The sequence below is a fragment of the Marmota flaviventris genome, chromosome 13 (assembly GCF_047511675.1).
Source record: "Marmota flaviventris isolate mMarFla1 chromosome 13, mMarFla1.hap1, whole genome shotgun sequence".
Lineage (NCBI taxonomy): Eukaryota > Metazoa > Chordata > Mammalia > Rodentia > Sciuridae > Marmota > Marmota flaviventris.
The window spans coordinates 42090106-42193953 of NC_092510.1; the positions used below are offsets into that span (position 1 = coordinate 42090106).

The 103848-nt window shown below is 35.0% G+C and overlaps 1 protein-coding gene and 1 pseudogene across 2 annotated transcripts; one reads left to right on the top strand and one right to left on the bottom strand.

Annotated features, from left to right (window-relative positions):
- The first annotated feature begins 8350 nt into the window (after positions 1-8350).
- On the top strand, positions 8351-86891 carry Uhrf2 (ubiquitin like with PHD and ring finger domains 2). 2 transcript variants are annotated; one of them, XM_071600631.1, is made up of 17 exons: positions 8746-8834; positions 10832-11572; positions 16091-16324; positions 27748-28007; positions 46688-46906; positions 59449-59558; positions 60933-61119; positions 64251-64374; positions 64596-64703; positions 67181-67285; positions 73538-73644; positions 77357-77519; positions 78213-78353; positions 80667-80763; positions 81084-81241; positions 84621-84719; positions 85867-86891. In XM_071600631.1, exons 2-17 carry the CDS (start codon positions 11537-11539, stop codon positions 86011-86013), a joined length of 2295 nt encoding a protein of 764 aa, XP_071456732.1. In that variant the 5' UTR covers positions 8746-8834; positions 10832-11536; the 3' UTR covers positions 86014-86891. The 2 variants fall into 2 exon arrangements, with proteins under 2 accessions (XP_027798864.2, XP_071456732.1); XM_027943063.2 differs by lacking the exon at positions 10832-11572 and having other exon boundaries at positions 8351-8834.
- A 3196-nt stretch (positions 86892-90087) lies between these two features.
- On the bottom strand, positions 90088-93921 carry LOC139701477 (zinc finger protein 639-like; annotated as a pseudogene).
- Positions 93922-103848: the final 9927 nt, after the last annotated feature.

Here is a 103848-nt window from a genome sequence, read left to right on the forward strand (position 1 = left end):
TCATTCTGGTTTTTTTTTTTTTTTTTTTTTTGCCTTTAGGACAATTAAAATTCATTTAGCATACTTGCTGACTTTGGATAAAGTTGTTAAAGATATGCACCAACTTCAATCATATTGTGTGTGTGTGTGTGTGTGTGTGTGTGTGTGTGTCTGTGGTGCCAGGGATCAAATCCAGCACTTTACAAATGTTTAGCAAGTGCTATCACTGAGCTGCATCCCCAATCACATTCATTTTCTAACCCATGATTTTTCTTTCACTGGTTTAAGAATAATTCAACCCCTTAAGGAGTGCATTTTGGGTATAACCTTCTCTTTTTAAAAAGTGTACTTGCTTCAGTTTGTTTCCTCAATGTACTCCTGTAAATTCTAGTGACCCAGGAAGCTGAGGCAGAAGGATCACAAGTTACAGGCTGTATTTAGTGAGACTGTCTTAGGAAAAAAAAAATCCCCAAAAACATGTGGGGATGCGGCTCAGTGGTAAAGCTCTTGCGTGAAGCCCTGGGTTCAAACCCCAGCACCATGAAAAATAAATAAGCTGCAAATGTGGTTCAGTTGTAGAGTGCTTGCCTGGCATAGGTGAGGCACAGAGTGTGGTTCCCAGCACTGCAAAAATAAATAAAATAAAGGGCTGGGGGTGTAGTTCAGTGCTAGTATGTCCCTGAATTTAGTCCCCAGTGCTGCAAAACAACAATAAAAAAAAAAAAAAAAACCCTCATGATCTCAGGGTTGAAATTAAATTTGGGCTCCTTATTTTGGCTTTTTAAAATTATGCACATGGAGCTGGACATGGTAACATATCCCAGGTATTCAGAAGGCTGAGGCAGGAGGATGGCAAGTTTGAGACTAGTCTCAGCGATTTAGGAGAAATTGCCTAAAATTAAGAAAACGAAAAGGGTTGGGGATGTAACTCAATGGTAAATTGCCTCTGGGTTAGACTCATACTTCAAGGAGAAAAAAAAAGCTTAAAACACATTGCACTTTAATACATGAAGGAAAAAATCCATCAAATCTTATTTTTCCCTGTCTTTTCATATCCCTTTATATTGTCAAAGAAGCTAAATATTGTAAGCCAAACTCACTCTGCCCCATCTTCATTACCCCTGCTTACTTCAAGGGGTTAGCCTCCCATATGCCCATGCTACAACAATTAGGTCCCATAGCTCCTAACCATCATTCTGCAATGACATGTAGTCTATTTCATTCTTTGTGGACTTGTGAATTCTGGAATCACCATCTTCCCTTTTCATGCCATGTAGTTCCAGTTCCATTGGCTTCAGGGGCCAGGTGAGATAGGTAAGGCTACTCTGCTTTTTGCTGCCTTATCTTTTAATGCCCTGCCCATTGATCCTACAACATGACTAACAAGTTGGTCACTGAGTGATGTACTTTTCTGAAAAATAGGAGAAAATCTATAGTGAATTACAATGTAAGAAAAAGCATAGAACTTGGTGATATGGGTCCAAAGGAAAAGAATTAAGCTTTTATATGGGTCCCTTTGGGTGAACACCACAGTTGGTAGACTTGCTCCCACCTTCCTCCTTCAAATTTCACTGTCACAGAGAATCCCTTCTTTATCCTGCACAGTGAGATTCCACATCTTGCCAATTTTTTTAGAAGTAACCTAATGAAAGAGGTGAAAGATCTATATAATGAAAATTACAGAACCCTAAAGAAAGAAGTCAAAGAAGACCTTAGGCGATGGAAAGATCTACCTTGCTCTTGAATAGGCAGAATTAATATTATCAAAATGACCATACTTCCAAAAGCACTATACAGATTTAATGCAATTCTGATCAAAATCCCAATGATATCCCTCATAGAAATAGAAAAAGCAGTCATGAAATTCATCTGGAAAAATAAGAGACCCAGGCAGAATAGCTAAAGCAATCCTTAGCAGGAAGAGTGAAGCAGGTGACTACACCCAGACCTTAAACTATAGTAACAAAATAGTAGCAATATTAGCAATAGTAATAGTAGCAATAGTAACAAAAACAGCATGAAATTGACACCAAAACAGACTGGTAGACTAATGGTACAGAATCGAGGACACAGAGACTAACCCCCAAAATTAAAATTATCTTATATTAGACAAAGGTGCCAAAAACATGCATTGGAGAAAAGATAGTCTCTTCAACAAATGGTGCTGGGAAAACTGGAAATCCATATGCAACAAAATGAAATTAAACCCCCATCTCTCACCATGCACAAAACTCAACTCAAAAAGGATCGAGGACTTAGGAAGAAAACCAGAGACCCTACGTTTAATAGAAGCAAAAGTAGGTCCTAATCTCCATCCCGTGGGATTAGGCCCCAACTTCCTTAATAAGACTCCTGTGGTGCAAGAATTAAAATCAAGAATCAATAAATGGAATGGACTTATACTAAAAAGCTTCTTCTCAGCAAAAGAAACAATCAGGTTAATGGAGAGCCTACATCTTGGGAGCAAATCTTTACTCCTCACACATCAGATAGAGCACTAATCACTAGGGTATATAAAGAACTCAAAAAGCTAAACACACACACACAAAATAAAACAAACGAAAAAACCCCAATCAATAAATGGGCCAAGGACCTGAACAGACACTTCTCAGAAGATTATATACAATCAATCAACAAATATATTAAAAAATGTTCATCAGTACTAGCAATTAGAGAAATGCAAATCAAAACTAAGATTTCATCTCACTCCAATCAGAATGGCAGCTATTATGAATAGTGTTGGTGAGGATGTGGGGGAAAAGGCACACTCATACACTGTTGGTGGTGCTGCAAATTGGTGCAGCCAAATGGAAAGCAGTATGGAGATTTCTTGGAAAATTGGGAATGGAACCACCATTTGACCCAGCTATCCCTTCTTTCCTTAGTCTATACCCAAAGGACTTAAAAACAGCATATTATAGGAATACAGCCACTTCAATGTTTATAGTAGCACAATTTACAATAGCTAAACTGTGGAACCAACCTAGATGCCCTTCAATAGATGAATGGATTAAAAAAGTGGCATATATACACAATGGAATATTACTCAGCAACAAAAGAGAATAAAATCATAGCATTTACAGGTAAATGGATGAAGTTAGAGAAGTTAATGCTAATTGAAGTTAGCCAATCCCAAAAAAACAAATGGCAAATGTTTTCTCTGATATAAGGTGACTGACTCATAGTGGGGTAGGGAGAGGGAGTCTGGGAGGAATAGACAAACTCTAGCTAGGGCAGAGGGGTGGGAGGGGAAAGGAAGGGGATAATAATGTGATAGACATTATTATCCAAAGTATATGTATGAAGACACAAATTGGTGTGAATATACTTTGTATACAACCAGAGATATGAAAAATTGTGCTCTATATGTGTAATAAGAATTGTATTGCATTCCACTGTCATATATAAGTTTAAAAAATAATATTTAGAAATAAAGTGACACAAACAGTAAAAAAAAAGAAATAACCTATCTCATAACACAAGTGATATGCTGGCTCTGGGCTCTGTGCCCACGTTTTCTCGGGGCAATTCATTTGAAGCTGAGCATTTCCCCAAATCTTCATTGTTGTCTAGAATAACAGTATATGCAAACTGTTATCGGGCAGAATAGTTCCAGACTTTGGGATTCAAAGCATGTACCCTCTCATGAAACCTTTGCTAATTTAGAGCAAAGCTGTGCCACCTCCTGTATTGATCTAGTTGAAAATATAGTTACACATGCACACATAGTACACACATTCACTCACATGCATACACATTCCTGTGTGTGCATATACAAAAGCACCTAAGCAGTCTATGTGATGGCACATGCCTGTAATCCCAGTGGCTGGGGATACTAAGGCAGGAGGATCACCAGTTCAAGGCCAGCATGAACAACTTAGCGAGACCCTGTCTTAAAACAAAAAGAGGGTTGGATTGTAGTGTGGTTAAGCACCCTGGGTTCGATCCCTAGTACCAAAAAGAAAAAAAAAAAAATGAGCGTACTTTCATATACTCATGCTTGTACATGCAAATAATTTCCATACCTTTCCAAAACTAGACCAACCAAACTTCAGCATCCTTAACTGCATAACCTGATTTTAAATTTAGCTTTTCTTTACCTTTGACCAGATCAAATTCTTAACCAGACTTTCTTAATTACTCTCTGAAAAAGAACAGAAAGTTCTTCCTTTTTGAATTTCTCTACATACCAACCCTGAGACCAGGTATAACATTAATATTTTCATTTATACCATCAATAGATAGAAAATGAAAGTTTACTTTTCAGCCAGGTCTGGTGGCTCATCCCTGTAATACCAGCTACTCTGGAACCTGAAGCAGGAGGATCTCAAGTTAGAGATGAGCCTGGAAATTTACCAAGATCCTGTCTCAAAATAAAAAGACCCGGTATGTAAATAAGAGGTATAGTGCTCTTGGGTTCAATTCTAAGTACCACACACAAAGCCCACTTTTTCTAAGAAGGACCTCTATGTGACTGTAGGCATATATAAAAACTTAATAAAGTGAATGAATCATGTTTATACTTCAACAAATGTTTACATATATACTTCACTGTAAAGGTCAAAATACAAAATATTACCATCACCCGGGAGATTCCTTTGAGCTCTTTTCAGTTAATACCACCAATCCTGCCCCACCCCCACTTGCTGAAGTTTTTACTTTTCTAGTAAAGTTCTACTTCATTAAGAAGGATGAAGTTCTTCCTAGGACTGAGTACAGGAAGTCTTGACTAGCCCCTCTTTTAAAAATATTTTGGACTTGTATTTTTAACTGTCAGACTTCTTCATCTCAGTATATTTTGGATGGATTTCAAATGCAATACAGCTCAAATGGAACTTGCTGCATTTCCCCAACTTGCTCCCTCTTCTAGTTAAGAACACCATTTATCTAACCCATTTATTTAAGGCTTCCAAGTTGAAATTTAAGAATTGTCAACATTCCATTTTCTCTTTCCTTACATCCATATATTCCATGAGACTTAAAAGTTCAAATGTCTTTCTTTTTCTTTTCTTTTCTTTTTTTTTTTTTGGTGTCTGATCATTGTATTATTATTATTATTTTTACCACGGACAAAGATTTTTTAAAATTTGTTCTTTTTAGTTATACATGAAGTAGAATTATTTTGACATATCATACATATATGAGTATAAATGCCCATATTTGTGGTTGTACATGGTGGGGAGTTGCACCGGTTGTATATTCATAAATGAGCATAGAAAAGTTATGTCTGATTCATTCTACTCTATTTCCTATTCCCATCCCCCCCTTTCTCCTCCTCTCCTTCACCATTCCAATCCAGTGAAGCTCCGCCCCTTCACACACACACCTATTGTGATTCAGCATCCACTATCAGAGAGAACATTAGTTTGGGGGGGTTGGCTTATTTCACTTAGCATGATAATCTCCAGTTCCATCCATTTATAGGAAAATGCCATAATTTCATTTTTCCTTATGGCTGAGAAATATTCCATTGTGTATATATACCACATTTTCTTTATCCATTCTTCTGTTGAAGGGCACTTTAGCTATTCTGAATTGAGCTGCTATAAACTTGATGTGGCCATGTCACTAGAGGAGTGGAATAATTGGGTCAAATGGTTGTTCCATTCCAAGTTTTCTGAGGAATCTCCAAACTGCTTTCCATAGTGGTTGCACCAATTTGCAGTCCTACCAGCAATGTATGAGTGTTCCTTTTTCCCCCACATCTCACTAACATTTATTGTTGTGTTCTTGTTAATTATCACCATTCTTACTGGAATGAGATTAAATTTTAAAGTAGTTTTGATTTGCATTTCTCTAGTTGCAAGAGATGATGAACCTTTTTCATATATTTGTTGATGATCATATTTTTCTCTGTGAAGTGTCTGTTTAGTTCATTTGCCCATTTGTTGATTGGGTAGTTTGTTTTTTTGATGTTAAGGTTTTTTTAGTTCTTTACATATCCTGGAGATTAATGGTCTGAGGTGCAGATGGGAAAGATTTTTCTCACATTCTGGAAGCTCAATTTTCTAGAATACTCTGGAATACACCCTTTCCTCTCCTATCCACTCCACAAATTTTGCCAAAATTGGCACAATTGTCTCTTTTGAGAAAATCAGACGAGTATCTCTCTCCTACTTCTCTCCCTAGATCATCCTACTGTCTTTCCAAGTACTTCATCACATCAAAGTACCTCTTAAAAATCCCTTAGTCTCCTCCCCATACCCGTGGGGGCAGGCGGGGACTACTGTTGTGAATGCTAATCTTCTCACACTGCTCTTCCCTATTTAGTCAACCTTTCTTTGATATGTAATCTCTGCTGATCCGAAAATGCATACCTTCCTCTTTGGGCACTCTTGGTTTATCTAAATCCTTTCCATAACAATAGCACTAAAGTAATTTATTGTGTACTAAGGGATAGGCACTGAGTGAAGTATTTTACATTCATTAGTGTATAAGTACCAATTTATTTTTATTTTATTTTTTTTTTTTAGAAAATTCAGATCTATTTTTTGAGAGAGAGAGAGAAATTTTAATATTTATGTATTTATTTATTTTTTTAGTTTTCAGCGGACACAACATCGTTGTTTGCATGTGGTGCTGAGGATCGAACCCAGGCCGCACACATGCCAGGCAAGCCCCCCACCGCTTGAGCCACATCCCCAGCCCGAAGTACCAATTTACATGGAGGAAACTGGAGCAAGTAAAATGTCCCAAGATTCACGTCTTAAGTAGAGAGCTAAATTGGAATTACAATTCTGATTATCCCATTCCGAGAACCCAACAGTTAAATGCTGCCTTAGCCTACAATAGTCCATCTAACTCAGGCTATGTTTTACACCTGTCTTCCAGATCATTTTAGTCCCCGCTTTGACATCTCTAATCGAGGTTTTCATTAACATCAAACTGTTTAGTATTAAATCATCCTGAATGTTTTAATTTTTGCTAAATCCTAACTAGACTGTAAATTGTGAGCAGGGAACAACAACAAAAACTACATAACTCCACAAAAGCATAACATAATCTTATAACAGCAAATAGTTATCCCTTCATCAGGAAGATCAGAAGTGTGCTTTAGGTATACCTACCATTTCATTTGCATATGTTACGAACACTTAATATTTGCTCTAGCACAATTGGGAGAATTGGGTGAATTTTATTTAGAATCTAAATGAATGCGAAATTTTCAGCAGGGGCAGAGACCTGAAATATGTACGTATATTCCATTATTTTTCTGTCCTTTTGAGTAGGGCCTTTTCCCCCTTCTTTTTTAGTTGTAGTTGAACACAATACCTTTATTTTAGTTATGTATTTTTATGTCGGGCTGAGGATTGAACCCAGTGCCTCACATGTGCTGGGTGAGCGCTCTACCCCTGAGCCACAACCTCAGCCCCCATCTTTTTCTTTTATAAAATAATACTGACCTTGTCTGTGCTTATAATTGTTTTAGTCGGTAATTTAAAAATGCTACTCTGTGGGATTAGTTAGCACTGGTCTGAATATTCAAGTTACCAATTTAGGCAAATATAAGGTACAAGTTATTTGTTTTGTTTTCTTTCGGATGCTTTCTCCCTTCTTATGAAGTTATATTTTCATTTCAAATGGGCTCTTTTTTAGGTAGTGTTGCGCTGAGCGAATTTCGAGAATTTATTTCAAGTAGGCTCTTTGAAGTTCTTTCTTCGGAGGGTTGTAGTTCTGCATTATTCAAAACTGTTTTCCGCAAACCCACAATCCCTTACGCCAAAGACATGCCTAACACGAAGGTCCCCGTTGGTCTGCAAACTGAAATTCCACTTGTAGCCAGCAGTTAGCTGGGGGCCTCGGCACCACGCCTTCCACGGTCTGAGGCTGGGGTGGGAGCCCAGGACGTGGTCCCAGCAGGGACCCTGATCTTTGAGGCTAGGGCCCAGCACCTCGGCTTGGCAGCGAGATAGCCCAGGAAGCGGTTTCCAAGCTAAGGCAACAGTCACGTGGGGCCGTGTTCCCGAAGAGTCCTGGGGCCTTTCCCCGTCCACCAGTCCCTCAAGGCTTCTCAGAATTTAGGTTGTGTCCCACATTCCATGAACATAAAAGTGCACTTCTTGTATTTTTTTTTATGTGTTTTTGAGGCTACAGAGGTGTAACCGCTAGGCCTGAGGAGTCTCCCCCGCATCTCGGCCCGAAACTAGGTCCTAAAAGGGTAAAACTGCCAAGAGCAGCGCCAAGACCTGCTGAGATCTGAGGGGTAGGAGGCGTGCCCAGGGTCCCGGTAAAAGCTGTGGGCAAATAACGGCTTTCGGCAGCCCCGCCCCTGAGACCCGCCCTCTCGCGCTTCCCCCCCACAGCCCCCCCAACCCTGAGGTCTATAACCATCTCCCTCTCCGCTTCCTTTTTAAGGCGGAGCCCCGCATGGATCTCGCGAGATTCGGGTTGGCGCCGTGACCTCCATGTGGGAGCTACAGCTCTATAAGTAAACACTCAGCTCGGCCAAGACATGGCTTCTTCCTATTTGTGAGGAGGAGGCTGTGGTAGCACCTCGGGCCGGTTCCGGTTTTCTCTCCTCAGCTGGCCTGGGCGGGCACGGGGTCTGGGAGGTGGCTCCGCCTGTCGGGCCCAAGTCCGGTAGGTCGTCTTTGCCTACCAGCTGCTGAGAACCCGAGGCGCTGGGGAGGCGGCGGGCCAGGCGGGGCGCAGCGTCCTAAGCACCGGGGGAGACAAAGGGGACCCTCTCTCCCGGTACTGAGATGTGGATCCAGGTTCGTACCATCGATGGTTCCCAAACGCGTACCATTGAGGACGTTTCTCGCAAAGCCACAATCGAGGAGTTACGTGAGCGGGTTTGGGCGCTGTTCGACGTGCGACCCGAGTGCCAGCGTCTCTTCTATCGCGGCAAGCAGGTGAGGCACTTCACCTTGTCCCTTGGGAAGCTCTGGGAGGGAGCAGCCGGGTGCCTCTGGATGCGTAGGCCGTAGGCTTGACAAGGCTTGCACCCTGCTCTGCTTCGGGAGGGCAGCCTTGGGAGGCGCTGGGTGCGGGCCCGGCCTGCTATAAAGGTTGCAGCAGGTCCCTGCCAGCCCTGGCTACAGGTGCGTCTAGCAGGTTCAGAGGTGAGAGCACTAGGCGTGTGGACACCTTGCTGTTTCCTATTAAGTGGGGGCAGAGGCTGCAGTCAGAGCGTGACAGGGCCCTGGGTTCCTTCCTTACCGCGCTCATGGAGCCGGGGTGCCTGGAGGATGGGGAGGGCAGTGAGCTCTGGCGGCCATGCCACAGCACCGGAGGGGTGAGCTGGCATCTCCAGCTCCCCACGCTCCCAGCTGCGCTGACCCAGCTAACGGCGCTTATAGCTTTGTGGCCCTTTCGCGCTCCTGGCTCCCAGATAGGAGATGGAAACTTGAGCATTACTCTCTCGGGTACAAGAACATTAACCTTTCACCTAATGTGGAAGGGTTTGCACACATTGAAGATCTGAAGGGCTTCCAGAATGTTTGGTTCTTCTCCCTCGCTGCCTCTCCTAGACTTGGAATCTGTCCTAGGTGAGGTTTGAGACCTGGACTTGAGCTATTGATGTAACTCATTTTAACACTGCCCAGTATAGGGCCAGAGGTTTTATTCCCAGAGTGCTGTTCTTCTCACCTTCAAATATTTCCCTCATTCATGGCTAGCCTTCGCACAGCTAGCAGTAACTTGAAAGCTGAAGGTGGAAGGTGTTTTCGATGGTGAGTGTGTTTGTGGAAGTCTCTGATAGTCGTTATAAATAGACTGTGTTCTGGCCAGTCTAAGATATTTCCTATCCCACAAGTCTCATAGTATATCCTCATACTGCCAGACCCTTTGCATTCTTTTGTCTTCTTGTTGTTAATCCACTAAAAAGTTGTCATCCTGAAGTTGATAGACTGCAGTTTGACTCCAATTCTGAGGTTTAAAATCAGTGCATCTCTTTAATTTGGTAGAACCTCCTAACTGCAAAGAGTTTGAAAGGAATATTTTTCTCTTCCTGATAGATTTACCTTTCCAGGATCATTCAGAAGTTTCAGAATAACAAATTATTGTTACTTGGAAAAGAGGGAGCCAAGGTGTTTTTTGGTTTTGGTTTGGTTTTTGGCTTTCAATTTAAAAAAAAAGTTATAGCCCTTTGATTTGTGACTGTAGCCAGTTTTAAACTGATTCCTTAGTGTTGGTATTTTTTTCTTTTTCTTTCTTTCTTTTTTCCAAAAACCAGGTGTTGAATTTAGTTGTAAACTTTTCTTTTTTTTTTTAAGAGAGAGTGAGAGAGAGAGATAAAGAATTTTTTAATATTTATTTTTTAGTTTTTGGCGGACACAACATCTTTGTTTTTGTATGTGGTGCTGAGGAACGAACCCCAGCCGCCCACATGCCAGGCGAGCAGGCTACCGCTTGAGCCACATCCCCAGCCCATGTTGCAAACTTTTCTTTGGAAGTAAATAACTATTGCTGTATTTACTACTATGTAACTTTGTATTGCTGTGCCTCAAGTGGCAGATTGATAACGTTTCTTGTTTGTCACAGGTGAAAAAGAATGTAATCAAGTCTTCTGAATTTTATTTTCAAGCCAGGGAGAGTGGTGCCTTATTACCTAGGGCATTTTGGTAATTTCAGCACCAGAGAGAGAAATAAAGAATGAGAATGTATTCTGATGAATTAATTTCACCCTGAAGTGAAATTAATTCACCTTAAAAGTCTATCAGATATCCTAAGATAAAATGTACTTACCTGTCTTGAGGAAAGGATTGGGGTTGAATTAAGTTCAGGGCAACAAAGTAGACTTCTAGTAAACCAGGATGTTGGTTCCAGATTCTGGGAAAAACTGTTGAGGATAACAATCTTTGTACTTCTCCCAGGACAGTTGATAATTCACTGCTTTGATTTTTTTCAGCCCAGTGATAAACCAATAGGGATGAGGAATAGACTTTCCGTGCCAGCTCATTGACTTGGAGAGAGAAAAAGAAGACACTGCTGCTGGCTGTGTTCATTTCCTTATTAATGACAAATAGCCATGGCAGTCCACGGAGAGCATACTGTGCCTATAGCAGGCAGCTACTGGATTGGTATCATGGAGGTGTTCCTATCCTATAAAATGACTTTGTGCACATTAGGAAAAAAAGGCATCCCTTTCTTAAGGTGCCTTTACAGACACACAGTGAAAAATGTCATAAATAAAAACAAAATTTACACAAACTGGGCATGGTAGTCCCAATTACTTGGGAGTCTGGGAGGATCCCTTGAATCCAGAGTTGGAGACTAGCCTGGGTAACATAGGGAGACCCTACCTATAAATAAGTAAATAAATATGTTTACAGTTTATACATTTTAAGTTCCCCCATCCTGTTTATTATGTCTGCTGCTTTTACTCTTTGGTGTGTATCAGACTGACTTACAGATGTTTATTACAGATGCTTAGCTCACCTCAGATTTGCAAATGCATAGTAGGATTGATAGACCGCAGTTTGGCTCCAGTTCTGAGGTTTGAAATAAATGCACCCAAGGCACCAGGGGAAATTCTGATGAACACCAGGGTTTGAAGATGAATTTTGAGAGGATAGTCTTCTACTAGTTTCTTACTAATAAAAGTATACTTACTATGTTCTCAGGACCAAGCAGCATTAGCTTGGCACAGGTATGTCATACCAGGTCTACTGAAGCTGAATACATAGTTTAACATGGTGATTTATATGCAGTTTAATTGGAAAAGCATATAATCAACAGGGCTGTAAATTCTGGTTGAATAGGGTATCCTCATTTGGACTTTTTAAATCCGGGAGGTTGGGGTTGAGGCACTGTGGGGAGTGCATATTTTTAAAAGAATGTAGAATTTAAAGTGATTTCTATATCTCTAAATCTTTCTAGAATCTAGAGTGTTTACTATTTTGTAAAAGACTTCCTCCCCTTGTTTTCTTGCCTTGTCACTATCTGGGTAGCCATAAGTGGATTGTAGATATGAGGCATGAAGGATAGCTGAAGAAAAACTGAGTATTTGCTTTTTGCTTTCATACTTTTTCACATGGAGAAAAAGTAAAGATTTTGCCTATTTAAAAGAATATGTATGTGTATATATATGTGCATATATATATGTGTGTGTGTGTGTGTGTGTGTGTGCACATATTCTTTTAAATAGTCGTGATTTAAAATATCAACATGGAAGTTATTCCTTCTACTCATGTTCCTTGGGAATGATTTTTCCCCTCTCCCTCTGTGGTCACTGCCAATTTTTTTTTCTTCCTAGTTTTCCCTTGCATCATTGTTATAGTTCTTTGTTTCCTGAAACTTCTTCTTTAAACCCAGTAAAAATCCAAGAGTGCAGTCTGACTAAATAAAGTCCTAACTATTTTTGCCTGGTCAGAATTGAAAATCTTGCACCTTAAATTCTAGTATGACAGTTTTCAAAGAATAACTTCTTTGATTCATTCATGGATTATAGTTACTTCCCTGAAACTATTGGTGTTTGTAATTTCTAGATGACATCCCTTTCTCCCCACTCAGCGTAATTTGAGTGACAGATATAACTGTGTACTTTCCTTAATACCGAAGAACTCTGATATTTAAATTATTTCAACACTTCAGCTCTTCATATGTGTGAAATTTGCAGAATAAAGCTGTATGAAACTTTCTGTGCTGTGGATAGTAGTGACTTGTTTTGGGAAGACTAGAATTTTTCCCAAATGGATGATCTGGGGAAAAAGTTTGTCACAGCAGGCATGAAGAAAGGTGATAACATTTATTATAGGACTTCAGCTTTGATGTGTTTAGTGTTTCACTGACTTCAGACATACTTTTTCTGTCAAACCAAGTTGAGAAAGGGAATCACTTGAAGCAATCTATATTTACTTTTTTTTTTTTTAATATTTATTTATTTTTAGTTATGGGTGGACACAATATCTTTTGTTTTATTTATATGTGGTGCTGAGGATCGAACTCAGTGTCTCACACATGCTAGGTGAGCGCTTTACCTCTGAGCCACAACCCCAGCCCCTATATTTACTTTTGACAATCATTTGGTAGAAAATTGCCAGAGACTTTGAGTGTAGGAATGTCCCCAGGTCCCTCTGACTCTTGTGCCTCTAATGGAAAAAATGTTTATGGAAACACTTTCAATTTCTAATTATTTCACCACTTTAACTGCTGCCCTACCAGTTAATTTGCTTATTTTGTGCGTTACATTTTATTTTTAACTTTAAACACTTAATTTTTTTAAATGGCAATGTTTATCAGTTTGCATATATAGTCAAAGTTGTGCTTTTTCAGCTCTTTGAAAATTAGGGTGTTCTTATTTTTGATTATTGGAGAATATCAAAATGAAGGTATCAATGCCCAGTTTCTGCTTCTTGAGTCCCCCACCCCTTCCCCACAGGAGTTCAGGACTAGAGGAGTTATTTGTTTTTAATAAAGTAAGCAATATTAAATTCCTATCCCTATAAGGGCTTATCTGGTTACTTCTTAGGCTTATTAAGGCTAAGCTTACATTGTGTATGTATATTGCTGAGGATCAGTTCCTGGGCCTTGCTCATGCTATGTGAGTACTCTTCCCACTGAGCTATAGCCTCAACTCTAGGCTAAGCACGTTAACTAACCTGTGAGATAGTACCTAATTTAATTCCTTCACTGGGGAATTATGAAATTATTGTTCTTTTGTTCTGTTTAACAATATGAATGCTTGTGTGTTCTTGGACTATAGGAATTAAAATTACTGATCTAGTATATTAGTAAGTTTATAAGTGTGTTACAGACTTGTTCTTTTCAGTTGACTTCTCAAATATTGCCAGAGTTGAGTTGTGAATGGTGATAAATATATATTAAAGAAAGGAGAATGAACACTGTTCAGATTGGTCATATTTCTGGGGGAAATAATCTGATCTTCAAGGAATTTAGTTTTCTTGATTCATTGTATCACAGTGAAATAGCCAATTGAATTTTATAAAGAAATAAAATGGAGACAGTTTCCTAGGGCTACTATAACAAAGTATCAAAAGTTCTAAAATCACAAAAATTTTGTCTCAGTTCAAGAGGTTAGAATTGAAGGTTAGTCAGCAGGGATGTGCCTTCTGATAAGTCTAGAGGAGAATCCCTGTGCTTCTGTGTTTGCAGGAAATTTTTTTTTTTTTAACCTTGGAGATGTATCTAGTGCATTCACGTGGCCTCCTTTTCCCTGTATATCTTCACATGATCTTCCCATGGTCCACATTTCCCCTTTTTATAAGGATACCACTCCTATTGAATTAAAGGCTTACTCTAACGACCTCATTTTAACTTAATTACCTCCTTAAAGATTCTGTCTCCAAATAGGGTCATATTCTGAGGCATTGGGGATTAGGACTGGACATGGGAGGGTGAGGCATGGTGATGCATGCCTGTAAACTCAAGTCTGAGACAGGATGATCACAAGTTTGAGGTGTTCTTGGACTATAGGAATTAAAATCACTGATCTAGTGTATTAATAAGTTTATAAGTCTGCTATATATAACAGACTTATTCTTTTCAGTTGACTTCTCAAATATTGCCAGAGTTAGTTCTGAGTTGTGAATGGTGATAAATATATATCAAAGAGGGGAGAATGAACACAGTTCAGATTGGTCATATTTCTGGGGAAAATGATCTGATCTTCAAGGAATTTAGTTTTCTTGATTCATTCTATCACAGTAAGTAACTTGGCAAGACCCTGTCTCAAAAAATAAAAGAGGGCTGGGGTTGTAGCTCAGCTGTAGAGCTCTTCCCTCGTATGTGAGAGGCCCTGGGTTCGATCCTCAGCACCACATATAAATAAATAAATAAAAGTATTGTGTCCAATTACAACTAAAAAATATTTTTTTCAAAAATAAAAGAGCTGGAGATGTAGCTCAGTGGTAAATCACCCCTGTGTTCAATCACTGGTACTCCCCCCAAATGGGGAGGGAGACACAACTCAGCCCAAAACAATAAGTTTGCATTTCTTCAGTGAAATGTATGATCTGACTGCCTCTAATGGCCCTTATTTCAAATATAGTCACATTCTGAAGTTTGTTTTGTTTTGTTTTGGTTTGGTTTGGTTTGGGGAATTGAACTTAGGGCCCTAAGTAGGTACATCAATATCTCTTTTGGGAAAGGAAGTACAATTCAACCCATAACCCTCAAAATATGTCTGAGTTGCAAGATAACTTATTTGCTATTTGTCCTGGAAGATTTCATGCTAAAACTCAATAATCTTTGTAGATGCATAAAATCAGAGAACTTCAGGCAAGTGGAATATAGCATAAGCAAGAATTATAATTATTCCTGCCTGGTTTTTAAAATATTGACAAGTTGGTCAGTGATGCATGCTTCTAAACTCAGGGACTTGGGAAACTGAGTTAGGAGGCTCACAAGTTCAAGGCCAATTTTGGCAATTTGGCAAGACTGTCTTAAAAAAACATCTTGGGGTGCAGCTCAGTGGTAGAACTACACTTTAATCCAATCCCCAGAACCAACAAGAAAAAATATCGAGGCGCATGTGTGCATCTCAGCAGTGTTTCAGAAAGATAGTGTTTGACTTAATATCTTTACACACGCAAGGTCATTGCTTTCAAAATTCTTTTTTCCTTGCAGTGGATTCAGGCACTGTTCATTAAAATGAACATTTGGTGATAGGCTAGGTCATGACATCACAGTCACAAGGATGCTCTTTTTTTTCTTCTTCTTCTTCTTTTTAATGGCTAGCAGTATTCCCTATAGCTAATGTGCAGTGTTGCTTTTTTTTTTTTTTTTTTTTCTTTTTGTTCTGGGCTTGAACCAGTGGTGGTCTACCATTGAGCTACATCCTAGCCATCCCCTTCCCCTTTAAAAAAAAAAATAAATAAATAAAAATTAGGACAGGGTCTCAATAAAATTGCTGAGTTTTTCCTGGAATTTGTGATCCTCCTTCCTCAGCCTCCCCAGGCCTAAACTGGGATTATAGGCATATACCACTGTGCCTGGCATATGGAGTAGTTTGTAAGAATTGATTGGAGTCTGGAGAAAATGCTGACATTAGAGGACATAAAATAATAAGAATGGTTTCAGATCACTAAGTTGCAGTGCTATGAATTTTAATAGTCTGGCTTGAACATTTAGGCAACGAAAGATAAGTTTTTTTTTTTTTTAAGACTTGAGAGAAGCCTTTTAATATATTTTTCTATTTTTTTTCTAGCTGGAAAATGGATATACTTTATTTGACTATGATGTTGGACTGAATGATATAATTCAGCTACTAGTTCGTCCAGATCCTGATCTTCCTAGCACATCTAAACAGACTGATGTACAGACTAAACCCTGTTCTAATAGTCCACCTAAAGTGAAGAAAACTGCAAAGGTGGGATCTTCTAGCCAACCATCTACATCAACTCGTGCTTGTCTTATTGATCCTGGCATTGGACTATATAAGGTATGTTGTCTTCAGACTTAGTTGTAAGAATACAGATGTCTGTTCTCTTTGGTATGTTGTGAATAAGTAAACATTGATTGCCTTTGAAAATAAAGATTAGGCTGTTAGTATTTTAACTTATAAAAATAGTCTTTAAAAATTTGAACTTTATAGATAAATGTATAAAATGTGCATGTACAGTTTAAATAATAAAACAAACAGACGTAATTCTACCAAGGTTAAGAAGTAGAATGATGCCAGTACCTTTTTAAAGCCTCCTGTGTGCCCCTACCAGAATAGACTTCCCTAAGAGGTAAACTGACTTTGTTCTGACTTTTATGATCATTCTCTTTAGTTTGACTACTTACATATATTTCCCTAAACAATAGGTGGATTTGTCTGTGTTTGAATTTATATAATGGAATTCTATATAATTCTATATATAATTGAGAGATTCTGATGCATACAGCTATGTTTTATTACTTTACAATATTACATTATTCCATTTTGTTAACATGCCACATAACTAATCCATAAGAGATATTTGGGCTGTTTCCAGCTTCTGCTGGGGTTTCATTTGTTTGTTTGTGGTAGTGGGGATTGAACCCAGAGGTACTGTACCACTGACTGAGCTGCTTCCTCAGCTCTGTTTATTTTTTGAGACAGGGTCTCGCTGACTTGCCCGGACTGGCCTCAAACTTGTGATCCTCTTGCTTCAGCCTCAGAGTAGGTAGAATTACAGGTGAACACCATAGTGCCTGGCTAGTTTACCCTGTGTCCATACTGGTCTAAGGACTGTAGCCTTATAGACTTTTTTGATATATCCCTTCCTCCATATTCCCAAATTCATTCTTCTTCAAGGGTATCTTTGATATTTGGCTCTTAACACTTACAGTTAAAGATTTTGAAATTAGTTTGTCAAAGCTCTACAAATAATCTGCTTGAGTTACATTGGGAATTGCAGCTATGGATCAGTGTTGAGTCTTGTAATTCAGGACCTCTCCATTTAGACCTTTGAAGTTTTAATGAATTCTCTCTTTATATGTCTTATTTCTAGTAGCCTTATGTTTTTGATGCTATTATAAATAGTAGTTTATTTGCTGATACATAGAAATGCAGTTGACTTGTTGACTTTTGTATCCAGCAACTCTTCCAAATTCTAATAAATTGACACCTTTATTTCATTTCCTATCTTTATAACTTATTTTTCTTAATCAGTTTTTTTGGGATAAATTAGCACCTAAATAAGTTTTCCAAAACATTTTCAAGATTAAAAATTAAAAATTGCTAGATGAAATAAATTGTTTAAGAAAATGTAAATCAAGATAATTTTGGCATTTGTGGAAAAATGCAGACATCTGTATGTAAGGAAAGGTTCAAGAAAACTAGCAAAGAGCTTTAGCTCCAAAAAAGTCAAGTATCAGTTTTGGGAGATAAACTGAAGAATTGTTTTAAGCCTATAAGGAATAGATAATTCTGATGTTACCTAAATTGACACATAGCATAAAGGAGGAAGGAAAGCTTCCTATTGCTTTTTAAATTTAGCTCACACTAATACTAAAACATGGCCAAAAGCACATTAGCATCACTAACATTGATGGAAACCCAAGTTATATTTAGCAAATAGAATTAATACTATACTAAAAGACATATTACCTTGACAAAATATAATTTGTCAGAAAATGGGGATAGTTGATTATTTGGAAATGTTTCCATTGAATTTGTTAAGAAACTAAAGAAAATTATCTAAATTAAAATGTTTTCTACATTTAAATACAATTTTGAGTTCCGTATGTTTAAAAAAGTCCTTGTTAGGAGGAACAGATGAATATGTTAAATCATGCTCAGCATCATGCTTAATGGTGGGGAAAAACTAGAAGTATTCCCAGTGAAATCAGGAGCCCACCAAGGAAGCCATTTAATGTTGCCTTTATTTGGCATCTTTCTGGAAGTGCTGGGTAACACTGTGAGGCAGAACAAAATGAAGTGTAATTGTTAGGGAAAAGTTATTCTTATGGATACCTAAGAAGACTGGAAAAAATAAATGTTTTAGAACATTATGAACAGGCAGTCAGATGGCCATTTTCAAAGTTAATATTGTGATATGAATAGCTTTCCTTGCTATAATCAATTAGTAAAGGAGAAAGAAAAAAGCAATAACAAAAGGTAAAACCTGGGAATAAATTAAAATAATGCTCTATACAGTGCCCTTCCTTCCTGCCTTTCTTCCCTTCCTCCTTCCCTCCCTCCTGTGTTCTCAACAAATTTTGAGAACCCATAGTGTGCAGAGTGCTGTTCTAGGTACTAGATGTGCAATGATGAACAGCTCTGATGCATTTCTTCATAGAATTTTCAACTTCTGTTGGTTTGCTATTTAAAGTGCTGAAAGCCAACTAGCTGTTTTTTCTAATATCATCCATTCATTTCATCTCTCTTATAGATAACTGTCTTAAATCTGTTTTCTCTTGCTATTAATACAGTACCACAAACTGGGTAAATTATAAAGAAAAGATTTATTTTGGCCCTCAGTTCTGGTCAAAGGGCTGCATCTGGTGATTGTTTTCGTGTTGGTAGTCTCAAGATGGTGCAGGGCAAGAGGGATGTGTGTGTGTGTGTGTGTGTGTGTGTTTCCTTCTTATAAATTTTCACTTTATTTTTTTTATTTAAGGATTGAACCCAGGGGCACTTTACTATAGAACTACATTCCAGTCCTTATTTTTTGAGACAGGGTCTTACTAAAATGATGAGGCTGACCTCAAACTTGTGGTTCTCCTGCCTCAGCCACCTGAGTTCCTGGGGATTCAGGCATGTGCCATTGTACCTGGCTTCTTCTTTTTTTTTTTAACTTTATTTTTATTTATTCTTACGTGGTGCTGAGGATCGAACCCAGGGCCTTACACATGCTAGGTGAGCGCTCTACTGCTGAGTCACAACCCCAGCCTCTGTACCTGGCTTCTTGATCTTTTTTTTTTTTTTTTTAAAGACATGGGGATTTGCTTTGTTGCATAGGCTGTCCTTGAACTCTTGAACTTAAGCAGTCCTCATGTCTCAGCCTCTTGAGTAGCTGGGATTTGTCTTTTCTCTCCCATTTATTCAGTTATTTGCATCTGTGTATGTATTGGTACTCAAATTATTCTGGTAGTTTTTTTTTTTTTTTTTGCAGAGGTGGAGGGATACCAGGAGATTGAACTCAGGGGCACTCAACCACTGAGCCACATCCTTAGCCCTATTTTGTATTTTATTTAGAGACAGGATCTTACTAAGTTGCTTAGAGCCTCACTGTTGCTGAGGTGTCAAGGGCCCTGAGCTGAGTAAGGAAATATATGCTAACACATGTATATACATGTATCTATGAATATTTGCATATTAAGTTAATATTATTACCATTTACCCTCTTTTTGGCTATAGTTTAGAAGCTGCTATGTTTGAATAGATTTATTTGGGGAAGAGATGAAATTGTTTGCATAGGAGAGCCAGTTTGGTACCCAGGGGCACTTAACCACTGAACTACATCCCAGCCCTTTTTATTTTGAAACAGGGTCTCACTAGGTTGCTTATAGGGCCTTGATGAATTGCTGAGGCTGGCCTCAAACCTGAGATCCTCCTGCTTCAGCCTCCCGAGTTCCTGGGATTACAGGTGTGCACTCCATACCCAGCTCAATACAGTATTTTTTTAATTATTATTTTTTAGTTATACATGATAGTAGAAGTATTTTGGCAGAGTATACATACATAGAGTATAACTTATTCTATTTAGGTTCCCACTCTTATGGTTGTACATCATGTGGAGTTACTCTCATCGCGTATACAAATACAAAGCTAGGAAAGTTATAACCAATTAATTCTGTTTTATGTATTCCCCTCCTCCCTTTGTCTAATCCAATGGACTTGTATTCTTTTCCTCTCCACCCTCCCTTGTTGTGGTTTAGCATACACAAATCAGAGAGAACTTTTTTTTTTTTTTGCCTATTCTCCAGTTTCATGCATTTACCGGCAAATGCCATAATTTCATTCAGTAATATTCCATTTCTCATATATATATATCTCACATTTTCTTTATCCATTGAAGGACACCTAGGTTGTTTCCATAGCTTGGCTATTGTGAGTTGAGCTCCTATAAGCATTGATGTGGCTGCAACACTGTAGTATGCTTATTTTTAAGTCCTTAAGGTATAAACCTAGGCATGGGATAACTTGGTCAAATGGTGGTTCCATTCTAAGTTTCCTGAGGAATTTTCATACTGCTTTTCATAGTGGTTGCTCCAGTTTGCAGTGCCACCATTAATGTATGAGAGCACCATTCTCCCCACATCCTTGCCAACATTTATTGTTATTTGTATCTTTATAACTGCCATTCTGACTGGAGTGAGATGGAATTTCAGTGTAGTTTTAATTGCATTTCTCTAATTGCTAGAGAAGTTCAACATTTTTCCATATATTTGTTGATCAATTGTATTTCTTCTGCTATGAAATGTATGTTTAGTTCCTCAGCCCATTTATTGATTGGGTTATTTGTTTTCTGGGTATTGAGTTTTTTGAGTTCTTTATATATTCTGGAGATTAATGCTCTATCTGAGGTGCATGTGGTAAAGATTTTCTCCCAATCTGTAGGATTTCTGTACACATTCTAATGATTGTTTCCTTTGCTGTGAGGAAGCTTTTTAGTTTGATACCATCTCATTTATTGATTCTTCTTGTATTTTAGGAGTCTTGTTGAGGAATTTGGTTCCCAAGCCAACTTGTTAGACACTTGGTCCTACTTTTTCTTCTAGTAAGTGCAGGGTCTCTGGTCAAATGCCTAGGTCCTTGATCCACTTTGAGTTGAGTTTTGTGCAGGGAGAGATATAGAGGTTCAATTTCATTCTTCTACACAATGGATTTCCAGTTTTCCCAGACCCATTTGTTGAATAGGCTATCTTTTCTCCAATGTACATTTAGAGTGCCTTTGTCTAGGATGAGATAACTGTATTTATCCCTGTGTCTTCTGATCTGTTTCATTGGTCTTCATGTCTGTTTTGGTGCCAATACCATCCTGTTTTTGTTACTGTAGCTCTGTAGTATAATTTAAGGTCTGGGATTGTGATGCCTCCTGCATCATTTTTCTTAATAAGGATTGCTTTGGCTATTTGGGGTCTCTTATTTTTCCAAATTAATTTCATGGTTTCTTTTTCTATTTCTTGTATAGTAATATTTTCAAAGCTCCATTGACCCTTCTTTGTTGAAGAGACTAACAGATTTATTTTTGATGAAGCTTAGAAATTTTCATTAAGTATTTGAGTTTTTTTTCTTGTGGTGCTGGAGATTGAACCCAGGGCCTTGTCCATGCAAGGCAAGCACTCTGCCAACTGAGGTACATCCCCAGCCCAAGTATTTGAGATTTGACTAGTGATTTTTTTCATTTAGAAATGCTAATTTTGGGACAGTTCATTCATTCCATGAATATTTGGATATCTAGTGTATATTGATACTAAGTATTAGAAGCAGAAGGGTAAACAAATAATTTGTCCTAGCCTTCTTGTATCTTATTTTTAGATACTTTTTAGTTAAACTGAGAACAACTTAGAGGTTGCTACTTTTGGATTTAATTGTTTTGAATTTCCTTTATTTTTTATAGTGCAAACATGTATAAAAATTTCATTAAATTGTTTTTAGGTTATTTAAAAACTGGGAGGTTTTCTCTTTATCTTGAGATCTTGCCCATCTCATTTAGCATTGTTAAGATTTTGCTTTGTTTTGTTTTGTTTTTAGTACTGGGGATTGATCCCAGGCGTGCTCTATCACTGAGCTACCTCTGTAGCCCTTTTTGTTTTGAGATAAGGTCTTCTAAATTCCCTAGACTGACCTTGAGCTTGGCTCCTGCCTGAGCTTCCTGAATTGCTGTGAGTATAGGAGGGCACCACATTCCCTGGTTTTGTTTTCCTTTTGACTAAAATATTCTTTGAACCTCATGATAAACAGGATGCAAAAGGTGAATTTCCAAATTAACTGTATTTAAAACTGACATAATAAACATTTAAATAATACAGTAAAATGAAATTTTAACCTGAAATTTGTTTGTTACCCAGTATCGTTCTTGTTTTGCTGTATTTTATATTTTTTAGCTTTTGTTAGTTTCAGAGTTTTTTCATATATTCTAAGAAACTAGCTATCACTAATCACTGTAGAAGATTGTGCAAGGGTCTGGGTTTGTTTGTTTGTTTGTTTATTGGTACCAGGGATTGAACCCAGAGGCACTTAACCACTGAGCCACATTCCCAGCCCTTTTTATATTTTATTTTATTTATTTAATTTTTAAATATTTATGTTTTTAGTTGCAGTTGGACACAATACCTTTATTTTATTTATTTTTATGTGGTGCTGAGGATCGAACCCAGGGCCTTGCATATGCTAGGCAAGCGCTGTACCACTGAGCCACAATCCAGCCCATATATTTTATTTTTTTGAGACAGATTTCACTAAGTTGCTTAGAGCCTCACTAAGTTGAGACTGGCTTCAAACTTGTGATTCTCTTGCCTTAGCCTCCCAAACCACTGGGATTACAGGCGTGTGCTGTCATGCCCAGCTAATCACAGTGATTCCAGATGAGGAATTGATTTATATTCTGAAATGAGGTAGACTTTGATACCTAAGTTGACTTTAATTCTCATTTTTGAAAATGGAATATTTATTTATATGGCTCAAATAAAGTCTGCTTTTGAAATGGCTGTCATCCAGTCTAAATGATATATTTAGAAATGTTTTTTAAGGTTTAGCTAAGTATGTGGCACTGTTAAACTTTTTATATATTGTCTCTTATGTTCATAGAAAATACAGGAAAAAAAGAAACCTCAATAATTTACGTAAAAATATTGATATTTTGGTGTATCACATTCTATCTTTGTCCACAGTGCAATTCTTTTTTTTTTTTTTAAATATATTTTTTTAGACATTGATGGGCCTTTTATTTTATTTATTTATTTATACGCGGTGCTGAGAATCAAACCCAGTGCCTCACACATGCTAGGCAAGTGCTCTACCGCTGAGCCACAATCCCAGCCCACAGTGCAATTCTTGATATTTAACTTTTTTTTATTATAAAGTGCAATAGACCATACAAATCTATAAAAGAGTAAGTTTTAATGAAATATTACAAAATCAGTGTTTATAAATACCACCCCAAATTATGAAATAGAATACCCCAGGAACTCCTTCCCATGTAGTCTTTGTTTACTCAAGTGCCTCTTCTCTACTTGTAACTACTACCCAAACTTCTGTAGCTATCATTTCTTTATTCTTTAACTTGATCCTATTAATAACCTTTAGCAACCTATTAACAACATTTAACCTATTTATGCTACCCTAATTTTTCTGTTTCTAACTTATGTAAACCGAACCATATTGCAATTTTTTATTTATAACTCTGAAGAAAATGTTATGGGAGAATCATGTTCAAATTTGGAGAAACCTATGTTCTCAGCTTAGTGCTCCCATTTTTTTTTTTTTTTTAGCTGTGCCCTCTCTGGAGTCTGTTTCATATATGAACCTCATTGGAAAATAGGAATGATTTTTGTATTACAATAGAGGAGATAATGTATGTTAACTGTGAATTACTAATGTTTACCAAGCAGAATATGGGAAATTAAGACTACTGAGTTTAAATGGGTCTTAACATGGGACATATTGATACTTAGTATAAGGAAACTTGTTACTTTTGTGCATATTATGTGCTTTGCTGGATTGGCACAGTATGGATTTTTTAAAAACCTTATCTCAAATGCACATGCTCTTACATCTACAAAGTATGAAACTGGAACTACTTAAAGTGTTCAAGAGTTTACCTTGAAGGTGATAGATGAAGGATTTGAACCCAAGTTTATCTGCAGAGTTGAAGTATTTTCCCCAGAATAAATGAAGCATTTAGAAATATATTTGACATACAGTAAAATCTCTGGTATTTGCTGGTTGGTATTATTGTTTTATTTTTAAAATTATTCTTCCTTCCTTCCCATGCTTTCAATGGCATTAGTTCATTTCTTTTTTTCCTCCTGCTTTCCTTTCTTCTCCCTTAACTATCAAATATCTGGACATGGAAGACTTTTCTCTGTATATGGCTATATCTTTGATATGAATAAATTCAGCTCTTAAGTATAGACTTATGTTACTGGTTTTCCCCCCATAACTTTTCAACTCAAACCACCCACTCCATATATAATTTTTAAATTTTATTTTATGTTTTGACATCTTTGAGGGCCTTGCTTACTGGGGAGACAGTGGTGTTCCTAGGGCTAACTCCTGTTTTATTTGGTGGTGCTGGGGATTGGTAGGACAAGCTAATTCGTAGAGACAGTCAACAACTTGTCGTTGAGCCTGCTTTTCATTTACAACGCAACCAATCTTGAGTTCCTATCTCAACCCCCTCCATTATCTCTCTCACATCAAACCAATATTCCTCTGTACTGATCATGTAGGGTCAGGTACAACTTTAGACTACCCCTATAGCCTAGAGTTCACCCTCATTATACAGTAGAGGCTCTGTGCTATACTTTCCCCTAGTTTCTTCTGCCTCCTCACCAAACCTGGTGTTTACCTCCTGGTTTTGCTTTTGTTTCTTGGTAAATGCTAATTCTTTCAATGACTTTAATCTCTCTATATTATGATTCAGTTTCCTCCATAAATTAAAATCCTGTGTATGCAATTGAGAATTGATTTCTCTCTTTCTCTCTTATAGACATGTACACACATTCTGTTTTCCTCTTTTGTTATGTGTTCTCTTTAGTTTTACTATTCTCTTGGCTAACTACTTCAGTTCTTAATTTCTGCTAGATTATACTATTATGGCAGTATCCAGTTTTCATGTTACTTATATGGGTTTAGGTAATTTTCTTCTGAACTGTCATCAAAATTCATGCTCTGCAAAAGAACTTTAATCTCTTACACACAATTTGACCCATGTAAATTAGTTTGTCTATGTAATGTGCAAAAAACTTTTGAATTTGAAACACCCCACCCCATTTTATATGCATTATTGGGAATTATTCACTATAATTAATAAAATAATAAAACGTATATCTCTTATTTCCACTTATAAATGTAGGTTTACTCTACTCAAATAATGCCCTATCTTTATAGGTTTTCAATTCTCTCTGTGATGTTTAAGCGTTGGCAGTATTTTTCTGTTGATTTTGGTTTCTCTTAATTCTATTTTATTTCCAGTTATTGAGTTATCCAGGAACTACATTTGCCTGCAAGTTTCTTACACTTAATAGGCAAATTCAATATTTGATTTGTACTTTTTACTACTCCATAGTCAGGTTTATATTGCTTAAGGTGTTTTTGCTGTTCTTATCTTAGTATCAACCATATGTCGTTTTCTCTGCTGCAACAATAATTGTGTAGTGCTCTATGAAACCTTACATTTTTTGACTTGCAGTGAAAGAGTAGTGACCTCAGTTTATTCTCCCAAGTATTACGGATTTTAACATTGATGATTTTATTTTTTGTTTTAGTTGTGTTGCCTAGAAAAGACAAAATGTCTTTAAGTTTGTCAGGAATGATTATAGAAGGAATGAGCCTGTGTCCATTTAATATGTAAATTAATTTATGCAGCATGTAGTATGTTCAATCTCTGATTCTTTGTCATACTTAACCTGGTTGGCCCTTAGGTCTTTCTTTTCTCCTAAGATCTTAATTCTTATGTTATATTGAACTATGTCTTTCAAACTCTTTTATTGCTACATGTTTTGGCCAAATATACCTCTTCTGGTAGTGAAAGTTAATACCTTTTGGCTTATCTGTACACTCTCTACCTTCTGTTGTCAGCTTGGTGATTTGAAACTTTTCTGTATTTTTAATACCTTATTTTTTAGTTCATTGCTTACTTTCAATTGCCTATTTTCCTATCTTATTATCTCTGTCAAAACTCTTGGTATAAGGGTAAAAAAGTAAGTTTCAAGGTCAAGATGTCTTTCAATCCTGACTTTATATTTCAGTAGTTCTTACCTACAGCAAGTTAACTTCTGAGGCATTTGTTTTCTTTCTTTTTTTTAATACTGTTTTTTTTTTTTTTAGTTGTAGTTGGACACAATATCTTTAATTTATTTATTTTTAATGTAGTGCTGGGGATCGAACCCAGGACCTCACCCGTGCTAGGCGAGCTCTCTACTGCTGAGCTACCACCCCAGCCCTGCTTTTGTTTTCTTATAAAATAGGAATCATTGTTAGGCTTAGACAAACCTAAGTAAGAAACCTTGCATATTATATAGCATATGGGTATTTAATTTTTAGTATATACTTTCCTCCCCAAGCTATTGTCTGTCAGAATTATATTAAACACCCTAAGTGGTCTCTTTTACCTTCTAAGAAGCTTGATGAGATGATAATCATGTATTGACTTCAGGTTTTCTTTTTAAAGGCTTTTTAAAGAAAGAAAAAAGTAAAGGTTGAAGAGATCCTTTTGTTATTGTCCTGAAAGAACCTTAGCGTACCAATGTTCTCAGGTGTTTTAGGAGATAATTTTTTAGAAAACCTGTTTCCATTCCTTGACTCAATTCTCTGGTATACCAACCTGAGAATTATTTAACACAGTTTTTTAATACTGTCTTTTATCAGATGACATGGTTTAGTTCTGGTTCATACACTTTCATACGTGGACTTGATTGTGTCCATTTTGTATATTTTTTCCCGTTTTGTATCTTAAAAACCTGTCTTTACATTTTTATCTTTATTTTTTCCAATGATAAATAAATGTATTTTCCTAGTGAGTTACTAACTAGTATTGGAACTTTGCCAATTTTGTACTGTAGATGGGTTCATTAGATGTTTCACTGTGTTCTTATGCATAATTTTCTCATTGTAAAGTTTTATGTTCTATTAATATTTTACTGTTTTCTGGCTGGACTGGCTATGTAAGTTATCTTTATGATTATAGAAATTAATGGAATAAATTAGTAACAGTCATAATAGTTTAAACCCTGGCTTTTCATTAGTGGTATTCTTATTGAACAACTTGCAAGATTGACTCTTGGGTACATAAAAATTACATTTGCAGCTGGGCATGGTGACATACCTCTGTAATCCCAGCTACTGAGGAGACTGAGGAAGAAGGATCACAAGTTTGCAACTAGCCTGTGCAACTTAGAATGCTTGCCTAACATTTGCAAGGTCCTAGGTTAAAGCCCCAGTACCACCAAAAAAAAAAAAAAAATTTACAGTATAGTATAGACATAGGTTTTGAGTAATTAAAACACCTATTTCACTGAAGGAAATTAGGAGGAAAGTTAACTTTCATATTTCACCAAGTTTGAGATAGTATAATCTGGAAAGATTAGTTTTGAACTAATCACTGTAAACATCAGTGGCTGCAAAGATTGTATACCATGATAACTCTGAAATACTTGAGTTATATTAATATTTTTGCAGCAATAAATGAAATTAAGCTTCATTAACTAATTTTAAACTTTTTTTAGGTAAATGAATTGGTGGATGCCAGAGATGTCGGCCTTGGTGCTTGGTTTGAAGCACATATACATAGTGTTACTAGAGCTTCTGATGGACATTCACGTGGCAAAACTCCACTGAAGAATGGCAGTTCTTATAAAAGGACTAATGGAAATGTTAATCATAATTCCAAAGAGAACACAATTAAATTGGACAATGTACCTTCTACATCTAATTCAGACTCTGTTGCTGCTGACGAAGACGTTATTTATCATATCGAGTATGATGAGTAAGTGCTCATGCTATTGAGGACTTCGTGAAAATTCATGTTTTTGTTTATAGAAGCACAGCCTTGCATTCCAAGGTTATTTTAGTCATTCTGAAGAAATCATTTAGAAGTCATGTTCAATCTATTACTTTTGTTCTATTTGGTGATTGTTAACTAATGAACAAGGGTCCTTTAACTCTTGGTCATCTCTGGCTCTTAAGTGGTTTGTCTTTTCTGGCTTAATTTAGGATGTACAGATTTCTGTTTGCCTTCATTAGGTTTTTGATATATACTTTAAGAGTATTTTAGAAAGTGTTTTATAACATAGTGTAGAAGCCATTAGAGTAAAGTAACAATTTTTTACTTAGATAATTTACACATAGTCTACCCAGTTGAAGGGTAATCATCAATGTTTTTAGCACATCCATCGGACTATGCATTATCACAAACTAATTTTAGAACTTTTTTGTTGCCCCCCAAAATAAATCCTGTACCCATTAGCAGTCATTGCCCAATATCCCCTACCCCAGACAAAATATGTTCTGAAATGTGCAGATGGAGATGGGATTAAGAACTTGGCTGTTAGAGCCTAGATTCTAACACTAAATTTTCTTTATCCCTTTTGAAAATTGTAATACAAAAGTTATTGTTGGGATAGATTTGAATATTTATTAAACATACTAAATGAACTTACCACTCAAATAATATCTTAATATGTATGGAAAATATTATATTAGCAAATTCTTGTCATGTAAGAGTTTGAAATCCTAGGATGGTTGTAAATTTTTTTACCTCAAGATGGTATAAAAAATCGAGGCATGGTGGTGCACACCTGTAATCCCAGTAGCTCAGGAGGCTGAGGCAGAAGGATTGTGAGTTCAAAGCCAGCCTCAGCAAAAGTAATAGGTCCAGTGCTTAAGTTTGGTGTGGTTCCTTAGTGTTTATTTGGCTATTTTTTTTAATGGAGAAATTTGTCTTGATAAGAAGGATTGATAGTAAAAGGAAGTCTAAATCCAACACACATAAAACTAAAATTATCTTCCCTAAGTAATTTTACATGATAGAATTAAATATTTCATTGTTGGCATCTTAAAGATATAATAGCTGAACTCTCTTTGAGAAATAAAAGAAAACAGAAGCACAGTGATAGGTAAATATAAATTACATCTTTAAAAAGAGAAAAAAGATATATAAAATACAGTATACAATATATGCAATACAAGAGTATTTGGATAAAAGTTAAGGATAACTAAGTGCTGGTGTAAGCATCTAGAAAGAACCATTTTCTGATAGGATGTGACAATCTTTTAAAGTTTCATTTTTTATGGTATTAGAAAAAATGAATTTTAAAATTTAATGAAATATATGGTGATTTTAATAAGTTATAGAGTATGTTCTTTTTTAGATGGTAGATAGATACATTGCAGAGAGCTGGTGAAGTATATGGCCCATTACTAGTAATAAACAGATTTTTTAAAGTATTCTTCCCCCTGCCTCTCAGTACTGGGAATTAAACCAAAGGATGCTTTACCATTGAGCTACATCCCCAGCCCTTTTAAAAATATTTATTGTGAGACAGGGACTAGCCAAGTGCCCCAGGCTGATGTTGAACTTGTGGTTCTCTTGCCGTAGCCTCCTGGGATTACAGGTATATGTCACTCTACCAGACTGGATTGCTCAAGTTGGCTCTAAACTCTGGGCTCAAGCAATCATGTCTCAACCTTCCAAATATATTGGACTACAGGCCTGCACCACTGTCCAACTGTAATAATTAGATTTTTATTGAATATTATGCTCCAAGTGAGTCAATAGAATTAGGAGATGCTGTGGTTGTACTGAATTGCCTATTCCCTGTCTGCAGTATTGCCCTCCAGCTCCCATATTTTAAAACCAATATCAATAAAACCTGGTGCATGGTCAGAGTAGAACTAAAAATGTAAACATGTAAAACCATAATTAAAAATAATTGAAAACTAAATATTTAACTTGAAAGACTTTGAGTCATGATAGCCCTTACATTTTATTCATTTATTTATTTTTGGTACTGGGGGTTGAACCTAGGGGTGCTTTACCACTGAACTATATCCCTATTCCTTTTTTAAAATTTTTAAAAAATTTTGAGACAGGGCTCGGGTTGTATAGCTCAGTGATAGAGTGCTTGCCTCGCATGTGGAAGGCACTGGGTTTGATTCTTAGCACCACATAAAAATAAAATAAAAGTATTGTGTCCATCTACAACTAAAAAAATATTTTAAACGATTTTTTTTGAGACAGTGTTTCACTAAGTTGCTGAGACTGATGCTGATCTTGCGATCCTCCTGCCTCAGCCTCTTGAACTGCTGGTATTAAAGGCATGTACCACCATGCCCAGCTAGCTTTTGTATTTTAAAAGTTTTATCTAGAAGGAAGTTTTGTCTACACAGCTAAGTTTCAGAAAACCTAAACTTCTAACAGTCAAACTTTTAAAGGTAGAGAATGGTTTGCCTTGAGATGTAGCTGATGAAAAGCCATTGGCCATCTTCAGACATAGACTGGGATACTCAGTAGAGATGATACATTGCTAAGGGAATTTATAAAGTTACTAATTCTATTAGTCAGCAGTAGGAATATTTCGACTCCAGAGATGAAGATTTGAAGGAATTCTTAAGTACCTGGTTAGTAGGCATACACAACTTGACTATGAGGAAAGCTACTTCCCTTTTCCACCTATCAAAGCCTTAATTACCAGGGAGAGGCTATGCCTAAATAAAAACTCTTTTAGAGATACTTGTACAGAAAACATGTATCTTTATAGTATAACTTACTTCCAGCATTTCTCAAAGTCACTTTTTTTGTTATTGGTACTTAAACAAAATAGGAATTAAGTACTTATAGGCCATCATCTTATTCCATTTATGATACTACCACGTTCACCAATGAACTAACTTCATCTTCCTCCTGCTGGAATAAGTTGAAAGCTGTCTGCTTATTAGGAAAAATCTCTGCATAATCATATCTTCGAACCTCTGACTGCAGCAGTGTACAAGCTGTCATTTAGCAAAGGTAAGGAAAGTATCATATATGGGATTAAGGAACCCATCTCTGGAATTCTTAGAGAGTATGCAGTGTTTGTTAGTTTAAAATGGAACTATTTAAAAGCATTTTTTTTTTTAATTTTATTTTGAGTTGGGGGTCTTACTGTGTTGCCTGGGCAGTCTTAAACTCCTGGGCTTAGGTGATCCTCTCACGTTGGCTTCCTAAGTACAAGGATTATAGGTGCATGCCATCATGCCAGAACCAAAAGCTATTTTTAAAATAGACTACAGATCTAGTATATTATCAGACCAGATGAATTCTTAGTCATTAAAATGAACTTCATTAAAATTGCTTGCAGAATCAGATCAGGATAAATGAGTATTTGGTTGTATTTTCAATTCCCACTCCACTCAGTAGATTTAGAAAACAATTTTTAGTCTATGAAGAAAAATAAACATTGTAGACCTATTATGTTTGTTATGTAAAGTGGTTTCAAAATACTCAAAGAATTGGATATTCATTGTTCTAACATGGCAATGAAATCACTTGTTCCTAATCTGCATTTTTCCTCTTAAAATTTTAGATGTATACACTTTAAGTTCATGAAAAGCAGGTTATGTTAAGCAGATTTGAAATGTTTTAAAATTTTACTTTTAGTAAATGTCTCTTTTCTATAGGCTCCTTGATGGGGTATAGGCTGAAGAATATATAGTTACACTGTCAACTCTACGATTAACATCTTACTGTAGATAATGTAAAACAAGCATGGGGTAAATATCAAAGGGCCTGGTACAAAGTAGATATTTGCGCGTGTTTTGTTTTGTTTTCCCCTTGATTGCTGTTACATCTGCCATCACCTGTGTTTTATAAGGACTCAACCAACCTAGTTCATACTTGAAGAGAAAGTCAGCTGTAGGAATATTTCAACTCCAGAGATGAAGATTCAAAGGAATTCTTAAGTTGTTTTTAAAAGCACCTGGTTAGTAGGCATACACAACTTGGCTATGAGGAGAGCTACTTCCCTTTTCCACCTACAAAACCTTAATTACCAGGGAGAGGCTATGCCTAATAAAAACTCTTTTAGAGATACTTGTACTGAAAACAAAAGGGAAGAGGTTTAAGAAATGGGCAAATCTCAAGGTAAACAGGCCATTATAAGTCATTAACTGGTCAATTAAAAAAATGGGAGAGAACATCAAATTTTTCCTTATTTTGGTAAACTTGTACTATTTCAATTTTATAACTTCTAAATGTTTGTCAGTCCCATGAGTTATCTTCTCTGTAGTTATTAAAAGTTAAGATTAACATTTTAAAGGACCCTCCACATCTAAATTCATAAAATTGTGACTAGTCTTGGGAAAATAGAGTCTGTGAAGCTTCTGATGAAGAGCCATGACGTTGACTGAAGGTAAAGAGGTAATCTTGAAGACAGTCATTTTCTTAATATTTCTAATAGGTAATGTCTATGGCACAGACATATGAATAATATGAAGTTCTCCATGTTTGCTTTACATTATCTACATATTTCCTAAGTCTTATGTGTTAGGGTCCAAACTTAACTACTTACATGAATACATAAACTTTAGAATGATTGTGTTAGTTACATTAACTTGTGAGGAAACCAAGGTTTATTATATAACTTGCCAAAGGTTGTAATTAAATTTGTCAGACTCCAGAGCCTAAGAGTTAATAATGTGGTATTGTCATTCAACCCAAAGGTGGTTGACATAATTGAATTCACCTCTGTTGCCTTCAAATAGTACATATAAAGCTAATATGATCTTAAAGACTTGCTTTAGATGTTGCCTGGGATCTAAAGCAAAAAGCACACCTACAACTTCTGTTTAGTTAAACCATAGATATGTCAGCAACTGAGACCCTACCATCAAATTTGCCTATATTCATTATTTGGCTGCTTTATCAGCAAATAAATGCTAAAATATTTGTCCCTTTTTTTGTACTAAGTCCCTAGTGGATTTAGTGTAGATTCTAGTTAATCACTTAGACTAGTGATTAACCCTGGATACAGTTGTCTAGAAAGTTTTTAAAAATATTATTTCTTGACGCTTACCCTTGCAGAATTTCTAGTATAGATCCTGAGGGGCCCCAGAGGATTGGTGTTTTCAAAAGTTCTTAACCTGTGATTCTACTGTGTAGCCATGATTGAGAACTACTGTATTAAACCAGTGGTTCCCAACTACAGTCCTTGACCAGGAGCATCAGCATTACTTGTTAGAAATGTGAATTCTTGGACTCATTCCAGACATAATGAATCAATCTCTAGGTGTGGCCGAGATATTTCTGTGGGTTTTTAAAAAATGTTCCTATTGGTGCATTATGATGATATGTAATGGAATTCATTGTAATTTATTGATATATGCACATAATATTATTTGCTTCATTTCATTCACCAGAATTCACCCTTTATTATAATTATTCCTAGAAGTGGAATTCATTGTGATAAATTTGTACATGCACAAAGCATAATTTGATCAAAGAAATTTAAATTCTCTTAGTGATTCTGATGCACACTAAGTTTTAACAACCACTCATCAATAAGATTTCCTTTTGTCTTGAGTTTAACCATTGCTATCACATACCTACTACTAAAGAGCAACATTGGGGAAAGAGGTTAATATGACAGTGAAACTAAATATAGTAAATATATTTTATTAAAAGCCAAGGGTAGGGCTTGGATTATGGCTCAGTAGTAGAGCGTTTGCCTAGTATATGTGAGGCACTGGGTTCAATTCTCAGCACCACATACAAATAAATAAATCAAATAAAAAATTTCATCAACTAATAAAAATATTTTCTAAAAAAGCCAAGGGTAAGGGGATGGGGTTGTGGCTCAGTGGTAGGGTGCTCACCTAGCATGTGTGAGGCACTCGTTCAATCCTCAGCACCACATAAAAATAAATAAATAAAATAAAGGTTTAAAAAAAAGTCAGGGGTAATATGTAGTATCTGAAGAACCTGAATGAATGTTCATCCTTACTTTAGCACACAATTAGGCTTATGGCTCTCCTCTCCTCCCCCCACTCCCCAAGTACTGGGGATTGAATCCAAGGGCGCACTACCACTGAGCCATATCCCCAGCACTTTTTATTGTATTTTGAGCCAGGGACTCAGTAAGTTGTTGAGGCTGGCCTCAAACTTGCAATCCTCCTGCCTCAGCCTCCTAAATTGCTAGAATTACAGGCTTTTGCCACCATGCCCATTTATAGCTTGTTGTTTATTTTTTCATTTAGGCAAAACTATTAGTACTCATTCTTTCCTAAAAGATTTTATTTCATTCAAGCTAAATGATCTGTAGATGACTTTAAATAAGGGATCATTTCTGCACTATGCCGTCTTTACCCATTGTTGTTTAGAAAGTAATGTTCATAATGTATTTATGGAGAATTTATTAAACTTTATGGGGAATTTATTAAACTTTTTAATTTTCTGACATAGAGGTTGAATCCAGGGTACTCTACCACTGAGCTTTCTCCCAGCCCTTTTTATTTTTTATTTTGAGACAGGTTCTTTCTAAGTTTCCCTGACTGGCCTCAAACTTGTGATCCTCCTACCTCAACCTTCCAAGTAGCTGGAATTACAGGTGCGCGCCACCACCCAGCTCTATTAAATTCTCAAATGTGTAATCATTGAGTGCTTTTTCTGAGATCTAGATCTATGTTCTGTTTCACTCTTAAAGTCAGTCCTTGTAAGTCAAGCTTCCTGAAGGTTATAGGCTTGAAGTAGATCTCAGTTTCTCCCCTGATTGGAAAATGCTTTACTTTGAAATGATGTCAGTTAATGAAACAGTCTGTTCTCTGTTCATTACAGCATAATCAACCAATAAATTTTCATCCAGTTCAAAATTTCTCTAAAGAAATGTTAATATAAAGTTCTTAATCATGTATCTAGACTTAAATTTTTGCCATAGTTACCACACTACCTATTCTCATTAGTGTCTATCAAGAATTCACTATTATATTCCTTTTGTCAGTCTTACAGGCCAATTAAAAAGGTAAGTTGAAGAAAACTTTGTTAGTGACTTGCTTTTTCTTTTATTATTTTATTAAATATAATGGCCTAATTTAGATATCTTATTTTACAAATTTTGCTGATTTTTATTTATTTAGTTGTAGATGGACACAATACCTTTATTTAATTTATTTTTATGTGATGCTGAGGATTGAACTCAGTGCCCCACACATGCTAGGCAAGTGCTCTACCACTGAGCTACAACCCAGCCCTTTAGATGATTTCTATAAGGAGAAAAGTTAGAAAACACGTGACAGTTTGAGAAAATATGTATTTAAAAAAGAAAAATTCTTATGAAAGTTGTTATATTTATAAATCATATCTTAAGAATTAATAATTATTGTCTGAACTAGATAAAGTTGCAGTCTTTAAATAAACATAAATGTTTGCTAAAAACCTTTTTATAATGATATCAACATTATAGTAGCTTAAACTAGTAATTCTACTAAAATAACATTGTGGTCAAGCACTTTACCGGTACTTTACCTGAATTATCTCATATAATCCTCATTAAAAACTCAGTGAAGTAGATGTGTAAAGTGGGAATAACTGAGATTTTAGAGAGGTTGAATAACTTCCCCAATGTTACAAGCTAGTAAGTAGTAGACTTACATTCAGAAAAGCATACTTGCAATTTTACCTCTCATTTTGGGAGAAGCATGCTTATAAAGAGGTATCACTGTCTATACCTGTTTATAATACCTTATTATTAACATTGTCTACATATAGCACATGGAATTGTTCATATAACTTAAAAAAAAAATTTAATCCCTGTAGTTAAACAATTTTTGCAGAAGAAATACTGTATGCCAGAAGAGCTTTACTTGTAAGTGCTTATGATTTTTCTGTGGAGAAGACTCACAATGAATTAGTTAAAAGCATTTTTAAAACCAAATAGGTTAAACTATTGTTTTAATGGAAATATCAAGGCTTTACCATGGGATTAAGTGGAAATGTCAACAGCATCACCTAGGACTTTGCGGGTAATTTGGGCAGTAATTAAGAGTTCATTCTGGCAAATGTTATAGAATAATGATATCATTGTTCTCAATGTTGATTTTTGTAGCTATTTTTAGCCAAGTACATGCTTTTGAGTAGTCTTAATTATGGCTATTGCAAATAGAAGTCAGTGAAACAATTCTGAATAAAATCAAGTGGTATTTTTATTTTAAAGTAGCTTTTCTAGAAAGTAGTAAAACTGGCTGGGGCATAGTGGTACACTCCTGTAGTCCCAGAGGCTCAGGAGGCTGAGGCAGCAGGATTGCAAGTTGAAAGTCAGCCTCAGCAACTTAGTGAGACTTTATCTCAAAATAAAAAGGGCTGGGAATGTAGTTCAGTGGTAGAGTGCCCCTTGGTTCCATCCCCAGTGCTGTTAAACAAAACAAAACATCAGAAACACCACAGATTTTCCCAGGTAAGGTGTTTAGGATGAAGATTGTTGAGGGGACTCCCCGACCCCTGTGATGTGCGGGCCTTTGGTAGAGCCCAGAAATCTTTTTTGAACAGAGATCCCAGGACCCCATGGAGTATACAGAGCAATAGTTCTCTCAGACTATAGTTGAGACTCTAGATTGAGAATGTGGTTTGAATTCCAGGTCTTCAATTTACTGGTAATCTTTTGTTTTAAATATTTCAGCATTAATTTCATCCTCTGTAAACATCTACTTGATATATGTTTTTTATTCTTGTAACTTTGAAAAATACCTAGTAGTAATAGAATCATACTTTCTGCTTTTTACTTACTAATTAACACAACATATATTTTGGTAAGTATTCTTAATACTGAAGTATTGTATTTTTTTGCATAGGTGCTTTTAATCTGATTATGTTTTTCCATAATTATCAAATAGTTATCTGATATTGTTAATGTGTTCTAAAAATGAGATTTCCATGTAATGTGTAAAATCCTACTGTAAGCAGTTTTAAGTAAGTTTTTATTTTTAATTGTGAGTAAGCACTAAATTTAAGGTGTGAAACTTCATAATGTCATCTATTAGAATAAGAAATGCTTTCTTTTTGCATGTGGTATAACATTAAAGATTTGCTAAACTAGAACATGCCTGCAGATGAATGGTGTCCTTATTTAAACATATTAGCCACAGGAAGCCATGGTTTGAAGGAATAGTTTCATTGATACTACTTTGCTTATTAAAGTAGTTTAAGTCTTTTAGAATTAATAGATTACAAGCCATCTATGAAAATGTAGCTTCACTATTGTATAGTACACTTTTTTATTTTTAAGAGCCTAATCTGTTTCTCTAAAATTTAATTCCCTCATCATTGATTGTTTGCTGTTACTAAAAACCAACTTAGTGAGGACCTAAGCAACTCAGCAAGACCACTTCTCTAAATAAAATAACAAAAAAAGGGGTGGGGATGTAGCTCAGTGGTTAAGCACCCCTGGGCTTAATCCCTGGTACAAAATAATAATAATAATAAAAAAATTTAAAAGCCAGTTTTGTTTTTAATTGGCAAAAATGTCATACAGTTAAGGATAATCAAAAGCATATGCACTGAAAGGTAGCTGAAAGAATATTATACTTGGAACATTGTGAATTTTATTGGGAAAACTTAAACTTCAGATATATTTAAGGCTCACTGGAAATACAATCTGTGTCTCACCTAATTGGTTCAAAATTCAAGGATATGATTATCTTGTACCCATAGTAGAATAATACCTTGAATCCAGATTCTGAGAACCAAGAGATCATGCTTACAAAAGAAAGAGGAAGGACCCTAGTTTCTTCCATCCATAAGAATAGGGTTGACACTTGGAACAGTGGTAAGTAAAGTTGACCTTGATACATTTCTGTGCTCCAGTTCTTTGTGAATACCTTAAGATTTGTTTTAGAAGTGGTTCAAGTTTCCACTTCAGCCAAAGTGCTTCATATAGTTGGTATAATCAGTTCTTCTCAGTGCAAAGTCTGGAAGAAGTCAGCTGCTCGGACAATTTGCAGTGATTAGCTTCAGTGTTGTACATTAAACCTCATGGGAAAGGGAATGCTGTATTAGTGGCTGCCTATAATTGAATAGATTTTATCTTAAATCTACTATAATTAAGAGTTTAGCTATGTACATGTTTGTTCTTGTTGTTTTAAGTACACTAAAAACAAAACATTTTTCTCATTATCTCTGGCATGGAATTCTATATTCCTACCTGGTGTGGTTTGGATATGGTTTCGATAAGGATTCATGGTATTGGAAGTGAGGTCCCCAGTGTGGTAATGTGAGGTGGTGAAACCTTTAAGAGGTCCTGATTGAAGGTCCTGAGATCACTTAGGGGTATGCCCTTGGAAAATATTTTGGGACCCCAGTCTTCCTGGCTTCCTGTTTCAAGATATGATCTCTTCCTCCTACATATGCTCCTGCCATTGTGACACATTGTTTTGGTATATCTGCCATTAGGCCTTCACCAGAGGCTGAACCAGTGGGGCCCACCTGATCTTGGACTTTGAACCTCCAGAATTGTGAGCTAAATAAACCTCTTTTTTTTTTTTAAATAGAGTTACCAGCCTCAGCTATTTTGTTATAGTAATACAAAATGGACTAATATGTCAAATAACTATTTAGGTCAAGGTTTTTCAGGAAGAAGAGAAGAGTATCAGAATCAAGAAGATCTTTTTCAAATGCTGTGGTCATAATTTATTGTATTCAACCAAGAACTTCAGTTATATAAAAGCAGTTTTCTGTTTAATGGGTTGGGTGTGTTTCCAGACATTTGTATGCTTGGTATATCCCAAGCATCCTAAAATGTGAACATAGTTCCTTCTTCTCCATGAAAAATTCCTGCTTTGCAGTATAAGTGCTGTGATAGAAATATGCACACTTAGCTTTGAGATTACAGGGTTGACAATATTTCTGTGTTACTGAAGGGAAATAGCAGGATACCAAGGGATAAAGAAAGAGGAGAATAGATTACATAGCTAAAGAAAATAATGTGGCGAGTAAGAAGTAATGAAACTAAAGTTGAACAAAAATTTCAATTTAAACATTGCAAATTAAGATGCATATTTTTTCTACTTGTTCCTGTACCTTCCTAGAAGAAAATAAAAGAATAAATGCATGAACTCCCAGGACCAAAAAAAAGATAGATATAAAAAAAATACAAGACAAAGCAACAAAATTTTGGAAGGCAAAACACAATTGAATGCATAATATCTAACTTAGCAGGCCAAAGAAAGCCAAAACCTAAAGATGAGAAGCCAATCAATAAGCAAGTTAAATTGCCATTTGATAACATGGGAAGGCTCAGGCCTTGGATTCACTAGGTACTTTGGAGGTAAATTTCACTTGGAAAATGAAGAGCCTTTAAACCACTTCTACCTTACTCAGGGTTTAAATCAAAGAGGAAGACATGGCAATGTTATTTAGGAACCAGGATTCAGCACAGAAAGAAATGGAAGACGATCCCAGCATGACAGCTGTAGAACAGGTCTAGACCTGCAGAGCAAGTGTCCAGATTGGAATAAGGGCTGTGGAAGAGATGTTTTGAAGCCCACAAGATTAGTAGAGTACCAGAAATGTTTGAACATATAGGAGTTTTACAACTGTGGTGAAATGGAGATAAATTAGTGACTGGTACATAGAAAACTAGTGACCAAAAAGGGCAATTAGGCACTGAAAAGAAAGCAAAACTATGAAAGAAATGTGATTAAAGAATATTTCATTGCTTAACTGTGAATACTGTTCAGTCAACATGTAAAGAAAAATACTGATTTTTTGTTTTGTTTTGTTTTACAAACTACATAGTTTGTATAATGTGCTTGAGAGCAAGTTAAACGTTTGTCAACTCTTGTTAAGAGTACGGAGTATAGAGCCAGATCATCGGTTTGAACCATGTCTCTGCTCCTCCCTAGTATCTGAATAAGTTATTTAATTTTTTATTTTTTTCTGAAAAATGGGGATACAATGACTTCTATCTGTGTTATAAGGGTTATTGTAAATATATATAACTACTTAGAGTTCCTTGTACATGTTAGTAATTGTAAAGAACAGGAGGTTGGAGGCAAGTGAACTGGATATGGGAAATTGGTAGAGTAACGGTTCAAAAATTATAAGCATGCTATTTAAAGATATGTAGGTAATTAAGAGGTAGCTAAGAATTGAAAGTGATTGCCTCTGGGGAACAGAAGTCAGTGGGTGTGGTGGGCTGGGACGAGAGACTGTCTTTATTGTAAGCTTTGAGTGTTATCTTTTGAATTTTGCATGCATATGGTACAACACTTCAAAAGATGGAGAGAACCTTTTGTTTCTAGCTAGTATTTGGATTTTAACTTGTAGCACTTTTACTTTATTTTTGTTATAGAAATCTTTAAACACATGAAAGAACAATATAATGAACCCATTGCCTAACTTCAACCATGGCCAATTTTGTATTATTTATACCAGCATCTCTGAGCATCATTGATTACTTTGAAGAAAGCCCCAGACCTTACATCATTTTCATTCATTAACAGCCTAATGTATGGCTTTAGTGGCCTTGGTGGGTACACTGCTTAGATCTCCCTTCAAGAAAGAATTTTTACTGACCAACTGCAAGGAGTTGATTTAGCTGATAACCTTTAACCATAGCACTTTGAAGATCTGCAGCTTTTGCGCCAAGATTATGATCTTTCCTGGAATCCCTCAGTTAGTGACCAGTTGTGACAAGGCTTCTTTGCCTGGCAATTTCTGCCCGTGGTGGAACTCTGTAGTTAACTTCTTTTTTTTTTTTTTTTTAATTTTTATTTGTAGATTGGACACAATGTCTTTATTTATTTTTATGTGGTGCTGAGGATCGAACCCAGTGTCTCATGCATGCGAGGCAAGAGCTCTACCACTGAGCTACACAACCCCAGCCCTCTGTGGTTAATTTCTACACCTGAGTTCAGCGTTGGGTTAGCCAAGAATTTGTCAAGTTGTACTACACTCTAACTTTTCTTGCCTAACATACTCCTTTCCTGTCCTTTCAGCACAACTGATGGTCATCATTTTAAGGGCTTTTATTTCCTAGTTCTAGTTTCTCCTTGTCTTTCATAGGTGTCACCTTCATCTTAATATCTGCTTCCTGAAACATTCATCTGAAAAAATAGCTAAAAGAATTCTTTCTAGAGTTTCATAAGAGTAAACATATCAGATCCGAGAGACTGCTGTCCTTAAAAGGTCTGATGTGTTTGGCCCTTGGCCTTGATATTTGGTAACTTAGATTTTTTAATATGATTATGCTGAACCTACTTCCAGGAACCTGACAATTTTGGTATGATATGCAGTGAGTACCAGGGTGACAAACCCCTAATAATCTCTCTCATGAGCTGCGCTGGTAAACCATTTTTCATACATGTCACAATTTGTTGTTTGAGGGATTAAACATGTTTTATGTCACTCCATTAGGTGTCTCTACCTTTTTCAGTTTTCAGATTGAGGGTTTTTTCTTTTAAGTAGTATTAGAAACTTAGTGGATTTTAACAGTTTTAATCTAATTTGGGGTGCCGAAATTGTCCCCACTTTGGCATATGAAGGATTCTTCAGGTTGAACCTAACATAATTTTTGAGTGCTTTTTTGTATTCAGGTACAAGAGGATGCCAGAGGCCTGGGTTCAGCCATTTCCTCAAGGATCTCCAGTTGTTTTTAGTAAGAAATTATATTTAGAACACAGTTTAAACTGCTCATTGATACTTATTTGGGCATGTGTCTAGGTTTTTTCGTTGGATAAAACCAGGAAATATACTATGGGTTTCTATTGATATTTACAATGAAATTTAGAATTAGAGGACTGTAATTTAATATCTTAAATTTTATGTTATCTTTGACTCTCACAATCATGGTTCCTAATATTACCATTAATTTGCTTTATCCTATTCACATGGTAGTTTCAGACTAACAGTACTACTACCACAAATGATGTGATTACTGAAAGGTTGCTTTTTCAAATTTTGTTTTGTCCTTAGGAAATATCTCATTTGGGCTATATAGTCAACTTATTATGTTTTCAAATAACTTGTCACAGTTTTTCACAATGTAGTGAAGTCATCATTTGTGTACATTTTTTTTTTTATTTTCCTTTTGGTTTTTAGGAACTTCTCACATTTTTTATTTGGTTTGTTTTATAATTATGTGAAACATTGCATGGTTTATAGTTAAATCTCCAAAAACAAAGCAGAGCAAAAGAAACATACTCCATTTCTAGCAAATATTTGCATTTACATATTCATATACTAGATAGAAAATAGCGCACTACTGATTTGTTCCTTGCTTTGTTGAGTTAATATAGCCTAGAAGTCATTCTAGAGCATATATTCCTCGTTCTTTTTTTTTAAGAACATAACATTCCATTATATAAGTGTACCATGTTATCTTAAATGGTTTCCTATTATGGACGTTTGATTGTTTCTAGTCCCATTATTACAAATAGTGCAGTTATAAAATAGACTTTTATATGTCTCTTTGTGAAGATTTTTGTTATTTATATTGGGATGGATTTCTAAAAGTAGAATTCCTGGGTCAGAAGACATATGTATAGGCAAAATTCTAGCTATTGCCAGAGTCCCCTCCACAAGGGGGTCAATTACCACTTTTCATTTCTCTCAGCATTATAGGAGAATACCTGCTTTTTCTAGCCTATCAATAGATTGTTATCAAACTTGATAAAATGTCTTAAGTAGATCTGTGTTTTAGAATCTTCACTTTGGCAGGAATATGATAAGGATTGGAGGTTGTGATCTTTAAAAGTAAAGAGATATGTTGGGCCTTGGCAATTATCTGAGAAATGCAGATCTTAACTAAGATTATAGCATTACAGTAAATTAATATCAAAAGAATATATAATGGAGAACTTAGTAACTGGAGGGAGGCATTGTAAGAGAAATTAGGGAAAACTCCTTAGTTTCTGAGAGCATGAAGGGTTGCTACCAGAGACTAAAACTAAGCATCAGCAGATTATGGGGTAGGGGGATTCCTTTGGGATGCTTCTGGGACTTCTGGGTTAGAGGTATAGTTAGAAATAGGAATCTGAGGGCTGAGGTTGTAGCTCAGTGGTAGACCTCTTGCCTGGTCTGTGTGAGGCACTGGGTTCGATTCTTAGCACTGCATATATATAAATAAAGGTCTATCAACAACTAAAAAAATAGGAATCTAAAAAGTTTCCTTCTCCGCCTCCCCCTCCCCCCTCCTCCTTTCTGTTATTGTTTGTTTTAGTACCATGGATTAGAACCCAGGGTGCCTAACTGCTGAGCCACTTCCCCATCCTTTTTTTTTTTTTTTTGGAGACAGGGTCTCACTAAGTTGCTAATGGCCTTGCCAAGTTGCTGAGGCTGGTCTCTAACTTGCATCCTTCCAGTCTCAGCCTCAGTCACTGGGATTACAAGCATTTGCCAGTGCACCTGGCTCTGAAAAGTTTCAGAGTTGTCATTATATAAATGTTAAGATATGTGTAGATGAAGATGTCCAGGGAAAGAATAACATTAATATTAGGTAATATTTGAGCATTTGACACGTTCTTAACTTTGTCAAAAGTAGTTTTATGGTGTCCGTTCCTTGTTTTTTTGTTTGTTTTGTTTTAATATACCAATTAACCTAGCATCTCTCTGTCTAGAATTAGAAAATATGCACTTCATTTTTGTGACATATCTTAGGTATGTATGTGTACATAGAGTATATACACGTATAATCTACATTATTCTCTTTTGACATTGTAAACATAAATTCCCTTGTTCTTGTGTATGAGATGATGTGTTTTCTTTATCTCCACATAAACATGATTTTAAATATAATTTAAAAACTTTTTTCTAGTTCTATTTTGTTCAAAGTATCTCCATTCTAACTTTGACAGACTCAAATGGAGAACTTTCTTTTTCTTTTTTTTTGCCATTGAAACATGGTTTGTTACGACATTGTTTTTAAAACAGGATGATGACAATATCATTGTGTCAAATTACAACCTTTATTATATAACTGAGAAATGAATCTCATTTAAAATAGTTTTTCTTCTCATTTGGCCTTAAGAATATTGAAACTGACAACAAAACCATAACTTTAGAATCAGTGAAACCTTAAGATAAAGTTTCCCTTCATTTTATAGGCTGAGAAAAATATTGGTTATTTTCTGATCAAGTTACATGAAACAATATGAACATATAAATACCAGATGCTGAGCTAAAAACTTTAGATTTAGTTTGACCATAAAAAAGTAGGATTGAAATAGGGAGAAGAGAAGTTGGGGTTGTAGCTCAGTGGTAGAGCACTTGTCTAGCATGTGTGAGGCACTGGGTTTGATTCTCAACATTGCATACAAGTAAACAAATAAAATAAAGGTCCATTAACAACTAAAGAATATTTTTTTAAAAAATAGGGAGAAGAGTGAAATATGGACATGACTTTGTACTTGTCAGGTTCCTACTTCTTATTTCCTTCAGGATTATTTCTATGTTATAATGATAAAATGAATAGTACAACTGATATTTTCTTCATGTTCTGTTTTAAGCACTATAAAGGTTTTCTGGCTTTAGTTCTCAAAACCACCATAAGAAGTGCAATTACCATTAGTTACATTTTTTAGATGATGAATAGTTACAGAAGTTCAGTAACTTTCCCAGGGATACACAGTAGCAAGAAGCATAACTAGGAATGTAAACATAGACAGGTTGAATATAGAACATACTTTGGCTGAAGACACCAGAATGATAAATGGGTTCAAATCTTGTTGAGTTGAAAAAAAAATTCACTAAAACCAACGTATTAATTAGAGGAGGTGATTGAAGATGATAGATTTAAACTGTCAAATATTAAGTCTGTTGTGGAGAAATTTCTTCACGAAACTAAAATGTAGAGTAAGTTGCAAAAGCTTATCTTTGCTCCATTAAGTGTCCTATCTTTCCTGTGTCAGAACTTTGTGAACACAGCATAGCTTTTCTTAGGGTTAAAAATGCCCTCATATCAGGTCATCAACCAAGCCCTTAACAGAATTCCTGAGCTTTTTGATTATGAGGCTTAATAAACTCTTTACCCAAGCCCCCCCCCCAAAAAAGCCTTCATAATTTATTATCTGAGAATAAATTTAGAAAAATTAAAAATAATAATTTATTATCTAAGCAGAGACTAATGTTTGGAAGGCTTGTTGAAAGGAATTATGGCATAGATTAAACCAGATAATCTCTGAGGCCCTTTGCCAATCCTGCAATCCCTGTCCCTCCCCTATTAACTAATACTTAGAGACTTGATTAAAGATTCCATACAGAAATAGTATCACTTATTCTAAATTAGTTCAGTACACTGTCAGTTCTAGACTTGCATAGTCCTTGTTTGATTGGAGGAATAAAGACTAGCTGCTAGAGCTTCTTCCAACTTCAGACCCACTTTCATATCGAACAGAATACTTAGGGAAGAAATCTTTTAACTCCTAATCAACTTAGTTTTTACTCTGACAGTGTTGCCACTTGGGATATATAATATTTAATTACTCTCATGTTCCTATAGCATATTAAGTTCTCAAACTTGAACATGCATTAGAACCACTGATTTTAAAAGTATATTAGTAGGCTTCATTGCCAGAATTTCTGACTCAAGTCTGAAATGGAGCCCCATAATATGCTTTTCTAACACATATCCAGTTGGTGTTGATGCTGCTGGTCTGTAGACCATACTTTGAGAACCACTGCTATAGCACTTTGGTCTATCTTAATAGATTGAATTTTTTAAGAGCAGGAATTAGATGTTACTTGGGTTTTTTTGTTTGTTTTTTGTCCCTCTACTACCTAATAATATATATAGGCAAAAGTTCTTAATTTTACAGAAACCAGTGTGGACTGTTAAATTACTGTCTTTGGCCTGATGATATCAATAAATTAGGCCTAAAATTGAAGACCCTTCTAAAACTATAGAAGGAAATAAAGCCAAGTTCTTCTAGAATTCTGTTACGCATAAATTTCTGGACTTTTGGTTTTATTTTTAAACATTACTAGAAAGCTGGCCATGTTGAAGAACTAGAATTTTCTCTTCCTGAGTAAGTTAAGGCTATTGGAGCATGCTAGGCTCTGGTTTTTTATTATGCATAAGGCAAATGACAGAACTCAATGACTTGGTTCCAATATCCGGAAGAGGCCAACATCTAAGCCTATTAAGATAATTCTTAAACTTGGATTAAAAAATGTGAAGCCAGAGTTTGTGTTTACCACTCTCACACCCCCTATTCTCCAGCTAACCATATCTTCCTAAGATTTTAATAAGAATTGTTTTGCTGTGGTAATTAAAATCATGACTGGATGTCATTTAAGTGTCATTAAGAAGAATACATACTCTCATTCATAATATTCAGTTTATAATGGTAATATTTAACTAAATAGATGTTACATAAATAGTACATAGCACCCTCAAAGTAGATATGATAGTGGTTGGTTGGCATACTGTAAGCCATGAAGACACCTGCATCTCCAAGGTGTAACAGGGCTGGGGAGTGAGGGTTCATGCTCACACTTAAGAAACCAGCCTGTAGGTATGTATCACAGTACAGGTGAGAGGTCATCAAAATATACCCTCTATTTAAAGATGTTGCAACCTGTTTTACTTATTCTCCTAGACTGTTAACTCTAAGTTTTTCTAATTGTTGCAAATTGTTTAGTCATCTTTGGTGATTATCATAGGCTGTGTTCTGTGTTTTTTTTTTTTTTCCCCTCTTTCTCCTCAGGTACCCGGAAAGTGGTACTCTAGAAATGAACGTCCAGAATCTTCGGCCACGAGCTAGAACTATTTTGAAATGGAACGAACTAAATGTTGGTGATGTAGTAATGGTTAATTACAATGTAGAAAATCCAGGAAAAAGAGGATTTTGGTATGATGCAGAAATTACCACATTGAAGACAATCTCAAGGACCAAAAAAGAACTTCGTGTGAAAATCTTCCTAGGGTAAGATTCTCTTCACATGCTACTTAGTTACTGAATTAAGGAATGTAAATTTTAGGTATAAAGCACATGTTCCTTGTTTTTTTTTTTTTAAAGGTGTAGTTTATGAAAGATGGAAATTTCCTTACTATAAGAGAATATCTTGAATTTTTATTAAGAATGTCTTAAATCACTATCTCCATTTTAAGGCTGGAGATATTTGGAGGAACGGTGGACATAACTGAGTATCTAATTAGAAAAATCTTTACTTATACACAAGATTCTTATAAATGAAACAAAATATACAAAAGCATCTTAATAGCTAAGTTGATATAATAACAATAGATGACTATCTAATAGGTATCTGCTAGACTTCCAACACTAACCAGAATTTTCCTTCAATTTAAGGAATTTAGCCAACTTAATGAAGAGAATTCAAAATACAAAAAGTTACCTAAAATACCAAGCCACTCAGATATTTACATCATTAATTCTGTAAGAAATACTTTAAAGGTTTACCTCATCACATAATGAAGTACTCTGCATTGTTTCAGATAACCATTTACACCTAAGAGATTATTATCACCACCTCGGTGTTTAATCTGAATAGTTTATTGGCTGAATAATCATTAATTTACTTTTTTTAATAAATAAAATATATTAACAGTCCTTTAGAACAAATAATGTTTAAGCATCCTTCTATATTCATTTTTTAAAACATATTTTTTGGTTGTAGGTGGACACAATACCTTTATTTTATTTATTTTTATGTGGTGCTAAGGATTTAAAACCCTGTGCCTCATACATGCTAGGCAAGTGTTCTAACACTGAGCCACAACTGTAGCCCCTTCTATGTTCATTTTTATGCAGTTCTTTTTTGATAATGAATTCTTCAATTTGTTGTATTGAGCATTGAGTATTTTAGAATGGCACTGACAGTTTTCTTACATAAGGAAAAAAATAAACAAGTCAAGTTCTAGTTAACTGGGTTAGTAACTTAAGGTGACAAATCTGGGAGCAAACACCTGCTTATGACTAAAAATATTCAGCAAGGGTAAGTAAACTGTAGCCCACTAACTGCCTATTTTTGTAAATAAAGTTCTATTGGAACCCAGCAATGCCCATTGATTTATGTATTATCTCTGGCTGGTTCATGCAAAACAGCATTGTTGAATAGTTTCAACTGAGAGCATCTGAGCTTAGACTGTCTGGCCTTTAAAACTTTGCTGATTCCCGAGATAAGGAAGAAGAATGTTAGCATGTGCTGAAAAAGCTTATATTTTATTATTTGTGATGCTAAGGATCAAAGCTGTTTTCATTGAAAACAGATTTCAGAAGTTTCTACAGAAACACAAGAGTGATGAAGTATTTAATTCAGTTACAGAATTCTAAACAACTTTAAATTCTTATATGGATATGAATCATTAAGAAGGAGAAACCACCTAAATAAATCAGCTGTGTTGGGAGCCTTATAATGTACTTGAAAGTAGGATATTTTAAAAAGCATGTGTATACAATAGGAGGAGATAACAAAACTCAAAGCACTGAGCTGAAAAACAAAACTGAGTATTAAAAATGTATCTCCAAATGATTCTGAGAGAGTACTGTGGCTTTGGAGACTAGATCTACATTTTAGTGGAAATGATGGAAAGGCAAATACTACCTTAATACAATGATTGGGATAACTATTCCAACAGTAAAAAACATGATCCTGTAAATTATTGTTTTCCCATCATACAAGTTTTTACTGAAAGTGTTAGAAACATAAGAGCCAAAAAAGTAGACAGTGTGGCTTGTGTGTGGGATTTTTTTTTTTTTTCATGAAACATCTTTTCCCTTCACAGGTAAGAATGGATAAATAATGAGCATGAAAATATAAATGCATTCTGTTGTTGATAATTTAGGCTTGTTACAAGTGTGCTGCCATGACATTCTTGAACCTGTGTCATTGTGCATATGTACATTGTTTACTTAGGATGCAAAATGCTAGAAGTAGTATTGTTGGATTATAGAACCTGTGCATCTTTAGTAAATAGAACCAAATATTTAAGTGACTATGTCAGGTTACAGTTTTGCACCAGTATGAGAGTTTCCATTGTGCTGCATTCATATTCACACTTAATTTTGTCAAACTTCAGTTTCTGCTAATTAAATGAGTGTATAATAAAATAGTATCTCTTTGTGGCTTTAGTTCACATTTCATTAGCTAATGGAGTTTTTGTTTGTTTATTGGCAGTTTGGATATCTTTTTTGATCATCCAGCTCCAAAACTTGTTGGATTTCTTTGTTGCTAGATACTGTTTTGGTTTTTAGGAATTCCAGGTGTGGATACTAGATCATTTCAGTTTATGTGACAAAAATATTCTTTTCAACTCTGACTTTTTTCTCCTTGTAATGTTTGAATAGAAATTTTCTTAATTTTAATGTACTTGAGGTTTCAAAAATCAAGAAAATTTGTCCTTATGCTTTTACTCTCTGTATCTTGCTTAAGAAACTTCCATTCCCAGAGATCATAAAGTTGCTGTTTTATTACCCATGTCATCCTACTTTGTTCTTCAGGTAGGTCTTAAATGTTCTTAGCTCTGTGTACTTGGAGTTTGAATTTTCCAGTCATCTTTTCTTTTACTTGTATGTAGGACTACAAGTAAGATTAAAATTTACACGTAGATTGTTTTGAAATGTTTATGATTATAATCATTGAATTATGACATTTTGATTTGTCCTTTATTTGGTTTCTTCCTCATCCTATTTAGTAGCTGGGCCCTTCAGTACGTAGCATCTTTTTTTTCCTTATTGCCAAAAGAATTTTAAAAATTTCATCAGTAATCATAGTGTTTGATTTTAGGGGGTTTGTTTGTTTGTTTTTGTTTTAAAGACAAGCTTTCCTAGGTTTGGTTTCACAATATCTGGGGTAGGATTTTACATTTGTATTAAGTAAATTTGCATATAAATTTTTCTAACTCACCTGTATGGATTATGGTAGTTCATAAAATAATGTGGAATATATCTTTTCTGTTTCATAGTATATTTTGTATTCTTCAGTATTGGGTAGAACTTTTCAGTAAAGTCCTAGGGCTGAGTTTTCTTTGGGGAAGGTTTTTGTGATTAATCCAATTTCTGTAATGATTATAGGACCACTCATATTTTTTGTTCTTGAACTAGAATTTAATTTTCTGATAATCTGTATCTGAATTTTAAAATTTGTTAGCCACATGTTTTTAATATGTGCAATATCTCTTGTAATATTTCTTTTTTATCCCTGAAAAATTAGTTTGCGACTTTTTGAGTGAGATTGATCAATTTTGTTAGATTTTTGCAAAGATTAACCTTCAGCTTTAATCCCCTCTTTTGTATTGAAGGTATAAAGAAAGAAACAAATACAGGACATGATTTTTAATCTGTTTTGGAGATTTGATAAGGGAACTTGGAATTTGTTCATGCTTGTTTCTGTTTTTAATTTGTGAGTATCAAAAAGTGAATATATTTGAACTGTCTAATTCTAGTTTACAAATTGTATTTTTAAGTTGTTATTTTCTGTTTTTATTTTAATTCTGGAGAAAATTCACAACACATTTTGTGGTTTAAATAATATTTACAAAATAATTTGTTTACTATTATTGTAATATGTAGAGTATTAAATACCACATATAAATGTTCACAAGTAAAGTAGTAGTTGTATCCTATAGCAAGAAAATTTATTCAGTCTTACTAAAACTGTAGATATACTTGTTTTCAGACACTATTATAAGATTTATTACATTAAACTATGTACTAAATTTTTTTCATATCTATTACAGAATTTCTTAAGTAATATTATCATCAATGAATGTTCTTACAGAATATGTATTTTATGTCCATATGAAGGTATCAGTCAAAGTTCATTGTACCCTAGCATGCTGCCCTCCAAGAGTTGCTTCATCCTGTAAACATGCCCACACCTCAGGACCTTGTCTTATTGTCTGCCTGGGCTGCTCGTTGTGTTTCAAATCTCTGCTTAAGTATTACTTCAGAGAGGTCTTCTAGATTCCCTATGTACCAGTCCTGGGTTACTTGAATTCTCTCTCTCTTTTTTTTTTTTTTTTAAATGGTATTTATTATCACCAGACATTTATTTGTCTCTTATATCATTTGTGTTAGTTTTTTTTGCTGCGGTAGCAAATTACCACAGATTTCATGGCATATACAATACAACTTAGTTCTAGAGGTTGGAATTCTTGAGTTTGGATTTCACAGGGCAAAAATCAAAGTGTCACCAAGAATTTGCTCATTTTTGGAGATACTTTAAAGGAGAATCTGGTTAGGGTTTTGAGTGTTTTGTTTTATTTTCCCTTTTTTCCTAGCTTTATAGGCCTCCTATGTTCCTTGGCCTATGGTCTGCTTTCTCCATCTTCAAAGACAGCCACTTCCTGCCCATTATTTTGTAGTCAAATTTTCTTTAGAGCTCTTCTACTTCCTCTTCCCCTTCTACTTTTAAGACCCCTTGTGATTATATTGCGCCTACCTGGATAATCTCATTTCATGGCCCTTAATTATATCTGCAAAGTCCTTTTGCTATGTAAGGTAACATTCATAGCTTCCTGGGACTAGAACAAGGACTCCTTTGGGGCCCATATTTTGTCTGTCCTGTGTACCATCAATGCCTTTATTATTATTATTGTTATTTTTTTGCTGCTATGTGTCAGGCCCTGTTCTAAGGACTTGTTACAGTGGATTCTCAATAAATACAAAATTTTATAGATTCTGAGAAGAGTTTTTCCCCCATATTTTAACATCTCTGAAATCAAATTTTATCTTAAAATGGGTATTGAACTAACCAAATTGAATTTTTCTAGAGATTTGAGTTTGCTTCTACCAGTCCTTTGGCAGTGCCATTTAACTTTAATTTAAATTCTCTGCTTGAATTTTTTTAGATAACACACACAGAATGAATTCAGACCTTTGAAACTTTATGGATCCTAGTCTTGGTTCAATCCTTGGAGGATGCTTTTTTCTCCATATACTCAGTAGTAATATTAGTATTTTCTTCATCTTCAAGGTAGTTTATTTCCCATTTATCTTTTTTTTTACATGCAGTCTTTAAAAGAGAAAAAAAGCTTTGTTATTTATATATTTATTTTTTAATGTGATACTAAGGATTGAACCCAGTGCCTCACTTATGCTAGGCAAGTGCTCCGCCACTGAGCCACAACCCAGCCCTGCCCATTTAACTTTAACAATAAGAGAACTTTTTGATGGCCTTTTATTTGAGAGTCCTTCTTAGACATCTTATTTTGTTAACTTACATAGTATCTTAAGTAATGCTTATTTGGGTGTGCAGCTCTATTTGGGGGTTTTTGTTAGACTGTGCCATTTCCAGTCAACTTCTTTTTTGGCAAAATATTAAAAAATGTTTTACAATTACTATTTTACTAAACCAGTAATTAAGTGTGTATTTCTTGAGGGAACGAATTGTTTATTTGAATGTTTTGAATATTCTATGACTTCATCAGTAATGTGTATAGAAAATAGATGTCTAGATAAGCCTTAAATTAAACTAAAATGAGAAATACGTGAAAAGGCAATTTTAAGCTTTAAAACTAGTGGTTTTTGTGACAATTATGGGATCACTTAAAAAAGTGCATGGAAGGCTTCTCCTTCCAGGTAGGGTGGGATGGCTGGCAGTAGATCAGCACTCTTAGCTAAAACAACTATAGCAGCCAAATCAAATAGTTTATCAGAGGGCAGCAAAGTGTCAAAGAAAACTATTGTAACTGTGACTGGAGAAGGAATAACCTTAGGAGGCAGCTTGTTTGTGGTTGTGTTTTGTCCTGTGGAATCTTAATTCTGAATCCAGTGAAAAACCTAATTGAGAGCAAATGGAAGCAGGGTAGGCACAAAAAAATCAGAGCTTTTGGCAGATATTTGTGATGCTTCAAGCATATAGCATATTTTCACCTTTGGACTTTGCCAGATATTGGATTTCTGCTAGGCAGGAGGCTAAAAATGTAAGTAAAAAAGAGAGTGGAATTTTCAGCAATCTTAGAAAGCAAACATTAGGATTTGGGACCACCTGTAGAGAGGCTTCACAAATACATGATGGTCTCTTAGTTTGCAAACTGCTTGGCTGCAGCAAACAAGGAGACTAAATCTTACCTAATACATTGATATGTAAGTTTGCAAAGTCTAGTTTCTGGACAACCACTAAAATTTAAGTGGATTCATTATAGTGGAAATGAAATATTAAATTAATAGAATAGAAAATATATAGTAAAGTGGCAGAAACAAACCTACCTCTATCAACCATTAAATTTACTACATGTGATTTTAATATTCCAGTTAAAACCAAAGATCAAAAAACTAGATTAAAGCAAAAATCCCATATGCTGCTTATAAGAAACAGTCCTCAAATATATAGTCATAGAAATTGAAAAGAAAAGGATAATTGGGGTTCTAGGAAAATAACAGCATGGACTTTAAAACTCCTCAAATTTCCATATAAAAACAAACAACTAAAAGCTCATGGGCAACATCTACAATAAAATGGGGTGGTGTTTTATTCCCCATGAATCCCAAAGTAGCTGGTGGGATGAACAAAAAGCCTGCAATATCAGTAGAGATACTACAATATCAGTAGCTCTTGGATGTGTGATGATTTGAAGAACTCCAAAGTAATAATAAATCAATATCTAATTAGAGAGTAGCAGTTATGGGAACCATCTTTCAGGATGACCCTCTTGTTCCTGCTTTCTGGCTCTTACCCTCATATATTTCCCTCCTGTATTTTACTACACTGACTCTATGTGACCAATAGAATAAGGCAGAAGTGATAGTATACCACCTTGGGATTAGGTTGTGAAAAAATGACTTCCATTTTGGACTATCTCTTGGATCACTTCTTCTGGGATGAGTCAACTACATGTTCATGAGGCTATTCAGGCAACATGTGGCTATTCCCCCAGTAAGTCTTTAGGTGAGACTGTAACCTTGGCCAACAGCTTGACTGCAACTTCATGAAAGACCTTAAGCCATAAATTTCCCAGTTAAGCTATTCCCAAATTCCTGACCCTTGGAAATTGGGGTAAATTTTATTGTAGGTTGGTAACATTGACTTAAGCAATAATTAACTAACACAGCAGCTAAAGCTAGACAAGTGTGCATTCCAATTCAGATAAGTACAAACAATTTGCAGTCAGGTCGGAAGGGGTTACAGTCCTATAAACTCTTTAAATATGAAATGAACTAGAGCTCTATTCCAGGAAAGAGACTCAATGAAAAGAAACGAGTGTAGAATCCAAATTGAGTAGATCAAGAAAAATTGAGACAAAGGAAAAAAGGGTCCAGTTAGAACAGGAGGAGAGTAGAGCCAGGAGAGGAGACTGCAGAAAATAAGGGTTTGAACTTAGGGACACTCTTATCACATGCCCAGATTCTGCCCCCATTTTGATTTTTATTATGAGACAAGGTCTTGATAAGGTGCTAGCTGAGGCTGTCTTCACACATGCCATCCTCCCACCTCAACCTCTGGAGCATAGTGTCTTTTTTTTTTTTTTTTAAGTCACTTTTGAGTATAGTTTATATACAATAATATTGTTGACTTTCTTTATCCAGGAGTTCTACACCCATGTTTTTTACCAACCACAGATCCAAAATATTCACACACATATTTTAAAGTTTATCTGTATTGAACATGAAAATTTTAAAATCATTATTCCCCAAACAATAAAGTGCAGTGACTATTTACTTAGCATTTTCATAGTATTAAGTATTATAAAAGACATATACAGGAGGATGTGTGTGATATGCAAATAAAAATGTAGCATTTTAATTTTACATAAGGGATTTGAATATCTGCAGATTTTGGTATGGAGGGCATTGGGATCAGTCCTTTACAGATACTGCGGCATGATTGTACATACTTATTTTAAGTGTATATATAGTTGAGTGAACATTGAGAAATGAATATCCCATGCTACCATTGTAATCAAGAATATTTTCAGGGCTGGGGATGTGGCTCAAGCGGTAGCGCGCTCGCCTGGCATGTGTGCGGCCCGGGTTTGATCCTCAGCACCACATACAAACAAAGATGTGTCCACCGAAAACTAAAAAAAATAAATAAATATTAAAAAAAAATTCTCTCTCCCCCCCTTTCTCTCTCTCTTTAAAAAAAAAAATAAATATTTTCATCACCCCAGAGGTTTCTCATATGCCCTATTACAATCACTGCCACCACCCTCGGGGGTGTATTTATTTATTTAGCATAAAAGAGTAGGATTTATTCAACTGAGAAGAAAAGAGACAGAACTCTCACAGGGATAGAGGGAACCCAACAGGGGTTGCCCAATGTTTTAATTTCTATTAGGTTAGATTTTAGTTGTCAGTTTTGAATTCTTCTCCTCTAAAAAAGTGAGTTATATTGCTGTGAACTACTAAAAAGCTAGATGAAATCACAGCTTCTAAAGTTTCAGAATGTTTATTTTATAAAAACAAGAAAAAAGAAAGTATATCAAATTCCATACAAAGTTACAAGAGAAATAGAAAATTTTAGGAACAGGATTAAATCCTTGCTGACAATGAAGCATCCCAGAAAGACAGGCATGAGTCAAGAAAAGGAGAGCCAAGAGGTTGGGGTTGTAGCTCAGTAGTGGAGGACTTGCCCAGTGAGACAGTGAGTTCAATCCTCAGCCCCACATACAAATAAATAAAATAAAGGTATTGTGTCCATCTACAACTAAAAATATTTTTTAAAAAAAATTTAAAAAGAGAGCCAAAGATTTTAACTGTAGCCAAATTAGTCTTATATGACTGCAGATAAAATCTAACTTGTAGGAACTAGGGGGATATTGTTTTTATCAACTCTACCTGAGAAATCTTCTAGGGAACTAGCTTTAGACAACCAAGATAACTAAAGAGAATTTGACATAAAGAATTACGATAAACATTTATTTATTTATTTATTTTTATACATACATGCTGGGGATTGAATCCAGGGGCACTTTATCACTGAGCTAATTCCCCAGCCCTTTTTTATTTTGTGACAGGGTCTTACTAAGTTGCTGAGGGCAGCCTTGAACTTGTGATCCTCCTGGCTGGCCTACTGAGTCTCTAGGACTACAGGCCTGTGCTGCTTCACTTTGCTAAAATATTTCTATATTTAGAACTAGGGATAGGGGGCTTGGAGTGCAGCTAAGTAGTAGAGCACTTGCTTAGAATGCTCAGGGGCCTGGGTTTGATCTCAACATCACCACCAAGAAAAGAAAAGAACCACCTATATTTCAAATGTAAGAAATGGGAAAATGTACAAAAAGTTCAAACTTTATATTGACAACCAGCAAGAATGTCTTGCATGTGAAATAAAGCAAAAGGTATATGCTATTTTAATTTAGACATCCTGGAGTCCTTGAGAACCAGGATTTCCTAGTTGAAGAAAAAACATATATTCCTGAATACCTCAAAAAAAGTGTTTGTGTGTGTGTGTGTGTGTGTGTGTGTAAATAAATGTATGCAAAAACTTTAGTGCTGAATTTGAACAGAAAGTGTTAATATGAACTCATATTTTGTTTGAATGTGTGTAGTACTGTTTGTTTAAATTTTATACTTTCATATGCTGAAAAAAACCTATGAACAGTAATAACGGAGACATAATAAGCTTTCCTAATGCCAGATTGTGATCTTGAAATATTTTGCACTTAAAAAAATCCAGGGTATCTGGGAGATGGAGACTCCAGATTGAAGACAGAAAATGTTCAAGGTGGGCTGGGGATGTGGCTCAAGCGGTAGCGCGCTCGCCTGGCATGCGTGCAGCCTGGGTTAGATCCTCAGCACCACATACAAACAAAGATGTTGTGTCCACCAAAAACTAAAAAATAAATATTAAAAAAAATTCTCTCTCTCTCTTAAAAAAAATGTTCAAAGTGAACCTAGAACATCTTTTCATACAAATAACAATAAAATCTACAAATGCTGCTAAGTTCTTGTCAATAGAGTAGGAGTCATCTGGAAGCTCCTGTAGGCCAGTGTTGAAATAATTTGAATATTAATAAGAAAAATATAATTATGGTAGTTTGAATCACATCAAATATTTTTAAAGCCATGGGTTCATAGCAGTACAAAAACTTGTTAGAGAACTGGTTTTTAAAAAACTGCCAAATACTAAAATAGCCAAAGCAATCCTTAAAGCAAAGCAGGGGTCATCACAATACCAGATCTGAAATTACACTACAGGGCTATTGTAACAAAAATGGCATGGTATTGGCACCAAAATAGACATGAAGACCAATGGAACAGAATAGAAGACACAGAGACAAATCCACATAAATCCAGTTCATCTTGGACAAAGGCACCATAAGTATACATTAGAGAAAAGATAGCCTCTTCAACAAATGATGCTGGGAAAACTGGAAATTTGTATGCAGTAGAATGAAATTTAATCCCTATCTCTTGCCCTGCACACAAGTCAGTTTTAAGTGGATCAAGGACTTAGATATTCAACCAGAGATCCTGAGCCTACTAGAATAGTATACACAATGGAATACTATTCAGCCATAAAGAAGAATGAAGTTATGGCATTTGCCTGTAAATGGATGGAACTAGAGATTATCAAGCTAAGTGAAATAAGCCAACTTCAAAAAACCAAAGATGGAATGTTGTCTCTGATATGTGGATGCTGACGCACAATAAGGGGGATGGGGAAAAATAGATGTTGAAAGGGGAATTAAGAAAAGGGAGGGAGGATGGGAATGGAAAGCTAGAATAAATCAGAACTTTCCAATATTCATATACAAATACATAACTAGTGAGATGCCACATTATGTATAACCTCAAGAATGGGATTCTAATTAGAATAAGTTATGCTCTGTGTATGTATAATATGTCAAAGTACATTCTATTATCATGTATATCTAAAAAAACAAATTTTTAAAAAGACTCTAAATATTTGTTTTAAGCATATGCATTTTATACATTTTGCTATGTTAAACTAATATAAAGAAAAAAGTAATTTATTAAAAAATGCCAAATAAGCATTTAACTGCATATTATATGAGCTATACCAGTGGATCACCAAATATTGAAAAATGTTTCTTTTTAAAATTTCTCAAATTATTCATCAAATAAATAAGAAAGGAAATAATAGAACTAAAATATCAACATTTTCCAGCCTCCAATGAATTAATCCAGGCATTGAGCATCAGTGTGTATTTGTCATTATGGGGGGAAAAATTACCACTTCCAGTTGGAAAGAGACTTATAACGTAGTTTACCAAAAAATGAACCTAAATCTGATGAAGACTTTAGTGTGAGGGTTGACATTTTCACTTTTTGTATAGAGCACAACAGTAAATAACTTAACTTTTATGCTTAAATGCTCTCTGTCAAAACTATTCAACTCTACCATTGTAGCATGAAATAACCATAGATGATGCATAATCAAGTTGGTGTAGCTAGGTTCCAATAAAACTTTATTTACAAAAACACAGTGGGCCAAGATTTTCTGATCTCTTCTCCAGATCCAACTCCTAATATATGGACATACAGATGATCCATAAAAGTTGATTCAGCTATGCTTCTGGAATGTAAGTTTCAAAATCAAGTCTAAGAAATTATTGGACACAAGGAAGAGAGTGATGGTATTGGGATTTATATATTAACACTTGTAAAACCCAGGCAAAGCTAAACATAGGCTTAGGGATATGGGTGACAAGAATGAAGAAAATTAAAGTAAATATAACTCATGGGATAATATGAAGATGTCATTGGTTGGGGCCTGTTATGGTTTCAGAGGTACTTAATAGTTCTAACTTCTCTGATGGCCTCTTACAAAGGATATGCACCTTACAGTTGGTTTAACTCTTTATTTGTCTATGTAGCTTTCTGCATTTGTGTGTATTTGATATTAAAAGTTTTTTAAAGAAAGGGTGAAAAGAGGGGGAAAAGTCTCCAAGGAAATGCTAACAAAAAAAAAAAAGGGGGGAAGAAAAACGTAGTATGATGAAGACTGCAATACTAGAGAATGAGACATTTCATAAGATGATTTAGGATTCTTAAATCTGTATGCATCTAATAATATGTCTTCAGAAATACAAAGCAAAAGCCGACAGATAAAAAGGAGAAATGCACAAATTCACAGTAGTAGGAGGAAGCTTGAAGAAGCATATGCAAATAGACATAAACTGAGACAGAAAAATATGGCATTGTATTTTAAGATTTTGTTTTTGAGGCGAGGTCGTCTTATTTTTGCCTAGAAATTTACTATTCTTATTAGAAATATGTTGAAATCTTTCATTTTAATTGACAGAATAATCTTTTCTTTGAGCTAAATTTATAGATAGCTACTTTTTCCCAAGTAACATAAGTAATGAAGTCTGCATTTTTTTCCTGATTCTACACTAAAGTTATAACTATGAATATTAAATAATCACTGTTGGACTCTTTCTACAATTGGAAACCATAGTACATAATAATTAGAATAGTATAATCTCAATATGTACGTGAGTAAAATTCAGTGAATTTCCAAACTCATTTCTAATTATTATTTGCACATGGTTTAGGTTTTGTTGGTACAAGTTAATTTTTCTTCCTTTTTTAAACAGAGGTTCTGAAGGGACTTTAAATGACTGCAGAGTAATATTTGTAGATGAAATCTTCAAGATTGAGAAGCCCGGAGCGCATCCTATTTCATTTGCAGATGGAAAGTTTTTAAGTATGCATTTTTCTTTTGAACTTAGATTGTGTTATATATTATGGAAATTTGTTTTTACTGACAAGTGGATAATTTGGAGGAAATATAAAACTGTAGACCACATAAATTTACTTTCAGGATGACAAAGAAGAAATAACTTCCAATGAAAAAAATCTTAAGTTTTTCTGAGTATTCTCAAACAATTTTTCAAATACATTTCTCACCAATGGTGTACAAGTTTCTTCATAACCCTATCAATACTGAACATTTTTAAATTTTTTGCAAGAGGATTAAAGACCCCACATATCAACTTGTCTCTCTTTGGATTCAATTAAGAATTTACCTAAGGTTTTGCCTAGAGTTTCTCAAGCTTTCTTAGTTCACTGAGCAATCAATGTCTCAGTAATTTTTTCTTGGCATTTATAGGCCAAAAGAAATACTGAACAGTTCCATTTATTAAATTACTTTGTTTAACGAATTATATTTCCCTTTTGTGCCCTGTGAGTTCATTAAAGGGTCTGGTGCATCTGTGGGAAACTGGGTCAGTGTATATATAATTTGAGGGGTGGTTTTATTTTTAATTTTTGTAGCACTGAATATTGAATCCAAGGCCTCACATATGCTAAACAAGCACTATACCACTGAACTACATCTCCAGCACTTTTTTTTTTTTTTTTTCATTTCAAAATAGGGTCTCACTAAGTTGCTAAGGCTGGTCTTGAACTTGCAATCCTCCTGACTCAGCCTCTCAGATCACTGAGATTACATGTATGTGCCTTTATGCCCTGCTATAAGAAAAATTTTAAGGCAAAAGTATATGATGCGAGGATGTAGTTCAGTAGTAAAGCACTTGCCTCACATTTGCAATGTCCTGGATTTAATCCCCAGCCCTGAAAAAGAATATGCAAAAATAAAAAGTAGATATTATCATCATGTTTGGAGGTGATTGGATTTTTACTGAATTATGTTTGAGCCTCATCCTTGAAATTTTAATGCAGTAAATCAAAGGTGAGACTCAGGCTTTTATTTCTAAACTCTCACATTTGATTATCCCTTTTGGTTCCTTTGATTAAAAAAAGTATATGCTAGCTGGGTGTAGTGGCACACACTTGTAATCCCAGCGGCTTGGAAAGCTGAAGCAGAAATATTGCAAGTTCAAGGCCAGCCTCAGCAATTTAACAAGACCCGAAGCAACTTAGCAAGACCCTATCTCAAAATAAATAAATAAGGGCTGGGGACATGCCTCAGTGATTAAGCACCTCTAGGTTCAATCCCCAGTACCCACCCCCCCCCCCCAAAAAAAAAGTTGTATGCTGTTTCCATGAGTTTTTCTTTGAGATTAATAGATGAACAAGTTACTTTAAGGTAAGACTTACTTTAATTTTTTTTCTTAAGGGAAAAATGACCCTGAATGTGACCTATGTGGTGGAGACCCAGATAAGAAATGCCGTACATGCTCTTGTCATAAATGTGGTGAGAAGCATGAACCCAACATGCAGCTTCTATGTGACGAATGTAATATGGCCTATCATATTTACTGCCTGACTCCACCTTTGGATAAAGTCCCAGAAGAAGAATACTGGTATGATCATCAGGATTTGTTTTTTGCTTTATAGAGAATCAAATGTGAAATATCTATTTGAACTACCAAAAGTATATTTATAAAGATAAATGGTATATAGTAAAGTGCTTAAAATGTTAAGAGACAAATGCTTACTTGGCATTGATAGTATTTATTCAATTACCATAGCAGCTTCTGAACTGGTCTTTAGCTCCATGTTTTGATCTCTCTCATGTTCTATAATAGTACTTAATAATTATTATATATTTCATATGCTTTACACTAAAAAATGCTGTATATGGATGATTTTATCTAATCCTATGAAGTTGGTAAGTAGAACAGGGCTTCATGTGTGCTTGCCAGAATCTAAATGGTTTAACAAATAAAAACAAACAACCAATCAATAAATGGACTAATGATCAAAACAGACATTTCTCAAAAGAAGAAATACAAATGGCCAACAAATATCAAAAATTGTTCAACATCCTTAGCAGTCAGGGAAATGTGAATCAAAACTACACTGAGACTTCATCTCCATTTAGAATGGCAAGAATACAAATAATAATTGTTGTTGAGGATGTGGGGGGAAAGTACACTTATACATTGTTGGTGAGACTGAAAGTTAGTACCTCTTTAGAAAGCAATATGGAGATTACACAAAAAACTAGGAAGGGAACCACCATATTTCCTAGGTATACCACTGCTTGGTATTTATCCAAAATAAAATAAAAACAAAAACCAACTAAAATCAGCATACTGCAGTTATAAATGATAACATGTATAACAATGTATATAGCAGCACAATTCACAATAGTCAATGAATTGTGAAACTGAATTATGAAACTGACCTAGGTGCTCATCAACAGATGAATGGATAAATAAATTGTGGTATATATACACAATGAAGTTTCACTTGGCCATAAAGAAAAATAAAATTATTTCATATACTTGTAAATGGATAGAACTGGAAAATATCATGCTGAGTGAAATAAACCAGACTCGGGAGTCAAATGCTTTCTCTCATATGCAAACTAGAAAGAGGGATAAAAGAAGAATTTTTTAAAAGTATGAAAATAGAAGGGAGACCAATAGAGGAGAAAAAGGGGATTGAGGGAAAGAGAAGAAGAAGACAAGGAGAAGTACTGGGGAACAAAAACTACCAAATTATGCTATGTCCATATATAAATATACCACAATGAGTCTTGCCATATGTGTAATTAGAATAATAGAAGGGGGATCAGTAGAATAAAACAAGGAGATGGGGAATGAAAAGGAAGGTACTAGGAAGTGAGATTGATAATTATGTTTTGTGCATTAAAAATATAGCACCACTAAAAAGAAATTTTAAAATACAATTTTAAAAAGTGATTAGAAGAAAGACTGGGGAAAATGTGCCCAAAGTAATAATGAACTTTTTAATACCATATGAGGAATTTTGTTTCTTTTTTTTTAAACTATATGCTGCCATATTACTGTCATTGAGGGTTTTTAAGTAAAGGATATGACAGGTAGAAATACTGATGTCACAAGCATATAACTGGTATCAATATGAAGAACAGATTGTTCTCCATTCCTTGCTCTTTCCTTAGCCTGTTAAAAAATACGGTTGCTGTGTTATGTGTTATGACAGAGGTTGGAGGGGTGAGAGAAAGTGAAAAGGAATATAACTTCCTGTCACCTCCTAGCTTGCATGATCATACTCTAAATTTTACCTTTGCTTCTAACTCTTATTTCCAAAGTCTCATATTTTTCTTTCCTCTTGTTCAGTGTATAGTTTGTTCCTGATTCTCTAAAATGGAAACCCTTCTACCTGGCCTCAGAGCTACATATCTTTTTGCTTTCCAGGAACTTCATTCCTGCAATTAATTCCTCTCCTGAATTTCTATTACTAGATCATCATCATTAGCATCTCTTGAGCCTTCAAAACTCACAAAAACCTCTCTTGATTCCATTTTTCTCTGGATTTCCATCTGTCTACCCTCTTCCCTACTCCCTTTATAGAAAAGCTATCCTTACTAATTGTTTTCATTTTCTTTCTTCCCATTTCACACCTCACAGCACTCCAGTCTGGCTTTCCTTCCCACTTCGCCTATGAATGCTTATGTAGAATTTATATATATTTTCTGTTTACAAACCCAGAGATCACATCTCAGTCCTCTTTACTGCTCAACTGGTTACTCTGTTTTTATAGATTCTATGATGTTATATGATCCTGATTTTTCATCTACTTCACTGACCTTTCCTTTTTAGTCTCTTCTTTTCCCCTTACCTGCCAGCTTTCAGGAGTTCACCTAAAGCACTGCCCACTTATTTTCTCTCTATGCTTGCTTCCTAGATGACCTCATTTAGTCATAAGACTTTAAACACCAAGCTAATAGTTCTGAATTTTTGTCTTGAAATCCAATCTCCCCTGAGTTTATATTTCTGGACCCATTTGTCTACTTGACCACCATCACAAAATTAGTCTAAATGGAGATTTGATTTTTATAAACACTTCCCCTAAAATCCTAACCCTCCCCCAGTCTTTGGTAAGTAGTTCCATCATCTTATCCACTTATTTGTACCAAAAGCTAAACCTCATCTTTAATGAGGATTATTTTTCCTCTTCCCTACTTTACATATAAGATATTAGTAAATCTTTTTCTCCAGAATCTATCTCTCTCTCTCTCTCTTTTTTTTTTTTGCGCCACATTCACCCTACCCCTACCCCCATCCCATTCCATACTACCATCTCTTCCCTGAGGGGAGATATATCTGTTGTATAGTTCAATGTTTGGTCCAGAACCATCAATTCTTTTTATTTTTGTTTTAATTAAAAGAATTTTGAATGAGTAATTTCTTTTTTTGGGATTAATGATGAGTTTAGAGTTCATGGTTTCATTGGAATCTCATCATTTTCTTTGACTTTTGAACTGAAATTGAGGATTTTTAACATTAAAATATTTAAGTTCTCTAAAAGAATGACAGGAATATTTTTTTACAGCAGCCTAATCATGTAAATATTTTGAGAAGTTAATGGCAGCTGAAGCTCTGCAATATACCCCAACCAATACATGTTAAAACTTATCCTAACCTAGAAAGGCCATTATTCTGTTACTGACCTTAATATGATATTATCAAAATTCCTTTGTTCTTTTTTTTTTCTTTTAAAGGTATTGTCCTTGCTGTAAAACTGATTCCAGTGAGGTTGTAAAGGCTGGTGAAAGACTCAAGATGAGTAAAAAGAAAGCAAAGATGCCATCTGCTAGTACTGAAAGCCGGAGAGACTGGGGCAGGGTAAAGAAGAATTCCTTTTTTTCCTAATAGCAAATTATAGTATGTAATGAATGTTTCAGTACCAGTAGTAGTAATGGTATAAAAGGTTAAATAATATAATTGTTAATATCAGCAATATTTAAATTACATAAATAGTTGATTTTCTGTTTTATTCACATCTTGTCTTTCATTAAGATTTAACATAATTGATTTCTCAAACAGCTAATTTTGTGACTTTACAGGGAATGGCTTGTGTTGGTCGTACAAAAGAATGTACTATTGTCCCCTCTAATCATTATGGACCTATTCCTGGTATTCCTGTTGGATCAACTTGGAGATTTAGAGTTCAGGTATGTTTTTTAATTGGTTAGTTGAAATGGTAAAATTGGGTATAGTTAAAACAGAAGTAAGTTTTAACAATATATTGATTGTAAATGGACCTTGCTGTTAGCACGTGGTGTTCATTTGTTAGAATGAAAGATTTTCTTTGGGATAGGTGTGCTCTTCCTTAGCAGATGACACACAGGAACATATATCACAGACTTAGTGATGAGCTATGCTTTCTTATCACATTGTTTTACTCTTCTATTATAGTTACAATGTTAACATTATTGGTAAGCTTTCTAAAGAATTTTTCTTACAAAAAGTTTAATATTTAAAATATATGGGTTGGAGTTGTGGCTCAGTGATAGAGCGCTTACGTGGCACATGTGAGGCACTGGGTTTAATCCTCAGCACCACTTAAAAATAAATAAATAGGAGGTGGGGGTTGTGGCTCAGTGGTAAAGCACTCGCCTAGCATAGGTGAGGCATTGGGTTCAATTCTCAGCACCATATATAAATAAATTCATTAAGTAAAGTTCCATTGACAACTTAAAAAAATTAATAAATAAAATAAAGTTATTTAAAAAATAAAATGTAAGTTTTTCTTTAAGCCACATGTTAAATTCTCATTTAGTGTCATTGAACTCTAAGCTTGCTTTGGGTATTTTCTTGAGGCTTATCCTCCTGAATGAATGCTGAGATATTGGGCAGAAGGAAATGCTAGCTAATCCAGGAATAAAATTATTTCTCTTTTCCCCTTGAGGAAGACAGTGTTATATTTATTCCTGATTTCCTTTTCAGAATATTAATTCTATCATGGGAAATTTAATGTGGAAAAAAATCTCTAAAGCAATTTCCAATTAGCAATATCTATGATTCATGACTTTAATTAAGATAGGTTTTAATTTTTATGTTCAGTGGCCCTGATACTTAGACTTTTAATACAGTTTTAAAATTAAAATAACATTATACATGGAACAGATTGAAAAATTAAATTGATTTGTATTTTTTAAAACCTCCCCTACTTTTCATCCCCATTTTCTGTTTCTTAAAGAGAAAATTTTAATTATTTCCCCCGGATTTACCTCATTATTTCTAAATAACATATTTATGTGGTTTTCTTTCTTTCATACTTTATTGAAAGATGAACATTTAGTTTAGTACTTATGTTTGTTGTGGAATAACTATATCATAATTTTGGCTGAATTGGTAATCAGGATTTACATTTTTATGGCTCTAAGTAAAGTTGTATAAATAAATGTAATATAAAATGCTGTAAATATTTTTATTTACTTCATTATGTTTGTGTGTGTATATATCTGTCACTAATTCATTCCCAAACTTTAAAAGCCCCTTTAACATGGTCTAAGGTGATTATGAAGTTGTTGGCCTCAACAACTAATTAGATGGATTTGCTATTTAGAGAAAAAGAGAACAGATTTGTTTTTACCAAGGTTAGTGAGGTGGGGAAAGCAAATGGCCCGGTTTCTTGCTAAAGTGGTGGATGTTTTTAAGACCTAAGCCTTTCCAGGTTCTGTTGCTCTTATTAGCTTCTAAAGTGTCATCTTTTCTCATGCTTCCTATGCAAGCTTAAATTTCAGCTTCCTTTAACTCTGCTAAGAGCAATCTTATGACAAAGAGATGAATTATAATACCTTTCTGAAGGAGTTTGAAATACACAAAGAAGTAACACTTTTTTCAGAGAGGCAGAATTCAATATATATGAGAAAAAGCTGTAGGTAACTGAAATAGAATAGTATCACTAAACTGGAATAAGTTGAGTAACATCAAAAAATTTTGGTATAAGCATATAGTTTTCCATGAAGGAGATACAGGAGATACAGCTGAGAAAATAGAAGCCAGATTAAGAGAGGTGTATTGACATGCTTAACTTGGGCTGAATACTGTGAGACTATTGAATATATTTTGAAGAAGTTGAAAATGAGACTCAGTTCTTAAAAGAATCATTCTGTTTATGATAGATACAGTGGGTTTGAGTAACTAAAACTGGAGGCAATGAAAGATGGTCTATTATAAACATTCATGTTTCAAACTAATGTTGCACACCTGAAGTAGAAAAAAAGTTGGATTCAAGGGATTTAGAAGGGAAAATCAGGATCCTTGTGACCAAATGGTTTGGGGGAATGTGGAAGAAGTATAAAGTTTAAAATGATTTTGCAAACTGATAGGGAACAGTCATAATCAAAGAGAAAGAAGGGAAAAGAGGTTTCAATAACTAATAGTTCCTTTTTAGCTGTTAAGCTAAAGTCCCAATTATAAAAGAAGATAATTATTTAATAATATGAAACTCAGAATTCTAGACCTACTTATTTTAGGCTTATTAGCTCAGTGCTTTTAGGGGTTTTAGGAGGAGAACTAAATGAAAAAGCAAAAAACCCAACTCTGCTTAGATTTTTAAGGTACAATAATAAATGAGAAATAATTTTCTAAATGTAACTCAACTGTTCAGAGGTAATGTGGTCTCATTTTACTTATTTTATAGGTGAGCGAAGCAGGTGTTCATAGGCCCCATGTTGGTGGAATTCATGGTCGCAGTAATGATGGGGCTTATTCTCTTGTCCTGGCTGGTGGATTTGCGGATGAAGTAGTAAGTCATCATATGACTTTGTTCTTTAGAATCTGTCCTGATCATTCAGCAGATTACAAAAGCTTTGTCTAGGCTACAACAAATACTATCTCTTTTTAGCATTGTTTTTATATTGAAGCAATCAGTTTTATACAGTTATAAGGGAAATCAGTTGGCAGTGTCTAGTCTTTACATTACTGATTTGACATACACATATTTATATTTGTAACTGAATATCCTGAGGAGATACTGCATTCTCAATGGAGCTGTTTTTTTAAATATTTTTAAATTTTTTAAATTGTTGATGGACCTTTATTTTATTTATTTATATATATGCGGTGCTGAGAATCGAACCCAGTGCCTCACACGTGCTAGGCAAGCGCTCTACCACTGAGCCACAGCCACAGCCCTCAATGGAACTATTTTTAAAAATTAAACTTACTACTTTGAAATAATTGTAGATCACAGTGATTAATTGTAGCATTAGAAATAATGCATACATCCTGTTCCCTCCACCCAGTTTCCTCCATTAGTGACATTTTATAAAACCGTGTAGCACAATATCACAACCAGGATATTGACGTTGACACAATAATGCTACTGAACATTTTTGTCACAATCTCCATTGTCTTGTTGCCCTTTGATAGTTATACCCATTGTACTAGGTCTTCAAGCCCTCCCTAACCCCTGATAATCATTAATGTGCTCTTCATTTATATAATTTTGTCACTTCAGAAATTTTTATAAATGGGGTTATGGATGTAGCTCAGTGATAGAGCATTTGCCTGGCATACACAAAGGCCTGGGTTTAGTCACCAGCATGGCGGAGGGGGGGGGTGTTTAATAAATGGAATCATGTATTTTATAACCTTTGGTACTGACTGACTTTCTTCACTTAGCATGATTCTCCAGAAATTGTGACAGGTGTCAATGATTCATTCCTTTTTATTGCTGAGTATTAGTCCATGGTAAGGATGTACCACAGTTGACTATTCACCTGTTGAAGGACTATCTGGATTACTTCCAGTTTTTAGCTATTATGAATAAAATTGTAGTAGACTTTTGTGTACAGTCTTTTTGTAAGCATAAATCCTTATTTCTCTGGAATAAACATCAAGAAGTACAATTCCTACGTCATATGATAGTGGCATGTTTAGCTTTTTTCAAAAGATTGCCAAACTTTATTTCAATTTTATCTCAGTAAAGCTATGGGGAAAAGAAAGATTGCCACACTTTTCCAGAGTTAACTGTATATACCATTTTACATTACCATCAGCAAGATATGAGTGATTAAATTTCTCTGCATTGCACCAGCGTTTGCTGCTGTTGCTACTTTTTATTGTAGCCATAATGATAAGTGTGTAATTTATCTCATTTTTAGGATTTTAGGGAGATTGAACCCAGAAGCATTTTATTACTAAGCTATATTCTAGCCACTGCCTGCACTACCTCCCCTTCCCACCCCGCTTTTTTTAAATGTTGAAACAGGATCTCACTATTGCCCAGGCAGGTCTTGAGCTTGAGCTCTCCTCCTGCCTTAGCCTCCAAAGCAGCTGGGTTTACAGCTGCATGTCACTTTGCCCAGAAGTTCTTCTTATTTTAATTTGCATTTCCCTAATGGCTAATGATATTGGACATCATTCATTGGCTTATTTGTCATCTCTATAGCCTCTTTGGTAGCATAGTCCTTCAGGCGCTTTTTTTTTTTAACCTTTTTTTTTTCAGAAGCTAAATTATTTTTCTTTTAAAAAGTTATTTTATTATAAAATGACTGCCATAATGTATTTATATATTCTATGAAAGGTTTTAAGGAAAATATCTGTATGCCAAAGACACTAAATTTTTTTGTGTGTGTGGTTGAAGGATTTCATCTTTATTTTTTTAATTTTTATTTTTTTTAAACTACATGACAGCAGTGGAAAGCATTACAATTCTTATTACACATATAGGGCACACTTTTTCATATCTCTATATAAAGTATGTTCATGCCAATTTATGCCTTTATACATGTACTTTTTTATTACAATTCTTAATACACATATATACCACAACTTTTTAACCCATTTTTAAATTAGGTTGTTTGGTTTTTTGCTGTTCACCATGTATTTTTTCTCCCACTCTGTTTTATTTGCTTTCTTTCATGGGATATTATGATGAATTAAAGTAGCATAGAGAACACATTTGTGGTATGCTTTTAGACAAAAATAGAAAAGTTTGCCAATTTTCTAATAGGCCAATTTGGCAGTGTATTTATATTAACATAGACGAAGAAGCAGAAAATGGAGATATTCAGGTTAGTCATTTGCAAACTTCTTTAATATACATGTTCTGAAGCTATATCTTTATCAGAAATAGTGCCAATGTTATATAGTTTATTACTGACTAGAACTTTTTGAACTGTGTAACAGAACCAACTAGAAGTGGAATCTCTTTCGCATTTATTTTTAGCATCTGGGAAGTTGTATTTGATCTGACATTTGTTGTGTATGAAACTTTGGGCAAATTACTTAACTCCAATAACTTCCCCATATGTAAAATAAAAAAATTGTAACATTATTTTATATCAGGAAGAGGGTTATGTTAAATTATGTAGTCCTGGAAACATAACGAGGACTCAGATGGTAATTATATTCTCTGTAGCAGAAACAGATCTTAAATATATGAAGTAAATTCAACATATAAAGCTAAATATGAGTACCAAGTTTAAGTGGAAGAATAGGTGTTACTATTTCTTTTTTTTCCATTTTTCTAATATAATTGCTAGTTGAACACTAACACATTTGTGGAAAAATGAAAGGTTAAGTATTTACTTGTGTTAAATAGTTAATTCTAACTGTGTTAAATAATATAAAGAATATAATTTATAATAATAATTTATTTTATATAATTTATATTATATAATTATAATTATATAATTTATAATATAATTTATTTTAGGACTAAGCTGATATACAGACTTAGTTGCCAGCTAAGATGTATATGCAGATGTTAAAGTATAAGTGTTTTCAACATTTTGCTCTATTATAGGCAAGGAATAGGTGAGGGAAACTTAAATAAGCTTTTCTTTCTTTTAAAATAAGCTTTTTTTATTTGAGAGAAATTTGATGTAACCTTGAATTTGATGTAACATTCATGTAGCCAGTGATCTTTGTTCTGTTTGGGTGAATGGACATGAAACTCTTAAGTACCTGTTGACAAACTAGTTAATATTTAGTCTAGAAACTTGAGAATTAGCCAAATGCTAGTTTTTGTGTCCTGTATTTGGGTGATCTTTCTTGAAAAGTAAGGACCCTAAAAAGTGATTGGCCTCTTCTCAGTTATTTTGAGAAGCAGATTACTTAGAAGAAGACTTTGAAACCACACTGTAGGGTTTGCATCCTGGAGCCATTTCTTCCTTGCTATGGGTTTAGCATGTTATGGAACCTTTCCCTGATCTGTAAAATAAGGTTTACACACTTAGCTCATAGACTTAATGTGAAGGTAGAATTATGTGAAGGCTTAATGTGTTGGTAGAATTAGTTGTATGCTGCTGGGTGTGGTGGAGTATGCCTGTAATCCCAGTGACAGTGCCTTGGGAGGCAGAGGCAGGAAGATCATGAGGTTGAGACGAGCACTGGCAATTTAGCAAGATCCTGTTTCAACAACGGGTCAGGGTCGGCGGGCTGGGATGTAGCCCAGTGGTAGATAACCCTGGGTTCAATTAACCCTGGGTTAATTATATGTAAAATGTTTATTAACCCCACATACACAGTAAGTGGTAAGTAGGCATTATCAATTGTAGTGGTAGTACCCAGTTTTGCAGGCATGTAAAGGTTATTATTGAAAGAAAAACTGGCAAAAAAATGAGGTTTTGTTCTATATAGACTTGAATTAAAGAATCCTTAAAGTATCTGGGAAAAGTGTTGTGGTCTTAATTGTGCTTTAGGATAGTTTATCTGATAATATTTATGGGGGATGTTGAGAAGATTAAGATAAAGGTCTTCCATGTGATAAGATTGATGATAGGAATGGGAACATGCAGCTGGTCTTGGGCAGCAACTTCAAAAACTTATAAGAATAGAGACTGGGAAATTGCATTTCTCTGGGGGCAGCATCGTGACCCTTTTCAAGAGACAGGTATTTTATTTATTTATAAATAAAAGCTCTTCCTAGGCAGTATCCTCATTTAGGCTCCTACTAGGGGCACAAGTTAGAGGATGATGGACTTGGAGATGCAACAAATTTAGGCTGATAATTTTTCCTTAGGAAAAATAATCTGAAATAATGTTGACTGAACTCTGGCAAGTCTTCTCCTTCCTCTGATAATATAGAAGTTTTTGTTGTTATAATCATTGAATTACAGATGAGTTAATATTGTAGAATTTTAACTATTATTTTTGATCCTTGATTATTTTGTTATTTGTTACCTGAGGAACAATCAGAAATGTTTTTGTAATCCCACTATTTGGAAGGCTGAAGCAGGAGGATTGCAACTTCGAGACCAGATTCAGCAGCCAAAATTGTCTCTAAAAATGAAAGGACTAGGGGTACATCTTGTTGGTAGAGCACCCCTGAATTAAATCCCCAGTACTGAAAATATAAATAAAATTAAATTTTTTTAAAAATTGAGGCAATTGAAAAAAAGAAATGTTCTAGATATATTTACTAGAATTCCTTTAATTGTAACATACATTAAAGATGAAATTCCTCAATGTCTTATTTTCTTTAAATAGAGACCTCAATATTAGACCAACAAAAAGTGAATTCAAGGTTTGGGGGCCAGTAAAAACACTTTTAAAGGACAGGATTTTAGTTAGGCTTTTAATCCAAAGGGAAACAAATGAAAAGAGGGGTATAATTGACCTCAGCAAGTAAAAATTTAGTAGAGAAAATGAGAAAAACATCAGAAAAAAAAAACAATTAAAGTGATGTTTAGCTAATGTTGGTAGAATTAGTTATATGCTGCTGGGTGTGGTGGAGTATGCCTGTAATCCCAGTGACAGTGCCTTGGGAGGCAGAGGCAGGAGGATCATGAGTTTGAGACCAGCATTGGCAATTTAGCAAGATCCTGTTTCAAAAACGGGGCAGGGTCGGGGGGCTGGGATGTAGCCCAGTGGTAGAATAACCCTGGGTTCAATCCCTAGCAACCCCCCCCCCCAAAAAAAGAAGTTGTGTATTGATGGTTACTTCAGTTACTTTTCTCAACTACTGATGGTTATTTTTTCTCAACTTATTTTGAGTTACCAAATCACCTAAAGACTTAGTAATACTGATCTAAATTTTTAGCATTACAGAAATAATTGTGTAGTTTGTTGATATAACATTTTCTTTTAGCATTTTTCTTTTACATTTAGTAGATATTAAATACTGCTTTAATTTTCAAATTATTTTCCAAATTTTTTAATAGTAGAATGAGTATTTTACCTAAATATATAGATGAACTCAAGAGTATGAAATGTAGAGAATGAATTATGCTATTAGAATTCTAATATGAAATTTTAAGATAAACTTGCCTCATAAAAATTTTTTAATGTCAACATTAGGATTTGAATATTTGTCACCAAATTTAGGTATGGTGTAGATGACAGCTATGAATTCAGTTATGGACTGTTTGTGAAAGTGGTACTGTCCTATGAAGAATATAAGGACTGAGGATGTAGCTCAGTGATAGAGCATTTGTCTAGCATGGGCAAGGCCTTGTGTTCAATCCCCAGCACCACAAAAATAAAAGCCAGATATGATGGCACATACCTCTAATCCCAGCTACTCAGAAAACGGAGACAGGAGGATTGTAAATTTGAGGCCAGCCGGGGCAATTTAGCAAGACCCTGTCTCAAGATAAAATAAAAAGGGCTGGGAGTCTAGCTCAGCGGAAGAGCATTTGTCTAGCATGTGTGAGGCCCTGAATTCAATACCCTGTATTGAGTGTGGGCATATAAACTAGTATTGATATGTTTATTAACACTGAATTAAATTAAATCTAATATTTCTAACTCATAAGACCCTGTCTTGTAACATTCTGAGGATTATTTGGCTACATATATATAGCTTGAGAATAGCCATGTTTGGAGATGTTGGAAGCTAGAACTAGAAAGTGAAACTAATTTAGATCAAGTGATATATCTTGAAGGTATATCACTTGATCTGAATTTTGCATTATTTTGATAGACCATGAGTTCAATATTGTAAACATGTCCGTTCACAATATTCTAATTAAATGTTCTGACTCTAAAATAAGAATTTGTGAAATTATACTTGCATTTAATATCTTAATGTAAAAATCTTCTCCTATAGGACCGAGGTGATGAATTCACATATACTGGAAGTGGTGGTAAAAATCTTGCTGGTAATAAAAGAATTGGTGCACCATCAGCTGATCAAACATTAACAAACATGAACAGGTACTGTTGTAAAGATGCTTAGAATTTGGATGTTGTATGAAAATTTGATTGTAGGATCGTAACTTGTAACTTATGCTGCAAGGCAGAATCGTAAATTAGGAATTAAAGAATTGAAATTAAAATTCCATCACCTGATTATATACTTATAAGCATCCTAATTTTTTTTCTAATTTATTTTTTTAATACTGTTAATTTTCAAAAGGCATAATTCCCAGTCTTGCTTAATACATGTGTTATACTTTTTTTTTAAAAAAAGTCTATCTTTAAAGAAAAGGAAGATATATAATTTAAGTAAAAGTAAAAATGAGGCAGCTTGTTTACTGTGCCATAAGTTAAAAACAAAGTGATGTGGGCTGGGGAAATAACTCAGTTGGTAGACTGCTTGCCTTGCATGCACAAAGCCCTGGGTTCAATCCTCAACACCACAAAATAATAATATTAATAATAGTAATAATAATAATAAATAAAGTGATGTTCTCTTCAACATAGATTTCTTTTAAATTGACAAACTTCCTTTTAGAGGAGACTCACTAATGTGAAATAGTGTTGTGATTAGGAGCCACATGTACATAAATGAAATATAAGATAAATCAGATCTGCACTCAAGCTTTTATGTTAATAAGTTGCCTTTTGAGTGTTATAAAAGAGAATCTTTGTTTGGTTACCAATGATCTTTTCAAAATAAATCTCCTTCAGGCATTACAAAAGAGCCACCTTGTGCTTACCTTTATTCTGTAGAAATATTAATGACATTCTGGCTCCCACGGGAACATAAAACTTAATTTCACAATTTTTTTTGTAAATGCATGCTAATATCAATGTTAAGAACAGATAAGTAACCCAAACCAACAGATAACAAAGATCACAGTATAACATGTCACTGTAAGTATTTGTGATCGTTTTATATAGTTAAAATTTTGTGTATTATCTAGTAAGAGTATTTTCACTGAATCTAAATCTCTTGGTTTTAAAAGCATCCCCTTAATTTCTAATTACCATGTGAAGTAGAGAATATACCAGTATGATTTCAAGACTTTACTGCATACTGAGTTACACAGAATCTCTGTTTTTGTGTCCTGTATATTATTTCTGACAGTAGGATTATTTTACTGAACCAGCAGAGAAGACGGGTCAGATTTGCTGGTGAAAAAAAAAAAAAGCATTCCTGAGGCAGGAGTCCAAACCCTAGCTATATACCTTTTCCACCAAGAAGACAGTTCTTCAGGAGGAATGATCTTTAAAAAAGTTAAAAGTACTTTGACCTATTTTTGTCAATGAAAATATATCTTGGATGTTCAAAACGTCTTTTTAAAGTTGTCAGATCTGAAAATTATATTGTCCCGTTAATAATGAGACTATTTTACTTGTATGAAACTTCTTTCATCAGTACCCACACTTGTAATGTAGATCCCTTTCAAGTGTTTATACATACAAATCTAAACACTGTGAAAATCTCTTTAGAAAATAATTGACCCATTAAAATGTTTGCTATTAAAAGGGAAGTTATGAAAATGAAATATTAACTGAAGAAAATTTAGGGTTGACTTGCCACATAGACTTTAACATCCACTTGGCTACTTTAAACATTAAACTTTACACCATCTGACTAAAAAGACCTTTAGGGCAAAGAGACCTATGTCTTAGGAACACGAAAACTGGGATGAGAGGCCTTTAAGTTTGACCCATAGGTTGCTCTTTCCCAAATAGTATATGGTACAATTCCTTTACCTTTTGCTTCTCTGCTGAGAGAAAATTTAACATTTTTTTGCTACTGAAAAGTTTACCCCTAGTTCTTCCCAACTCTTTCACTTTAAGGAACTAAAGAAGGTAGCAAGGCAACCTGGCCATCCTTTATCAGGGAATTTAGAAGCAAATGATTGGGGGAGCTACAGATAGAGTAATGGAAGAGCTTTGTTGTTGTTTTGCCTAGTTTCATCCTTTAGACACTTCTTACATTATTGAATGACTTTTGCGCTTACCTGAAGCCAGAACTGAGTCCACAGTTCCAGTCAATGGTGGCAGTAATTATGAGTGAAGACTCCTTGAGCTTTAAAGTATGTCTCTCATTGAAATGAGGTGGTAATTACCCTCCCCCTTTAAGAAAATGAAATATACTTTTTAATTTTTTTTTCAATCAGTCATTGAACCTAAGGGCACTCATCCGCTGAGCCACATCCCCCACTATTTTCATTATTTTGAAACAGAGTCTCACTAAGTTGCTTAGGGCCTTACTAAATTGCTGAATCTGGCTTTGAACTTGCAATCCTCCTGCCTCAGTCTCCCAAGCTGCTGGGATTACAGGCATGGGCCACTGCACCCAGCCAAAGTATGTATATCTTGATAGGTATTTCATAAGTAAGATATAAATACTAGCCCTAGAGTTAATGGCTATATTTTCTTCTACCTCCCAAAGTTGTTTTTTATTTTATTTAGAGACAGCATCTCACTGAGTTGCTTAGCACCTTGCTTTTTGCTGAGGCTGGCTTTGAACTCGTGATCCTCCTGTCTCAGCCTCCCAAGCTGCTGGGATTACAGGTGTGCGCCACCACACCTGGCTACCTACCAAAGTTTTAAAGTATCTACCTCCCTTTTTGATAAAAAAGATAATTTGGTAAGCTTTATTTTGACTACCGCTATAAAAGTTGTTTTTAAAAACAAAATACTTTAAGCTTGTTTACTTTAAATATATAACTGTGATCAAGTGGTTCCTTTTCAACAGGTTAGTCATAGTCTTAACATTTACTTTTTTGAGACTACATAAAAGAACCTTGCCCTGAAAAAGTATTTTGTATAATATCCGATTTGATCAGATTGGGAATACTTTTTTTTTTTCCTAAGCCTTATGTGTTCTCAGTGTTTTCTTGTCACTTAAGTTAGGAAGTAGGTATCTCAGAGGAGAATACTGGTTTTAAACAAATTGTGCTATTTTTGGTAGGACTGGGTTCTCCCAAGAAAAGTCTTCTAACATCTGATTACCTCATTGATTTTTTTTTTTTTTTTATTACTACCTGAGTACACACACTAAAAAGTTTGGTTAAGTCAGATGCTCACTCCAGCTCAGTGTTCCTCCCTGTCTATATGTCATCAGTAACTGGTAGTGATCTCAAATAGTCAGAAATTCTTAGTATCATGATATAGCACAAGTGTTTTGATTCTTCAGTCTTATTTAAATTTATCTTTCTGTGAAGACCTTTGAAGAATATTCTCTTATTTGTTCTTAATATCCCTTAAACTTTCAGGATTCTCTTGTCTGGAAAGTGGAAAGTACCTTACCTTGTTGGCAAATTAATTTTCCTGGATTTCTTTCTAATTATTCCAGCAATTTGCTATACTCCCTTATCAAAAAAAGATTAAAACAATCACTTGCTTTAGTTTTCCAACATTCTCCCTTCCTTCAACAAATGTTATTTAAAGAAAATTCCATGTATTTTTAGTTGTTTTCTATTATACGTGGCACAGATGTTGTTACTTTCAGAAGAACCCTACAGGCTATATGAGAACCAATCCCCTGGCTTGGGGGTGACATCAGAAAACTGATTTGTCTTCTCTGCTGGTGGGGGAAAGCTAAATCCTATTATCTAGAATAATATGGAAAGAATCATAGAATCTTAACCATCAGGTAAGGCATAATTCACCTTTTAATGGAGCTAATGACTCAATTATATACATGAAGAAAGATTACTTGGTATAAAGACTTTGTTTTATTTTTTAGGGCATTGGCCCTAAACTGTGATGCTCCATTGGATGATAAAATTGGAGCAGAGTCTCGGAATTGGAGAGCTGGTAAGCCAGTCAGAGTGATACGCAGTTTTAAAGGGAGGAAGATCAGCAAATATGCTCCTGAAGAAGGCAACAGATATGATGGCATTTATAAGGTGCTCTATCTGGCATGACATCTTATTAGTCATTCTTCCTGGGCTTTCAAGACAGGGTTGCCACAGGGAATTAAAATGGATGGGCTAAGGGAAAAAGTGGGAATAGTGTTGGTATTTCTACTTTTTCTGGAAATTTAACAGATGCACAAAGTGAACTCTTAACTCTAATACTTTAAAAAAAATTTAAAAAGTTATTTGAAGTTTCTAAGTGCAGTTATTTTGGGTTAAGATCTTTTAAATAAGTATGTATTTTCTATGATAAACTTTTAAATAATTTGGCCATTATAAATCTTGATTCTCATATCTTTTCAGAATGCTTTTAATTGTAATGATTAATAGATTTTCAAAGCAGAACACATTATAATATTAAAATAGAATTGTATTCTTTGTTTAAAATTAGAGGCATCAATTGCCACCATTATTATCTACTTAATATGCAAAATTCACTGAATGAGCATAATTTTGTTAATATATTAAATTTATAGCAATGTTTTCAAACATTAGAACTATCTTAATAGAAGACAAGGTCAAAACAATATTTTAGTGAATATTCTTGATTATTTACTATTCTTACAGCAAAGCAAGTATCTTATGAAGTTGCACTTAATTCTGGAAAGTTTACTTAAACCACTGATATAATTATAAATAAGCCTAAACTTAATCTCAATCTTGTACTGAAATATTATGATGTAGGTGGTGAAATACTGGCCAGAGATTTCATCCAGCCATGGATTCTTGGTTTGGCGTTATCTTTTAAGAAGAGATGATGTTGAACCTGCTCCTTGGACCTCTGAAGGAATAGAACGATCAAGGAGATTGTGTCTGCGTTTACAGGTTAGATTACATTTGACTAGGATACTTTTGTTCATAAAAATGTATACCTCTATACTATCTATCTGCCTAACAGTGGATATAACTCATATAGCAATTGATCAGTGGAATATAAGGGGTGAGGAATAAGATCATGCAATTATACAGATGCAAAAGGAGTAAGAAGGTATCATCCTAATTGTCAAACTACCCTAGGACCAAGGGTTGTGCTTGGGAAAAACTGATCTTGTCAATGCAAAATGAAATATTTCCAATTGGATTTGGAGACAATTTGAAGTATAAAAAAAAGAGATTCATGAAATTTTGGTTTAGGAAGTCTTGAGTCCAGATATTTATTCTAGAGGGCATAGGGGGTATATCTCTGGCAGGGGAAGGGTGGGGAGGTGGCTTTTAAGAGTGTTCTGCTTTTTACCCTTCTCACTTTTCCTCACCCCTTTTCTCTCTTCCCCTGCAAAGCTGCTTCCCTGCCCTGCCATCATTTTTAGTGCTTTGCCTTTTTTTCCCCTTTGCCCATGTTCAGCTGCTAACCCATAAAAGACTTTGTTGGTTTTGTGTGCATACTGGATGGTATGAATGCATTCCCCTTTCACTGCCTGTATACCCTAGACTTTGTCCCTAACACTGATGTCAGAGCATGGTTTGAGTTTATCCCCATCATTCCCCATTGTCGTGCTTCCTGTAGAGACTGCCAGCTTTGTCATTTCCCCTGGCTCTGCCCACACTGCATGTGTAGGGGCTGAACTATGGGCAAGTGTCTGACCACCCATGCAGGTGAGTGTGTGTCTTCTAGTGCAAGTCTGTTTCTGTTTTTGTTCTTTTTAAATACATAGGATTATTTAAATGAGATCCACCAGCTGCTTAACTAATCACCAAAATAATTATTTTTATAACTAAATATACAAATCCATTTTCAAAAGATTTTTTCAAGCCAGAATGTGGTGCCCATGCCTATAATCCCCTCAGCGTAAGAGGCTGAGGCAGGAGAATTGCAAGCTCAAAAGCCAGCCTCAGCAACTTAGTGAAACCTTGTCTCTAAATAAAAAAGGGCTGGGGATGTGGCTTAGTGGATGAGTGCCCCTAGGTTCAATCCCTGGTACAAAAAAAAAAAAAAAAAAAGATTTTTTTAGATCCCAGTGTTCAGAGCATTGTTCTAGATAGGTTCAATTTGAAACTGTGAGCAGAAGCATGTAAGCCCATTTACTATAGTGAATGAGTAACATCATTGATTAGGACATAAATGCATGGATCTTTAAACAAGAGCATTCTCATAAAAGTCTGTTCCACCTGCCCCACCTCTAACCCATGAAAAAGGTCATCAATAAAACATAAGGGTACTTAGAACAAGGTGAGGCAGATAATAACTGCTCACTAAATGGTAGCTAATATCTGCAAAAAAACCCATAAGGGTAATAGATAGAATTTATCCCTTAAACTCTCTTAGGTGGCTTTATGTATAAAGCACCAATTAAAAATAAAAAACCAGGGCTGGGGTTGCGGCTCAGTGGCAGAGTGCTTGCCTAGCATGTGTGAGGCACTGGGTTGGATCCTCAGCACCACATAAAAATAAATAAATGAAGATATTATGCCCATATACAATTTAAAAATATTTTTAAAAATAAAATTAAGAATTAGTGAAAGGAAGACCAGTAGAGTAGAGAAAGGAGAATAGGGGAAGGGAAAGTGAAATGGCCCACCAGGGACTGAAATGGAGTAAATTAAATTACATGCATGTATGATTATGTCAAAATGAACCTAACTATTATGTGTAACTATAATGTACTAATAAAAGCATTTTTTTTAAAGTCTGTTATGTGGTAGAAAATTGAATAATTTACATTTTATAAAAGCTTTCTCTATCTCCGTACCTAATTTTGGAAGATGAGAAATTTGTCCCTTAATTTTCTATTTTAGATTGACTCCACAGTTTGCTATAATACATCTATCTGATTACTGTCTGTTGTGTTCTATGGTTGCTCTTCACTTTACCTTATCTAGATTCTTCTTTTCTTAAACTTCTCAAACTACATAGACATAACTTAAGATTTTTTGTTTCTTAGATCTGAAAGTAAGATCATTATATTATAAAATGGAATGTTTTAGCAGTAAAAGCTACATAGTTTTATACTGGATTGGGGATTTTACTACTCTTCTATCCTTTGAAATTTTCTTTTTTAATTGTGTATCTCCTTTGTGTGAATTCTTAAAATTTGTGGAAGTATAGACCACCTCCCTTAAAATTTCTCACTGGGATCTAGAGTCTCCCTTCTCTGTGAGGCTTAAGTCTTTGTTGTCCTTTTCACCCTCCACCACCATCAGTATCCAGCAGGTTACCCTTCAGATAAAGAAGGGAAGAAGACTAAAGGGCAGTCAAGGAAGCAGGCCAACAAAGCTACAAAAAGACCAGCCTCAGATGGTAAGTAATGATTGCAGAGTATATATCCTATTAACATACATTTTAATATTGGAAATCTTGAGAGAATCATAAGAAATTGAAAGAAAAGGGCTTTTGTTGTTTGGGGGGAGATGGATCTTTTCATACATTTTAATAGTGTCAGAGCCATAACAGAAGCAATTATGGTATCCTAAATGCTAAAAAGTCAGATGCTGCTTTATGTGGGTATCTTCCTTCTAAATATTGCTGGTACTCATTAACTCTTTTGTTAACTGGTTCTATTTAATAGTTTTAAACAGAACTGTGAATGTCTGCTGACATTTTTTTTTTAATAAATATAGATGAGTGTCCAAGTGCCTCTAAAGTGTTCAAAGCATCAGATTCAGCAGAAGCTGTCGAGGCTTTTCAACTCACCCCTCAACAGCAGCACTTAATTAGAGAAGACTGTCAAAACCAAAAGCTATGGGATGAAGTGCTTGCATCTCTTGTGGAAGGACCAGTATGTACAGTTTTTTTTTAAACAAGAATGTTCTACTATTAACAACTAATGAAAAGTAATTTCCTTATGAAGTATGATTTTCTCAAGCCAGTCAAAATTGACTTCTATTCAGTTTTATCATTCAGTGTCACTACTTTTCAGAAATATCACAGGCAATAAGTTTAAACCTCTTACAGTTTGGATTTTTATTTCTGTATGTGTGAAAATAATAATGTACGTTGAGGTACTACTATTCCTGGGAATAATTTTCAGTTGTGAAACAGTCAGCTGAATCTAAAATTCACCAGGAAAGTTTTTGTTACAGTTCAGTTATCCAGTAGCATATCTCTTAAGCAATTTGCAAAACACATGTGTTCAACTTAGGGATAAAATGAACCAGAATTATTTAAATATTTTACGTTTTTAAATTTTTTCCCCTCTGTTTGGTATTCATAAAATTTTAAAATAAAAAGAATTACAAGGTTAATGTTTGGATTGCATATTCAGCTGTGTTCTACAAATGAAGCTTAAAAAAAATTCCCAAAGTTGGAGACTTCAAATATAAATAATCAGTTCTTTCCTATTTGCTTTTATTGTGTTATTAATTTTGCTTATAAATGTGATCAGCTATTAGATATTGACCTCTTGTTTTTTACAATACAGTTAGGTTTTTTTTCCCCTTTTCAAAGTATTGTGATGTGCAGATATTGTGGGTAAACTCTAATTAAAACTTTATCTTATCATCTTTTAGTAATTTCTTCCTTCTAGCATCCCCTTTATTTTTCTCATTGCATTAGCTAGAAATTCTCATGTCTGAAGTGGAGTTATCTCTGTGCTTTTTGTCTAGAGTTGAAGGAAACTATAAGGGTTTTTGTGTTGCATTTTGTTAGGGAGATAGTTGACATTATTATATTAAGAATCTTCCTTATAACTAATTAGAACAAATTTTAAAATTTTAAAAAATATAGAAAAAATCTTCCTAATATCTTTTTATATTGTTAGAAAGTGAAGTTTAGTGAAACTTATCAAAAACTCTTTAGATTTACATTGGAATCATCATTCTCTTTGCTTGTAAATGTGATATGTTGGGTTACCCTTGATAAAATGAGTCATGTTTGGAAGACACAGGAAAGTGATTTTACTCTCTGAGAAGTAAAAAAGAAGTTTGCTTTCTAGCTCAGAGACTCAGGCATACTATAACTGTTAGATGCATTTTCACTTAGGATACAGAAATCAGTTGTTAATCAGTGTCTAATTATTCTCTTATTGGGGAGGATACATCTGGTTAGTGATAATTCAGGTGAGTCTCCAATATGGGGGTATGTATGTAGGGGACAAAGTAGCAGATACAGAGGGAGCAAAAGTCACCTGAGGACATGTGAAATTCTCTTCCCTGTGGGTATTGTCCTGCATATGACAAGATCTGACCTACTTAGGTCAGATTAATATGACCTTGCTGCTAGTGATTACTCTGGACATCTATGTAATGTTACCCTGGACACGTTTCATATCTATTCTCTTCAGATAAACCAGAAGCATATTTAATAAGCCAGGAAAACAAGTTGTAAGCCAATGATGACTTTTATATAAATATATGTGTATACATTTCTGACCAGATTCCCTCTATGATTGACAGCTACAACTACTCAGTAATTTCCTCTTGCTACTCTCTTGTGTATATACTGCTGACTGAAGTTCTGTCTATACTACTTAAATATACTGGACTTGTGTCTATAGGACTTTACATACATACTGTCTCTGACCAGAAGTCTCTCCTTTGCTATATTCATGTGTCTCATTCATTTATATACTTCTTCATGCAAATGTTATACCCTCGGAGGAGCCTTCTCCACCTACCCTTTTCTAAAACAGCTTCTCTTGAATTTTTTGCTTTAACTTGCTTTGTTTTCTCAGTATCCACTATCTGAAATTAATTTATTTTTTGTCTCTTCTTCTATAGGAATGTAAGTTTCATTAGAACAGATACTTTTTTTTTGTCTGCTCTTTAACAGGAATGTAAGTTCCATTAGAGAAGAAGCTTTTTATTATCACTATGTAGATGAGTATCTAGCATGTTATGAAACCTCAAAATATCTATATTATATACCCATATTTTAGACACTATGGAGGTAGAGGTACCAGGAAAATATCAGTCACTAACAAAGTAGCTTGTCAAAGAGAGGAGGGTGCCTGGTATAACCAAGTTTGGGTATTTTTAACACCTCTCCCTAAGTGCCATATTCCTTTAGTGAATTTATTATTCACTTTCATAATCCATGTTAACATATCAATATCAAGGCATCTTTTGAAATGTGATACTTTTTAAAATTCTTATAAATTCTACTTTTTCTATTTATAAAAAAGAAAGACATAAAAATACTCCCTTACTACCAAAAGTAATTGACTGGAAGATCATCCTTATAACTATTCAAAAAATGCCTTTTTTTCTCCTAGTTAAAAATAAAATAAGCAGGGTAAAATGGAACCAGTAATAGCTTCTGAAGATATAGGGTATCCATTTGATCGTGTTTGCTTTAGATGGCTCTATTTTTTATAATCTTATCCCACTTCAGGTAAACATTAGCAACAGGAAAAAAATAAGATTTGGGAATTGAGGCAAAATATTACAGAAAATTTTAGAAAAATGAACATGTTGACACTTTGTGGCATAGATACTACTAATTATTATTACCTAGTGTTTTCTTTTTAATCTTCAAAAAAATGAAGTTTTATAACAACAAAAAAAATTGACTAGATAATGCCTTTCATATACTAGAATGCTGATGGATAAAAAGATCAATATGTAATAACTTTGAGACAAGCTACCCATAAATTTTTGGTTGTTTCTTTTGTTGTTGTTTGCAGTGCTGAGCATTGAACCTAGAGCCTTCTGCATGATAGGCAAGTGCTCTACCACTAAGCTACAACCCCAGCTCCTGTTTTGTTTTTGCTTTTGTTTTTTAGGTGAAAAATAGTTATCCCTGGAATATGAGATTTAGTGGGACTTGGGGGTTTCTTCAATTTCTTTCATATGTTTGCTTGTTTTAATTAAAATTACTGCTTGGAGCTAGGCACCGTGGCATATGCCCGTAATTACAGCTTCTTTGGAGGCTGAGACATGAAGATTGTGAGTTCAAAGCTGGCCTCAGCAACTTAGCAAGGCCCTAGGCAACTCAGCGAGACCTTGTCTCTAAATAAAATATAGGGGCTCGGGATGTGGCTCAGTGGTGAAACACTCCTGGGTTCAATCCACAGTACCAAAAAGAAAAAAATTAGAACTTGGTTTTCTTAATAGAAAACATATTAAATGTGGAAACATTTTTTCCTCCTGATAATTTAGAATTCCTTCAGTATATTATGAACTGATAACCTTTTTTTCTTCCCCTTGGGTACCATGTAGAATTTTCTGAAAAAATTGGAACAGTCTTTTATGTGTGTTTGCTGCCAGGAGCTAGTTTACCAGCCTGTGACAACTGAGTGCTTCCACAATGTCTGTAAAGTAAGTAGAATTCCCCTCTCACTTTACCTTGATAGGGCTGAAAGAACACTAAACTGTATACCTGCTTTAGCACATGAAGAAGCATTTTTTCATGAAGGAGAATAGGAACGTTACCTGTTAAGAATGTTAAGGAACATTACCAGTTAAGAAGCATTTAATTACATCTTTATAGTACTTTAAGGTAATAATAATTTTAATATATTAACATATTATTTGAAATAAAATAATTCTAATATAATAATATACAAATATATTTTAATAATATAATACTAATATATTATTTGAGGTATTCTACTATTTTTGGAATTATTGAAGAGGGATTGAAATGGAAAAGAAACTAAGTATCATTGCTCCTTTCTATGTAATGGCTTATATATGTTTTATATATTATAGTGCAAACTAAAATGATTTCATGCACTTAATTTTTAAAAATTTTAAATAGTTTCATATACATAATACTAAAATCTAAAAAGCATCCTGTTTCTGTAGGATGTTCAAATGAATTGAGTATTGTGTTATCAGTGTGGTATAAAAGGAAAATTTGAATTTTAGTCAAGCCAAAGTTGGAATCTTGTTTACTGATTGATGGTTTTGTACCCTGACCTAATTTCAGAACTTCAGTTTCCTTTGTAAAATGGAAACAAACCTCCTTCAAATGTTATTGTACCTGACCTTGTGTTAATTCTCTATTTTTAGTACAGCTAAATATATTTTTGGAAGATCCTTTATATGTAAAGCAACTTGATGAAATATGTAATTTAGTTTTAAGCAAGAGAATTCCAAAATTTTTTTTTCCTTCTTTAGGGCTCTCTCAGAAAAAAACAAGACTAAAATCCAACATAAAATATTAGACTAATGGAACCATACATACTCTCTAACACCATTATTTTACTGAATAAAGAAACTGAAACACAGAATAGTTAAATCATTTACTTAAAGTCTCACAATGTGTGTCAGGTGGAACTAAAGTCATGACTATAGTGCAGATTCAGGCCTTGATGGCTGTTTGTATATTTCTCTTGTTAACAAAAATTAAACTTCAGATTTCTGTTTAAAAGCCTAAGATGGTGAGTTCATACTTGACCCTCTGATGGAATTGTGTGTGTATGTGTGTGGTTCTTTTTTTTTTTTTTTTTTTTTACTTTAGGATTGCTTACAGCGTTCTTTTAAAGCCCAAGTTTTCTCTTGCCCTGCTTGTCGGCATGATCTTGGCCAGAATTACATCATGATTCCCAATGAGATTCTTCAGACTCTACTTGACCTTTTCTTCCCTGGATACAGCAAAGGACGATGATCTACCTACTTCTGTGTTATTCCTGGTAGCTTCTTGGACAATAAAGAATCTAAACTGGTTGGGGAGGGTGGAAGCAGTGGTGGACCATTTCTCTCACGTTCTGAAGCAGCTATTCCTCTTTCCTACATAGCCATCACCTTGTGTGTAGTAAGAGGCCCATTTCTCAGCTGTCTTTTAAATATCAAAAGGTAGTTCCTGTCAGTAACAACTAGTTTAATGAGTTAAAAAGTCAAAGCTTCAGCTCTAGTTGATATCCAAGTTTGATTTATTTTGCAACTACCTCAGGACAGAAAAGATTTATGGGGATTTTAAAAATCATTGAATAATTAGTTAAATGAGATTTTAGCTACACACTGCCTCCCAAATATTAGTTGTGCCTGGTTATTGTAATTTGATTTTACAGAAAAGGAGATGACACTTGAGATTCTTGGAATGAACGCAGCTTCTGTATTATGCATACTACTTTTTTTTAATGTCTTTTCCTCCATTACAAGTGTGTGTTTTGCAAAGAAAGTTCATTTTTTAGCCAATTTTGTGAGCTCCATTGTGCTTTTTTTCCTGGTGTTTTATGCAAGTTGACTACTAATGACTAATGAGAACAATATGAATGCATTGTTGCTGCATTAAGTGTAATGTGGTGTGGTTTTGCAATTAAAAGAGGTATTCTGATGTTCTAGTTGTAAATGTTCATAAAAAGCCACTTCTGTACTAGTCAAACTGCTTTTAGTGAGTCTCACCAGTGTTTTTACATCTGCAGAGTATTGAGGGCTGCGCTAACTTTTGAGAGGTTTGAAATCGCTTCATATTGTGATCCTAAATTTTATATTCACTATATTCCTTTAAAGTATACCTTAATAAATATTTTATGATCAGAAAAACGTTCATTTTGCTTTACTTTTCTACATTTTTCTGGCTTATATTAGGGTTTTTAAGGATCAATTATTTCCAGAGATTTTTGTTAGGTGTCTTTATTGAAACAGACTTTTTTTTTTTAAACCCTGAATTTGATAATGAGAACTAGAATGAAGTCTTAAGCACTAAGGACAAATTTCATCCTCACCGATTTTTTTTTTATTCTTACTAAAAATGGGAAATTTTTCAAAATAAGAACACAGTGACTATTCTTTTATCTGTTACTCCTATCTTTTGTTCACCTCTAATATAATGAGTGCTTATTTCAGACATGAATATTTTAAAACATGGTACTACTCGTTATACTGTTGTATTTTCATCAGAGAAAATTTTAGATGCAATTGAGTAAGTTTTCTCACCCCTAGAGTCATAGATACATATATCTATAAATAGATATAGCTATAGATAGATAGATAACCAACATTTATTGAATATTTAATCTCTGCTAGTTACTTGTACATTTTTATGTGTATTTGTTTGACCCTACAAAACAACTCTAAGAGGCAGGTATTATTACACCCATTTTTGGATGAACCTCAGTGGCATGGTGAAATTAAATAACTTGCCAAAGGTTATAATATGCCAAATAAGTGGCAGAACTGTGCTGTAAGCTTAGGCAGTCTGGTGATCTTTACCTTCCACTACATAGGCTCTCACCCTTGAATATATAACATACTAGTTTCATTGCTTTCCTGCATTCAATTAAATTCAAAACTGGGTTCTGAGAAACACTTATAGCATAGTGATTAGGAGATGACAATGATTCCAACATTGGTAAGTTATCCCCAAATTTGTGAAAAATCAAGTTTAATTAGAGCCTTCTTAGATTAAAAGTGAGTCATTAAGTTGTATTATCAGTGCTGCATTCCTTCCAGCATAGGCCATATTAAATGAAGGGTGGGAAATATCCCCAAGTTTCAGCTATTTAAACTAGTTTAAACTGATGCTTTTGTTAGCAAAATAACTAAATCTCATAGTTATATGTTTTCTTAATTGTGCTATTATAACATGACAGAATAGGAGAAAAGGCTGCTTATAGCTTAACACATTCGTAAGTACCAAGAATGGCCCAAAGGTAAGATGTGTGTGTGTGAGAAAGCTTTTTAATTTTTTCTTTTTACATAAATACTGTAGTTTGTGCTTACGGACTTTTAAGAAGAAAAACCACAATACTATTGTCACACATTTTTTTATATTTATTTTTTAGTTTTCAGTGGACACAACATCTTTATTTTATTTGTATGTGGTGCTGAGGATCGAACCCAGAACCCCACGCATGCCAGGCGAGCACGCTACTGCTTGAGCCACATCCCCAGCGCCATATTGTCACACATTTTTAAAAAATAAACTAATTTCTTTACATCATCCAGTATCTAGTAAATTTTCCAATTTCCTTTGTCGCGAGTGTTGGGTATTTTATTTTTAGTTGGTTTGTCTGAATTAGGGATCCAAATAAAGACCTCACATTGTGATTGCTGTCACTTAAGTATTTTTAAATCTATATATGTCCCCTTAATATTTATCCTCTTAAATCTTTTTTTTCTCTTTATTTACCATTTATACTTTGCATGTTGAAATTGAGTTGGTTCTGAAATGCTTCTGAACAAATAGATTTAGGTGAGGTAGCCTTTTGGTGTAGCTTAAATGTTTATCTTTATTTTCTGTGAATTGGTAGTAGAATTAAATCATGATCTGATTTGGATTTGACTTTGGGGAGGTGGTAAACTTTATAGGTTGTATAGTTGTCCTTCAGGAGATATAATATCTGAGGGTCGGTAAGGCTTAAGTTTGAAAGATGAGCTTTAAAAATAATCTGGAATTTAATACACTTAGTTTATCAGACATACACGCGCACGCGCGCACACACACATACACATACACACACACACACGACAGTTTAGCTAAAAGAAAGGGTCTTACCTCTTTACTTATGGCTCTGGATTTCACTATATAGCTTGCTTTACAAGAACTGGGTAGAGTTCTATTCTGCCTTGCCCATTGCCTGCTATTTTCTCATTAAGGATCAAACCTTTCCCCAGAATTAAGCTTAATGGTCCATTTACCCCTAACATACATTGAAAGAGTTACTCTTGCTTGCCCACTGAATTCTTGATCCCCACAACTGGACTTTAAGAATGCCTGAATGGACCTGATATCTAGTAACCTGGTTTAATATGATCCTATATTGGGAGAGTGGAGGTGGGGAGATTAACCAAAAAAACTTAAATACCAGTCACTGGATATAAGAAATTGAAAACTACTCAGAAGGACCAAGCAGACAGATGACTGCGGAAAAACTGAATGAAAGAATAGGGCTGGAGATGTAGCTCAGAGGTAAGAACACTTGTCTTGCATGTGTGAGGTTCTGGGTTCAATCCCCAGCACCAATGGGGAAAAGAAGAAAAAAAAAGTTTTACAACTATATCCTAAAGTATGAAGTTGTATTGATAGAGTGAAAACAAGCTATGTGAAGAGTAATTTGAGAATAAGATTCTCTGAACTAAACATGATTGTATAAATAAATGCAACAGACAAAACAGAATGGATATTGCCAAAACTTGAATGTACTGCCAAATAATTTGTTGCATATGGATATGCCACAGTATATCTGTTCGTCTACTGATTGATATTTGGGTTGTTTCCAGGAGTTTGCTATTATGAATAAAGCTGCTATGAACCATCATATGTAAGTCCTTGGAAAATAGTTTGACAGTTTCTCTAAAAATTAAATATGCACTTACCATACAACTCATCCATTTCACTAATAGTTATTTACTCAGAAAAATAAAGACATATGTTCAAAGTGATTTATGCTATTGTATATTCATGCCAGCAGTGTTTGAGAATTCTGGTTGCCTCATTCTTGGTTTTATCATTTCTTGTAATTTTTAATCATTCTAGAGAGAATGTAGAGAAAGCAAGAGATGAGTGAATTAAATATTGGTCACAGGAGTGGATTGTGGTAGTCATTTGCTCAAGTATTTTTGAAGTGTTGTTCAAATATTTCTGGATCTGAAGCATACATGATAGGATTATACTTCCTAGTCTTCTTGTGTTTGGGTAGGGCCATGTGACTGGCTGGCAAATATTATAGTTTGGATCTTTTAAAAAAAAAATTTTAGTATGTTCAATAGTAACATGCCCCTTAAAGTTTGTATGAAGTTACTCTGAAAACCACATTCGTGACAAGTTTTTACATTTGTCAAAGGTAATTTTGCTTAAAACGCTGTCGTTGTTATACTTACTTGGTTTTATTAATTTACATGCATGCTTATTTACCATATGGCTAAGCAGGTCTTCTGGATCATTTGTTTTATGTTGACACAAATACTGTTCATTACAACTATTCTGAAAATGTAGAGTTCGCTCACACCAATAGAGGTGAACGCTAAAGTGGGCTTCTGCAATGTGCTGAGGTTCTCAAAAATTACTGTCCTATAATTACAGTTTACAAATGTAGGGATCTTCTTCATGTAGTTTTGCATGTTTAATCAGAGGCATGTTCATACAGAAGCTTTCCTTGTATACTCAGCACACATTTGAATCAGTATGTTTGTGCTGCAATTCATATGCTGTTATAAATCAGAAAAAAAAAATGTTTACTGTTGAATTCACAAAGTTCACCTTTATAGAGGCCACTGCTATAAGATCTTAGTAAAGGCCATTTCTGCTGGGCAGTCACATTCAGAGCTTGTCTCTTGTCAAGAAATTTACAAAGTTTAGTGATTTTTTTTTATCAGTTTGTTCTTGGAGATTCTCGGGGGAATTGTCTTCTGTCAATATGTCATCATCCTCAGAAATCACATATATTTTGAAACAATTGGGACATCTTCAGCAATGTGAACTTTTGTAGGACTCTCCTCTTGAGTTTGCTGGTTGATTGATTTGGATGAGTCACACTCTTCATCACAAATTTCTACATTAGATTTTTTGCCTCACTCCACACCTGCTCTGCACACCTCCTAGTGTGGATCTTGAATCCACTCCAAAGGTCTATATGTTGAAGTCTTGGCCCCAGCCCATAGCTCTGTAGGGAGGTGGTGGAACCTTTGGAAAGTGGGGTCTAAGAGAAGGAAGTTGAGGTCACTAGAAGCATGCTGTTGAAGGGTATATTGGGACGCCTTTTTCCTTTCTGGCCACTATGAGAGAAATAGCCCTCTTCTGCCGCACACTCCTACCATGATGTACTGTGCTACTCAGGCCCAAAGCAACAGGGCCAAGTGGCTATGAACTGAAAGCTCTGAAATTATGATCCAAAATAAACCTTTTCCATTGTTAGTCACTTGATGGTCTCAGATATTTTGTCACAGTAACAGAAATCTAACATGGAAAATTGGCACCAAGAATGGTATTATTACTGTGACTATTCCTGATGATATGGTTTAGAAGCTTTTGGCATTAGTTTGTGGAAGAGTATGGAAAAGTTTGGAGAAGTGAGCTAGAGGAAGCCTAGAATGCAGTAAAAGGAGCTTAATAGGTGATTCTAATAAGGACTTAAAAAAAAAAACCAGAATGCTGATAGAAATTGAGACAGTAAAGGTAATGCTCATGAAGTTTCATAATGCAAATAGACTCGATTGGAAATTGCACTAAAGGCCATCCTTTTTACACTGGCAAACAATTTGGATACAATTGTATTTGTATACTGAGACTTTGTGGAGCAGAGTTGAAAGGTGATAGACTAGTTTATCCAGTGGAGGAATTTGCAAGTCAGCAAACTATGCAGGCAGTGATATGGGTACTACTGGATGGTTTTCAGCCAAACATGCTATAAGTATCAGGAGCAAGGGAAACAGCACAAGACTTTGGAAAACTTTCAGATAACTATAAAAGGAGTATGCTCAAAGGTGCTTCCAAGGATGTGAAGTTGCCCAAGAGGTTAACATCATTAAGATTGCAACTACTTTGCACCAGGACAATAGGAAACATAACTTGAAGCCATCTCAGCAGTTCTCACTATTTAAATGAACGTATAAACTCATTGCTACTTCTGCAGGACTGCCTAGGGAATTGTTTGCCCAATGAGTCATTTTATTTCTCAGAGGTTGTTAGTCTTGATTCAAGCAGCCTAGGTACAGCACAGAGCTTGGTGTCATCCTTGTGATATTGGTTTTGTGCGCATGCAGAATGCAAGACTTAATGGGGTCATAACTTTCACCAAGGTCTCAAAATTTCATTTAAAGCCTATACAGTGTGTGGTAGGGTCAGAGTTCTTGAAATCAGCATCTGACATAGTGACACATGAAGCTGTGGGTGAATCTAAAGCTGCAGGGGAGACTCCAGGAAGTTAGAGATGTCAAGGGAAGCTGTAAATCAAGAGAGTGGCCCTATGTGGGTGGCAGCCAGCAAGGCCATAGGGGCAGGGCTGCCCAACCTTGGGAACCCACATTCTGCCACAGTGTTTCCTGGGTGCCAGACATGGAGACTTAGGAACTAATGTCCCCCGCCCACCACCACCACCGGTTTCTATCTCACTTTGGTATGATCCTTCCCTTCTGTGTCTGTCCCTCCCTTTTAGAATGGGAATGTTTACCCTGTGCCTGTTCCATCATTGTAGCATTGTTGTTTTGTTTTAATAGGGGCTTACAGCTAAGAGTTTGCCCTGAGTTTTAGAAGAGACTTTGGACTATGACTTTTGAGCAGTGCTATTTTTTAAATTAAATTATTTATTCTCATTTGTTATATATGATGGCAGAATGCAATTCATATTACACATATAGAGCACAATTTTTCAAGTCTCTGGCTGTACACAAAGTATTTTCACATCATTCGTGTCTTCATACATGTATTTAGGGTAATGATGTTCATCTCATTCCACCATCTTTCCTAACCCCGTGGTTCCTCCCTTCTCCTCCCTCCCCTTTGCCCTATCTAAAGTTCCTTCATTCCTCTTGTGTTCCCTCCCCCCATTGCCATTATGAGTCAGCATCTTCATGTCAAAGAAAACATTTGTTGAGCAGTGCTGTTTTTGAGCTGTTAAGACTTTGGCAACTTTTCTAGATGGACTGAATGCATTGTGCATTGTGAAATGCACCTTTGGGAGCCAAAGGTGGAATATTGTAGTTTGGATCTTAAATGTCCCACAGTGGTCCATGTGCTTGTCCCCAGCCCATGGCACTGTTAAAAGGTAGTGGAACCATTATGACATGGAACTTAGTGGAAGAAAGATCTTTGGGGGCATCCCTTTGAGGAAGATATTGTAACACCAGCTTCTCCTCTCTTGGTTTCCCAGTCACCATGAAATGAGCAGCTTTCTTCAGTACATGCTCCTGCTAGGATATACTGCATTGCAATAAGCCAACTGACATAAACTAAAAACTCTTAAACTTTGAGCCAAAATAAACTTTCTCTCCTTGTAAGTTATTTATCTCAGATATTTTGTCACAGGGATAGAAAGCTAACACAGCCAGTAACTTGTGAGCAAAAATGCCATGTATCATTTTAATCAGAGCATTTCATTGCCCTCCAGAGTTTCTCTTTCATGGAGACCAGTAGCTCTGCAGGTTAGACTTTTCTATTAGCTTGGATCACAGAATGAGAATGATAAAACCCCAATCCAACTTGTGGTGGACGTGCAACATGAGAAGTAAAAAAATTTTCAAACCCATGAAATTTTTGATTATTTGCACAGCATGATCTAGGTTTATTCTTACAGAAAAATTCCTTAGTCATCTATAAATATAGAATTATACATTAATTTGTCTTAATTTTCTATCTAGGATTTTCATTGTTTTTAAACTAAGTCTTGGAATATCTAAGTCAATTGACTATGAGCAGTTGAACGTGTGGAAGGCACTCTCTAAGGTGGCCTCAATGATTTCCACTTCTTGGTTGTCATGTCTGCTCTAATATACTCCTCTTAAGTATAGGTTGGACTTAGATTCTTTTTAAATTATTAGAATGCAGCAGAAATAACAGGATGTCACTTCCAAGGTTACCATTGGTTTCCAGTTTGGATGCCCAGTCTCTCTTGATTTGGAGGAAGCCAGCTGCCATATTATGAGCTGCTATATGGAGAGGGACGTGTGGCAAGAAACTTATGTCTCCTCCACCTTCAGCAAGCCCTTCAGCCTACCAAAAACCACACAAGTTGAGACTTCAGCACTTTATTGCAACCTTGTGAAAGACCTTCAGCCACAGGTACCAGAAACAGATAATGAATGCTGTTGTTTTTTTTTTTTCATTCTTCTTTTTGTTTGTGTTGTTTTAATTCACTAAGTTTTAGGATAATTTGTTAAGCAGCAAAAGATAAGTAATACAAATAGGGTGACCTTAAATACCAGTTTGCCCAGGACAAATCCAATTTGCACTTTTTACTCCAAATGGTTATGAACATTCCCTTTTCCTCTTTATTTTTTTCCCCTTTTCCTCTTTAAAACATCCCAGATACGATAAGATTGGCTCTATTGCTAGACTTAGTTGAGATTTTGATATAAAGAATTCACTTATTTCTGAAATATTCTTTCCCTATCACAGCCAAGGTTTTTTAAATTCATTGGTAGCCTTTTCTTCTTGAAAATATATTCTTAAAAATTCTAGTCCATTATAATGAGAAATGATAACTGGCAGAAAGTCCAGCAATCTAGTGGATATGTTACCTGGAAATTCTTTGTCTCCAAGCAGCTTCTAACTAAATCTCTGCCAGATTCCTAGATGAAATTTTTGAGGTGCCCCTTATTTCATACACAACAACCCTTTATTCTACCTCCCTGGAAGATTGTGAACAATACTTTCTGGTTGGTGTCTACTTAAGAAATCTCATAGGGCTGGGGTTGTGAACAGTATGTATGTCCTCCCAAAACAATGTCTTTCTAAAACACTTCAGCTATATTGTTCCCTCAATTCACATTTTAAAACTTTAAAAACTTCATGTTTTAGATTAATGACTAGGGTTAAAAAAACAATAGAGTTCCCATGTACTTTTTACCCAGCTTTCCCCAATAATAGCATCTTATATAATCATAGTAAGTTGTCCAAACTAGGAAATTGGCAAAGACACAATATTAACTAAGGTTTTTGCATGAATTCATTTTGAGTGTATGTGTAGTTCTATGAAACTTTATTACATATATAGATTCCTGTAACCACTCAATGTTCCATCATCATTAAACAGTTCCCCTTTTACTACCCCTTTAGAGCCATACCCTAACCTTAACTCATGACAGTCATTAGTTTGTTCACCATTGCTATAATTTTGTCATTTTGAGAATGATAATAAATGGAATCACACAATATGTACCTTTTTGAGGTTGGCTTTTTCTCACAGCATGACAGCCTTGACATCCATCTAAGTTATTACATGCATCAAATAGTTTCATTTTTTCTTAGTTGTAGATGGACACCTTTTTAATATATATTTTATAATTGTAATTACACACTATACCTTTATTTACTTTTATGTGGTGCTGATGATTGAACCCAGAGCCCACGTGTAAGGCGAGCACTCTACTGTTGAGCCACAACCCCAATCCAGACACAATACCTTTTTATCTTACTTATTTATTTTTATATGGTGTTAAGGATCAAATTCAGGGTGTCGCAAGTGCTACGCAAGTGCTCTACCACTGAGCTACAACCCCAGCCCAGTTTCATTTCTGTTTATTGTTAGGTAGTGTTCTAGGTTTTTCATCCATCCACCCATTTAAGGACTTAGGTATTGTTTCTAGGTTTTGTCTGTTATAAACAAGGCTATTGAATATTCATATACAGATTCTTGCATTTACATAAGTTTTCACAGTGTTGTATGATAGGTATGTGTATAACTTTATAAGAAACTGCCAAACTATTTCCCAGAAGGGCTGTACCATTTTACATTCCTGTCAGCAATATGAGAGATCCAATTGTGCATTCTTACCAGCACTTTTTTTTTTTAGTTGTAGATTTTTATGTGATGCTGAGGATTGAACCTAGTGTCTCACATGTGCTAGGCAAACACTACCACTGAGCCATAACCCCAGCCCCTCTATTGTTATTTTAGCTATTCTAATAGATGTGTACTGGTATCTCATTATGACTTTATTTTGTATTTCCCAAATAGCTAATGTTTAATTATATTTTCATGTACTTAGTTGCCATTTATGTATCCATGAAGTATGTATTGAAGCCTTTGGCCTACTTTCTGATCAGATTTTTTCCTTACTGTTTAGAGTTCTTTCTCTAGGTGAATACTAGTTTTTTATTAGATATTTGATTTGCAGCTAATTTTTCCTGTCCTATTATGTTCTTATCATCTTACCACTATTTCACACAGGAAAAGGTTTTAATTATAATACAGTCTCTAATTTATCAATTTGTGATTTTATGGATTATACTTCTGGTATCAAACATAACTTTTAAAATTCTAGAAGAAAATAATAACTTGTACCTAGATATTTTCCCTTGCAATTACTCTTTCCAAAATTGATTTTTCCAAGTTCATTTTCTTTTTGCCTCAAAAGCTTATGTGAGACAATGAAAGAAAGTTTAGAGGTGAAATGATTAGATTATGAGAGTCTTAAACTAATCACAGCATTTATCCCCTGATAAGGGATTAACTGGATGGTAACTGTAGGCAAGTAGGGTGTGCCGAAGAGGTAGGTCGTTGGGGGCATACCTTTGAGGTTATATCCCTGGTGAAGAACTCTAGAGCTTCCTGGTGCCATGTCCTGAGCTACTTTGTCCCATACTCTTCTGCCATGATGTTCTGCCTCCCCTCAGGCCTAGAGTGATGGAGTCGGACATCTGTGGATTGAGATCTCTGGAACTATGAGTACCAAATTAACTTTTCCTCCTCTAAAATTGTTCTTGTCAGGTCTTTTGGTTATGGCAGTGAAGAAACTGACACACAGTTCAGAGTGCATTTTCTCGCCCACTTTTACAGGCTAGACAGTTTAGTTTTCAAAGTCCTTGGGTCTGCCCAGGACTTCCTACAAAGATTTTATATATATATTTGTTTTTAGTTGGACACAATATCTTTATTTTATTTATTTATTTATTTTTATGTGGTGCTGAGGATCAAACCCAGAGCCTCGCACATGCTAGGCAAGCAATCTACCACTGACCAAAACCCCAGCCCCCTACAAAGATTTAAAGAATCCTTTTCTCAAGTTCCTTTCTCTCCATTTTCCTCCTTCAACCTATAGTTAGGATTGGTAGAGAGCTGCCACTTTGCAGATGGTCACTCAGTATAGGACAAGGATGGTCTACAGGGCCTTACTCCACAGTCTCAGCCAGACTCAGTGATAAGGGGAATGGGTATTTCCACCCCCACCCCCACCCCCTCCCCATGGTATTTACCTAGAATAGGGAGAATAATCAAATAGACTTTTTCCTACTGAGTCACCTTTTTCCCATTCCTTTGGAATGCTCAGCTGATAAAGAAAAGTAACATCTATGCCATGTTCTAAGCCTGTTTGGTTTGTGTTTAAAATATAGAAAATGACATTCATATAACAAACCCTGTACAGTACTGATCATTGTTAACATTGAATTTCTTATGCAACTTCTATTTTTTTGTAGTGCTAGAGATCTAACCCAGGTCCTTGCAAATGATAGGCAAGTGCTCTGTCACTGGAATACATCCTCAGCCCCTATGCTTTATTTCTTAAAAGGACAAAATAATACAAGTAAAGTTGATGAGCTTGTCATGCTTCCCATTCCCTTCTAGAAATTATCATAACTATTTTTTTGTTTTAGATATACATGACAGTAAGGGTGTATTTTGATATATACACACATGGGCTACAAACCATTATGATATTGTTCCTGTTATCGTGGTTGAACATGATATGAGTTGCATTGGTCGTGTATTCATATATCATGACCTTATTGATGCCTTTTCAGCTTATTGTTTGCATGTACACATAGATAAGGATGCATGCAGGTAGCTATAAACAATTTAACTATTATGATGAAAATTTATACCAATGACATTATATATATTCTGAACTGGCTCATTCAGCTTTACCCTTTAGTCTTCTCTTTTAATAGGTATATTTAATCTCTTTACATTTTAAACATTATTTCCCATATTTAGTATTTGGAATGTTTTTAAAAAGCCATTATATTTTTAAATTATGAACTTAATTTACGTAAGTTTTAATCTCAATGATTTATTCATCTGTGAATACTTTTTATTGGTTCTTTTTAATTATATATAACATTAAGGTTCATTTTGACAAAATTATAAATATCCAGAATATAATTTGTTCTAATTCAGTCTCAGTACTTACCCTTTCTTCTTCCCTCCCTCTACTGATCTGCTATTTATAGCTTATTTTTTAATGTCTTGTGGATATACATGAGATTCACTGTTATATATTCATTTATGTTCATAGGAAAATTAGGTCAGATTAATTCCACTTTTCTTTCCTTATCATATCATCTTCCTACTCCTTCAATCCCCTTGTTTCCTCCACTGATCTTTCTTCTATTTTTAAAATGCCCCCCTCCCCTAGACACATCTTATTATGAATTAGATTCCACATATCAGAGAAAATATTAAACTGACTTTTGACTTCAAGAGACTGGTTTCTTTCACTTAGAATGATAGTCCCCAGTTCCATCCATTTACCAGCAAATGCTATCATGTCATTATTCTTTATGGCTGAGTAATACTCCATTTTATATATATATATATATATATATATATATATATATATATATATATATAGCACATTTTCTTTATAAATTCATCTGTTGAAGGGCACCTAGGTTGGCACCATAGTTTGAGCCATATGGTGGTTCCATTTCTTGTTTTTAGAGGAAACTTCATACTGCTTCCCAGAATGGTTGCACTAATTTGCAGTCCCATCAGTATATAAGTGTACTTTTTCCCCCACATGCTCACCAACATTTATTATTGATATTCATGATAACTGCCATTCTAAATAGAGATGAAATATCAATGTAGTTTTAATTTGCAACTCCCTAATTGCTAGATATGTTGAACATTTTTTCATATATTTGTTGATCATTTGTATTTCCTTTGAGAAGTGTCTCTTTAGTTTTTTTGCCAATTTATTGATTGGGTTACTTGGGTTTTTTTAGTGCTAAGTTTTCTGAGTTCTTTATATATTCTGGATATTAATGCCCTGAGGAACAGGTGGCAAAGATTTTCTCCCATTCTGTAGGCTCTTTCTTCGTGTTTTTCAATTGTTTCCTTTGCTGTGCAGTAAAATTATACTCCAGAGCTATAATAACAAAAACAGCATGGTACTGGTATGAAAACCAATGGAACAGAAGATAGAGACAAACCCACATGTATACAGTTATCTGATACTAGGCAAAGGTGCCAAAAACATTTACTGGAGAAAACATAGTCTTTTTTAAAAATGGTGCTGGCAATACAGAAATCCATATATAGAAGAATGAAATTTAACCCCTAACTCTCACCCTATGTAAAGGTCAACTCAAGAGGCTGGGATTATGGCTCAGTGGCAGCGCACTTGTGAGGCATGTGTGAGGCACTGGGTTCAATCCTCAGCACCACATAAATATGTTTTGTCTATTTCTTCATTCATTGTTTCGTATTGAGCACTTTAAGATGTTTTGTACCTTGAGACCTTTTGGTGACATTCTATGAACAGGAAATTTTCTCAATCTTTGTAGGTTTGAAAATGCCTTTAGATTTTACACTGGTTTTTAATAATTGGTTGGGTTTACAATTCTGTATTGCTAGCGTCTTGTATTCTGGCAGGTATTGTTGAAAAAAATGGTTGTCAATTTGTCATTTCTTTGAAGAATGTGTTTTCTAATAGCTTCTGGGTTTCACTGAAATGAAAGTGTTTAATAATTTGTATTCCATTTAGAACTCATCATTTTTTAAATTGAAACTATACATCTTCAGTCCTGGAAAATTTTTCTTTTTAAATATTGCTTCTCTCAGTTTCTTTCCAGAACTGCTAGAAATTTTCAGTCTTTCCTCCATAACATCTATTACATGTTACACCTCATTATTCCCCCTATGCTGTGTTCTAGCCTATTCCTTCAAGTCATTCTTTCATTAAATTTTCTCATTTGAGAAAATTGTTTTCCAGTTTTTCTCTTCTTGTTTCATAATCTCTTATCTCTTTTGTGAATGTTAGTCTTTCCATTATCTCTGAGCATTTAAACATACTTATTTCAAAGTCCTAATATTTCTCATTTCCGACTTCTTAAGAGTTCTGCCATTCGTTGGTGCTTAACATTGAATTTAAAATTTTTTTTATCTGTGAACTAATGTATTGTATCTGTGATTTATTTTCTTCAGATAGGGTTTTGTTTATTGCATGGTTATGGACACAAATGCTTCCCTTGGAGAATTTTGCTTCTTTTAGGGCCTTGCATAGTTTCCTGAAACTAAACCAGATGTTATGTTTTTGTTGAATATAACTTTTTCATTATGCAGATGGTATGAATTGACTTCTTCAGTCACATGCAGTCAAGTTTCTTGTCGGGTGACTTTGTTTAAACCCATGGTCTGAGATGGGAAATTTGTTTTCTGCTATTAACCTGGTTAGAGCATATGGATATTTTGGTCCCTTTATTGGAATAGGGCTTTCTCAATTCTAAGTGTGCCCCATTTCTCCTCCTTCATGTTCACTATGACTACAGTCTCAGTCCCTAACATTCAATCAGTGAACCTCCTGATTACTAAGGTATATATCTAGTCCTGGTACCTCCACAGGCCACATTTAAAGTTATGTGGGTTCTCTCTCCAATTCTGCCACCTCAAAATTTCCTTTTCTTCCTTTAGAACCTGTGTTTTTAAATAAGAATATTTTGTCAGTATGTTTATGTCTTAGGAGCAAAGATGAATATTCCCCACATCCATTCAGTCTGTCTCTAAAAAAGAAGAGTTAATTGATATTTTTAACTTACCATTCATACTCTCCTTCGAGGTAAATGGCATTATCTCCATTCTACAGGCAAGGAAGAAGTTATGCCCTAAGTCAAAGCTATCCAATGTTGGGTCTAGAATTTAAACTCAGGGATATTACTCTCCACTAAAGTATTTGACAAACAAGTTGGATACTCTTCCAAAGAGAAATAATGTGCAATCTGACTAAACTGCATATAAAAATACCTGAGAATCATTATTGTAATTTCTTTTAGACACTTCTCATTTTCAAACCATAATCCCTAAGTGCAATTAACTTCTGGGAAATAATGAAACCGTTTAGGGACCTTTGTTCAATTTTTTGGCAATTCCCATAACTGCCTCATGCTCAGTAGCATTAAACTTCAGATTGACAGTACTTCTTTGGCTGATGCCATCACAGGCTAAAACCTATCTTGATAAAATAGAGAAATAGCATTGCCAGCTAGCTTTCCACTTATACCTTCCAAAATGGTTGGCACCACATTCTGTACTCACTGATGTGTTATTGGTAAATCTGTTTAACAGACTACCCAACTGTCTCCTTCCATGGAAATATTTCTCATTGTCTTTTGAAATGTATCTGAAGCAGCTTCTTTTGACCACTAAAAACAGATTTTTTTATTTGGGGGATCTTTAATATTGTGGGTAGTTCATATTGGACGAAACATCTTGAACACAAATAAGTCAACTTTTTTCTCTTCCTTCCTTATGCCTTTAAGAAAGAATGTATATGCATCTAGTTCTTTGGCTGCTTGGTCTACTGTAGTGAGTAGCAGTTTTGGATCAAGCTCTCAATGGTATCAGCATTGGGGGAAAGTCTGCACTCATCCCAGTGCCTTTGGATTCCATCCTGTTTTCTGGAAGTTTATGACTTTGGCTGTTATTTAAAGCACTTAAGTCTTCTGAGTCTACCAAGTTTTTTGCTTTGTTTTTTCAAATGATCTTCAATAACACTTTTATTTTAAAAAATTTAAAATGCCATATCCAAGTATACACATATTTTTCAATGTAGCAAACAGATCAAAACCACAGTAAAATTACTATTGCATCAGTTTTGAAAGCTCTAGACCTCTTAGAGCACCTAGGAAGTTGTTTCCTTTCATGTATTTCTGTTAAAAAAAAAAGTAATTTTTGTTTCAAACCCATAGATCCTATTGGATGCAAAAGAAATTATACACAACCTCCAACTCACATTTTTTAAAAAATATTTTTAGTTGCAGATGAACACAAAACCTTTATTTTGATTGTTTAGTTTTTTTTTTTTTTTTTTTTTTAATGTAGTGCTGGGGATTGAACCCAGTGCCACATGTGTGCTAGGCAAGTGCTCTACCACTGAGCCACAATCCTAGCCCTACAACTTGCATTTTAGAAGTTAGTTTGAAAGAGAAATGAAAGTATTTCTTGGTCTTTGACTTGATGCAGGTGGGAAATGAAATGATCTTGTTTGTATGAATTTGTACAAATATTCCCCATTGGAACAATGATATAGAGAAAAGGGGTTGGTTACCTGGTTAGCCTATCAAAGTCTATTAAACCATAATTGAACAGCACTGTTTCTTGTAAAAAAAAAACAAACCTTTGTCAATTCTAGGTACTAGAGACTACCCATCCCAAACTGACTACATTTTTTTAAACAAATGTTGGTATGGGTGACCTGACAGAATTAGAACTTCTAAAAATTAGGAAATTAGGGGGCTTGGGGTCGGGCTCAGTGGTAGAGCGCTCGCCTAGCACATGCAAGGTCCTGGGTTTGATCCTTAGCACCACATACAAATAAATAAAATAAAGGTTTAAAAAGAAAGAAAGAAGAAATATATCTAAAAAAAAAATTAGGAAATTATCCCTATGCCCAGGAGATTATATGTTTGAGAGGTAAGGAATGGAAGTGGAGAAAAGCTTCAGGTGAAAGGTACAACATGTCTGAAGGTTGAGAAACTCGTTTGGCAAACTGTGATAATGGCCGGAAAATTTAGAACCAGAAGTACTAAAGGAGTAAGAGAGAGGAAGATGATGTACTCAGTGCCCCAACAGATGGGAATTACACATTATGAACAGAAGAAAAGGGTTGGGATTGTGGCTCAGTGGCAGAGTGCTTGCATCGCACATGTGAGGCTCTGGGTTCAATTCTCAGTGCTGCATATTTAAAAAAAAAAAAAAAAAAAAGTCTGAAGAGAAGGAAAGGGAAAAAAAAGATGCAACAGTAAGAAAATCAATCATTGACACCCACAAATACGCTCAATATTAATCATACCTCCTACATTTACAGTAATGAACAAACAGATCCTCCATGCTGAAACATGCAAAGTGAACAGGAGTCATGCAAAAGTGGCTGAGGAGAGTGCTCCAAGTAGAAGATGTCATATGAGCCAGGACCCAGAGGTGGGAAAGAATGGCACAACCATTAAGTAAATATGTGAGTGATTTAATAATGAAGGACATATGGTTCTCTTTGACACTCTTAACTACCAGCATTTGCCTCTGATACATTCTAGAGGCATGACCAGTTGGATGGCCAGTTGTAGAAACAACTTTGACCCTCAACTACTAATACTTTGACAAAATAGAAAAGAACCACTCTTTGCTTCAATTATTTATTTTCATTTACTGGTACTTCCTGAGAAGGGGCTGCTGCATGCCCTGATGGCTAACCTGTATTGAGAAAACAGTTTTCCAGCTCAGGAAGGGCAAAGGTTCCAAGTTTGCAGTCACCATAACAGTGTCATATCCTGTTTGGGCTGACAAGCGCTAGAGCTGGTCAGCCTAGGCCACACCAGCTTGTGTCCAAGAACATCTCTCCATACCTCCCTTAGGTAAAAGTGGAAAAGATTTCAAATGAGATATTTCAAACATTTCACCTAGAATTGTAACTGAGATGTAATTAAATATTAATTACCATGTAAAAGAGAAACCATGGAGCCCATTGTTTCTTGACTACTTTGTTAGGCTAACATTGTTTTACAAACTTTTTTAGAATTCAATAGGGCACTCAGACCTTTTGTCCAGATCATTAGTGATACTGAGTAATTGTTGGAGTAACCGGCCAGACAAGGAATCAAGAAATCAGTGTTAGAGCAAGTACTTGA

What these genes read in the sequence shown, in the direction of transcription:
- Uhrf2 (XM_027943063.2), top strand. Translation starts at nt 8,682, where the DNA reads ATGTGGATCCAGGTTCGTACCATCGATGGTTCCCAAACGCGTACCATT. An exon ending in CTTGGAGATTTAGAGTTCAG is followed by an intron (nt 64,704 to 67,180) that starts GTATGTTTTTTA and finishes CTTATTTTATAG; the next exon opens with GTGAGCGAAGCAGGTGTTCA. An exon ending in GATATGATGGCATTTATAAG is followed by an intron (nt 77,520 to 78,212) that starts GTGCTCTATCTG and finishes ATTATGATGTAG; the next exon opens with GTGGTGAAATACTGGCCAGA.